The following is a 119,072-nucleotide window of genomic DNA, read 5'->3' on the forward strand; positions in this document are numbered from 1 at the left end:
TATTCATCAAAGAATCCTGAAAAGAATTTCAACAAAAATATTCCAAATTGATTACAAGAAGAAATGTTTCTTGAGCAGACAACCAACATATTAGAATGATTTATAAAGGAAGGATCATGTGAGAAATTATGCTGAAGATTCAGCTTTACATCACAGAAATAAATTACATTTTAACAGATTCAAATAGTTATTTTAGATTGTAATAATTTTTCACAATATTACTGTTCTTACTGCATTTTTGATCAAATAAATGCAACCTTGGTGAGCACATGGAGACTTTTTACAAACAGTGTTAATCATAATGAGCCCAAATTTTGTAATTGCAAACAGAAATGTATAAAGTTACATCCTGCATAATGATGAATCTATTAATAATCACTGGACTAAAATTCCTAAAATCACCACAGGGGGTGCCATGACCAAACTAACTTTTGCTTGCAGCTATATTTCTCTGTTTATTTTGGGAACTGCTAGCGGATCTGATTTGGGTCAGTGTTTGAGGAACGGCTCAGTGTGACATGTCAGGCTCAGAGCGGAATGGCTTTGTTTCTGGTATTAGTGCTGGGAAATCTCCATCACTGCTGATTGCTCTTCCAGAAGACCCTGACAAAGCAAACTGTTGTGACTGAACTGGCTGCCAAGGGCAGGAATGTCTGGATATGTGTGTGTGTGAGAGAGAGAGAGAGCATGTGTCAAGCATAAAAACAGTCGAGTGTTAAGGCCTCTGTTTATTCATGCTTTAATGTGGGCTGTGGTAGTCTTGTCAGCAGACATCCGAATGGTGCCACACTGCAGCCCAGATACTGATTAAAAACACAAAGAACTCTTCATGGTTTACTTCTGTCTATGTGTGCTCAAAACAGCAGTGTTGAGTCATATAGTGTTGTAAATGTTTTGCAGGACGTGGATAATGCTGCTCTTGCTCGAGTGGAACTGGAAAGGAAAGTGGAGTCTCTTCAGGATGAACTTGACTTCCTTAAAAAGCTCCATGATGAGGTAAAATAGTTAGATACAGAGCTACAGCTTCAATTTCCTTTAACAAAACTCTAATTTAAAAGGCATTTAACTGACAGATAAATGCATCTGATTACCAATACCACATTCTGAACTAGTTTGATTGACTAGTACTGATTAATCCACCAATATTTGACCATTTCAAGGCCATAAACTAAATCTCCAGAGCATCAGACTGATTACTGGCATTAAACATAAGACATTTACATGACATTATTTGCACAGTAAAAAAATAAAAAATAAATAAAAAAGAATTAGCTATTGAATTAAATCAAATTTGTATGATTTCAAAAATATTTAGTAAATATTGGGTAAAGTTTTTACAAGTGTCTTTCTATAATTTGCAATCATAAAATTTTATCATGTAAATTAAGAAAAAATATAATAATAAAAGTTATAATTATTATTAATTTAATTTATTATTATAAAAGTGTAAAATTGTGTAAATTGTTCACAATAATCTCTGTTTAAATTAATATAACAATAATATATATGAATTAATTATGTTAAATAATTATGATAATTAGAATTTACGTATATTAAAAAATATATTTTATTAGGATTATTATAAAAAGATGATTAATTTTATCAATATAAGTGTAAGTATGAAATTGTGTGAAATTTTAACTTTTTAATGTCTAATTCACAATTATAGCACTGTATTATGTATATATTAAATAAAATAAAATAATAATAATTAATTTATAATTTAGCATAATTTATGTTCCTAATAAATCGTCCAAGGATCTTTTCCCCGGGTGTTGAGGTGGGTTCAGAAAGTCAGAATAGAGAATGTTTTCATGGAGATCTAAAAACTGTTTTAACTGTTTACATAGATTAATAACATATATTAAAATGACGATATTTAGCTCTATTTGTATGATCACATCACAAGAAAAGGAGGATGACAGATGCTGATCTGTGTCTGGGTCTGTCTGCAGGAGCTGGCGGAGCTGCAGGCACAGATCCAGGACCAGCAGGTGCAGGTGGATATGGACATGGCCAAACCTGATCTGACAGCTGCTCTGAGAGACGTGCGACTGCAGTACGAGAACCTGGCCACCAAAAACATCCAGGAGTCAGAGGACTGGTACAAATCCAAGGTATTTAACATCAGCCTTTTCATCAGGGCTTTCCTCTGTTTATCAGCATTTATTCTCCTCTTCGGGTTCTCTGTTAGCTCTGTCTTGCTTCTAAATTTTTCAGATGAGCAAGTTCTGCTTTTAACATTAATGTAAGGGATGAAATAATAGGCCATTGTTCATTAATCACTTTTATGTTTAGTCACTTTGAATTTAGTTCTTCTTTCTTGTTTACAACCTCTGCCTAGCTTTGTTAACTTGTGTCTTCCTTCACTGTCAGTTTGCTGACATGACAGAAGCGGCTAACAAGAGTAATGAAGCTCTGCGATTGGCCAAGCAGGAGGCCAATGAGTACCGGCGTCAGGTGCAGGCGCTCACCTGCGAGGTGGACGCGCTCAAGGGAACCGTAAGCATTTACATTTACCTGTTAGACTTATTCTCCGGCCAGGACTGTGATGACTGGGACTGTAACAACAAACCTCTTAAGGGGGCCATAGAGTTTTCCTAAAATGCCTGTGACATTCATTAAATGGGTAATTATTCAGGCAGATCGCTATAAACATGATAAACTGACAATTTAACTAACAGTCCTTTTCAAACAGATGCTGAATTCATGATAGTACTTAACTTGAAACTTGATATTTTAGATTTATTTTATTGGTCTACTGTATCTGCATATATATATATATATATATATATATATATATATATATATATATATATATATATATATATATATATATACACGTTGTGACCCAGGCATGTTTGTAGACTTCTTAAAAATGTATTTACATTTTTTTTTTTTTACTTTTTGCATGCATCTAATATTTACTATTTGTAGGAAATGATCGGTAACAAGTTGGACAAAGTGTTTATTGTAATTCAATCTTAGATAAATTGTTAATACTGAATCTGAGACATTTTATCTGTAGATGTAGAAGAGCCTAATATTCCATGACTACCATAACATTACATCTGCGTGTCCCTAAATCATTTTCTTTATCTAAATAATGCAGAATGAGTCTCTGGAGCGTCAGATGAGAGAGATAGAGGAGAACTTTGCAATAGAGTCGTCGAGTTCCCAGGACAATATCGCTCGGCTGGAGGAGGACATACGGAACATGAAGGACGAGATGGCAAAACATCTGCGTGAGTATCAGGATCTTCTCAACGTCAAGATGGCTCTGGACATCGAGATCGCCACCTACAGGAAACTTCTGGAGGGCGAGGAGAGCAGGTGAACACTTTTAGTACATTAGTGCTCAATTTATTTAATTGTGATGCTGCCGTTTTATGGACACGGTTTATTTTTGGCTTTAATAAAATAATTTTACACTTTATTCTCTTGGATGTAGAATTACCACCCCTCTTCCAAACTTATCTTCCTTCAATCTGAGAGGTAAGACATCAAGTCACCAATACATATCATGATGAAACTTAAAAATATGATTCATTAATATTTTAATAATCTTGCATTTTGACAGACGCAATTCTTGAGACCAAACCTATTCTTGAAAACACATTTTCTAAGAAGGTTCTTATTAAGACCATTGAGACCAGAGATGGAGAGGTATGTGTTTGACTAACCAGTTACCACACAGTCTTATAATTATTAAGATGTTCAAAGTGTTGAAACGTACTGGGTGTAGTTTACAAAAACATGTCCAGGTCACAACATACATATACATACATATGCACATACTGAAATATGTGAATGAATGAATAAATGCTTTTCTATTTTTATTTTTATCGTTCAGAAAATTTGGCATGTGATAGGATCAAGTTTTTGCAGTGTGACATAATTTTTTTGACAATTAAGCACATTTTCTCCAATATCGAATTATGTTATGCTTTTTAAGAAATAAAACATCAAATAAACAAAATACTTACCAGGTCACAACTCTAAAACTAAACTAAGCTAAAAAATAAAATAAAACATTTTACTTAGAAAATGAAGCATGCTATTAATTTGAATTGTGCAAACTGTGAATTTAGCAAATTTGCACTACAATTATGCACTTTCCCCCAAATATTATTGTTCTATTTATATTTTGATAATTGACATCTCTATGATCTCTATGAATCCCTACAGTTTACAATATTTTGTAAGTTTCTACAGTGAACCTGAAATAAATCTGATCTAATTTTAAGTCTGTGTTTTCATTTGGGTCTCTCATGAACACTTCTACTCTTCTCTTCCATTAAGGTGATCAATGAGTCCACTCAGAACCACGATGACCTGGAGTGATGACTGAAATCTACTGTTATCATCCATGCAAGCAACAAACTGCAGCACCTTTCTGTGTCCCAGCTATCAACTAAATCTAATGTGAACTACCCACAATAACCTGCTTCAAAGTGCCTTTACATCTGCCAGAAGATACAAGCATTTGAGCCTTAGAGGAAATGTATTGATAACACACAAGCACAGAAACAGCATGACCTTTAGCGTACTATGAACCATTTTTACTGTCCAAACATGCATTTATCTTCTAAACAGCATTTCTGAGCCATGATTTTGTTTAAGCAAAATGCTTCAATAAAAGCAATCAAATAAGGATTTATACCTCATTATTTTTCTGAATGTACTTCCATGGGCTATTAATATTATTGTGGTAAATTTGCAAAACACTATTTTTTTTATTATTTCAGTATCAAAAATCCTACATCCAAAAAGAATATTTAAATGATTCCATTTTACACAAAGGTCTCTCATGACTCTGTTCCTGGTCTTGGGTTTGAAGCCCATCACTGCCATCTTGTGGTCCAGAAAATAGGTCCACCCTCAAGTTTAAGTCCGTTTTAATGGAACTTTTCTAAACAGGGCGCTTCTCTTAGGAACATACATGTCCTCTATTAGTGGTTCATGTGGGACAGGATGTATGTTCCTGTCTGTTTGTTCCAGTGATGGAGATTTGTACTCCCTGGACACGAGTGTTCAAGTTCCTGTTAGCTCCCAGGGAAGCACACGGAGTGCTCATGTCATAACCCAATGACATTTTTAAAGGAATAGCTCACCTAAAAATAATTTACCCTATGTCATTACAATATCTTTCTTCTGTGTAAAACAAAAGGATAATTTTTTTTAAAGAATGTCCATGTTACTTATTAACTCAGAGAGGGAAGATAGTGATTAAAGGGCTTTCAAGCTACAAAAAAAGTATCATTACAGTAGTCCATAAAACTCATCCACTACATTTTGAGTCGTCCAAAGTCATACAATTGCTTTATGCCAGTCATTTGTCAGGTACTCATGCATCCTTTGGCCAATTGAAGCAAACTTGAATTGTTTTACTTTAAAAAATAAATAAAAAATGTTAGTGAAACTTGGGCCACAGCTATCAGCTGATCAAACCAGTTTAAGTTGGTCAGCTTGGTTAGTAACATATTGATCAACTAGCTTCACATTCACATTTACATCGCTTATGACCAGTAATAGCTAGAAAGCAGCTGTCAAACTGGATATTGCATCTATTTTATGTGAAATAAAATAGAGAAACATTGCTGCTACCAGTGTTGGGGAAAGTTACTTTTAAAGATAATGCATTACAGTATTGCTCTGCTCGCTAAAAAGTAACTGTGTTAGTAAAATTTTCCAGGTAAACTAAAAAGTAATTCGTTACTTGACTAGTTATTTGAAAAAGTAATCTGAGCGTTAATTGCGTTACCCCAACACTGGTTGCTACGTCATGAATGAAAACAAAATTTTATTTAGCCTAATATCTGATATTGTTTTTACTTTTGTTGTTGTTTTTGTTGTAAAAGCAAAACTGCAAACAAACATGGCATAGGCTGTAACCGTGCATAGGCTTCTGAACTAACGGATAATGTTGATTTCCAATGTTAAACCACTTTATAAATAGGCTATTATTTATTTTTGATTGTGAAAATAATTGTATATTCGCAGCTTGCCCGTGTCGGATTTCATTAATGTCATACACTTGACAGACTAATTACAGATGCTTGTTTTCAACGCTCTCGACCCCAGAGACTCGTGTTTGCCAAACTATCTTTATCCACGAGACGACGGCTTCTCTCGGGAAAGCGCACAGGAGATTTCCGCTGGTTTTCATCGTTTCCATCTGACAAAATGACTTGCAGACAGACCGCACCGAGTGCGAGGAAAGTGGATCAGCACATGTTTACCGCTCAGAGGACACGGTTTGCCGATCACATCTTTTAATGAGGACACCGGAGCAATGACAGAGTCTGAATCCGAGTCATGGAGTGTGTAACCGTGTTTCCAGAGCTCAGTCAGCCGAGGGCTGTTTGGCAGAGATGGGCTCAGTGACCTCAGCTTTCACAAGGTCTCGCAACACGTTGGTCAAAGTGGGTTTGGAGCCGCAGAAAGACCCGGACGGAAAAACGCGGAGGGGGTCCGGTGTGATCGTAAAGCAAACTAGCAAACAACCGCTGGAGCGGAAAACTACCGGAGCCTCCAGAGCAAACACGCCACAAGCTCCTGCTACTGCTACAGGTGAGTTTCTGTAAGCTTCTGCCATCATTCATATCCGTATGAAGGTAGATTAGAGCATACACAGTGGAAATTGTTTATGCTTTGTTATAATTGTTTTGTTTAGACTGACTAATTACAGTAGCCCCAAGCCAGAACTAGCCTACCTGGTTCAAAAAAAAGTTTTAGGAAAAATGTATTTCCCCCCATGTCTTTACATGGTTGAGAGCAAAAAAATAAATAAATAAAAAACTAATGTATATATATATATATATATATATATATATATATATATATATATATATATATAATATGTGTGTGTTTTTTTTCAAAGACATTTCATTCATAAGTTATGCTACTGTATGTCCTCGGTAGAGCACATAGGGACTCAATTTCTTACATTTTTTTTTTTTAATAAAAAGACGAATGAACATGCATAGGCAAAAACAATAAAATTTTTAGTTCTCTCTCTCTCTCTCTCTCTCTCTCTCTCTCTCTCTATATATATATATACACTCACCTAAAGGATTATTAGGAACACCTGTTCAAATTACGAGGTTCAAAAAAAACCGAGGTATGCAGCAAAGCATTTGTGAAGCCACAACACGCACAACCTTGAGGCAGATGGGCTACAACAGCAGAAGACCCCACCGGGTACCACTCATCTCCACTACAAATAGGAAAAAGAGGCTACAATTTGCAAGAGCTCACCAAAATTGGACAGTTGAAGACTGGAAAAATGTTGCCTGGTCTGATGAGTCTGGATTTCTGTTGAGACATTCAGATGGTAGAGTCAGAATTTGGCGTAAACAGAATGAGAACATGTCTCCATCATGCCTTGTTACCACTGTGCAGGCTGGTGGTGATGGTGGTGTAATGGTGTGGGGGATGTTTTCTTGGCACACTTTAGACCCCTTAGTGCCAATTGGGCATCGTTTAAATGCCACGGCCTACCTGAGCATTGTTTCCGACCATGTCCATCCCTTAATGACCACCATGTACCCATCCTCTGATGGCTACTTCCAGCAGAATAATGCACCATGTCACAAAACTTGAATCATTTCAAATTGGTTTCTTGAACATGACAATGAGTTCACTGTACTAAAATGGCCCCCACAGTCACCAGATCTCAACCCAAAAGAGCATCTTTGGGATGTGGTGGAATGGGAGCTTCGTGCCCTGGATATGCATTCCACAAATCTCCATCAACTGCAAGATGCTATCCTATCAATATGGGCCAACATTTCTAAAGAATGCTTTCAGAACCTTGTTGAATCAATGCCACATAGAATTAAGGTAGTTCTGAAGGCGAAAGATGGTCAAACACAGTATTAGTATGGTGTTCCTAATAATCCTTTAGGTGAGTGTATATACACAGACTTAAAACTGTGGCATACATAGTCTCAGAGAAATTCATAAAAAAATATAATGTCCTCATATGCCGCAGGGTCTAAAGAGGTTAAGACGTTTCTAAAGGTCATTGCATTGCATATCAAAATATCAAACCAAAGCAAAGGGGATCCTTCCAGAAAAGTTTTTCACCTAGGTTTTGCAGTTACTTTTATGGTCACGTGAAAGTCAGGCTTATTGTTTTGTCATTGACTTTGACTTGACATAGACTTAAAATATATGCTTTTTGGATAATTTTGTATGACTAAAAGTGTATGTGTACTTTAATAAAGGCTTTTGAAGTCTTAAAGTTGTTTATATATATATATATATATATATGTATGTATATAAGCAGTGAATTTTTACAAATATTATCAATGATACTTTCAAAAAGTATTTTATTAATGGTCAAGAAGTGAGTTCTTCATCAGCTGTCTTACATTCTCTGACACAATTTTAGACACCTGTGTGACAATGTCAATAAGTTATTGACCTCTGACCTTTTCTGAAAAAGCATGTTGAAAATGTGTGGATAATTCCTGATTAATATTTGTAATAAAAAAAAAAAAATATATATATATATATATATATATATATATTATATATATATATATATATATAATATTCATTTATTTATTTTGTGAAAATAAGATTGTTATATAAGTTATGATCTTAATTATTCTTTATCAACATTAATATATTTTTACGTGAGCTGAAGTGTCCAGATTCTCTTTTGGTATTCACTGTATTCATCTGCCTTTAAAATGTAATTGTGGAATTTAAGCACATACCTTCATGAGACGGGTAGGAAACAGGTGTCTGCTCATTTTGGGTCAAAAACGGGGGTTGATAGCAGCCATTTATCTGCACATTAGAGAGTTCAAGCACTTCTGTGGAACAGATGAGAAAAATGGCTCATAATGGGATGATCAATGATGCGCCGCTGCGATTCTTTTGAAGGGTCCAGATCCGTGTTTTTTATGTTTGAACTCTTTGATGTTCGAATAACAGCCCTCGTGATGCTTTATATAACACAAGTGTTTTTCAGAGATGGGTTTTTACACAAATCAATAATAAAATGAACATAATAATGCAAGTTTATTTTTATAATTTCATTCTGCAATTGAAAATGTATATCTAAACATTTATTTAGTACATTTAGTACATAAGATACACTACCTTACGAAAACTAGGAGTCTGTAAGATTTCTGCATTTATTAAAAAAAATACAGTAGATACAGAAATCTTGTAAAATTAATTTCAATTTAATATAACTGTTTTCATTTTAAAATATAATTATTCCTGTGATCAAAGCTGAATTTTCAGTATCATTACTCCAGTCTTCAGTGTCAATAGGATCCTTCAGAAACCAATCTTATATGCTTAAGAAACCCTTATTATTATTATTATTATTATTATTTTATTTATTTATTTTTTAAATTGGTTGTGTTGCTTAATATTTTTGTGGATTTTTTTTTCATGAATCTTCAGCTAATAGAAAGTTCAAAAGAGCAACATTTATTTGATATCTTTTTCAACATTATAAATGTCATTACTGACATTTTAATCATTTTAGTCTGTCTTGCTGAATTAAAGTAATTTCTTTCAAAAATAAACAATTTTTTTCTTCCCCAAAATTTTGAATGGTAGTGTAAATGCAAAGGTGAAGACATCGTCTTAACAAAATATGAGAATGGATATTATACACACACAAAATAATATATTTTTAAGTGACTTTTCAGGCCTGTTCCTTTTTTGATATACATCTTCTCTGTCCCCTTTTCACCTGACTGCTATAGGAAGAGGTGACCCTTGAGGGTGACTAAAATATCACCTGTAGCTCTATGTTTCATGGTTACCATGAAGCGACAGTAAAGTCTCCCGCTGAAGTCCCTGAGGCCCTTCGGCTGTTCAGGTTTTCTCCATCTACAGCATCACATCTCTAGAGAGTCTCAGGTTGGGAGACACCAACTAGCACAGTGACTGAATGTTATTTTTCGATCAAAACAAAACACCAGTAGCTCTGTGCTATATGTTGTAAGAGTTTGAAGTGTGTCCCGAGTTCCAAATTTTACAGTATACCCTTAAACATTAAGGTTTTTCATTGTCAACTTTGGTTCCATGAAGAACCTTAAACATCCATGGAAACTTTATTGTATTTTTTTTTACTTTATAGTGTAAAAAAAAAAAAAACACACACCAAAACTCTTTATATTATAAAAATATTCTTTACACTAAGAAAAAAGTGGTTCTTTTAAGAACTGTTTTTGGGAAACCAAAAATGGTTCTTCTAAGACATTGTTGCAAAAAAATTTTTTTAGTTTTTTTTTTCTCATGAACTGAGAAATCTAAATTCTTTTGACATGTTGTTATTGTACTATTAAAACATCTTGTAAGTTTCAGAACTCGAAACTTTCTCTTGGAATGTTCTACTCTATGATGTAATGGTGTGAATAAACACCGCCTCCATAGAAGATGATCAGCACCTGTTTCTACTTCCCTGTCTGTTTAGCCCTGCCCACCAATTCTACATCATTGCCTGTTTAGCCCCACCCACCAATTCTATATCGCTGCCTGTTTAGCCCCACCCACGATTCTATATTGCTGCCTGTTTTCTCCCCACCTGATTCTACATCACTGCCTGTTTAGCCCCACCAACTGATTCTCTACCACTTCCTGTTTAGACCCGCCCACCGATTCTACATCGTGGCCTTTTTAGCCCCGCCCACCGATTCTACATCGCTACCTTTTTAGACCTGCCCACCAATTCTACTTCGCTACCTTTTTAGACCTGCCCACCGATTCTACATCGATGCCTGTTTAGCCCCACCCACCTATTCTACATCACTGCCTTTTTAGGCCTGCCCACCGATTCAACATCGCTACCTGTTTAGCCCCGCCCACCGATTCTACATCGTGGCCTTTTTAGCCCCGGCCACCGATTCTACATCGCTACCTTTTTAGCCCCGCCCACCGATTCTACATCGCTACCTTTTTAGACCTGCCCACCGATTCTACATCGATGCCTGTTTAGCCCCACCCACCTATTCTACATCACTGCCTTTTTTAGGCCTGCCCACCGATTCAACATCGCTACCTGTTTAGCCCCGCCCACCGTTTCTACATCATGGCCTTTTTAGCCCCGCCCACCGATTCTACATCGCTGCCTTTTTAGACCTGCCCACCGATTCTACATCGATGCCTGTTTAGCCCCACCCACCTATTCTACATCACTGCCTTTTTAGGCCTGCCCACCGATTCTACATCACTGGCTGTTTAGCCCCGCCCACCGATTCTACATCACTGGCTGTTTAGCCCCGCCCACCGATTCTACATCACTGCCTGTTTAGCCCCGCCTGCTGATTCTACATCACTGCCTGTTTAGCCCCACCCACCTATTCTACATCACTGCCTGTTTAGCCCCGCCCACTGATTCTACATAACTGCCTTTTTAGACCCGCCCACTGATTCTACATGGCTACCTTTTTAGCCCCGACCACCGATTCTACATCGCTACCTTTTTAGACCTGCCCATCGATTCTACATCGATGCCTGTTTAGCCCCACCCACCTATTCTACATCACTGCCTTTTTAGGCCTGCCCACCGATTCTACATCGATACCTGTTTAGCCCCGCCCACCGATTCTACATCGTGGCCTTTTTAGCCCCGCCCACCGATTCTACATCGCTGCCTTTTTAGACCTGCCCACCGATTCTACATCGATGCCTGTTTAGCCCCACCCACCTATTCTACATCACTGCCTTTTTAGGCCTGCCCACCGATTCTACATCACTGGCTGTTTAGCCCCGCCCACCGATTCTACATCACTGGCTGTTTAGCCCCGCCCACCGATTCTACATCACTGCCTGTTTAGCCCCGCCTGCTGATTCTACATCACTGCCTGTTTAGCCCCACCCACCTATTCTACATCACTGCCTGTTTAGCCCCGCCCACTGATTCTACATAACTGCCTTTTTAGACCCGCCCACTGATTCTACATGGCTACCTTTTTAGCCCCGACCACCGATTCTACATCGCTACCTTTTTAGACCTGCCCATCGATTCTACATCGATGCCTGTTTAGCCCCACCCACCTATTCTACATCACTGCCTTTTTAGGCCTGCCCACCGATTCTACATCGATACCTGTTTAGCCCCGCCCACCGATTCTACATCGTGGCCTTTTTAGCCCCGCCCACCGATTCTACATCGCTGCCTTTTTAGACCTGCCCACCGATTCTACATCGATGCCTGTTTAGCCCCACCCACCTATTCTACATCACTGCCTTTTTATGCCTGCCCACCGATTCTACATCACTGCCTGTTTAGCCCCGCCCACCGATTCTACATCACTGCCTGTTTAGCCCCGCCTGCTGATTCTACATCACTGCCTGTTACCCCCACCCACTGATTCTACATAACTGCCTTTTTAGCCCCACCCACTGATTCTACATAACTGCCATTTTAGACCTGCCCACCGATTCTACATCACTGCCTGATTAGCACCACCCATCGATTCGCACGTGTTTATGAGAGAGGCAAACGCGCAGGTCTACGCAGAAACAAAATGATAAAGATGGCTCTGAAGACAACAAGATGCTGTGCAGTGCCAAACTGTGGGAAAACTCTTTGCCTTGCCTACCTTTTGATCTCTGTGTTGGGAAAGAGTGGATGAACTTTATTTTTCATGAAGATCCAGACCGAGTCAGTAAGAACTTGGTCCTTTGTTCACTTAATTTTACTGTGCATTTGTTTACAAGCATGGCAATTCGACACTGGATTTTCAAAAAGATTGAAACTAAAAGATGATACTTTGCTGAATATATTGGATCAAGGTCATGTGGCACCACACAAGTGTGAGTAACTGTTTTTATTACGTTACATGGACACTATTGCTTTGTCTCTTATTACTGTTAATCTGAAATGTATTTATGCATTTTTAAACTAAAGGGACGTCCATCTATTAAGGATATTAAAAATTCATATCAGTGGGCATTACTTCCGAGTCTACAATCGGTCACATATTTGAACAGAGCGTTCTGATGAGAGGGGATCAAAACAGGACAGAAAATAGCATATTCTAAATTATGATGTTTTTTTTTTTTTTTTAAGTAAAAATCTTGATAACATATGTGGATCTTAGAGAACAATAAAAAAAATAAAAATAATAATAATAATTAAATAATTAAATGTTCAGTAGGGTTTACTTTTTTGTTGTTGTTGTTGCCAAAGAATCTACGTCTTTCTTTGATAGTTGTTCACAGATGCGTCGCAGTGGTTTCCGGGCCCCTTTAAGCATCTTATCGACTCGATCGCATTTAAACTCAACATTAGATTTATTGTGAAGTGTGTCTTTTTGAAGCCCATTTGTCCTCAGTTCAGGGGTTACATTTCCTCTGATTAAACTGTCAGTAGGAGTTTTTATAAATTCATAATGCAAAACCATAATATTCATAATAAAAGTTCAAATGGGATGTTTCAAAAAAGTTATATCATTTGCACTCTTTGTATGACGGAACTGAAATAGAATCCAAATAATAAATAATATAAAAATTCAGTAAATAATATAAAAATTCAGTATATAATGAAATATGGGTGAGAAATAATGGTGAGTAGATCTGATGGTGAGATGGTGAGTAGCTACATATCAGTATATTTTAGCATATGTACATTGTTTTTTTACAAAATTGCATATGAAACATGTCTTATTCAGTTCCCTAGATAATGTGGTGCCAAGTTGGTAGTTTCTGGGTTTTTCCCACATTAAAATCATGATGTTTGATCATGAATAGAAAATAAAGTGTACAAAAAATTTAACTTTTTATCAACTATATTGTAAAAAATATTCTAGTCCAGTTGCTGCCATCCCATTAATCAAATTGGTTCAACAAAACATTTCAACTTAAATAATATTAAACTGACCTTATTCAGATGAACCTTGTGTAGTTAAAATTGGTTAAATTATTTAGATTTATTTTGAAAATACTTTTAGTTAAAGTAATGAAAAACATGTTACTATGGCATATTGTACTATATTTTACTATGTAGCCTATAGCATTTCTCATTTTAAATGAGTTTAACTTTATGTAGCAAAATAACTGAAATGAAATGTATAGGCCTAATATATATAGACACATTTTGGGGGGAAAAATGCTTCAAATAAAATAACCCAAAAGCAAAATGAGACGATAAACTATGGGTTAGACAGTAATTTTGTGTTAATGACAGTCCGTTTAGTCATAAACTAATGCGAAAAATAGCAAATAACCCTTATTCATCTTAATAGGCTGCTATAGGCTTATTTTCTCTCTCTCTCTTCTGAATCACAACCGAATCCCGTTAGCGATTTCATGTTATTATCCATCACTAAAAGATCATTTAGTTTTTTTTACTCTGTCGGTGACATCACCTGCCTCAGCACCACTGTGCGTTGCCATGGTAACAGGCGCGGGAACAGCGCGCGTGGTCTCTGATGGTGATCGCTCTGTTCAAACTGATGTTCTCACCAATTAGCTAATTTACGCTTTAATGTACATATGCAGATTATGAATCATAAGCAGAGAAGCGCTGGTGTGTCAATATAATGCTGACGAGTCTCGATTATCTGTAATTAATAGCGTTGTTGCCCTCTTGTGATTAGAAATAGGAAATGCACAAGAAACGCGATTTTATTAGAATAAAATAGAATAGAATGAGCGTCTATTTGCCAAGTGTGCGCAAACACATTAGGCGTTTGTTGTGCTTTTTCAGGAGCTCTTGGCACACACACACACACACACACACACACACACACACACACACACACACACATATATATGTATATATATATATATATATATATATATATATATATATATATATATATATATATATATATATATATATATATATATATATATATGGAACAGAAAGAACATTTAAGTAAAACTAATAAAATAATAATGTATTATATATTTATTAGTATTTTTGTATATTATTATACTATCTATATTTATTTATTTTATATATTAGTTATTATTAGCCTATTATTAGCTATTGTTTATTATTAATTAATTATTAACGTAATGATGGCTCTTTAGAATATTTCTTCCAGAACCCAAAATATACACTTATTAACACTTCTTTTTCTAATTTTAACCGTTTCCATTTTCTATAGCAGATTTCAGAAATAAATATTTCCACCAATACATTTGTATTCACTAAGAAATTGATAGAAACAATTTCAACTCAACTTATAGTAAATTGCCTGATTAATTACAAAGAAATGGCAAGTAACATACTGAACATGATATTTTTGACAACATGATAACATTGAAAAAGCACAGTATTTATTTATTTATTTTTACAGTGCATCCTTTATTGCACATCATACAGACACACACAACACACACTATAAACACTAGAAATAACAGTGTGGATTGTTTATGTTCACAGTGAACATGAGCTCAGCTTTTGTCCAGTACACTGCATTACATTAACCTCAGGATCTCTTCAATGCTGTGGGTAAAAGCCTTGGCTGGTTGCTTAGTGACCAGCATTCACAGTCGAGACATCATATACATGAGCTGACCTCATGCACGAACACAAACAAGCTCACAACTTCAGCGATGACTGGAAGCTCATTAAAGCTCTTTCAGGAAAGTCCTGATGAGATTTGCTTGCCACTATAAGAATCTCATCTACTAAACAGCACACACAATCAACAGATATCTTCATATGCATTCATTAAAGCTATGAATTACACCTTATTTTATCTAGAGAAGAAGAACTGTTTCCCATATGTGTGACTCTTTGATGCAAGCAATGGTAGACTACAGTGGGACCTGAATTCACTCTCTGCTGTTTTTTTTTAAAATGGATGGTAAAGTGGTTAATGCTTATAGCGTTTAATGCTAATCACAAATTCTATTCTATATTCATTGTTAACATATTAATTGTATGTTAATCTTACAGACTTTGCTTCTGTTTTTTAATAGGAATGAATTTTAATGCTAAAATATATTAAAATAGAATAATAATATTTCCAAATATTGCAGTTGTTACTGTATTCTTTAATCGAATAAGTGCAGCCCTGAAGATTTAAATAATATTTTTGGAATTAAATTAAAAGAAATTTAATGTATATTTGAATAAAAAATCCTAAATAAATGCATTAATTAGTTAATTTATAATATTAAATATGTGTTTTATGATACACTCTATAATATGCACTGCTCCAAAAAATTAAAGGAACACTTTGAAAACACAGATCTCAATGGAGAAAAATAATGTGCTGGATATCTAGACTGATATGGACTGTGTAATGTGTTTGGAATGAATGGAGGCTAAATTGTTTGAAAATGAAAATGATCAACCTACAGAGGGCTGAATTCAAAAGACACCCCGAAAATCTAAGTTAAACAATGATGAAGCAGGCTAGTCCATTTTGATGAAGTTTAATTGCAGTAACTCAAAATGTTACTCAGTAGTTTGACCCCACATCTTTGTGTGCCTGAGGTATTCCCTCTCAGATCTGGACCAGGACATCACTGAGCTCCTGGACTGTCTGAGGTGCAGCATAATGTCCAAGAGGTGTTCTACTGGATTTAGGTCAGGCGAGCATGGGGGCCATTCAATGATATCAATTCCTTCATGCTGCATACTCTAGCCACCTGAGGCCATGCATTGTCAGGAACCACTGACCCGCTGCACCACTGTAGGGTCTGACAATGGGTCCAATGATTTCATCCCGATATCAAATGGCACTCAGGGTCAGTCCAGCTCCAGAGTGCCGGGCAGTGAGAACATGGGCCCACTAGAGGAAGCTAGGGCTCAGGCCACCTCATGAAGTCTGTTTCTGAGACATTTACACCACTGGCCTGCTGGGGATCATTTTGTGGCTCTTCCAACCCACTGTATTATAGACACAGACAAAAAGATCAAAGCTTCAAAGCACAACAGTCGAATAACATCTCGGCCTCCACCTGACTGTTTGTCTCAATCGTTTTCTATCTTTTATTAAAAAACATTTTTATCTTTGTCTTTAAAAATGTTTGAATAGAAATGAACGATACACACTTCACTAAAATACACTTAAGCCTGACGGTCTTGGCCCAGCTAGATGCATTTCTGGGAATGTGTTCAACAAATCCGCAGCGATTCAAAATAGGTTTGATTGCATTTCGATGATAAAATCACACGATCACATCCTCACATGCTGCGGGGACAAAGCTGCCTTTTTTTTCTTTTCAAATGTGCTTCGCAGAACATTAGAGGAGCAGAGTGTGTTATGTTATGCATTGCTACACTAAGTGCTCTGTTGAGAGGGGAGAAAATAATGAGACCGTGAGAGCGAAAGAGGACGAGAATGATAGAAAAAGAGAAATCGTGTCTCTGAGAGTAGAGCGGGAGAGCAGGTCAGAACAAGAGACAAAAGACTCGTGCACAACTTTGGGATTTACTCGGGAAATACAACACAAGAGAAAGAAAACATGTCAGAAACGGACTCTAGAAAAAAGGGCTTCACCAAAGGCAGAAGTGCCACTTTCAGCATCGACGGCTTCAGCTTCACCATTGGTAAGAAACAAACCGATGACAGAATCAGGGTTTGATGGGGATGCATCACAGCTTCAGATGCACAGGAGAGTCATCTGTGTTTATACATACAGATGTGTTGATTTCAGGATGTGATGTGTGAGTGTTTGATTTCTGAGGAGAACACAACTCTACGGTGCCATAGCAACCGGAGTAAAATGCACCTGACCACACACACACACAATACACAATCAAACACAAACCTACTCAGAGCAAACTATTGTTTTTGCATGGTGTATAAGATATAATGAATTCTCATTTAACTATCAGCTTCGTTTCTGATGTTTCTGTTGCGGTTCTTCTACAGTAAGACAACCGTACATACAGAAGTCTAAAATAAATGTGAATTGCAGCTTGTAAATCTAATTAGAATAGGGGATCATTTGAAGAGAGATGTTTGAGTTCATATCGAGATTTCAGAGCACAGTTTGAGAGGGTACAAATGTGAAAACACAGAAGTGTGCATTATCTTCTTGTTGTTAAAATGCATGCATTACTGTTACTATTGCTTATACTTAGACTTTTATTCCAAGTCGGTGTTATTATGGCATTGATTATATATCATTAGTATTTACTCTCATTTTAAATTACCTTTTTATATTTTCAGTTTTATTTTATTTTTTCACATTTTTGCAATCTCATATGCATTTTTATTACCTTTTGTTTCCATTGATTTTATTATTTTTATTTTAGGTTATTTAATTTTTTCAGTAATTGTGGTGCTACGACTTATTTCATTTAGTAGCCAAGGCAAGTTTTTGTTGTAATTTTTAGTTATTATTTCTATTTTGTTTAATGTCTGATGTCTGAGCACAGTTTGAGACATCGCTGAGATAGCTTTAAGAGGAGGTGTGAGTGTTTTTCTCAACATTGAAAGTCAGAAAAGCAGGAAGCTTGAACATAAGTCTCAGTTTGTTCTCCATTTCATTTCATTGCTGTCTATGAGAAACGACTGAGATATTTAAGAATAATCTAAAAGTGATTATTGCAAGGATATAGGGATCTGTCATCTATTTATACAGCTTATTAGAATACTCATACTAATTACAAAACCACACACACACACACACACACATATATATATATATATATATATTTGTTATAAATATTTAAATGTTTTAATGTAATATTTGTGTTTAATATAATGTCTTTTTAGCTTCAATTTGTGTCTTTCAATTTTTTTAATACATTTTAGAGCTTTAACTTAAACATATTTCTGTTCGTTTTTAAATAAAATTATTAGTCTATTGTTTATTTTATTTTAAATGATTTGTAATAGTTTTACTTAATGAAAACAACACAAGTATTAAACTTCACCACACAGTTTGACCCATAAAAAAATGTAATAATAAAATATTTTTTTACAGCTCACCACAATACTTGACAGATATTTTTGTGTAATAACCATTTAACCATATAATTTAATATATATATATATATATATATATATATATATATATATATATATATATATATATATATATATATATTTAAATATTTATTTTAACAAATATGTCTGTTTAGCATTAATTTGTTTAATAATATTTAGATTTAGTTTTATTTCAACTTTCAGTTACAGAAAATGATTTCTACTTAATGATAACAACAAGTATTTAACTTTGCCTCTCAACTCATCTTTCAAAATCTAAATTTCCAATTAATCTGTCAAATTTGACTGGCTTTCTAAAACCAGATTTTACAGTTTATTAGAATAGAATAGAGTTCTGATTGGTCACTTGTGGTTATATATTGCTGTTTAGCTAATAATAACATAAATTAATCTCAAATCAATATGTCATGTCCATAATCTGCTCATTATCTTATCTCAAAATAAACGCTTCATGGCTGGATCCTGATCATCTTGTCGGTTTATTTTGAGATAATGAACATCTGACTGTACGTTTTTCCATACTTAGACACACCGTCCTGTTGATCAGATGTATTTTCTGAGAAACACACACCCACGTGGGAGGACAGCGGTCAGGAAAGGTGTTATGATGGAAACATCAGAGGTGTGAGATGCTGATTTTTTACTGTCTGTCTTGATGTATTTATAGAAGGAAGTTCCTTACGTGCAAAACTCTAACTAATGCACTTTTAACACTGTAGATAAACTAGATGATCTTTATACAAGATCACAGCAGGGAATCTCGAATCATAATGCTTTATGGCTTTTTCAAACATCTGCCTGTCGTCATGGTTAAGCAGCAGCCCAGCATTCAATTGCTCAGTGTGCTTTGAGCTCATTACGTGTGACGTGTTGTCAATCAGGTCCAGTGGAGCGTGACCACGAGCTGCTGTTGACATAATGATTATTGGCTAAGACAGCGTGACCACTTCCTTTCCGCCCTCGGTGTCACTCTGGGGGCTTTTAATGGGTTGCGTGCTAGAGAAACATACAGTAGTGTGTGTGTGTGTGTTTTGGTCTCTATACGGAATATCATTACTCTTAATGGGGGTTGTGTGGTGTTTTACTTCACTAATGCATCTTATGATTTTTCTCAGCTCAAACAACTTATGCATTGCCTGCTAATGCGATTTACATTTAATGCACTGAAGCAGCTCTCACAAACCAGCTAAAGAATCTCTTCAACTTTGAACCAGCCTGTGCACTGACTAGATTTAGACACACATAGTAATGCACCGACTGAACTCTTGTTGGTGTAATAAGATGCAAATGCATGCATTGTTGATACTATTGCATATACTTGGAGTTAGATGTTTATTCAAATCACTAACCCAGAGTAAGTGTTATCATTTATATAGTTTTTCATTATAGTATTTATTTATATAATATTTTGAACAAGTTTTTGTGTTTTACGTTTTAAGTTTTCATTTAAATTTTCTATTTTTTTTCTATTTTAATATATATAAAATGTTGACAATTAATATATAAATATTAGATGTATAACTTGGAAAAAGCAATTAACTCAAACTAAAACCATAAAAATGTCATTATTTTAAATAAACATAAAAAAATAAAACATTTTATTAATACTAAAATAAGTAAAACTTAAAAATTACAAAAAAACAAAACAAAAGTACTAAAGCTTAAAAATAAATAAATAAATATATATATATATATATAAAAAATATTAAAATATATACATTAGGTGAATAACTTAAAAAAACAACAGCAACTAAAAACTAACAAAAAGGTGCTTTGGAAACTAGTTTATTTCAGTTATTAGACAAATCAAAGTTTTGTAGACAGATTTTCTTTTTTTATATATATTCATCTAATATTTTATACATATATTTTTGAATTACAGAACAGTTTTAGTTTTATGTAATGATAACAACACCTCAAGTATTACACTTTGCTTTGCAGCTCATCCCACACAGTTTGGCTAATGAATGATAAAAATCTATCTGCACAGCATGTTTGAGTTGATGATTTCTGTGAATAATCAAATAACAAAAAAAAAAACAAAAAAACACTTAGACTTTCATAGAGGCTTTTTTTTTCTAGAACACCCTATAGCAACCTGTATAACAATATGCAAAAAACAGCTCTATCTGAAAAAGCAGTTTGTTATTATAAATTAAAACTAAGTACTGTAAATAGACATGTTTGCCCTTCTCAGTATAGCATCTCTGAAGACTTTTTTGTGGATTATGCTGATTTTCTTTGTTCTTGTGTTATTTTTTACTAGAAGTGACACACAGTACACTAACAACACCCTTCCAGTCCCCTACTGACCAAGACCCATTTCAGATCCTAATGAAAGGCTCATATAACGGCGGCTGAAGTCGTTTTAAAGCGGCCTTCCACGCTTTTCCAGCAGCTCGCTTCATTATATTCACATTATGCAAAAAGACACATTAAGAAAGGGGACAAAAAAAGATTTTTAATGATGTATTTTACTAAGCCACTGAAAAAAGCTTTAGAAAAAGGTATTTTATGTGTTTTTTTTACAGACACACACACACACAGAGAAATGCCAGCATATAACTCTGTTTTTCTCTGTAGTGGCTAATGAGGATGTGGAGACAAACAGCAGGCCGCTGGCAAGGTTTGCACGTAAGTATGTGTTTATTTTATTTTTTTAGAAAGCAACAAATTCACACTGCCCTACCTACATTTAGTTTTTGTATAAATCTACATCTGGTTTCATATTCAAAAGGGAAAGGCTGAAATGAAGTAGAAAGAGCACATTTGCATTTACATTTATTCATAAAACAGATGCTTTTATTCTGTAAAGTGCTGCAGAAACACTTACAGTATGTCTTTACCACAGGATTTGTGCGGACATGAAAAACGAAAACTTCTAAAAAAAAAACATTGTCCAGTAATCACAAATGACTACAGTCATGGTAAACTCATGGAGGTTCATTAGTTAGAAAGCATGGAAACATCATTAGAGAGCTGGAGTCTTCCTCTTGTGCTTTTAAGATCTCTCTAGACCACAGAAACATGGGCTAGTCTGGATCTCAGTGTAGAGATCCATGAAGAGTCAATTAAAAAACTTTAGACCTCACAGATTCTCTGAAACTTTTATGTGACTTTCGTAATCTTAGTTTCTGTTCATTAAATCATTAACTTCTAATATTAATGCTTTTTTGGAAAACTTAAAGCTTAAATCTTAATAAAGACATAAAGCAAAAACTTATAAAAATGAAAACACACAACAAAATACTAAACCTTTAAAACTGAAATGGAAAGAGAACAAAAAAATATTAAGAAAAACGTTAATGGTATATTGATACTAAAATAACACTAGTGAAAACTTTAATACAATGTCCTTCCGCAAGACGCAAGCAGTTCTGTTTATTAACCGCTAGAGCGTCAAAAGTTACCGACTGCAGCTTTAACAGGCCTTACAGTTTACATGGGCATGCCACGAGATGGCAGCATCTATCAAGAAATTCAAGAGTTCATTTTTCTGCATGATACTGCATCCAAAGTAACTGTATAACATCTGTATAACAACATTATGAGTGCATGAGCTTGTGATGATAATGATATGCGCAGGCTTGGTGGGAGCAAATCAATATAATTTACTATGAATCAACAACTGAGCCATTAGGCTCTCAAGAGGAGGCTTTAAGTACATTTTTAGTCTTAGAATGTTGGTCTGCTGATGCCATTACTGTTAGTTTGAATCAGAACACTTTAATAATAATGATAACAATAAAGGAATGGGAATGGCTTAACATGCAATAATTCTATTATGAATTGATAAAAAAAAAAAAAAAAAATGCAAAATTTGCATATCTGAAAAAAAAGTGTGCACACAGTGGGTGCTTAAAATGTTATAGTGTAAAAAAAAAAAAAGGTAATGGATTGAACAAATCCCATTTGTAATTGTTAATACACATTGTTAATATACATAATATGTGCATAATGAGTGCAAAAATAAGTTGTTTAACTTTATTGCAAAATTATTGCAGCATATCTGTGTGTGCATATTAAGTGAGTACAAATAAAGCAAATAATAATAAATAAAATGCTGTAGTGCAATAAAATATTAAAGAAAATAAATCAATTTCAATTTGAGATGAAATGTACTAATAGTAATATTTGCCATGTTATTGAAGGAGGGCAAGGGGGATCATAGATTGTCATATTGTGGCAGACAAGACATAATGTGTTGTTTTTTAGATAGTAGTATAATGAAAAAATAGCATGACAGCATGTCACTGGTACTATTATGAACTGAACACTGTCGGTGTCCCTTTGAGGGTTCTGCCCCAGTGACAAGCTGTTGTACCCCTAAAGTTTCTGAGAGAGAATGTGCTTAAGTCTTTCTTTGACTCTCATTCATCTTGTTTCCAGGCTCAAAGTCTCAGAGTGCACTATGGAACACACTCACTGCTGGGACGTGCAAGAAGGACAAGGTCAAAGTTCAGAGGGACGTTCCAGACGATCCACGCAGAATAGAAGAGATCCTGGCGGATGAGCTTCCCTCTACAGACGTCCCAGAAGCAACAGAGAAAACTGCTGTCAGGTTCATCTCTCTCTCTCTTTTTTTTGATGGTCAATGTTGGTTTACAAGTCACGTGATCACTGACAGGATGGACTGATCTGGGAACAGCATCCTGAGGAATGCCTTCCCAGTTATATTTCAAAGATCAACTTAGTTTCAAACGTTTCTCCCATAGTGAAATCACATACTTTGGTTGTGAGATCTCTTCTCAAGTTATAACCTCCTGTTCAAAAAATAGTACCCGGTTTAATTCTCTAGGTGGATCTTATTAGTCATTTTTCTTCTTACGTCAGGCACCAGGTTATGGGATTTGACTACAGGGCAGATCGGTCTAATTATTGATAATGGAAGTCTGATTTGTTAACCTGCTCTATAAAACGTGTGCTTTCTGGGAAGTATAGTTTGTCATTCATGTTTTTTAAGATCTAAAAAGAATTATGTTATTTATGTATTGTTTTTTTTGATGGTATAGACAATTGGGGTTCGAACAGGGTCACTAGATAAGCACTATTACAATTGTAAATCAAGTATTAACAACATCCAGCACATTGTTGAAAAGTTTTTTAGTAATGTTCATTCATCCCTTTTGCTTTGGTTAGTTTGACACGTGAACCACAACCTGAAGGTGGATGTTTTTACAATTACAAGTCATTTTACTTGCTTAATAAAAGTATAAACTGAAGACATGTGTACATGAGTAAAGCTTTGACCATGTTAATAATTTAGAGGCCTTAGAAATTTGTGTATATTATCAAATATGATACAGTAGGCTTTACATTAATTTCTGCAAAATCAGTATGTTATATATATATATATGCTTTTTAGTCCTTTTGCTGTCTTGCTACTAACATGAACAGAATGCATTTTAGTTTTTAGTTGTAGTAGTAAACCTAAAGGCCAAAAACAGGAATGAAAAGTGAAGAAAACATGTCTTCATTTGGAGTTTTCTCGCAAGGCGTCTCTTAGCTACAGTGGAAAACAGCTGCCACTAATACTCAAGGTGCTTGCATTGATACACAAATGCACTTCAGAAGGGAAGAGAAGAAGATAGATCCAGACTCTTAGCACTTCAGTCTGTTTACACAGTGTCCATCGAATGTGCATTCAACTGTTTTATAGTCGAATTACTTTGAAATACTTTTTTCTAATTTTTGCAGCAGTTAGAGACAGATCATTGAAAATCTTTTGCAGTTGATGGATCACTAAAGAGTTTACGCATCGACTCTTGCAGTCTGAGTCGGCTGAGACAAAGAAAAAAGCTGTATTTTGGGGATTTAAGATGAGTTAGTTGAAATACAGTAGGTTGGACTAATCAGTGGAGGAAGGTGTTGCACCCTTGAACGTTTTTAAGACTTTAGTTTGTAGCACACCATTAGAGGAGAAAGTTTTATCTACTTGATAGAGTGAGTGGTATTTGTTGCTGTGACAGAGTTGCCACCCTTAAAATGATTGTTATTGATGGCGTGTTTGTTCCTAAGCCTGTGGTCATAATGCAGTCATGCTCATAGCAGCATTGTTAGAATGAAATGTTGGGTGGTATCGTAGGGTTAATTAATAAGAGGAATATTGCTCAGACTCATTAGCAGACACCTGTCCATATTACAACGCCCTGGAAAAGCAGACACTGAAAGAACAGACCGGGTGTGATATAAATGTGATTTATTGTATAATTAGTAGGGCTGTCAATTTAACGTGCTTGATTTGGAAGTATTTAATCATGACGTTCATACTTGTGGTTGAGCAATACTGTTGCAGATGTTTCAAGAGTTCCTCAACTTTAGAAAAGCAAAGTTTTGTAGTCTGTTGTTTTTTTTTCCCATTGATTTAGTTTAGCCTCATTCTGATGAGGTCTTATTGGGTTCAGAGCATTTTGTCATACTCTAATAAGATGCCATTGTTTGACAGTGGCATAAGAAAAAAGTCATTTGTTCAGAGAACGGTCATTTGACATGCAGTAGACTGTATTGTAAAGTAAAGCCTATTGTCAATAATAGCAATAATAATAATGAGAATAATGATGATGGATAATAATAATTAGTTTGTTTGATGAATGAAACTAGGTAAGAGTAATACACAGCTGGTGGTCTGATGGGGCTGCTGACCTGGTCACTTCATCACAGCTCTACTGTCCCAGTGTATCGATTCAGCAAACCATAGATGGATGAAGTTTGCCATTTTATGCCGAAGGTCATCAAGAGGTCAAGAGGAAAGACCTCATTATCATTTACCATTATCTTTGATCACTGACGTCTCGAATCAGGGAACCTGACTGTATGTGATATTCTGAGATTGTTGCATTGAGTATCTTAAAGATAGAATTCTAATATTCAAAGTAATAATTGAGCTTCAGTCATTTTTTTCTCAAATTATAATTTAGTCTATTTAAAAGTGAGTGTGTCAGGAGATAATAGTTCAACTACAGTAGATGTGAAAATGTCATTGATCAATCAACACCACACAAACAAGCTTTTCAATCATTTATTGTCATTTATTTAGCCATTCAGACTTTTTTAATTTTCATTTATTATAGCTATTTAGACATTTTTATTACCATTTATTGATCTATTCATTTATTAAGCCATTTAGCGTTTATATATATCACAATTTTTTTGCCATTCATTTATTTCCATTCATTTCTGTTTATTAAGCCATTAAATTTTTTTTTATCCCAATTTATTTATCCATTTAGATATTTATTTATTGACATTTATTTAGCCATTTATTTGTTGCCATATATTATTCTTTTTTTTATTACCAGTCATGTATTGCCATTTATTTCTATTTATTTAGCCATTTTTAGTGTCATTTATTTATTTATTTATTTTCAGTCGGTCTGGTTAGAGCTGGTAAGCTATTTGGAGCAAGTGAAAATCCAGCTACTGGGTTGGAGAAACCAACTTTATAAACTGACCACCGAGTATGACATTTTTCCCCAGGAAGAGGTCCATCTTTTCAGCAGGGCCTACTGTTGTTAAATTTTTAATTTGATTTTGGTCATTAAATGGGCAAATCAAATTTGAATCTTTTAGCACTTCAGAATGACTTTTTCATAGCCGCTTGCAGGAGTACGCTAAAATCCCTCCTTCAGACGGCACTCATTAGCAAGTGCACTCTTAATGGCGATCTGCTGACAGCGTGCCTTTACAGACACATTTACTGTGACACAAGCGATTTGTAACATTCACAGACGACATGTCTCAATTTGTTCAACATGTTCTTAATATTGCTTAGCAAAGATGTGCAGCGCTATTATATTCTCATTAACGCATCTGGATCAGATGAGTATAAGAATAATAGTGCCATTCTTCAGTAGGACAGAAAAACACCTTAAATCAAAACCCAAATACAGCTATTCATCTGCAAGCAAGCTCCCTGAAGAAATAAATGCAGGAAACTATTGGAAAAATGTCCAAATTTAAATCATTGACTGGAACTAAATGAGACTTTTTAGGTCTCTGACTCATCCTAAACTCATCTGGGACTCGTTTGGTATCTCAGACCTTCATGTTATGCTCTGTTTTCGCTGAATCTTAATATATTTTTGGAGAAAGTTCTTGTAATTTTTGTGTGCACTATGCATTAGATAAATGGTTTGTACTTTCTCTTTTGCTTCAGTGTTTTCACATTCATTAGAGAGAGACCTTCTAACGTCCTACTGTGAGACCTTTCCTCTGTCAACACTGCCACTGGGATTGACCTGTGACATTTGAGAGACTTTCACCTTTGTAGGCTAGATTTGGTTTAACTAAAGCTGTTTAAAGAACCATTTGTTGTTGGTGAGGACCAAAGTGTAACAGAACTTGTCTAGTGTCGCTCATTAGCAGGGGCGGATCTACCGGGGTGGCATGGGATGGCAAATGCCACCCTAAAAGAAAGCCTTGCCACCCCAGCTGCCACCCCAGTTTGCAGCAACGAATTAAAAGTTATGGCCTATTTGAAAATTTACGAGCGCGAATCTCCGATGTCCGACTGCAGCACGAGAGGACGCAGAGCAGCAAGAGACTATATTTTACATTTGTTTGGAAAACTTTGAGTGCGTGCGAAGCGAGGGATCCAGGAGTTGCAAGGAGACACAGGAGGAAAGAGGTAAAAAATGTATTATCTGTCTATCAAGAAATGAAGCTATAATGAAATCACAGTGCTAGCATAGTTGTAATGTTGAATTAGAGATGATAAATATCAGGTTGAAGAACTTTATTTCGCTAACTAATGTTGGTGTAGCTACTACGTGATAGTACGTTGCCCACTTCGTTTTGTATCAGAACTTTCACACTTTCATTCATAAATTCACCGTCTGTGTTTGCGACAGGGTTTGAATCGCGGAATTCAGTCACAAATGGAACTTGCTTTGTAAAGCAGAACGTCATGGAATTTGGCCATTTTTTAATTAATAAATCAAAGTAGGACTGCATGTTTAATCAAATCTCTATATGGACTAGGACTTGTTTTTGTGAAAAGTGTGTTCATCCCATTGGTGAAATGGTTTTTATACTGTACAAACTGTATATTCTATGGCCCTACACCAACCCTACACCTAACCCTAACCCTAACCGGAAACTTTTACTTTCTCAAAAAAACTCATTCTGTATGATTTATAAGCGTTTTGAAAAATGGGGACATGGGTTACACACACACACACACACACACACTCACTGAAGCACACGTGGTGTTTTCAGCTCTTCAATATATTGACACATGATGTAGGCTACACATGTGCAGGCCAACACGCTATGAGAGGATTTCACCATTTCATTTAATAAAACTATTGTCATTCATTCGTATCGTATACACAGACAGAAACTGTCTATATGACAACCTGTCAAAATAAAATTTAGGTATAACTTAAAGAAAAAAACAAGCTCCTCTGGCTCCTCCCAGTGGTCCTATTGCCATTTGCAGAAATTCGCAGCTTCCGGTAAGAAATAACCAATCAGAGCTGCGGTTAGTAACTTTTTTTGTGTTCAAAATTTACAAAATGTATATAATAAGCGAGTACACCATGAATCCATTTTCCAAACTGTGTTTTTAGCCGTCATGAATCACTATGGTACACCCATAATAAGTGTTTATATCCGGACTATTTTCGATTGCTGTCTTTAGAAAAGTTTAGATGGTATTGTTTTCAACTTGCCTCTGTATAATGCATATTAAAGTTCATAAGTGCAGCGCTGCTTTTTTTACACCGGAAACCAAGGAAATGCTTAAAGCGCCACCTGCTGGCAGAGAGTGAATCTGCATCTCGTTCAGCTCGTCTAATGTTTTGGTTTCATTCAGATATTTTTATGTACAGTTTCACAAAACTGAAGTCATTCTGATTTTGATTTCAAGAAACATTCTGATTTTGCTTCAAATTTCTAAATTATACTTTTTGTTGCATGCATGCAGCATCTTTGTTTGGATAATTTTTAAAATGCAGTGGTTGCCTCTAATTTTAAATGGAAAGATCACAGACAAAGCCTTATTTTGTTCATATGAAGATATTTATTTTATTTGTGTTACTTATTAAGTTGATTTACTCATTAACATTTTTAAATCGTGAAATTAAATCCATGAATCAGTGTTGAGTACTCGAGACTCGGACTCGGTCTTGGACTCGGTCTCGAGACCGTATTTTAATGGTCTCGGTCTTGTCATGGACTCGTGTGCATTTTGACTCGGTATTGACTCGGACTCGAACATATTAGGAATCGGACTTATGCCCGAGTCCACTCGAGTCCCAATCCAAATATTTCATGATTATTACTGTATGTTAATGTTTATTTAAATTGATGTATGATTGACACATCCAATGACTGGTGATTTTCTTTTGACGTGAGACGTTAGGCCAGCAACACACTGGATGCGTGGCGCAAGCGCCTCAGCTGCGTGGCGTGTCTGTTTTTAATTCGGCTCCCCTGTTAACAGGTTAGATCTTGCAGACTGCCTGCGTGAGACGCGCGTCCCAGGCGCGGCTCGAGCCGCGCGGAAAACGCGCGCATGCTAGAAATAGAACCGACGCCTATTTTTCACGCGACACGCGTGCATGTTGGAAGTGTTTCCAGGCAAAATATACTAGGAAAATATGTTTATATGTCATTTTGTACACAAATACATATTAATTCATGACATTTTGATATTTGAAAGTCTATAGGTTGACATAAATTCAGATATAAATGTAATTTTAAAAATAAATTAATAATGATCGATTTTCAAATATTGCACCTGTCAAACATACTCTATTTTGCCGTCAATACTGTTGACGGTGTCTTATCAGTAGGTGTGTAAAAAAATAAAAAAATAAATTTGATATTGTAATAAAAAAAATAAAGAGCCTGGTTTTTTGGCGGCCTCCCTCTATGTCACCTACAGCCGCAGCAGCGCGCCAAGCGCCGCGTGCAGGCACGCTTCTGGTGTGTAAAGACACAGAAAACGCGAAGCAGCCACCACGTTTCTGGCACGCAGTAGAGACGCCACGCAGCCAGTGTGTCACCCTAAGTTACCCTCCTGCCTCCATAACTAAAAAAACTTCGACTAGTGTGTATTTTACCCTGCATTAAAACGCACCATCCAGGGAAATTAGCATTAGATTATCCGTTGCTGTTACAGAAAGGGATGAAATGGTAACTTTTGTCAGTCCCCGCTTCCTCTGTACCAATAGAGAGAGTTTTTAGTCGGGGTGGATTGATCATGAGACCACATCGTGCTTGGTTGGGTAGCAGGATGGTCTCCTCACTTATTTTTTTGAAAAGTAATTATGCCCATCTGCAATCTTCACAACATCTAAAGTGCACATAATCCAAGACATTGTAAGGATATTAGCAGTCATTAGTTAAGCTTCAAGGTTAAAAGTTATGTAAAAGCTGTTACAGTTGAACATTTACAGGTATAGTGGTACAGTAATGTTACTTGTACTAGAAGTGTTATGTAGAATTACAATATAGAGTCGTACAGTAATATTATGTGTACTAGAAAGGTTATATGGATGTGTATAGTGGTACAACGATGTTATGTGAAAATGAGCACTTAATATTGACAAGTAACACTTCATAATACTAATAAAATTACCTTTACACCACATACATGTGGCCCTTTTAACCTTTATTGTTTCCACCAAACATTTGACATACTCTTGAAGATTTCTTTAGGTCTTGTCTCAGACCCAATCTCTCTGGTCTCGGTCTTGACTCGGACTCGACCCTTTCTGGACTCGGTCTTGACTCGGACTCGACCCTTTCTGAACTCGGTCTTGACTCGGACTCGACCCTCTCTGGACTCGATCTGGACTCGGACTCGAATGAGCTGGTCTCGACTACAACACTGCCATGAATCGAACCGTTACAGCCCTCATTTTTAATATCTGGGTTGACAGTCTGGTCCAAATGTATAATTTAAATGGAAGCTTCTGTTCCAAAACTTATAGAGAGCTGCAAACCTAGATGGCATTGGTGGTACTGCAATAAATAATGCATTTTTAGTGTCCTAGTGAATTGTAGTATAATACCCAATAAAATGAATGTCTGATTGATTGTGGTGTATTTTAAGGCTTAAGTAGTTGCCTTAAAGTATAATTATGTCTTTTATCTCATCCCATCTTATTTTGGCCAAATTGTAAGCAGCGCAAGCACCTTTAAAGAGGCTGCATTTGTTGAAAGTAATCCAAGATGGTAGAATTTATTTTACCGGTATTGTTTAATTCACTGAAAAATATTGATTGAAAGGATTTCGCCCAGTATTTTATAGCAATAGTTTTTAATGCATATTAGGGTCCCACTGGAGTGTTTGACACCCTCTCATGTAATATTATAGAGAAACAATGAGATCAGAAATAAATAGGAGCACTATAAATGCTTATTTAAGCTTTGTCAGGCAAAGGGACAATGTTTGGAAATTCATCTCATTTGAGGTTAATTTGCCAAAAAATTGTGTTGTTGTCTGTAAGCTCAGCTTTCATCAGGGGAGATATTACTTGGATATAAATAACGTGTTAAAAAATGTTATAGTTAGACTCCCATTAAAAAGTCTGAGGTTGGTAAAATTGTGTAATGTTTTTGAAAGTACTCTCTTATGCTCACCAAAGGTTGCATTTATAAAAAAAAAAAAAAATGCAATAAAAACAGTCATATTATCATGAAATATTATTACAATTGAAAATAACAGTTTTCCGTTTTAGTATATTTTAAAACATAATTTATTCCTGAATATTCAGCATCATTCCTCCAATCTTCAGTATCACATGATCCTTCAGAAATCATTCTAATATTTTCCGATTTGCTGCTCAGGAAACATTTCTGATTATTATCAGTGCTGAAAACAGTTGTGCTGCTTAATATTTAAGAAAGATAATCAATTTTTTTTGTATTAATTGATGAATAAAATGTTCAAAAGAACAGCATTGATATGAAATAAACATTTTTTTGTAGCATTATAAATGTATTTACCTTTAATCAGTCTAATTCATTCATACTGAGTAAAAGTGTTAATAAAAAACAAAAACTAAAAATTACAAACCCCAGGAATGAATCTTTATAATCAATGATTTCGGCAACTGCACAAGGACAAAATAAAAGTTTTCAGCCACGAAACAATGCTGACTGAAAATAGTCTGAACAAACCTTCACACTTTAAGCAAGGACCACTGAGTGAGCATCAGCTAATTAATATTCATGAGCCAAGCTGGTCAGATTGACAGTGTTTGGAGATGTCGCTGGTCAAGTTTGATGTGTTTAGTGATGATGTGATGGCTCACAGGAGGTGACGTCAATCTCGTTTAGAAGCTCACAGTCTCCTGACACACTCTCGATATAAACCTCACTTAAAAGAAAAGAAGAGTAGAGTACAGCCAGCAGAAAGAGCACCTTCAAACAAGACCTTTGAAGAGCTCAGAGTAGATGGAGGGAAGCGCTTGCGAGAGCATCTCTGTAGATGAAAGCGGCCCGCTGCTGATGTGTCTTTGAGACTTTGGCCTGGCATTATCTCCTGCCTCCTGCATCAGGTGATTGAAAGGCCTGTGAAAGAGTCATCATCATCATCCTCATCATCATAAACAGACAAGACTATTTGAATGATAATTGTTTTTAGTAAGGGATGAGAGTTCTTTATATAAAGGTGGTGGATGGTGATTTTTACAATGACTACTTTTAATAAACTGATACACTTTTGGTATTGAGATTTAGGCCTATATCTTGGATATTTCAATTAAATTTAATGTACACTTCTTCAATATTGCATGGCTGATTTAGCTGAATTTGACCTATGAACACCAGCATGTTTAGCGAAATCTGCTGTGTCTCGGCTTTCAATAACAGCTGTCCCTGAATGTCTCCCTGGAGAAAAAACATTTCCAGCATGAGGAATTAGATCTATGCATCAGTCTCAGGCCGGTCAGCCCAGCTTTCTGCCTTATTGGATTTTCGGGGGGTCCAGGAAACTCCATTATATAATGGCCCCATTGTGTGAAGCAGATGGAAAAATACAAAAGCACAAGAAACAAAAGGAGGTAGAAACTTAATCAATTGATTTTCGACAAGAGCAGTGTAAGGTAACATAAGCAAACCACAGCGTGGCATCAGTGTTTTTATTCAGATGAAAATGCTAATAAAAAGCATTTACAGTGCATTGTATGCTTTTGAAATAAACATCGAGCTAAACTGTTGGGAAGCAATGAACTCCATGTATATTCTTATCATTTTTCATGTTCATAGCAGGTAACATAATTGACAATTTTGACATTTTGAATCATAATTATAATGGCAGGCCTTGTAGCCAACCAAATGTTATCTTCTTGATCAGATTAACATGAAATGTTAATATTTATTTGAATTAAACTCATTAAAATAATGAAAACCATAAAAATACCCAGCATAGCTGACAGGAAACTATTTTTTTTAAAGAGATGTTTGTTTGTTTGTTTGTAAGTAGTTGACAGTTTGTGTGGAGATAAGAAAAATATAAAAGAAAATTACATTTAAACTAAGCATTTATATTGAAGATAAAATTATATATATAATGTTGGCTTCAGCATTTTTTATTCAATATTTTGAATTCAATTAAAAAACAGACACTGCAATTTAAGGGTAACTGACAATGTCAAGCAAACTGAAAAAGATGCACAGAAAATATGTGTGAGATTATGTATTCTCTCAATAGATAAAATTATATTTCTTTACAAAATTGTTTCAAAAATTATCATCATTGGACATAAAATTTATACTAAATTACAGAATGACCCTATATATATTATATCCAGTCTTCAGTGTCACATGATCCTTCAGAAAATTTCTTTAAATGTTGTTCTTTTGAACTTTTCAAAGATAAACAAATCTTTTATAGCATTACACATTTCATTACTGCCATTTTTATCAATTTAATGCATCATCATTGATTAAAAATATTCATTTCTTTTCAAAAATACAAACATTTTGAACAGTGAGCTCAATTTGAGATGTTGAGATCTCTTCTGAAACTCTAGAAGAAAACATGAACAGTTTGTTCTCTAAGACGTCTCCTGATCTTCCAGATAAATCTGTTTATCATTTGTGAGTCCTGAAAGAAAGCGTTAGCAATGGCTGGCTGATTTAGTAAGTGGAAGCAGAGAACAGAGCAGTGCGTTCAGATTGTTAATATGGATCTGACATTCATCCACAGGTGTAGAATCTCACTCCGCTCTTCAGCTGCACACTGATTGGCCTCTTCATTTCTCTAGTCACAGTTTGTGCGTTTAACTCTAAACTCAGGGCTGCAGAAAGGAAATGGCAGAAATCAAAAAACTCTATGGACCTCAGTGTGTATCAATCTCTCCTCTCTTCCTTCTCTGCAAATGTCTTCACAGCTAAAACATCCTACTACCACAACAAAATTAACAGCTGCTGTGATGCTCGGACACTCTTCAAGACTTTCTCTTCTCTTCTTAATCCGCCGCCTCCACCTCCTCCATCGACTCTTACAGCGGACGACTTTGCAGCTTTCTTCACAAATAAGACAAGATCCATCAGTGACCAATTCTCCACACCGCAGACTGAGGAAAACTTCACAATGACCGATGCACACTCTTTATCCTCCTTCTCCCCACTCTCAGAGATGGACGTCTCCAAAATTCTCATATCCAATCATCCTACTACTTGTCCACTTGATCCTATCCCCACTCACCTCCTTCAAGCGATCTCTTCTTCAGTCATACCTTCACTTACTCACATTATCAACTCTTCTCTTCAATCTGGAACATTTCCCTTAGCATTCAAGCAGGCTCGGGTAAGCCCACTGCTCAAGAAACCATCTCTAAATCCAGCGCTTCTTGAAAACTACAGACCGGTATCCCTGCTTCCATTCATTGCAAAGACACTTGAGCGGGCTGTGTTCAACCAGCTTTCTATGTTCCTTGGACAGAACAACCTCCTGGACAGCAACCAATCTGGCTTCAAAAGTGGCCACTCAACTGAGACTGCTCTGCTCTCGGTTACTGAAGCCCTGCGACTGGCAAGAGCAGCTTCAAAATCCTCGGTACTCATCTTACTGGACCTGTCTGCTGCTTTTGACACTGTTAATCACAAGATTCTCCTGTCCACCCTCAGAAAGATGGGAATCTCTGGAACTGCTCTCCTGTGGGTTAAGTCCTACCTCTCTGACAGATCCTTCAGCGTGTCTTGGAGGGGTGATGTTTCAAAGTCACACCACCTTGCTACTGGGGTTCCTCAAGGCTCAGTACTTGGACCACTTCTCTTCTCCATCTACATGACATCTTTAGGATCTGTCATTCAGAAGCATGGCTTTTCTTATCACTGCTATGCTGATGACACCCAACTCTACTTCTCATTCCAGCCTGATGACCCGACGGTAGCTGCTCGCATTTCAGCCTGTCTGAGTGACATTTCTAGCTGGATGAATGACCATCACCTTCAGCTTAACCTTACAAAGACTGAACTACTGGTGATTCCAGCTAACCAATTGATTCATCACAACTTCTCTATACAGCTAGGCTCGTCAACCATAACTCCTTCGAGGACAGCCAGAAACCTAGGAGTTGTGATGGATCATCAATTAAGCTTCACTGACCACATTGCTACAACGACCCGGTCCTGCAGGTTTGCCTTATACAACATTAGGAAGATTAGACCCTTCCTGTCAGAGCAAGCAACCCAACTTCTTGTCCAAGCTCTTGTTCTCTCCAGACTGGACTATTGTAATGCTCTCTTGGCGGGCCTTCCTGCATGTACTGTCAAGCCCCTGCAAATGATCCAGAATGCAGCAGCGAGGGTTGTCTTCAATGAGCCAAAAAAAGCTCATGTTACTCCTCTCCTCATCAGGTTACACTGGCTACCAGTAGCTGCTCGCATCAAATTCAAGGTACTGATGCTTGCCTACAAGATGACCACTGGCACGGCACCAACTTACCTAAACTCACTGGTTAAATCCTATGTGCCCTCAAGAAGTTTGCGTTCTGCAAGTGAACAACGCCTTGTGGTGCCATCCCAAAGAAATTCAAAATCACTCTCACGGACCTTTTCCTGGACTGTGCCCAGCTGGTGGAATGACCTCCCAATCCCAATTCGTACAGCTGAGTCTTTACTCATTTTCAAGAAACATATAAAAACTCATCTTTTTCGCCTGCACCTAACCTACTAACACCAGTACTTTTCCTTTTCTTGTCTCTTTTTTCATTTAATAAAAAAAAAAAAAAAAAAAAAAAAATTATATATACCTGGCTATGCGTTCTATACTAGACTAACTGAGACTTGTCATGGCACTTGTATTCTGTTGTTGTTCTCTTGTTGACCTGACTGCTTCTATTGTTCTCATTTGTAAGTCCTTTTGGATAAATGCGTCTGCTAAATGATAAATGTAAATGTAAATGTAAACTCCTTTTCATTTCTCCTTTTCCTCATGACCTCCTTTGTCATCTCATCTCGTCCCTTAAGACAACAACATTTTATTGCATAGCAATTATTTCATATCCTAGGGATGTTTTCACATAAGTTTGCATGGTTGTTAATTGTTTACTAATTATTATTTTTTAATCATTTTCAAGTCAACAAGCTAAATGAACGTATTTGACCATTGCAGCTTCTTGTATAGTGTGAGTTGTACAGCTATTGTTGCTTTTGTTAAAACAATCAAAAGATGGTCACAAGATACAGTTTCAGATTTTTTCCATCAGTAGTCTGTTTTATTCAAACAATTATGAACATTTTTGCATTTAGATAGAGAAGAACTTGCTGAATATTAAAAACAAATAAACAAACAAAAAATCTGGATCTCAGTGTTTGCCTGCTCATCTCAGGACTGGATCTCCTCACTACACTTTCCCTTATCAACTGTTAGATTTGTCAGCAGTCATATTTTTATACTTATGTTTTGGGGGTTGGGGGTTCAGTCTGTAACACCGTGTGTCCCAACCAGATGTGACGATAAAAAGTTTCCATGTACTTTTTGTCTTTACCACCTGCGACACGTGACACTGAATTCTATTTTAGACATGTTTTGGTTGCACTTTATTTTACATTACGTGTACTTACATGTACTTATAGTGTACTTACAGTGTATTTATCTAAGAAAGTTCTGGTAACACAAGGTAACTACATGGAGTAGGGTTAGGTTTAGGGGTAGGTTCAGGGGTAGTACCTAGTTATTACATAGTTATTGTAATTACTATAATATGTACATAGTATGTACACGAGGAACAGGACTGTAAAATAAAGTGCTACCCATGTTTTTTATTTCCTGCAACGTCTCAGCAGGAACAACATAAAAAATATGACAGTGATCATCTCATGTAATGATTATGTGCTTTATTCAATGTTGAAAGTGTCTAATGTGAGTTTGTAGATTATTTTGCATGATCTTTAAAGCCATAGTGAAAGCAACAATACCTCAGATCTTGAAAATAAATCAGGCTAAAGCAAACTTGCATTAAAACAGTCCGTTCACATCTGAATCATCTATTTTCGGTGTCCCCTTTTCTTTACTTCACACTTGCCTTGTTTTTGCTGTCACATCGTATCTACTCTGGACGAGACAAAGCATTGCAAATCATTTGAACGTTGTGTCAGCACGTCGTAAATAGGAGTCAGCAGTTTTCTGTCTGGGATTTGTCGTGCTGTGCTGCATCCAGTGTAGATTTCCTTACTTATTAAGTTCTATTGTATTTTGTTTGCGATGCACCACGCCGCTTGCGTCCAGTCACGGTGTGTAGACACAATGTAAGCTGATGTTGCTTTCTGATGCTTGGTTTGACTTTTCATGCCACATTATTTGAAATTAGCCCAGGCCAAACATTGAGGAACCCTGCTTGCTTTTATCTGAAGGTACCTGAAGCTTTTGTCCTCATTTATGCCCCGTGAGTTAACTTCAGGAATCAGTGATCAACAGCCAGGTAATCAATAAAGGACTTCCAAATCTTTACAAATGTCTTTGGTTTACCTGCTTATTCGTATCTTATCTTTTCCGTATATAACACAACTCTGTAAGCCACATTACAAATATAGGCACATTTTTTGTTCCACAGCAGCAGAATTGTCTACTGTTATACCATATTGAACTCTCTGAACTTGGTTACAACTGTAAGGCACCAGAGAAGGGAAGATCAGTCTTAAGTACCTCAGAGTAAAAGACCAAAATGTCTGTATTTTAGGGCAAAACTAGAATAAATGAACTAAGGTACCTTCATTGGGCTTACATTTGCTACACAAAGGAGACACAGAGGGATAGAATGCAACTTAGTGCGAGAATAGTGTAATTAGTTCACATCTTTGTACTGAATGAAATGAAAATGAGAGCTAATGGAGCAAGAGCCTAATGTCTAGGAGAGCCTCGGTCCAGGCGTCCTCTGAGATATCTATGTCTAGATTCTTTTCCCAGGACATCTTCAAATATTGTGTAGCAGAGCCATTCAAATATTCAACAATATTCAAGAAACGATGCCCTTCATGTTGAGGTCAGAGGTCATGCATAAATAAAGATGTTCAGGGGACTGGTAAGATTCAAAATTAGGAATATTACTTTTAACATAATTCCAGAAATGAGAAACTTCTTCTAATGAAATGTAAATGAAAGAATTTAAGCTCTCTCCTACATCAAAGTTGGCGAGCTAATAAGTGATTAGGTTTGGCCCCTAATTCAGATGGCTTCGGTTTAATCTTTAACTAAAGGCAGCTAATTTAATGAATATTTTATTTCAGGTAATGTTTATTTAATTTCAAATAACAAACATGCATTTTTATGGTTTTAGTTTTAGTTAATTATAATAAAACTGGTTTTATTTTATTTTATTTCTTTTTCTTGTGGGACTCAAACAAAAGCCTCCGTTTAATCCCATTGCTGTCTAGGAGAAACCATTGAGATATTAAAGAGATGTAATTTGTGATTTGTCCTATGGGAAGAGACCCAGTTTGTCATTATTGATCATAGCATTACCGATGGAGGATTTAGTCACGCTGAAGCCCTCCCACCAACACTCATGAAATCAGGAGTCTGCCTTAATCTGAGCCGCGCTGTGTTTCTGATCGAGAGAGAGAGAGAGAGATCGTACCGCAGTACTGTCACACGCTCCTGTGCTCAGACCGGAGTGGAGCACGAGGGACTGGAGGAGAGAACAGGGCTATGACGACTGAAGCGTCCCGACTGCAGCTCAACTGAAGAGGGGAATCTGTCACTCCTCTGCTCCGTCTCTGGGATTACGTTTTTGTTCCCGTCTTGGCATCATGGAGTCCCCCACAAGAGAGATCGAGGAGTTTGAAAGCACCTCGCTCAAGTACTTACAACCCGACCAGATCGAGAAAATCTGGCTCCGACTGCGGGGACTGTGAGTATGAGCTTTTCAACAGGTCTTCTTGTGTTTTCTCTCTCTCTGTGTGTGTGTGTGTGTCCATTTAAGAGGTTGACAAACATCCTGAATGTCACTTTTCACCCTAAAAGAAATATGGAACCAGAATAAAGCCTAAAGCCTATTTTAGGACCATTTTTAATGACGATTAAGCTTTTAGTTGTTGATTCTCGTTAATGAAAGTCACTTGCAATAATTTTTTTTCTTTAATTAACATAAATTAGAGGCAGTACAACAATATCATGATGGAAAAAAAATATATTTATGATATTCATTTTATACCATATTAAATATTGTTATATTATTATATATCTATTATTATATATATTATTAATATATTATATATTTTTTATTATTACAGTATATGGATACCTTCTGGATTTGCATTAACAAACAGAGAAATAACCAAAAAGTAAATAAAAAAATAAGAAGAAAATAAGAAAAGAATATTACAATGTATTACTTTTTGGATTTTCTCAATCATCATGAATTGTCATGGTCCCAATGCAAAAAGTCTTTATACTTAAATATTGTTTTCTTTTTCTGTTTTTTCTTTTCCTAATATTTATTTTTTTTTTTCTATTTTTTTTTTGTGTGTGTGAAATATGACTTAACTGTTCTGGATGGATGCACCTAAGAATGCAATTGCAAATGCAAAATATTTGCCGAAAACAATTATTCACAAATATTCTTCTTTAAATTGCAGTAATTGATCCAAAGAAAGGGTTTTTATAGTGATTATATTCACGCTACAGTGAGGTCATTTCGCTGAGAGCTGGCAACTTTTCATTAATATGTTTCAAATGCTTCTCAAATCTATATTAAACAGCTCCATCATCTGCAGACAAACTCATTTCTTCGATGTCAATCAGTTTTTCTCTCTGGCTGGAGAGAAAGTCTCTATATTGTTCCAGAACTCAGTGAATGAAATGCAATTTCCTCACTATGGGTAAAGAAGAAAAGACGATTGAGAGAAGGAGAAAGAAAAAGCGAATGAAAGCAGGAAAGAGATGAATGAGGGGCGGGCTGTTTGTCTTCTCTCATATTTTCTCTCTTCGGGCAGTAGAATAGTAAAGTTGCTCTGTTAATGCTGCTTTTGAAGTGCTTTTGTGTAGACATTTGTGTCTGTTAGAGTTAACATCAGAGTAAACTGACCTTTAGTTTATAGTTATATTTGTTTATATTGGTCTAATTGTAAATTATTCATTGGTGCATGTTATTCTAAAGAAGAGATTGTCTGTCTTTATAATCTTTCATCCAAATATAATAACTTGCTCCACCTCTGAAATGACTTTCTTTTTCTGTTGACATCAACAATAACCCTTCATTTTCAACTCCTCCCCTCAGACTTTTCATAATCCAATCAGTTCTCAATGGATAAAATCAAGTCCCTCCTATCTTATTTACTTCGTTAAATATCATATTTCACTTAAACACTCATATTACAGAAGTAAAATTGGATTTATGTTGACTTTAAATTTATCTAAGTATTTCGATTTCCTAATTTGAGCATTACCTCCAGTAATTTAGTAAGGTGAAAATATTTTTTTATGTATTCTATTTACTATCGTGGATATTATTATTTATTATTTACTATTATGATGGATAGTATGAAAAAAAATTCTTTACATAAACAATAAATTAATTAAAATAATTTTTTTTTGAGAGGTAATGGATTTGAATGAGCAAATACTATAAAAATATAATAAATAATTACAAAAATGATGAATGAATTAATAAAAAAAATATATAATTATATATTTTTCACATTGAGGATTTGTTTATTTTAAATTTCTTAATTGTCATGAAAATCTGTCTTAATTCTAACATGTCTTATATATTTCAATCAGTTTCTTATGAATAAAATTAAGTCTCTCTCCCTTATGTTTATTGTTAATTGTCATATTTCACTTTAATGTACAGCAGAAGTCAGAGTCATAGTTAGTCAGAGAATAGTTCACTAAAAATGAAAAGATATATACACTCACTTTAAAATACATGTAGTTTAATGTCTTCTGTGGCGTATAAAAGGAGAATATGGAGAATTTGACAGAACATCTCAGTTGTTTGTGTCTTTATAAAGATAGTAGAAGGTAATCAGTGGCTGTCAAGCTCCAAAAAGCACCATAAAAGCAGTGCCTTTGATGTCACTGCCATCACAAAATGAGGTTTGAATATGCACATTCACACATTTGATGTGTTCAACGTAATTACACATCTTAATATTTGTGGGTGAACTATTCCTTTAAGAACTTTGTTGTTCTCTCTTAGAGAGAGCCAAAAACAAGGGCTCTTTTTGCCAAAATTGTGTTAGTCCCTTCACTGGGTTTGGATTATTGCCCGTCACAGGACGTCAGGCTGTTTTGCTGGGTTTGGGCATGTTGAAGCAGCTGTATATGTGGATGCTAAAGGTTACCGCAGTGGGTAAATCTGACCGCATCAGCATTTAATCTCACAGAAAGCCTTCGCATTCGTGGACATTTTTCTGCATGGGAGGTTGTGCGCAATCAACACTTCAGTGGGGTGAAGCCGCACTCGTAATTGTGTTTGGGGACTTTAGAAAGAAAAAGGGGACAGTGAGGAGTTTCCTTTTCTAAGGAGTAATTTCAGGCACCAGTGATGATGGCTCATGGCAGGAATGAGTAATGATTGGGCAACTCTGAGTTTTCCTGTGCGTTGACTAATTGCTTCATCGTCCTTGTGTTGTTAATGTGCCTTATGGAGAGACATATATCTGTAGCTGTCAGCTACACACCATAAAAAGCAGGGCTTTAAACAGCCTGTATGAAAAGTTGACTTATGTTGACTTAATGCCTTTAAAAAAAAATAATAATAAAAATAAATACAAAATAAATAATATTTTGATTAGATATCAATCAGATATACAATAAGAATTTTATTTTATTTTATTTTCAGAGAGGGCATGTTTTTGTGTGTGTTATATGTAAATAACTTTTAACTAAATTTATATTTTATTTTATTTAAGTTATTGTATTTAAATTATTTTATTTAGAAAGGGCATGAGTTTGCATGTGTTGTATGTGGAGAACTTTAGGTAATTTTTCCAAAGTGGATGTAAAAATGTTTTGCAACTTGCAGGGCCATAAAAAACAACCTGGAAAATTTTGTGACAAAATAATATAACTTATAAAATGCATAATAATAATAATTATTAATATTCATCTTTATGCTACAATTAAAATAAATACATGACACCTCTGATAAAGATTTGATCTGAAACAGGATGAAACTACACTGTGTGTGTGTGTGTGTGTTTCGTATTATTTATGAAATGAATGAACCCAATATTGTGCACAATAGCTGAATGCAGGTTTAATTAATATGATGTTTGTTTTGTTACAGGAGGAAGTACAAGAAAACATCTCAGAGGTAAGGCAGTAAAGATCTGAGGAGTGCTGAACTCATCACCATCCATGTGAAAACCTCTTTCAGTAATAAATGTGATTCTCGAAGACTTGTATTTCTTGTATGTGTTAGCCAAAATCAGTAACACTCACCCAAGCATGGAAAAATCTAGCTGAAACCACCTGAAGGTACAGTAGCTGGACCAAGCTGGTGTAGGTGGACGACCTCCCTTCTAATGGTCAGGCTGGTGCTGTTGTTTTTTTGGAATGGCTCCATTAAGAGCTATTAGCATGCATGGAACATTTCCATTCCACAAAATGTTCCAGAAACATGCATTAAGAAAATAAATGGGGTCTGTTATGACTTCCTGTTGACTTAAAGTTGGTTTAAACTGGATTTTCCAGCAGAGGCTGGTATAAAAATTATGTAGCGTGACCAGAAACATATAGTAAATGGACTCGATTTTGACCTCCTGTTGAGTTTTTGTTGAGCTGGGGTTTTGCAGGAGTAACTAATATCAGAAATGAGTTATAGTTTCTGATAAATTTCCATAAGAAGTGATGTCACATGATTCTAGTAGGCTTATGATGGAGTAGAGTTACTTATTGTTTTTGTTTTTTAGATCAAGGAAACAGGGTCAGTTTTGACTTCCTGTTTTTTATTTATAATTTTTTTTATATATTTCTTATATATAATATAAGATATTATATTATATATTTCTTCAGATTTCTGGCAAATTCCCATATATAGAAGCTTGTTTCCACCTTGGGATAAAACATCTCACAATTCAGACTTTTTTTTTTCATGAAACATAACTCTGAAAAGCAAGATATATTCTGTAAGTGCACAATTAAGTGAAAAGTCAGAATTTTTAGTTTCTGTCTCACAATTCGGACTTTTTCCGTGAATATTCTGAGATATAAATGCGGAATTGTTAGGTATGAATTCAAATTTGTGATATAAATGCAGACTTGTGGGATATAAACAGAATTGCAAGATGGAATTATGATATAAACTCAAATTTGTGATTTAAATGCAGCATTTTGAAATATAAACTCAGATTTGAAATATATAAATTCAGAATTGTGAAAATAAACATAACAGGATATAATTGCGAGATATAAACTCAGAAAAAGGCAGAACTTTGAAGTAAAAACTCACAATCAGAATTGCGAGACATATAGACTTGGGATTGTGAGAAAGTAAATCGGAATTCTGAGTTTATCTCTCACTATTCTGATTTTTTTTGCAATTTTTTGTGCAATATAAACACAGAATTGTGAGATAAACAATTCCATCATAAGATCTGGCTGGACGTGATTTATAGAGTAATCGTATGATTGAACAGAGTAACCTTGTGCAAGAATCAAAATTACATTGCAACACAAACCACAGTGCAGTATGTGGCTCTCTGAAAACATCTGTGGAAACAAATGCACTCCGGCCTGCGCTGAGCACTCTGCAATTATGAGTGAGAAGAGGTGGAGAGACAATAAGAGAGAAAGAGAGATGTCAGGAGAGCCGATGCTGAAACCTAGCGTAAGAGAGCGTGAATGAGAGAGAGGAGAGAGAGATGGTGAAGCGGGGTCTAATATTAGAGCGAGAGGGGGTTTAATTGGGGACGGCTCAGCGGAGACTTTCCTCCGCTAACAGAGGGAGGGATGACTTCCTGTGCAGCTCCTCTCTGATTGACAGCTCAATGGGAGTCTTCTGGGTAATTATGGCAAACTCTGTCATTACAGACACAACAGGACAGTTACAAACACGGGTTTGAGAGCATTCACACGGACACACAGGAGGAAGACTCGAGGGTCTTTCACTCATTTTATACTACATGAATTGAGCAGTTATTATCAGTGTTGTGGGTAACGCGTTACAAAGTAACGCGTTAGAGTACTCTAATTACTTTTTTCCTGAAATTTGTAACTTAACGCGTTAGTTTCGTGCGTAAGTAATCAGTAACTTCGTTATTTTTTTAAAAAAAGTAATCCGTTATTTTAAGGAAAGGAAAATCCCGACTGCAGCCTGCTTTTTTTCAGACAGTAGGCCTAGGTCTATTGTGCCACCTGCGGATGTATCAGCGGAGGCGAAGCTCTGTGATCGTAAAGTCAATGGCTGTGATGCGTCTGTGCCCTGCGCCTGACCCTGTGTGTGTGGGTTTTTTTTTTTTTTTTTCGAACTCCCGGCAAGATAGCAGAGAGGACAGCGTTTGGTTTATGGAAGTACGCACATTATTTTCAATTTGTCAACGAAAAAGAAAAGAACATAACGGTAAAATGCACACTCTGCTTTGGTGAAAAGCTTCTGTCGACCGCCAAAAATTCTACCTCAAATTTAACGCTACGTTTTAATCACTACTTTGAAGAGTAAATGTAAGAGGACTGTGTTAAAGCAAATGTAGGCTTGTGACTGTGAGTGACACTTTAATAATAATTAGTTCGGCTATTAAGCGATTTGTCATTTGCCTGTGTGGCAGTGAAGGATTTAATTCGGTTTGTTATCATTTTTGTTTGACAGGCAGCTGTTAATTTCTGTTAGATCATTGGCTGGCTGGTTGTTCATAATTTCTAAATGGATTTAAATCTGCAAGCATGTTTAAGGTTGTGTTTACAAGTAAGCATACTTGTACTTTGATAACTGCATTATTTAAAGTTAAAGAAAAATCAGGAGTTATCTTGTGGTGCTCATAATATACAGTAGCCTAGGCTACCCGGGCTGGGTAACGTTAGGTGCGAATTTTGATTAATAATATGTTCTGTGATAATAAATAAATAAAACGCCATGTGGAATAGCCGATTGCTGACTGTCTTTCCTGTTATTGTTATCCTGCAGTGTTAATTTAGTCGGATGACTGACGTTATTCATTGTCGGGAGTCACGACTTCTAGGTGCATTTAAAGGGGCCGGGGGCTGTGTCTGTCGTGTGTGAGCCGCTGCAAACGGCTTTTAATTTTTGGTAACGCATGAGTACTCTAACGCGTTACTTTTATGAATAGGTAACGCTGTATCATAACTGATTACTTTTAACTGATGGTAACGTTGTAACCTAACTAACTACTTTCCAAAGTAACTATACCCAACACTGGTTATTATCAATGTAACTTACACTTAAAAATTTGTGCGATAGAACTGCAGAATCGCAGAATACAGAATTGAAAAATATAAGTGCAGAATTGTGATATAAACTCAAATTTGTGATTTAAATGCAGCATTGCTACTTAGATATAAATGTATTTGCTAAATTCTGCATTGCGAGATATAAATGTAAAATTGCAGGAAATAAATGCAGAGTTGTGTAAATAAATTATATTTTAAAAGTCATTATAAATTGTTATATTTAACAATATTACAAATTGGACTGCATTTTTGAACACATAAATGGAGCTTTGGTAAGCATAAGTCACTTCTTTCAAATACGTTAAATTATAATTATTGTTCAGAGTACAATAAAGTATATAATATTTAAATTATATTAAGTAAAAACATTTAAATATAAATAGGCATTTAATATGTACAGTTAATTGGTGCATGAGAATATTAAGGTAAAGATAATTAAATCAATAAAATCAAATACAATATTTATGTTAATGTTATGTTATGTTAATTATAAAAATAATTTTTTGTCCTTTTTCCAGAAAGATAAATATTGAAATATTGTCAGAATCAAGTAATTGTTACAGCTACAAACTCTACTTTAGATTTTTTTGGTGTCTTTAAAAATTGTGATTTATATTGCTTTTGTGTAATTTCATTTTGAGTGTAACGCATTGTGGGACACACTGTTCTTTGATGAGGGATTTGTTTAATATACATCATTTTTTGTTCAACAAACATTCAACATTTGCATGCAGGAAAACAGTAGTAGTGTGCTTGTGTCCACTGACAGTCAAACGTCCCTGTTTGATGATTCATGATGCCTTTCCACAGCTACCCAATCTTGATAATGATAAGGCTGATTTTTTTTCAGATTCATGCTAATTACATTCCTCTGATGCTCCTCCCACTCCTTTCACTTTCTCCGCCCCTTTCATCTTTTCTCATGTCTCTCTCCTCCACCCTTCTTTTCCTGTCGGGTGCTGTTTTGAGCTGATCTGCATGTGTGCGCGGAGCTCTGTGAGATGGTAGTGAGTTGCTTTATGGGAGCAAAGAACTTTTTTGAAATTTCAAATGAAATCTGATCATTTCAAAAGAGCAAAAACGTTCTTTCTTCCATAAAAAGGCTGGTCCCTTTAAAGTATTGACTTTCATGTTGGTTTGTTTTGGCAGTTGTAAATGGATTTTTCCTCTCTGTGAACCAAATAAACAGCAGTCCAGGCAGTTCCTTGCACTAGTAATTTCAGGCCTCCGTATCGTCTGCAGTGGCACCATAGATCAAACGCCTGCGCAGTCCTAAACTCTCACTCACATCAACTTTGCAGCAGACTTCATATCCTGTCAACACTCAGATGAACACAGATGATTGCTTTATTCACTGCTGAGTATCTCTCCTGAGGTTAATGAACCTTTCATGCCACTTTATTACCTCTGCCCTCCTGCGCAGTGGTGCCAGGCATCACCAGTCCATCAGCGGCTCGGGCTCGGCCGGCCCGGTCTGACAGAGCCTACTAACAGGATGGATATTGAGCCAGCTCCCGACCAACTATTAATTATTTACTCTGGCTGATGTTTGTCTTCAAATGAGTGTGTGTGAGTATCAGTGGCTAATGGTGGAACGTTTTTAAAGAAATGATTCCACAAAAAATGCAACATTCATTCGTCATCTTTCACTAACCCTCATGTCATTTGAAACCAGTATGACTTGATTCTGAACACAGTCTTCTTGCTGTTCTTTTCCATGATGTTATAGGGCTGCAACTAACAATTATTTTGATTGTCAGTTAACCTGTTGATTATTTGTTTGATTCATTTTATAGAAATGAATGAATAAACATGTTCTTCCATGTCTTCACCGCCACACATTTTGTATAGTGAACAAATACCCTATAAATGTATTAATGTCAGCTATTTAATAAATGAAATAAATAAATAAAAAAGTTTCAAATTGGGATTTTAGATCATCAAAATCAAAAAGTTTGTGTTTACAACTTTGCATAATATGTGTGTTTACTAGGTATATTTATTATAAATACATGCACATATAAATTGAAAAAAATATTAATTGTCTAAGAATTTAAATTGCATATAAATATAAATATTTTATAAATATAACATATTTTTCTTAAATGTATGCATGCATGTGTGTGTGTATTTAAATATACGTAATAAATTTACACAATTGTAAACACATAGTTTTATTTTGTATGCATTTAATCATGATTCATCAGTTGACAGCCAAGGAATTTAAATATATATAAAAAATAACACTTTTTGTTTGGAATGTCACAATTAGGCATGTAAATGAGAAGTAAAAAACAAAACTGTTCTGATCATATTAAACATTCATTTATTTTTCTTTTATTTTAGATATTAATTGGGCCTACTCACATGTTACATATATAGGATTTCAATCAACTATGGTAACTTTTAAAGCTAAATTTAGTGCAAAACAACAAATAGTAAATCAAAAAAATTAAAAAAATATTTTGGGTAACTTCTATTGTACTGATTTCTTGTGTGTGCTTCCTTTGGGAAGTTTGAGGTTCACAAATCTGTTTTGCTTGTCACGATAAGCCTTTGAGAAAAATGGAAATATTCTGGTAGATTTGTAACTTTTACAGAAAATATACATCGAATGTAAGTTAACGCGACGCTCACACACCTGAATAACCAGAGCTGATTCATTTGATAAATGTAAATGCTATGTAAGCAGTCCATACAGCATGATGTGCTATATTTCTAAGTAATATAGTAACTTTGTTGGAAGAACAAACAGGTTAATCAAGTCTTTATTAATTAAAATGATTAATTTTATTTTATTGAAAAAAGCAGTAAGGGCATTTTTCAGAAGAAAAAGGTCAGTGACAACACTGACAAGTGAAAATATGATTCTTTAGCTGGGTTTGTGACCCTTGTATGATATATTAAAGCCCCCCTCACTCACTGCTGGACTTCTGCATTAGTGCTGCTCTGTTATTCTTCTCCTAATGAATCAGGATTAATTGTGCTGTTAATGGAATATTAATCAGTGCTGGACAGCCTGTGTTTCACAGAGAAACCGATCTCTGAAATGCTCAGAACAGACCTCATGCAATTAGCCACGGTTTGAAGTATTATATTGAAAGGGAACGTTAAAGCAGTAAATCTAGTCTGTGTTTAAAACATTAGTATGCATATTAGTGTCTGGTCAAGAATGGCTTTGTATGGTTAATAAATACAACTGAATTAAGGACACAACTTAGTATTTATTTGTATGCAGGAGACTTTAATCTGAACGAAGAACACAAGGAATATTATTTTTATCCATTGTCTTCTCATGCAGTGTTTCAACAGTGTTCTTGCTTATTAACTTTGGCTTGTTGACTTATGAATATTTTATACTCCAATACAGAGGATATGACCAAGCTAATTTACTCTGACATCATTTGCTATTTATCTTGCATGCTAAGGGAGTTACTGTCACTATTTGAATTGCTCGTGCTTGCTAAACTATAAGCCGTGTAATTAGTCCCCCAAATTTCTTTTACAGATCATGATTTATTACTCATACGATATGTTGAAGAGAGGTGAGCTGCTACTTTTCTACTTGGACGTGCATTGAGTAGACCAGAATAGAGATTTGGGGGCGGGCTTTTTGACTCGGGCAAGTAAACAACCACCTTAACAACCGCAGCAAAACCTTGGCAACCACCTACATCATCCTCACACTGTGGTGGCGTGTTTGGCACAGACGAGCACCTCTCACATTTGATGGAGATGAATAGCAACTAGAAGGTAAAATGTGAGGAGGACACAGGCAAAGGAACTTGTCATTTTGTGTGAAGTGGACTGCGGGAATCAGAAACTCCTCCAGAAACCTGGATCTTGAAGTATAAGTTAAATGAGCAACACAGTATATTCTGCATATAAACATACATGAACTATTACATAAAGATATTTAAGTCTCATATGATCATCAAGGTTGCATTTGTTTGATCTAAAATATGGTCAAAACTGTAAAAAAGTGAAATATTATTTCAATTTAAAATGTGACATTTATTTCTGTGATGCACAGCTGGATTTTCAGGATCATTGCTCCAGTCTTTAGTGTCACATGATGCTTCAGAAATCATTTTTATACGCTGATTTGTTGCTCAGTCGTGTGGTTCTTATTATTATCAATGTTAATACTACTGTTTTTCCTGCTTAAAATTTTTGTAGAAACCATGAACCATGAATCAGGATTTTCTTTGAGGAATAGAAAGTTTAAAAGAGCAGTGTTTATTGGAAATATAAATCTTTTGTGATGTGAAACTGAATGTGTCCTTGCTGAATCAAGGTATCCATTTATTTTTCTTTTGCCAAACTTGAATGGTATCGCATTACAAAATTTCCACAAAAAAAGTAAGCAGCAAAAATCAACATCAGTTTTCAACATCAGTAATAATAAGAAGGAATAAATCACATAGTGAAGTATATTATATTATATACCTATAAATTATATATGTATATTTTTATTGTTTGTGTATTATATTCAACTGTAATGAATGCATGTCTTTTAATTCAACATGCACCCTTAAAATACTGCTCAATAGAGAACCATTGTGTCCATAAACACTAGCTGATGATTGTGCATTGTGTGTGTGTGTGTGTGCGTGTGCGTGCGCCAGGGCAGTCTGCCAAAGAAACCCATGATGTTTTCATCTGATGGAGTAATATGTAGATTTAGTGGCCTTTCAGAAATCGGATTGCTTTTATTGGATTACATCGGGCAACAGTGTGACTAACTGACCTTTTTTCTCTGAAAATAAGGACAGAAATCTTTATTTCCCCCGAGTGCCGGTCCTCATCTATCCCTGGAAATGTATTTAGTCTCAGTGCAGTTTAATTATTATGGATTTGCAAAAATCCAAGCAAGTTTGGTAACCTCAAATTACACGTGCTAAATCTGTTGATCTGTCCCAAAATGCACTGCGTTCAAAATCAATTCATACTTAACAATCCAACTCTAAACCTCTACAAAATAAGCTCCACAAGATTGAAAACGGTCTTTATTCCTCTTTTTCTGATTTTCAGTTAATTTCACCCATGCATTTAATAATTCATTTGCATGTTCATGGTTCTCTAAATGCTGGTTAATGGTCACATGCATGGCACGTGGTTACACAAAATACATAGATACAGATACTCAAGAGTCTCCTGCGATCTTTTTTTCCTATAGTGTCTCCAGCATGCCATCTGCATCCCTCAGTAACTGTGCTCGTCTATTTAATCCAGATTACTCCTCTGTTTTTCTTTTAACCGACACATGTCATCACAACCCAGCAGCGGCTGCTGATTTCCTCCAGTGTTTGTTTATGGGATGTGCTTGTGTCATTTACTTCCGATTTGTGTGGATACACAAGAGAGCAATACTGGATATAGATTTTGTACAAAAGCTCTTACAACTTCATTTCCTCTTCATTTTGTGCCTGTGTGTTTGAGAATAAGTTACTGTGTTTTTGTAGGGAGACTATACGTCCTCTTTTTCTCTGGCCAGGATTTATAAATTGCCTAAAATGTCTGGTATTTGGCTTTGTTTTTTTACTCATTTACTCATGTGTTCCTATAGTTTCAAACTTGCTGATGGTGAAAACTGGAAAGTGGTTTGACCAATAGCGTGCAGGCTTTATACATTATCGACCAACCATAAAACACAAGAAGGTGAGATCAACAAGCAGTGCAAAATATATATACAAATCATGCATGAGGGGTGTAGAGAGACCGAAAATAGCAAAACAAAGACATTTTAGGTCATATTTTTACTCATGTTCGGGGGAAAAAGAGGGAAAGGGGACGTATGGTCGTCTTATTTTATTCACTGGAGGCATATCAGAGACTGTCTGCCTCAATGGTTGTGTGCTTTAGCAAGTGAATTGATCTATACATGATCTAATTGAGACAAATGTTGACTATAAATATATTAAATTCATTTCTTGTATTTTCTACTATGCATTTTGCTGATCTCATAAAGAGTGCTTAAAATCAATGTGTTTGATTTGAGTTAGTATGCTGTATAGGTGGCAGACTATTTAGCTCACTATGGATTGGAATAGTGCACCAGTCACCCATTAGGATCCTCATTTATCACTTTAAATGCTTTGGTTAGAGCACAGGAGTACTTAACTCTCCGTTCCTGTTCATTTAAAAGCAGCTTCTACATCACAGCTCTCTTCTTCTAACAGCAGCGTGTTTGATCACAGCCGTTTAGAACTCGGTCGCTTGTTCTGTAGCTACATTTTTCTGTGATTATGAAACACATATTTCCTCTATTTACTCCCTGAGTCTTTCTGTCCATCCTTGTTCTTCAGGCCTTTTACCCATGGAGACGGAGAGCATGCTGTTCATTAAGGCTCTCATTAACCGTCTAATTACAGAGTAAAACAATGCGCTGACATTTCTCCAGACCCCGGCAACACAGTGTTCCATCATTATTTCAGATCGTTCCTCATTAATTGATTCCCTGCCCAGTCTGACCCTTAACCCACTGATTGGCTGCCGCTGAGAGAGAGACTGAGTGAATTAGTGTGGTGTTGTTTCAAAGTTGTGTTTTTAGGATATCTCATGAACCTTTGAATGGTAAAAGGAAAAAATGGTTGCAAGGGTTTGAAATTTGATAATAGCCAATGAATGGTAGCTTGAAGCAGACATTTAGGTTTTTTAACCCCAAGACACACTGTATGATTTTCGGCTGTCCCAGGTGAAAGATTGGCGTCATGAAACAATGCACATTTAACTTTCTATCTCAAAAATGTCATGTTTAATTCAATGTTACTTGCCTTTTCTCTCTAATTACTTGTGAAAATGGTTTCAAAGCAAATCCTATACCAACGTTTCTTTTTCAGTGCATGTGATTTCCACACTGTGCACACATCTGCATCGAAATGAGCATTAGTGTGTGTGTGTGTGTGTGTGTGCGTCTGTGTGTTTTTAATCTCGGTGTGGTGGCTGTGGCTCTGCCCTCCGTTGCCCCGCTCAGAGATCAGCGCTCTAATAAGCTGTTGGATTGTTTGGCCATCACATCTTCTTTGGATTTCAAACTGTTTCCTGGAAGAAAAATAACAGACCAGGGATTAAACGAAGCTTGAAGCGGGTCTCATAATGCATGCGGTTTGAGTTTAGCTGTCCCCTTTGTTCTAGCTAGTGCTGCTTGCTGTTAGTATTATTGCTTGTATAGGCCTAGCACCTAGGGCTGAGGATTTGAACCAACCAATTGCATTGGCATTTAGGCATACTCGGCTCTGTGTGCACATGCAATATCTTACAGATGAACTCTTTTCACATGAACAAATAGTTGTCAATATCTTTTGAAATTTCTTCAAAACTCTCATTGTTCACCAGAGCCCAAACCTGCAGCATCTGTGAATTTCTCACATTGATGCAAATTCAATCGGAGATTCATTAGCCACGAAAACATGGCCTCGAAGCGGTTGAGCAGTTCTGCATGAATATCTCATGAGCAGTCAGTGTGAATGGTGGCTTTGCTTGGGGGAGTGAATTTATAGCCCGTTGGATCAATAAACGTTCAAAATGGAAGCCACACTATGGGCTCTAACCGCTCTCCTCTCTCTGGCAGAAATCACTTTTCCACAGCTATAAAGGCTCATATGATGGATGAATAGGGTTGATGTTTAATATAATAACTCTCATGCTCATAAATGCTCAAGGATGTTAGCTCTTGGCAGCCAACTTGAGGCGTGTTGAGCATCCCAATAGACGTTAGCATGCAAACATCCATGGTTTCCACAACACAATCTCATGGCAAGTTGAGAGTATTTTGCTATCTGGCGAATTGGTACTGTTGCTTATTCGCACAATCCCCAGTGACAGTTTGGGCTGAACTTTTTATGCTTTTTTTTAATAAAAAAAATGTAATGTTTTTGTATGATCCACATTGCATGAATTCATATGAGATTGCCTTCTCATAAAATAGTTACATTTTCCAGTAAGATCAGGTTGTTTTGTTTCATTACCGCTACAACAAACTCTTAAAAATCAAGGTTTTTTTAATATATGCTTCTATGGTTGCATAAAGAACTTTTAACATTCATGGAATCTTTCTATTCCACAAATGGTTCTTCATAGTAGAAAAAAGGTTCTTTAGATTATTAAAATGTTCTCAACCAATGCTTATTTTTAAGTTGTGATAGCTAATTGCGACAATGTTTTTTTTTATAGTGTCCAAGAGCCAACAGTAGTTGAGTAGTACAGAAGCTAGAGCAAAAAGGTAGCATTGTGTTTGTTTTCAGCTGTTTCTTACAGTTTGTAGAAGTGTAATCTGATGTGTTTAACCTGATTTAAATATATAAGATAATAATGATTGGAATATTATCTGTTTGTTTAGATGTTACCACATTAATCATATTTTAGGTTACCTGGCAAAGCATTTTTGTGTAAGAGAAGCTTGAAGAAAGCAGACTTTGTAATAAAGGTGAAGGATTTTCTCCGTACAGTATTTGAAGCATGCATCTGAGGTGAGGCTGCAGATATTCTCCTGTGGCAAAAAATAATCGGCTGAAATTTCTCATGAAATGATTTTGCTTTGCTGAACTTGATTGGCAGCTGCTGACATGGGCGGCTGTGCTCATCCAATCAAACGTCATGTTCCACCCGCATGTCTTGAGACATCTGTCAATCCCGGCTGAAACCAGCTTTGTGTGCAGAGCGTTAAGAATGGCTATTGTTGCCATGCATCTGATGGATCTCAAACACAAGCCTTTTATAGTTACTTTCTAGAACAGTTTGCATGCAGAAAATAACTGACTGTGTGGAATAAACTCCCTAGACACATAGAGTAAAATCTCTTATAGGGTTATTATTGTTAACTAAGACTTAACCATAAAACATTTTTATTACTCAAAATAAAAATAAACATTACTGAAATAAAATAAAACCTTAAACTTACTTTACTTGGCTAGTTGCCAAAATAGTCAAGGTAGTTTATGTAGTTTAACTTAATGTATGAAAATTTAAAAAATATTTTTAATCAAACTAATAAACAAAATTAGTAAATGCTATATAGAAATATTTAAATAAATAAATAAAAAATGTTTAAATAATTACTTCACTAAAATTTAAGTGAAAACTATATATTGAAAAAACTTATTTGCCTGACCAACAATTCTGATTTTTATTTAGTTACTAAAATAATTAAAGCTAATTAAACTAATGCTGTTAAAAAATATATTCTGTGGACATTTCTTAAGTAATAAAATTTATAAATAAATTAAAATAATCTAATAAATTAAAAATAATAAAAATTACAAAAACAATGACATTTCTACAACTTTTACATTAAGTAAAAACAAAATATGTATAGACATTTTAAAATGATATTTAAAGTACAAATAAATTAAAACTACTTAAAAACAACAAAATTACTAAATTTCTAACTCATATTAAAGTGAAAACTAAATATAAAAAAAATATTAAACAAAACAATATTACCAAGTACTGCAATACTAAATCAATGATACTAAAATAACATTTTAGTTATTTTTACATATTTTCAACTCTTTTCCTAGATTGCAATGAGGTTAAATTAAGAGCAAATAGAGGCTTGGGAAAAAAAGAGCCAAGAAAGATGTCAGGTCTCAAACTAATTGAGGAACCTTTGAAAAATATCACTACAAAAAAGTAGTCTTCTGATCTGACACAACTGAAATGTTAGTGTTTTATCTCGCATTACTAGTCATGTTGGGTTTGACTGAGGTTTAAGAGTGTGATTTGAGATCAGGTGTCGGGATGAACAGGGCCGCTGGGGTTTGGGTTTTCTTTTCTTGTCTTCAGGCAGCTGTCAAAATGTTGAGTGCAAATGTTAATCTTCCTGTTTGACTGCATCGATGGCACGCCGTCACTGTGTGATTATCATGGTGACAGCCGTCCAGCCGCTTCACTGGTGTCAAATCACTTTTACGGTGGAAAACACTACCTGTGCTGGAGGACGCAGGTGGGACACAGCTGCAGTTTGTGCTTCCTGAATGCCCACATTTGAATGTCAGATAAATATTTTCTGACCCTTTTGCTGATGCATTCATTTTTTATGTATATGCTATAGAAGTAGTTTCTTGTTTCTGCATCTCAGGATTTAGTTGTTATGTTTTCAGGGAGGGAGATGTAATATTGATCTTTGTTTTGCAGAATCGAGAGCTGAATTTGTCACGCTGATGCTGGCTTGTGCTCTCAGATAATTGCTCTGTAAAATGAGCAGCCATTCAGTTGTGTTTTAGAATGAATGTATGTGCATGTGCTTGTTTTGCAGATTACGATGCTTGGTGAAACAGTTGGAGAGAGGAGAGGCGTCTCTCGTGGACCTGAAGAAAAACCTGGAATATGCTGCCACTGTTTTGGAATCGGTCTATATCGAGGAAACAAGGTAAACTGTGTGGGTTTTACACTGTTATTTTACTTTCCCACTCCCTGTTGCCAAAGTATAAAAAATACTGAAATTATAAATGGGAAACAACAAAAAAAATTGTAACAGCTATGTCATTCCAAATTGATTGGTTTTCTCTTGCTGTTTCATGACTCCACTGCATTGCTCACGAAACTGTAACAAAGCATTATTCAGTCTTTTCGTGTCAGATGCTGATCCTGCTTTTTTCACACAATCCCTAAATGGAGTTGTTGTAAAGGGAAAAGTGTAAAATTGGTCCAGGATCAGTCTAATGGAGCCTTAAGCCCTTTACTCAGATAGAGGTTGATTCAGTTAGCAGTTAAAGATCTGTGTGCTTCAATCCCAAGATTGTTAGACTGAGTGAGTGGTCACAGGGGTCTATGCTACTGCTGCTGTGTCCTTGAGCAAGACCTTAAAACAAATGATTCTCTGTTAAGGATGTAAATATTTTGAACACTACCAAAATGGAAATATCGTGTTCTATTTTTTTTTTTTTTTTACAGCACCTTTGAAGTGCCATGCCAGTGCAATGGTATATGAATATGATAGTCTGTGATATTAACTGTTATATTATACCATAGTTTTTTACCATTGTGAGGATTTTCAGGCAGTAATCTGGTTTAATGTGACGTAAAAAAAAAAAAAAAAAAAAAAAAAAAAATATATATATATATATAATTAAATTGAAGCCTATTAAGGAATATTAAGATTTATTTTGCATTGGGGCATTATTTTCTTGAGAGCATATTTGTTTCTTATTTAAATGCAATTAAAAAAAATATATATATATATATATATATATATATATATATATATATATATATATATTTTTTTTTTTTTTTTTTTTTTTTTTTTTTTTTTTGCTTAACTGCTGATTTATGTTGGTTTTAATTAAAGCTTTATTTTATGTACATCTATATTTATTGAAGCCATTTTAAGTGCAGTGTAGTGAAACATTTTCCAGTCATAAGAATCACTATTTGGAGTAATGGGAATTATATATAAAAAAATAAGAAAAAAACAGTTTTGGCTAGTATTGCTTAGTATTGGCATATAAATGAACACCTGCGGTATGAAACGAACCAAAAAACTCCATCCTTATCAGTGCTGTTTCATTCCCTCTCAAAGACAGTGTTTAATATCCCTGCAGGACGATGCAGTCTCCATCACAGCGCTCCAGTGCCTCTAATATCTTTTTATTTTGACGAGCAGAGTGAAGAATAACAGCTGCGAACATCTAGATGGCAGAAATGATAAAAGCTTATGGAATTATGTAACTTGAACGTCATTGCGGCGCGGGATTACAACAAACCGGCTCACATGCCAAACCACAGAGACCACCGGTCCGGTCTGATCAGATTCATGTTCGCTGTGTGATGTTGTGGACTTAAATCCGTTATAACAGCTAATGCCTGGATACACAGATGTTTATGGCACAGTTTCTGCGAAGATGGTTTTAGTGGTGTGAAATCCTTAAATGTGAATCCAGTGCCATTTCAAAGCAAATATTTTCTTTTCCTTATTTACAAGTTAAAACACACTTGGAATTATCATAATTATGCGGATGAGGGATGAATTAGTCCTAAACCAGTTAGTCTTGGCTTGAGCATCAATCACAGTTTAGAATAAGTAAAAATAGTCAGTTATCCACCTTATATGCACGGCAATTACCTGTCACAGCTGATATTTTAAGTGTAGGTGGAGATGACATGCATAACGTGTCTTTCCCTCCCTCCCTCCCTCTCTTTCTTTCTCTAAGGCGATTGGTGGATACCGAGGATGAGCTCAGTGATATCCAATCAGATTCTGTGCCGTCAGAGGTCCGTGATTGGCTGGCCTCCACCTTCACGCGGCAGATGGGCCTGATGCTTCGACGGACCGAAGAGAAGCCACGATTTCGCAGCATCGTACACGCAGTGCAGGCTGGGATATTCGTGGAGAGGTGGGGTTAAAGCAAAGCAGTTTGCTAAAAACTCTTTCATGTTTTCCTTTTCTTTTACCCTTACAATTTAAACAGGCCAATAAACCTTAAAAATTTCTATGCTTTTTTCATGTGATGTCTTAATGTCAAACCCATTCATTTCAAACGATCAAAGAACATAGTGTTATATTAATGTTGTTTATATTGTATTACAGTGTTGAGTACTCGAGACTCGGACTCGGTCTTGGACTCGGTCTCGAGACCGTATTTTAATGGTCTCGGTCTTGTCATGGACTCGTGTGCATTTTGACTCGGTATTGACTCGGACTCGAACATATTAGGAATCGGACTTATGCCCGAGTCCACTCGAGTCCCAATCAAAATATTTCATGATTATTACTGTATGTTAATGTTTATTTAAATTGATGTATGATTGACACATCTAATGACTGGTGATTTTCTTTTGACGTGAGATGTTAGCCCAGCAACACACTGGATGCATGGCGCAAGCGTCTCAGCTGCGTGGCGTGTCTGTTTTTAATTCGGCTCCCATGTTAACAGGTTAGATCAGGTGTGCTCAACCCTGCTCCTGGCGATCGGCTGTCCTGCATAGTTTAGCTCCAATCCTAATCAAACACACCTGAAGCAACTAATCAAGGTCTTCAGGCTCACTTAAAAATTAAAGGCAGGTGTGTTTGATTAGGGTTGGAGCCAAACTTTGCAGGTTAGTCGATCGCCAGGAACAGGCAGACTGTCTGCGTGAGACGCGCGGAAAACCCGTGCATGCTAGAAATAGAACCGACGCCTATTTTTCACGCGACACGCGTGCATGTTGGAAGCGTTTCCAGGCAAAATATACTAGGAAAATATGTTTATATGTCATTTTGTACACAAATACATATTAATTCATGACATTTGGATATTTGAAAGTCTATAGGTTGACATAAATTCAGATATAAATGTAATTTAAAAAATAAATTAATAATGATCTATTGTCAAATATTGCACCTGTCAAACATACTCTATTTTGCCGTCAATACTGTTGACAGTGTCCTATCAGTAGGTGTGTAAAAAAAATAAATAAATAAATAAAATAAAAAAAGTTGATATTGTTGTCATGAAGACAAGAGCCTGGTTTTTGGCGGCCTCCCTCTGTCACCTACAGCCGCAGCAGCGCGCCAAGCGCCGCGTCAGGCACGCTTCTGGTGTGTAAAGACACAGAAAACGCGAAGCAGCCACCACGTTTCTGGCACGCAGCAGAGATGCCACGCAGCCAGTGTGTCACCGGCCTTAAGTTACCCTCCTGCCATCCGCCTGTAGTGATCCCGCTTTCCAGAAAGCCACATTGCTACATTATTTCTCTCAACTGTGTTATTTTTACAAAGTAGGACAAAATGGTCACAGAAAAAAAACAAATATTGTTTAATTAAATTATATAATGAATACAGACACAGACTGACTGTCTCAACACTAAACATCTCCCCCCAAAAAATTTCTGACAGAAGGCATTGAACTTATATGGCATTTGATCCAGCTTTCTTCCCCTGGCACATATACACACTTTTGGATGAAATTTTCCTGGACAGTCAGTCGGCTCTTGTGTGTATGCCCTCCGTAACTAAAAAAAACTTCGACTAGTGTGTATTTTACCCAGCATTAAAACGCACCATCCAGGGAAATTAGCATTAGATTATCCATTGCTGTTACAGAAACTGATAAAATGGTGACTGTTGTCATTCCCCGCTTCCTCTGCACCAGTAGAGAGAGTTTTTAGTCGGGGTGGATTGATCATGAGACCACATCGTGCTTGGTTGGGTAGCTGGATGGTCACTTCACTTATTTTTTTGAAAAGTAATTATGCCCATCTGTAATCTTCACAACATCTAAAGTGCACATAATCCAAGACATTGTAAGGATATTAGCAGTCATTAGTTAAGCTTCAAGGTTAAAAGTTATGTAAAAGCTGTTACAGTTGAACATTTACAGGTATAGTGGTACAGTAATGTTACTTGTACTAGAAGTGTTATGTGACAAGTAACACTTCATAATACTAATAAAATTACCTTTACACCACATACTATGTGGCCCTTTTAACCTTTATTGTTTCCACCAAACATTTGACATACTCTTGAAGATTTCTTTAGGTCTTGTCTCAGACCCAATCTCTCTGGTCTCGGTCTTGACTCGGACTCGACCCTCTCTGGACTCGATCTGGACTCTGACTCGAATGAGCTGGTCTCGACTACAACACTGTTGTATTATAAAATGTACAATTTATTTATTAAAATATTATTATGATAGATTTTGAATTTATAATTAGCTTTTTATTTTTATATTTTTATTGTAGTAATTTTTTGATTTGTGCTTCTGTTTTGATTTTGATTCTGAGTTTGCTTTTGCTTTAAAGTTTTAGTTATATATATATATATATATATATATATATATATATATATATATATATATATATAATTTGTTTATCTATAAAATTAAATATTTCTAATTTCTCAATTATATAAATATATAAATAATTAATATATTTATAATGAAATATATATTATCTATATACTACCCTATGTGCAACCTTAATTTTTAATTTCCATATAGCTATAATTAGTTTATTCTGGCTTCAGTTTTGTTGGTTTTAGTACTTCATCCTAGTACTTCAACTTTTTATTTATTTCAGTTAGGCAGCATCTAAATTTTGTTTTATTAATCTATTATTTATTATATTTCAACTTTTTTTATAGTTATATAGAATAGTAAAATATTCATAATTTTGTTTTTAGTTAATTTAATCAACACTGGAATATATATATATTTTATACCTAAGAACACAAGCCAAATTCTTCCAGTGCTCATGAATTGATCTGCTTCCTCTTCAGTTTTTCCTCTTGCCAGGCAGCATTAAAGTCTTCAGTGAAACGATTATAAATCTTTGTGTTGAGCTCAGAGTGAGTCAGCGTATGCATATACATCATCCTCCTGACAAGTCTGAATAACTACAATCACTTTGCCACAGTTCTCTCGCTCACCCGTTAGCATCATTTCATTAAATTCTAATGCATTTCAAGCAACACTGCACAAACAAATTGCTTTGACAAAGCATTTCCTTAAAGAAAGTGCAGGTTGTCTTCTATGTTTGATGTGTTGGGGTTTTGTAGGTGAAGATGAGGGCATTGTGTGTGAAGAGCCTGTGGTCTGTGCTGCTGCTTTCACCTGATGTTTTCATCTCGTTCTAACAGAATGTACCGGAGAACCTCTAACATGATGGGACTGAGTTACCCTCCATCTGTCATAGCTGTGCTTAAGGTAAAACACACGCACGCACGCACGCACGCACGCACGCACACACACACACACACACACACACACACACCTGCATTCTTAGAAACAGGCAGTGTTTTATCTTTCAGCTTCTTTCTCGTGGTTTTGCTCTAAAAGTTTCACACACAAAAAAAAAAAAAATCAAAAACCAAAACAAATGTTTCTTCAACTCTGGCTATTTTTGGCCATTTGAACTTTAGAAAATAAACTTTCAAAACATACTTTTTCTCTTTGAGTTTTTCATGTACTTTGTATTTGTTCACTAACAAGAGACAGAAGATTTTCATTTTTGTCATTTTCCCCTGAAAGTCCAGAACATTTCCACCATATCTCAGATGATGTAGTGTGTATTAATAGCTTTCTGTGGTGGAATTAAATCAAAAATGAAAAATGGTTGACTCCTTTCTTTTGCTAAGGGTAATTTCATAGCAAGCTACATATATATCCTAAATACACACAATCAAATAATGTTTTCACACTTCTTTTATTTAATTTGACAACATTACAGCTGAAATGCAAATTATATACAAAAATCCATTCATTGATTCATTCTTTGTTCAAATTTTGTCATAATAATTGTAGTAACTATTTTAAAATTGTATATTTTTGTAATATAATACATAATTATTATTTATATTACAATATTTTTATTTATTAATCCATTATTATTACAATGTAATCAAATGACTAATTATTGATTATTTTAATAGTGATTAAATTATAAAAATTAATAGAAAATATTGCTAGAAATATTAATACAATTATTTAATTGTATTCATTTTATATTTATTTATTTTGTAATTATTGTATATTATGTATTTGATTTATTTTTGTTATGTATATACATTTATATTCATTTTATATTCATTTCACAAACATAAAAGGCACTTTAAAATATAAATGAAGTCATAATACGGTGCTTCCTATAGGCAGTTTTAATATAACAACAAAGAAAAGTTATAGGGACATAAAAGTGTCCAAAATATGATTTACTCTTAAAGGAATAGTTCACTCCACATCTGTGTGCTTGTTTCTGGGTTTTTCTTCTTCTCAGAATGTGGATAAGTGGTCTTTTGATGTATTTGCTCTGAACGAGTCGAGCGGTGACCACGCTCTCAAATTCATCTTTTATGAGCTCCTCACCCGATACGACCTCATCAGCCGCTTCAAGGTGAGACAGCTCTGGTGGAAGTGGGAGTTGAGGGCCGTGATGCTCTTTTTTTAGAGTTGTTAACTCTGTCTTTCTGAAAGATCCCCGTCTCAGCGCTGGTCTCATTTGTGGAGGCTCTGGAGGTGGGATACAACAAACATAAAAACCCCTACCACAACCTGATCCACGCAGCCGACGTCACTCAGACCGTGCACTACCTGCTCCTCAAGACGGGGATGGTGGTAAGATGAAACACAGACACAGAGAGATCACATCAGAGGCCCACGGCTGCAGGGAAATAGGTCAAGAGGTCTAATATCATAATAATTATACTCCCTTCTAAGATCTTTTGTGCACATTACAATTGTTTCTTAATGAGGAAGACATTCCCACTATGCACTGCACATACACACACACACACACATACATTAATACATAAAATAAGGCAGTTAAATATGTAAAATACAATAATACAATTTAAGAAAGGGTAATTTCCTAAAGACCAAATAATGTAAATGAAAAAAAAGAAGAAAAAAAAATAATATTTTTTTTTACATTTATTTAATTTTTGTATGTTCAGTCTTTTATTATTAGGGAGTAATGAGATTAATTTAGCAATATTTGTATTAGATGTTAGCATGTTGCTAAAATCTAAAGAAATTTATTTTTAAAATATGTAAATGTATTCATGCTACACATTTGCCAAAAATACTTTGTACATATTATCATATTATAATATTTTAATATTTATATATCAAATGAATAATATATGCATTCATTTATTATAGTAATAGTAATAAATTCAAAATATACTTATTATTTATAATATATGTGTTCTTTTTTCTTTTTTTTTTACAGTTTTCTTGTTTTAATATTATTTATATGCTGTCTTTTTATTATTTTCAATTAGTTCTTATTCATACAGTTTTCATTTTAATTTTAGTTTAAGTTGTAATAAATTTTTGCACTTTTGTTATTTTTGTTGGTTTGTTTTTGTGCATTTCTGTAGAGTTTACAGTATCATTAATTTCAGCTGTTATACTATTTAGTTTTTACTTCAACCTATTATTTAAGTAATTTTAGAACTTATTTCAGTTAGTTTCTAAAGCAACATTAAAATTTGTATCATTTTAAAATAATTCTAATATTTTTTTTCATTGCCAAAACTGTTTTAATATTTCTAGTTTAACTTCACAATGGAAGAATTGTGTTATAACAGGAAATATAAAATATAACAACACTCAGTCACTATCTTTCATTATCGACGCTTCACACCGAGCTCATGCTGCATAGACTGGCTGGTTGATTATAATGATCTAATGTTACGTTGTTCCATGCAGATACGGTGTTAATCATCTTGATAATGTTACTGTGACAATATGTCGATGCCTGTGGGCTCCAACTCAAGAGTAACTGCACAGAAACCCAGCGGCGTAATCATTCATTCTGCTGACAAACACACACACACACACACACACCTTAAGCTTTTTAATGAACAATCATCAGGACAGTCATAAAGCAGCAGTTTCTTTAAGAGAAACTTTCACTCTTTACTCATGTAAGGGTCTTAACATGGCATTGACCCAAATCGCTTTATCTTCCGTCTGACCAGCCATCACACAATTAATGTTTTCTCAGAGAGCCACTTCTTTCATCACAATGCACTTCACTGTTTGTTCTGCACACTAGACTCAAGACAGATGAGGTGAGACGGTGTCTAATTTCTGATAGGTGATTAAATATTCAGATGCAGTCCTGCGGGAATGCAGCAAGCGTCCTTCAGTGCACGTCTGTCAACATTTGTTCATTATTTCACTGCTACTGCTTTTATTGCTCTCAAATAAAGATTTCATTGAGTTCTCACTCATGTTTAATTTAAAAATCAACTTTGTCTCAGGCTTTTCCTCTAAAAAGCCTTTCTTTTTTTCTTTTTTCTTCTTTTATTTGTTCTGAGATACAAATATACAAAGACAAAGTAAGGGTATAGAGATGCATTTTAATTTGTAACCACATAATATTTTTATTTATTTGATTAATTCGTTCATGTTATTGATCCAAAATAAATACATAATATACTTCTCATTCATGTTTAAATTGAATTCGACATGAGTCAATAGTTGTCCTAAAGTAAGAGTTTAGAGCTGAATGTGGTAGAAATGTTCTTATTGTTAACTTTGGTGTCTTGGCGAATCTGAACACATTTTGAGATATTTTTGATATCTTTTCCTTTTTCATGAAGAATGTGGTGATATAAAAATTTGGTTTTATATTGAAATATTTGAGTTCATAGTGAGATCTACCCTGTATCTTGTATCTATTCTATTTATATCTAGTCTATATTTATTCTAGTATCTTGGCAAATCTGAGCACAAACATTATTGAGATATTTTTGGAAACTTTGGAAGAAATACACATGGGATTAACAGTTTAGAAATTGAAGATTTCATCAAGGCTTCAACTGATCTCGATTTAACTTCATTCAGATGTTAAGGGTTTCTCACGGGACATTGTTTTCCCTCTCCAGCACTGGCTGACAGAGTTGGAGATTTTTGCAATGCTTTTTGCTGCTGCCATCCATGACTACGAACACACCGGGACCACAAACAACTTCCACATCCAGACCAGGTAACAGTCCTGCACTGACAAACACACAACACCTCAACCGGCTGAAGCCAATGACTATCAGACATGACCTGGGACAAATGAGAAGAATGGGAATAAAACATTGGTCTGTGGGTCAGTTTGTCTACACTACTATTCAGTTTAGACTCAGTAAGGATTTTTTAAGGAAGTCTCTTATACAGTACAGTACTTCCCAAGGCTGCATTTATTTGTTCAAACGTGCAGTAAAAAAACTGGAATACCGTGAAATATTATTACAATTTACAACTGCTTGAATATGATTTAAACTGTATTTTATTCCTGTGGTCAAAACTGAATTTTCAGCTTCATTTCTCCAGTCTTCAGTGTCACATGATTCTTCAGAAATCATTCTAATATGCTGATTTGCTGCCAAGAAACATTTTTGATTATTATCAGTGTATGCTTTGTCAATATTTTTGGGGAAAGCATGATACATATTTCTAATTATTTGATAAACAGAAAGTACAAAAGCAGCATTTGAAGCTGAAATCATATAAATGTCGTTTTTGCAGTTTTTTTTAATTTTATATATTTTTTGCTAAATTTTATATGTCCTTGGTGCATATATTTTTTATTTCTTTAGAAATGAGCAAATCAATATATATATATATATATATATATATATATATATATATATATATATATATATATATATATATATATATATATATATATATATATATTTCTGACCCCAAACTTTTGATTAATTGTACTGTATATTCAGACATAAAAACAATCTAATTAGCATTTTGCTTCTTCACCTTTGTAATCAACAGTATTTGATTACACAGTATAAGAGAAACTAAATAATATCATAGACTTACACTCCTTTTGTCCAGTAAGCAAACACCTAGCAACACACTTACAAAGCCCTTTGCAATTCACGTGTTCTCCAGGTTAATATGAGTTTAAAACAGCACAATGCATTAATATACAATAATCTGAATCAAGCTAAAAGAGTCACACTGCAGGAAACTGTATGTGATCTCAACTGTTAGACCAGTTTGTGTGAGTTTACACTGATTCCTGCAGGTCGGACACAGCTATTCTATACAACGACCGCTCTGTGCTGGAGAGCCATCACGTCAGCGCGGCGTACCGACTGCTGCAGGACGACGACGAGATGAACATCCTGTACAACCTCTCCAAAGATGACTGGAGGTACAGCAGGACTTCATTTCCAGCACCTGATCATTTCCAGCATGGTCTCACTTCTTTTGTTTCCAGAGAACAGAAATAAATGCCAACTGACAATACATGTTCTCCAATTACAATACTGTGAATTGTAGTAACTGGGTACTTTTATATAGATAGATAGATAGATTCAAAAAGTTTGAAAAACTTTATTTGGATGTTTAATTTAGTGTATAATATGTAAACGATAAGTTCTCAGAGTTGAAGAAACACCCTGCAGAAAATAATGAAAGAAGTGTTTTACCGTTCTATCTGCTATTCTCAACTAAACACTATAGAGAAAGAAAATCTGATAAAGTTTTACAGCAATACAGACTGAAACGATTCGTTTCTCATTCAGAAAGAATACTATTATCCTCACACTTGAAGTGAAAGACGGTTATTTTCTGCTTGTGTTTTTAGAGAGCTGAGGGCGCTCGTGGTGGAGATGGTTTTGGCCACTGACATGTCCTGCCACTTCCAGCAGGTCAAAGCCATGAAGAATTTCCTCCAGCTGCCCGAGGGGTGAGAAACATCAGACATGCTTGACTGTTGTCTGCTGCTCCTGCCTCATCTGTGTCTCCCCAGAGCAAGAGTTTGCTCTTTCATAGCTGGAGAGAGATGTTTCTCAAGATGTTTCTTTTACTGTTCCTGTGGAGAAATAAAAATAGACAAATGATACATACAATGAAATAAAATGAACCCAGCTTAGAAATTATTTTATTGAAGAGTTCATATTGAGATCTTGTCTTTTGATTGCAGACTTCATTGCAAAATCTGGGCACAATTATCTCATGAAAAGATTACTGTGGTTTTTAATGCAGAGAAATGACACAAAAGCTAATTTTATTGTCATGTGTCAGAAAAACATATTTATCACCTATATTGGTCTTAATTTTTTTTTATATATATATATATATAAATGTCTTGAAGCTTCAAATTTAATTTCCTCTTAATCATCATTTTCTACAGAGATTTGCTTCTAAATGGTTTATTGATTTTTATTTTATTTTATTTTATTTATTTTTTTTGCTTGAAATCTAGAAACAAATACTGAAGGAAACAAAATATAATGTCCCAATTAAAATATAATTATATTTCCAATAAATCAAAGAACATATTTGTTCGAATTTATGTATATATATATTTCTTTGGTTCATTGGAAATGTTTATCCTTATCTACTAATAAACTGCATTTTATTTTGTTTATTTTATACATTTGTCTGTTTAATTTGAATCTCTATTGTGAGATAAATCTTATTCAAATAAATGATGCTGGTTTTTGAGCTGTCTTAAATTGTAGTAATAAACACTGCTATCCCCATAAATAAATAACTTAAGTAAATAAAATCAGATTATATAATGCTATATTATATTAAATTATATTATATTAGCAAACAGGTATTTATCAGTAAGACTGGTGTGTGTTTTCCTCAGAATTGACAAACCCAAGGCTCTGTCTCTGCTGTTACACACGGCTGACATCAGTCATCCAGCCAAGAACTGGGATCTCCACCATCGCTGGACTACGTCACTACTGGAGGAGTTTTTCCGACAGGTTCGAAGCATTTTTGTTCCTTAGATGCGTTCGACGAGTGTTTTACCGGTTGTATGCATGTGTGAGAAGAGCAAGGCACAATAAGATAAATCTAATCTCCTCCTATGTATTTTAATCCTCTCTCTTCCTGTTCTCTTCTGATTGCCCTTTTATCCAATCACACGTAAGCCTGCGCCAGGATTATCACAGGCTGCAGAAACGAGAGCATGTGAAGAAGCGTGTCATTCAAGCTTGTTTACACCTGATCATAAACCTCTGAAAATAACTGGCTTTCACAGCCCTGTCGAATGCAGGTCCCAGAATTACGCTTTGGCACGATTATGTGACTTATCAGTGTGAATAGCACTTTGCTCTACTTTTAAATATCACTGCAATGTCACATATGCATGTATTCTGTATTATTACTCATTTCGCATATCTTGATTGTTCACATTTTGTTGTGTATTTGTATGAAACCTCACCAAATTATGTACGATTTATGCTTATAACTAGAAAAAACTATTTCCCAAAGGAGTAAGCAAAATATACTTAATTAGGGCTTCAAGAGTGTGGCATTGTTAGAATGGTCACGGATGAGCGATTTCCACGTAAAACTGATCGTGCAGTTAGCAGTATAAATAGTATAAACTGATCGTGCATACTATTATATATATATAGTAACACGCCATAAGTCGTAGAGACTTGAAACATGGAGGAATGGTAATACACACACCATTCCCACACATACTCAAGCGTTCGTCATCACAGTTGTAAATACGACGGCTTCCTTCTTTCATGAGAGGGTTTGCCGTGATGACATCTTTGTTTTCTGGCAGAACGTTATAGAACGTGACACACGTCTCCTTGGGAATCCTGTATAATTCACAATCCTCAAGTGTCTTATGTCTTTGGAATGCTTGGCCCCTGTTGGATAGTTGCAAAATTTTCGGGTATTTTGCATTTTTTGCTAAACCTACTTTTGCAAACTAGTCCTAGATTTTACACCCGATCGGAACCTAACCATTTCAGAAAGATTCTCTGGAGAAAGATTCTCTCATTGTCACAAAGGGATGCCAAAACGTTCGTAGGGGACAGGGCCACTTTCAGTAAAATGCCTGTAACTCCTGAACGGAATGAGATATCTTCGCCAAACTTAGAACACTTATTTAAGAGCTCAAGCTGAGGTCGCAGGAAGAAGTTGTGGAGATTGGCCACTTGATGGCACTAAGAGAGGGAAGAAACATAAAAATGGCTAAAAACTAGGAAACCATGTCCTATCAACATGAAAATCACTGCGCAAGGTCTTGGTCCAAAGTGCCACAAGTGTCTATGTGGACATTTGCATATCTAAAAAATAACATGGCCACCATTGGCTGATGAAGTTTAAGCACCTATTAGACAAGGTTAACAGAGGTCGATCGGAACGAAACTTTGTGGGCCTGTTCAACTCACGGCCCCAAAGGTCTGTGAGGAATTTGAAAGAAATCGGCCGCTGGGGGGGTGGTATCACATTTTTTGAGTTCGTAAATGATTGTACATTGCGGGTTTTTTTGCACATACACGCGATATTTGAAAAACTTTGAAAATTGGAAAAACTACCACAGTGCAATTCTCTGGACTCTCTACGTTAATAATTAAAATTAACCCTTTGGGAAGCTATAATGGGGTCCTTTAGGAAAGGGTCCTATCCAAATATACCCTAAAACCTACAAAGGCTCAACAAAGACTCAAAACTGCACAAAACAAGCAGGTGATTCTAAACAAGCATGCACAGTTTCAGGGAGATTGGACCACTGCTGGTGCTATAACAATCATAAACAATATAAAAACATCATATTTCTGTGATAAATCATCTGGATTTGACTAAAATGCATTTTTAAAAATTGATTTAGGAGGTTACAGGCTTGCTAAATAATATATAATTTTCCTTATGTGCTTAAAATACCTTAAGTGCTTGAATCCTGGTAATCGCTGCTTGCAGCTATATCTTAAAATGTATTTTCAGAAAAGATGTAGGTACGTTTTTTTATTTTTTTATGGGAACAGATTTGAATAAATGTAGCTTTCCATAACTTGTTCACCAATGGATCCTCTGCAGTGAATGGGTGCCGTCAGAATGAGAATCCAAACAGCTGATAAAAAAATCTAAATAATCCACAATTAATCCACACCACTCCAGTCCATCAATAAATGTCTTGTGAAGTGAAAAGCTGCATGTTTGTAAGAAACAAATTCATCCATCATTAAGGGGTTTTTAACTTCAAACTGTTGCTTCCAGCTGAAATATGAGCCCTCTATCCATAATATTGCTTCCTCCTGTGAAAAAAGTAATCTTGTCTGATTAGGAAAGAAATGTGTACATACAGATCAAGTACCATTTACAAGCAAAAAACAGTTCTAAATAAAATATGATGTTTTGACATGATGATGAACTTTTTACTGGAGGAAGTATTATTTTGGATTATGAACTGAAACAAAAAGTGATCGTTTAAAGTAGAAAGTGCCTTAATAATGGATTAGTGTATTACAAACAGGCAGCTTACTTGTGGATAACTGTGATGTTTTTAATCAGCGGTTTGAACTCTCATTCACTCAAGAGAATCCGTGTATATAAATATATAAAATGTAGGTATGTATGTATCGATATTTTTTTTTGGTTGAATGTTATCGATTGTCAACACAGGCCCAATGCACTAATGGGCTCCTCCTGTTTCTGTAGCTTTGTTTAGTGAACAAAGGAAGGGAATTGCTTTCTCTGTATTACCTCCTGTTCTTACAGTACCCGTCATGTGTCTGTTTATCTGTTACTAAAGTGACTGTTATAAAGCACATTCATAGCTCTATTCTCCATAGAGTGGGCTACAGAAATATGCTTTGATTGATTGATTGATTAGAGGACTGGAGCTATTCCTATGTGTGTCTAGTATTGTTTCAGCAGCTGAACACTCCAGGAGGCAGATCAATCATGACAGGCCCAACATAAAAGCATGACGGTTTATTTTAGTCTGCCTTCAAGAAATGTTTGTGAATATTTAATGTGCGAAACAAATCTTTTTAAACCAGATCCAGTGCAGCAACTGTCCATTAGTTATGTCATTTCATAAACATTTAGCTGTGGCAGTAAACCTATATTAATAAATGTGCAATATATTTAAAATATTGTCTGCTGATGATTCGGTGTAATGTATTGTTATAACAATGCAGCTGCATGATGTGTTTGTGTTTGCAGGGCGATAAGGAGGCAGAGCTTGGTCTACCTTTCTCACCTTTGTGCGACCGTAAATCCACTATGGTGGCTCAGTCTCAGATCGGTGCGTGACACAAACACAGTAGTTGTGAATTTCTGCTAAATATTAAAACTCATATTAAAGGAATAGGTCACCTCAAAATTAAATTTTGCTGAAAGTTAAGGTCATCCAAGATGTAGATGAGTTTGTTTCTTCATGGGAACAGATTAGGAGGAATTTAGCATTACAGAATATCACTTGTTCAACAATGGATCCTCTGCAGTGAATGGGTGCCGTCAGGATGAGAGTCCAAACAGCTGATAAAAACATCACAGTAATCCACACCACTCCAGTCAAGTCCAACAATTAACATCTTTTGAAATGAAAAGCTGTAGGTTAAGGGTTATGTGTGTTAATTAGTGAACTGGAGTGGAGTGGATTACTGTGATCCATTCACCCATTCACTGCAGAGGATCCATTGGTAAACAAAGCAAATTTTCTCCAAATATGGTTCCGTAAAGAAACATGGCTGAATTAATCCTCAGTTAATTTTTGGATAAACTATTTGAAACAGAATAAAAGAGAGATTTCAGCTTTAAGCTTGCAATAGTTGAAACACATAGCTTTCTTGAATATCATACATTTGGGGATAATTTATTCAAATAGCTTCAAATCAAGCTCAGTGCAGAAAATAAGTCTTTTTTTCATTATTTCCCTCAGGTTTCATTGACTTCATCGTTGTTCCTACGTTTACGGTTCTGACGGACATGACCGAGAAGATCGTCACACCGCTCATCGAAGAGGCCACAAGTTCAGGCCTGGCTGGTTTGCGCAGGTCTGGAAGTCCGTCTTATGTTGTTTGCTTCTCCGGTACAGGAATAGAGATAATGAATGGACATTAAGACAGACAAATTAGAGCTCAGGCCACTCTAATAATGCCTCGTGGCAAAGCTTGTCTTTGTATGGAATCTCAATTCAATAATGCTAATGCGGTCATGACTGCAAATCCAAGCTCAGATACCTCATTTCCATCGTTTAGAGACAAAGAGTGAATGTGAATCAATGCACTGCTGTTTCTTAGCCTTGTAATTCGGTAAAAAGTGATCCATCAGTTCGGAGAGAATTCAGAGTAACACTCCTTTAGCTCGCAAGTTTCTTTGGATTTTCTAAATAGGAGTTTAATTGCTGCTGCTGACTGAGCATTAGAGCACCTTCTCTCTTTTCGTAGCAAATAACATCTTCTGCATACAAAGTGCTGAATTATATCCCTTCCATTTAGAATATGAAGTCAACTAAAACAGATCAAAGGTTCATAGAAAGGACAAAGCAGCAGCATATTGATAATCAACAGAGCAGGAAAACAACAGAACCGTATGGATAGTATTAAATGAAATGTATGTAGATGTGAAGATGTTACAGAAGCCTAGTGGATGTGATGTGATTGTTGCCGATGCATTTGTAATGCGATTTGTGTCCCCATCATCTCAAACAGTATTATTGCGGGAGATGCGAAGCGGAGCAGTGTGAACAGCTCTGGTTCTGATGGCAGTGGATCTCATAGCTGCTCGCTGCTCGCTGTGGACCTGAAGAACTTCAAGAGCATCTGGAACGAGGAGGTTTCTCTGAACAGAGACCGATGGAAGACACAGGCAGCTAAAGGTGTGAACAGAATGATCATTGAGCTGCAAATCAGAATGATTTCTGAAGGATCACGTGACACCAAAGACTGGATTAATGATGCTGAAAATGTGTAAATATATTTGAAGTTGAAAATAGTTATTTTAAATTTTAATACAATCTTACTTATATATATAAAAATCATTTTTGATTAAATAAATGCAGCCTTGGTGAGCAGAAGAGGCTTACAAAAAATCTTACTGAAACAAACTTTTCAATAGTAGTGTAATAAATTAGTATAAATTAAAACTGTAAATGTGAATTTGTTTCTTATTGATCTGAAAAATCTTTTAGTGTAAAAGCTTCTGCTTGAGATTGACAAATATATTAATTTTGCCTATGCATGCATTTCTATACATGACTAACATTTTAATAAATTAAAAAAATAAAATGTTTGAATGGATGGAGTTGGATTGTCCATGATGCATGTAAACTCCTTGAATAATGTTTAAAAATCCTAGGATGCACCTTGTGAATCGGGGAGTGAAAGTGGTGAGATGAGAAGCACAAATTGAAGTATGGGAATTATTTCGTAGTTTGATGACTTAAACTGCTAAAATAGCACTGTACAGGACATCAGTACATCCAAAGTACATCCAAAACAGTACATCTAAAGTTTTGTACATTTGATGCATTCTGAGTAAGCAAATAATGAATAATGCACTTCCTGCTGTGTCTGCTATCAGAGACGGAGGAGAAGGCCAAACGAGAGCAGGAGGAACAGCAGGAGGCAGCAGCAGAAAACCAGGAGTGCAAAAAAGACCCAGAGATGTCGGGACCAAAGAAAGACAAGGGGGGAGAGGACGACCCGGAGCCAGGGGGGGTAAATGGACCCCCAGAAGAAAGTCCCAATGATGAATCAAATAACGAAGAGGCACATCAGAAATTACAGAATGGTATTGTGTTCAATGGTATAACTCAGGTGTTACTTTTAGTATTGACTGCCCTCTGGTGGATAATTAGAGTAAAAAGATATATTTGTTTAAAAAAAAGTCACTTTAGAAATAGAAGGTCAATTAGTCCATTGTTTTAATTTGGTATGCATATTGTTACTCAGTGTACCCTGAGAATATGCATACTTGTGCACAGTACTTGTCAATATATATAGGGGAAGGGGAAGAGAGAGGGGGGCGGGATCAGGAAAGGTCAGCAAGCTGGGACTCAAACTCGGGAAGCTGTTTTTTTTTTTAAGTAGTCAAAGTAGTATTGTATTATGCCATTTTGAAAATGTTTTACTGTAGTGCTACAGTGTGTGTGGTGATGTCTGTTCATCTCTAATAATCTGATGTCTGTAAACAGGAGAAGTGTCTGAAGAGGCAGAATCACCAGCAGATGAAGACAAGAGAAGACTCGATGGTAAACACACACCTTTATTCTGTAAGAGAGACTTCTGTTGCTTTATTACATGCTGTAGCTACTTGCAGTGACACTAACAACATACTGTATTAGACAATTCATGTCTGAATGTTAATGCATCAAATAAAAAAATATATATATAAAAACAAGTGGAATTTTTAAAGAAAGATAGACAAACATTTTACAAAAATAAGTTTGGGGTCAGCAAAAAAAAAAAAAAAAAAAAAAAAGCAAAAATGCATTAAAGTGACAGTAAAGATTTATATTTCAAGTAAATGCTGTTTTTTTTTTTTTTTATATTAAACATATATATATAAAACAGTTCTTTTAAATTGTAATAATATTGCACAATAATGACTATTTTTATAGTATTTTTCATCAAATAAATGCAGCGCTGGTGAGCATAAGAGTCTTCTATTATATTTATAAAACTGTACCGACCCCAAATTTGTGAATGTTTAGGTCATATAGGACTGTTTGGACACTTGTGTGAATTTGTGGGGAACAAGATGTTTACATCCACTAAAAATCACCAAAACACCAATTTTGACAACTGACGTTTAACAAAAGACATTGAGATTTAAAAAATGTTTGTGCAGGAGCATCCAAGACATGCAGTTACTTGATAATGCAGTGACATTCAGGGATTTTTCAGTATAACTTTTTTGCTTTTTCCCCATGTCTGATGCGTTCTTCTGCTGATCTAAATGTCTTCAATCTGCTTTTAACAGAAAGTGCAAATGCCTAGAGTGACTTCCAGTGGTGTCTGGAGACACAGAGCGGTGAACTTGCCATCAGGACAGAGTTCAGTTCTGAAGGTCCATGGCGCCCTCTATAGGACACGGTTAATGCTTACATCACTTTTTGTTCAGCCTCTATCCCTTCCAAATCTCCAGACTTTCTTAAGATTGATCTATCTGAATGAGGAAGGACAAAACAGACGACAGACACCAGCTGCTTTTGTCTGGTCTGTTTTATTTACAGAACCAGATTTCCTTCCCAAAGCTTTAAAGTCCAATGGTTGCATCCACTTAGAAAAGCATGCAGCAGCTTAACGCAAGGATTCTTATTAAAACCTCCATTTCAAATACTTTCTAGTTTCTCCGCATTTGAGCAGCCTTGCAGACGGACTGCTTGATGTGTGTGTGTGTAAATCTGAAACTGTGATTTATATCTAAATGTACATGCACATATAAACTGTAAATAACTAATCTTAGCAGCAGTTGCACCTGTGAACAATATTCGGCTTTTGACAACAGCGATGTTGTGTTCAGCTGTTTTAAATGCGCTCTTCCTGACATTGACTGATGCATTTCAGCAAACATGCTCTGATGTAATATCTGCCTCCGACACACGTTTGTTCACCTCATCTGCTAATAGAGGTTACGTATATCAAACCTTGAATATGTATATGTATTACTATTGTAAATTACTGTCTGCATTTAGCTCAGAGCTTTTATAACTTATGAAGCCGTACAAAGTTGGCAGTATTTCCTTTTTCTTGTGTGCGGCTGTGGAGTAGAAAATGCCTGATTCAACCTAAGATTTTTTCTTCTCTCGCTTACCTTCGGATGCCTTTCTTCATGTAGTCTTTCTGAAAAAGGAATGTCTTCTACAGAAACACACAAACTAGCAGTCACCGTAGAAGATGTAAGTCTTATAACTGCCCATATAGTAGTGTGTAAGTCATAGCCATATCACTGTGCTCGCTCCGCAATACCTGGATATTACGCCGTATGTCATTTGTACTGGTTTCCTGGAGGTTTGTGACAAGCTTTTCTCTGTCCTTTGAGCAGGTCATCTCAAGAAACCTGAAGAGAACATGTCCAGGTCATGTATCACCCTGAAATCAAACATAATCAGATAGGAAATGACATTTTTGCATGACGAAAGGAACCCAGTTTTTAGGACTATAAAGAATGTGGAATACAATGATTGCATTAGATAAATGAGCATAAATTGAAGGCCATAAAAAAACACACACACTGTTCAAAGGTTCTGGGTCAGTACATTTTTTTTATATATAATATAAGTTTCTTGCTGCATTTGTGTGATGAACAATGCAGTAAAAACAGTAATATTGTGAATTTTTTTAGTTTTCTATTTTAGTGTTTTTTTTTTTTTATTATTAATTTATTCCTGTGATGTGCAGCTGAATTTTCAGCATAATTACTTCAGTCTGCAGTGTCACATGATCCCTCAGAAATCAGTCTAAAATCATATTTAATTGAAATCACAATCTTTGTAAACAGCTGATTATATATATATATATATATATATATATATATATATATATATATATATATATATATATATATATATATATATATATATATATATATATATATATATATATAATATATATATTTTTTTTTATTAATTGGAAAATGTGGTTTATTGTCATAAAATATGCTTCATAACCCAAAATATAGCTTCTGATTTATTTTGATTTCAGGGTTAAATGTGACCTGTATATATGTTCTTGACAGCTTTCCCGAGGTTCAATCAATTTTATATTCAGCATTCAGGAACTAGTCTGTTAACTGAAACATTTAACTCGGTTCTTTTTGTTTCTTCTGTGGTTTCTCTGAATGAGTGAGTCTGAGATGGGATGTGTGACTGGATAAACGTATGCATTCACAGCGATGATGTGTTTTGTTTTCTGAGTCAAGTTGAGCTTCTGCATTGTATTTTATTTGTACAAAATCTGTAAAATTCTGTGTTGCATTTATACATATTATTTACCAGAGTTATTAATGTATAAAAAATATTTATTCCCCCTTTCAAAATTAATAGCATTGTTTACCCTGACAAAATGCGAGTAAGTAATAGATATGCATATCTTCTGAAATGAAGCAAACTGTAATTTGATTATATGGGTCACATGATTTAGTTTGCCTTCTCGTGGTTTACAGTAAAGCTGAGATGATGCTACAGCATGTGTGTGTGTGTGTGAGTGTGTGTGTGTGTGTGAGCTGATCATGTTCAGTTTGTTAAAGTTGACACTGTGATCTTTAGTGTCTAGCCGTCCCCATGATGTCTGTTTTTGTGCAGGACGCAGAGAAAGAGAAAATGCTCTGTGTCTGTTCACGCATGATTCACAATAAACATCAACTTAAAGGGCTCAGAACAAACGTGCTGCTGTTTTTGTGTCTAAAGTGTGTGTATAATTTGAGAAGAAACAGGAATAGCTCTTCCATAAATCCTATTCAGTTACCATTTACTCTTCCTCTTTTAATTTACAAACCCATATGACTTTCTTTTGCGCAACACACCTAAATTTGAGGTTTATATATTTGAATTATGTATTAAATTTCCATCCATTTGGATCACACAGTTAATGTGATGCATATTTGTCAGTCATACATAAATGAAATGCGATAAGAAACAGGTTAGATTTCTGGCATTGTTTATTATTAACTAGTTGCATCTATTTTAATATAATTAATCATATTTAGAATAGAATCTGCATAAATCTATTCGCTGTGTAAAGTTAAAATTGGATTTAGTGATGATAACTAAATAAATCTTTAAAACACATTCAATTTATTAGTACCATAACAGTAATCTCAACTGTTTGATTTATGCGAAACTCACAATTATGCATCACATTTAATTTATTAGTTCATGGATATTGTATATGCAATTCAAAATCACGTCTTGAATTTAGACCTAATATTTTTGAATGCAAAAAGCAAGATTGCGTGTGCATATGTACCTATTGCAACTATATTGTATCGATTCAGAAGACTAAATGTAGTGCATATAGACTACATTATGATGATTTTATAGTGTGTTTAGGTCCTTGTTGGCTCTAACTGTTTTTATGGACAAGAGCAGCATGCACTTTCTACTAAACTTCTCATTTTGCGTTCAACAGAATAAACATATGAGTGTCATAAGTCATATGAGGAGGCTCGAGGTTGAGCAAATGATGAGGAATCTTAATTTTGAGATAAATTCTTCCTATTAAAAGTGCTATAACTTGCGGAAAGTTCTGCCACTAGGTGTCACTGTTATTATGAGAGAACCATAGACTGGATGGAGATTTTCTCTAATAAGGAAGGGAACGCTTATACGCGCGCAGTATACACTGATAGATTATACTCTCAATTTATGAAAAAGATCAGCGTCAACCTCTAGTTTTGTATTCCTCAAAAGAAATAAACCTACACAGGTTCGGGACAATTTGGTGAGTAAATGATAATGGGAATAGGGATCCTTTTAACTAGTATTATTATTATTAACAGTACTGAAAGAAAATCTGCCACTAGGTGGCCCTGTTAAATGAAGGAAAGTAGCATGAAGACCACACATGTATAGATCGAGGCCGCCGACAGATCAGGCTCTTGTCTTCACGACAACAATATCTATACTTCATGTTGAGCATAAATATAAAGCCTACTGATAAAGGACACCGTCAACAGTATTGACGGCAAAATAGACTATAGCACTAATCGGACGGGACTAGTTTTCTAAACTACGTTTGAGTTTCGATTCTTATCACCTGACGTCTGTATTTTCATGTACCAATTCGGACGGGACTAACATCTCCATGTTTATTACAGAGATGGGAGGGTCTGATTTGTGCATCTGGGCGTCACAGAGATCACGCGCTCCCTATGCGTGCATTGCATTCATTCAGAATGATTGCCTAAGTATTATTACACAATAAATACTAAATGGCTAGTATAACAAAACCATGTTAATGTGTGGTTCCTTTAGTTTAACTTGTTTTCCTTTTTTTTAATTAAATGTAATTAAAACATTATGTAACTGAGTATATAAATGAACGTGAGTAATCTTATCTGATGCTGATATTACAATAGCCGGTATTAACAGTTTACGTGATCTTGCTCTTGATTTTATTATTATTATTTTATTATTTATTTGCTATACAAACATCCGCGCGGAAAGAGCATATGGTAAAAAAAAAAAAAAAAAAAAAAAAGAGCATCTATGGTAATTCACGTTGGCCAAAACACACAAGGAAACGCGTTGTGAAATAAAATATCACCGGTGTTCTGTCGATTTGTCCTACGCTGTCAGATTTTCCTACCTCCCACCAAAACAGTGGGTAGTACAATTCCACAACGAAAATTCTACTGTAAAGTTATGGTTTATTAATGTCTACACCTATCACAACCCTAATCATACCCTTACAGTACTGCAAATACAGTAATTATGTGTTATATTCGCGGTTGTAGCTAAAATGGATACAGTTACAGGAAACCAACAATAAATATTATTTTCTACCAATTAGATTGCGTTTTTATTAAAGTCTACAACTACCCCAGCCCTAAACCTACCCTTACAGTCATGCAGATACATTAAATATCGTTGTTTAGCATGAGACAAAGGACGCGATATTGATGTGCGCGTGCGCAGTAAACCCGCGTAGGAAAATCTGACAGGGTAGGATAAAATGTCAGGACACCTGTTATCACAGACATTCGCATTCGGATGGGATTAGTTTTCTCAGAGGATCACTGAGTTTGCTGAAAAACAGTGGGTAATTTGCTCTGGAATTATCACGAGGTTGTGTGAGAAAAACACAGACGTGGCAGATTCGGACGGGATTAAAATCACCAAGTAGTACACCTGTGAAACGCAGATTTCTCTAACGACCCCCTGTAAAACTAGTCCCGTCCGAATAGGGCTTAAGTTTGACAGGTGCAATATTTGAAAATCGAAAATTATTAATTTATTTTTTTAAATTACATTTATATCTGAATATATGTCAGAGTTCGGAGAAGGTTCGCGAATCATTTAGTTCGGGAGTTCGGAGCTGGATCGCGAATCATTTGAGTCAGTTCGTGAGTTCGGAGTGGGATCGCGAATCAATTGAGTCAGTTTGGGGATCGCGAATCATTTGAATCAGTTCGGGAGTTCGTAGCGGGATCGCGAATCATTTGAGTCAGTTATGGGGATCGCGAATCATTTGAGTCAGTTTGGGAGTTCGGAGCGGAATCGCGAATCATTTGAGTCAGATCGGGAGTTCGGAGCGGGTTCGCGAATTATTTGAATCAGTTTGGGGATCGCAAATAATTTGAATCAGTTCGGGAGTTCGGAGCGGATTCGCGGATCATTTGAATCAATTCGAGATTTCGTAGCGGGTTCGCGAATCATTTGAGTCAGTTCGGGAGTTCAAAGCGGGTTCGCGAATCATTTGAGTCAGTTCGGGAGTTCAAAGCTGGTTCGCGAATCATTTGAGTCAGTTTGGGGATCGCAAATCATTTGAATCAGTTCGGGAGTTCGGAGCGGATTCGCGGATCATTTGAATCAATTCGTGAGTTCGGAGCGGGATCACGAATCACGAAAGATTCGTGCTCATAAATTTTCAAATTGGCCATAACCTTTCATTTGTTGTGGCTAACTGGGGTGGCAAGGCTTTCTTTAATGCCACCCTATGCCACCCCGGTAGATCCGCCCCTGTTTACCTGGTTCCTTTGCTCATTGTACAGTATCAATCAAGAGAAATGTGAGACAAAATTGTCTAATATAAGTGTACGGTTGCTTCTTAGGAAGTTATTGTGTTTGTTAGTTTTAGTTTAAGACTAGTCCATCATATATATGTGGAGTTGTAGCATTTTGGGGCCTGGCAGAACAAAACTTTAACAGATTAAAAACAGCACTAACAAAACCCGACATAGCAGCATAACACCTCCCTTACACCATATTCAATTTTCACACAGCAAACATGTTGAAGTGAAAATGATCATCAGCACATCAAAGCAGATGATTGAATGTTGCGTGTTTAAGAGTCCCCATCTACCTCTATATTATGAATATTTTGGATAGTAAATAATGTATGTGACACTCATACATAATATAGTCATGTACAGTAAGTCTTATGTTTATCATTTTAAATTCATAGCTGTTACAGTGATACATATATGAATCACATTCATCCTGGTGGTCAGCACATTGAAAGTGGCTTTTGAAGAGGAATATTGTAATTAAGGGGGAGTCATCATAGCAACAGGATATATGGAAGGTTTGAGTGATTTGTGGTATTTTTTTTTCTTGCATTAAATCACATTTATCAGTGAAATTAATAATGAATGCAAATATTTGTTGTGAAACTGGAAAGATTTTATTTGGTAACTTACTTCAAAACAAGAGCAAGTGCATCTGCAGCCTACTCTCAATTACCACAGACAACAACTTTGTTTTACTTTGTCTTTTTTTACTTTATTTTACTTTAGTATTTAAGCATTTAGCAGATGCTTTTATCCAAAATCACTAATAATAAAGGAACATAAGCAAATTCTCACGTAGTCAGTATTATTCATAATATACAATGTTGTATTATAAAGACTAGGTAAATTAAAAAATAAATACAATTTTCATTACTTAAATTGAATAAAATGGAATATAAATTCTTAAAAACTATACACATTAAAAAACTACATTTAATGTAAAAAAAATCATAAAACCTATGAACTATAAAAATATAATAAACAATGCAGCACAATTGTTAGTTTATCTAAAGTCATTTTTGCTTTTTAATATGGTTGAACCGGATCATCGAAGGTCAGCAGCAAAGACATTAGTTAATGAAATGGAATTAGATACATTCGTGTTATTTAACATTTTTAATTATTACAGGTTTGCCTCATATTCTTAGTTTGCATTTCACGGTTTTAATTCATTTTGATGAAAACTAAATCAGTTTTCACTTTCGATTTCTCCTAATATGGGGACAGGAGACTCAATAAATAGGAAAACAAAGTAACTGTCCTTAACTTGAAAAAGTAACACTGAATATAAGCGATTTCATCAGAGCCTAATTTTAATGTGTAAATATTGCATCCAGACTTCTGAAACAGTAAGTATTTTTATGTATTCTAGTGCAATGTCTAGCCCCACAGACTTATGTTGTATTTGAAAAGAACCCACAGCATTCCCTTAAATGTGTCTTGAACATTTGACAATTGCTTAAATAATAAATAGAACTAGTACACATACAGAGATGAGTATGCAAACACAAAGAGTCCAAATGAATGAGTCCCTGTCAAATGAAGCATAGCCTCAAGAGATTTGTTCTCATCGTGAGTATATTCAGCAAACTAAAGTGCAGATGCTGTGGTATGATTGACAGCTGATGTCAGCCAGCCACTGATGAACCAGCATTTCCTGTTCCAAAGCAGCTCTGGTGCCATCATTTGCTGGCAGTGAGTCAGAGAGAGAAGCTAAGGCTGCCAGTACACACGACCTGATAAGAAGGGTCTGATTATTGAGCTGCTGAGAGCAGGGAGAGCAGCCCAGAGATCTCAGCAGGCAGAGAGCAGAACAGTTAACCCAACCAAATGTTATACACTCATCACTGGCACACTATACTGAGAGCACAATGCTTGTGTGCTAGGAAGATAAAAATACTTTGCTAATAAAAAAAAAAGATTAATTGTAAAATTCAATAATACTTATTACATATATTTAATATTTAATGATTGGTGATGTTTTAAAAACTAGAATAAATTATAAATATTACACAATAATATAGAAAATAACATCTTAAATATCTAAATAATAATGAGCAGTTTTATTATTGTTAATAATATTTTTTTATCATATTGCATATTAAAAACTACATATTTTCATTCTGTAATTAAAATAATAATAAAAATTATTTAATAAGTTAATAACAGTTTTACACTAACAGTTTTTTATTTTTAAAATACTTTTAATAATCATAGTAGTTTAATAATATTGTTGTTATTATTATTATTTTATAATGTATAAAACTGTTATAAAATATAAAACTAATATTTTCATTTAGTTTTTTTCTTAGTTTTTTTTCTTCTTAATAAACATATTGAGAAGATTGTATTGTATTTTTCATTTATATAAAAAAATAGAAGAAGTGTAACAAAGAATTAATTAATAAATAAAATTCAGGAAATTCAAACCACGTCAAATATTAAGTATTTTAAATAAAAATTAAAATACATTATTCTATAAATCTATTTTCTTCTAGTTAAAATAATAATGCATTGTACTATTGTATTGTATTCTATTCTAAATGAATAAATATAAATAACATTAACAATTAATGAATTAAAACCACATGTCAAATACTTAATATATACCCTTATTTTTATTTGAAATCAAATTAATAAAATAAATGGACTCCGGAGGATTATTTTGAGATTCGATTTGATGAATTTGTGTTGAGAGGTCAGAAAATGGACATAATAAGGGATTCATGATATGATATCACAGAACCATATTTCTAAACAAATGAAAATGAAAATCTGCAGGTAATATATATATAGGTGTAGTGATATATCTGTCATGTCAAAAACATCTTTCATGTTAATAAAAGATAGATGTTATGTACTGTAGATATATTTGAATTCAAAAAATGTAAGAAGCAGGTGTTTCTCCTTTATCTCAAACACCGATGCCATATTTCTCCTGTTTTTCTGATTCTTTAGCTCTTGTTAACATGCGATATTCACCCTACGGCAGAACATATGAATCCCTTTCACCTCTCCGATATATTTACATTGTACATTTTAATAACAAATAAATAATTCATGATTTCTGATTTCATGTTAATTAGTGCTGGTCTTCTCCATCTGTGTTTTCATGTTCTTAAGCCCCACTGAATATTTTATATATTTAATTTCTCATAGCAACGCTTGTTTAAAGCAGAATCACAAACTTCTCACTAGGAGAAACTTTTGCTTAATTGAATGACACACATAAAAGATCAACCTTTCCATATTTAACACCCTAAGCGTGTCTGCGTGTCTATCAGGAAATAAGACACCTCCAATGTGTGTGTGTGTTTGTTTGTGTGTGACCATCGCTATGTTCGGCTCACACCTTTCTCTCCATCTGAGGCTCCACCTGGGCAGAGTGGGCTGCTGGCATATGGGCCATGTAATTGGTAGAAACAGCACAGCTGTAGATGATGGTTCTGAGACCCAAAGTCCTCTAATCACGGCAGAATAACAGTGGCCAGCCAACCCGCTCGTCACTGTGTGTGTGTGTGTGTGTGTCAATCTGATTCTATCACCACTTCACCTACACTTAAAAACTGTAAGATTATTCTACATAAAAAACAATGTTCCAAGGTCAACCGGGAACTAAAGAACTTATAAACCATAAAAGTGAATCATGGGAATCTGGGATACCTGTTTGAAAACGGTCATGATTTATGCAATACCATTTTCCAATGTTATAGTTAGCTGAAACTAAAACAAATTTTAACTTTTTGTTTTGTTAATTGAAAAAAAAAATCTGATATATGAATGAAAATAGTGAATGTGTGTCATGGGAATCTTGGAAACTTGTTTGAAACATTCATCATTTTTTCTATTCTGTTTTTCAACCAGCGTTTATTATTGTTAATTAAAACTAAAACTATTAAAAAAGTTGATTAAAATACATTGTAAATAAAATATAAATATGAGGTGAAAAACTTAAAATTAAAAAGCTTAAAAATTGTAAATGTTGCTTTGGCAAGTAATTGAAGTGAAATATTTTTATCTGAAATATATAAAAAAAAAAAAAATTCATTAAAGCGAAGTAGAAATCTAAATAATAATAATACTCATAATAAATAGCAAAATCACATAAAAAAATACTTTAACATTAAAAAAAAATGCTAATTTAAAATATGCATAAATACTATAACAGCATAAAATAACACTTTTCCCAAAACTCTTGAAAAACTTACATTTAAAAAGTGTAAAGATTGTAAATGTTGCCTTGCAAATAACTTTAATATGTTTAGTAGAATTGAAAATGCTAAAATTAATAAAACACAAAAATGTGTTAAACATATGAAATATATGAAAAAACTATTTCTTTGCACTCTCAGATTGCAGATTTTCAAATACTGTATTTGTATCTCGGCCAAATATTGTCCGATACTAATAAAGCATACATCAATGGAAAACTTATTTATTCATTTTCATGATGTATAAATCAAGAAATGGACCCTTATGACTGGTTTTGTGGCCCAGGGGTCACATATTAGTTTTGGAACAACAACATTGGGAATAAATAACACAAGTGTGAAATATTACACCTTAATAGAAAAAGTACACCTTAAAGTACACCTGGAGTGGCTCAGAGGAATTCCAAAGAAAACAAACACAGCGTGAGGATGTGAATTAAATAAGATTTCAAAATCCCATAAATGTTCTTTCTTAGTGATGTCTCTTGATAAGTAGATGAAGGAAAGATCACAGGAAGATCTTAAAACACCTTGAACAAGGAGACTGAAATCCAGCAGATGCACCTGTTATGATGTGAATCTCTGTTAAACGTCATTCTGATTGATCGTGTGTGTGTGTGCTGGAAATCAGGGTGCTTTTGGCATTTTGCAACACGGTAAAGGTGTTATTATGAGAAGTGAGGCGAGGGTGCGCCTGTCAGTAGTGTAGGTGTTAGTTAATGCCACTGCTAGAAACATCTGCAGGGAGAAAAGTGTCTATTTTTAAGAGGTTTACTCATGGAAAGGTACGGCACGCGCGTCTTTCTCTGACACATTCTCCTTTTTCCGCCTGCATAGATTGTCTGTGGCGGTGGCAGCTTCGGATCGGACCAGCAGTCGGAGTGTCACCTGTGATTCTGGCAGGCGCTTTGTCTCATCTCCATCTCGTTGTGAGAGTTCCAGCGCCTTCATTAGCAACTCGGCTCATCACACTGCCTTTAAACGCTGATAATGTGATAATTAAAACAGCTGACGAGCACGAGCTGTCATCGCTGTGGCAACAAAAAGCCTCATTTACAGGTGGAAGAATAGCAAAGCATCATCCTGGTTTGCCATCCGCCTCACGACACATATGATATAGCTGCTAAAAACCTGAGGAAAAATACTGGGTGGTACTGTGATTGAATCGGATGGAATGCCATTGTACTCTGATACATTTAAAAGTTTGGGGGGTTAATGTTTAAAAGAAGTCTCTTCTTCTCACCAAATCTGCATTTATTTGATCAAAAATACAGTAAAAACTTTAATATTGTGAAATATTATTACAATTCAAGATATACTGTTTTCTATTAGAACATTTATTCCTGTGATGCAAAGCTGAATTTTCAGCATCATTACTCCAGTCTTCAGCGTCACATGATCCAGAAATCAGTCTGACTTGCTGCTCATGAAACATTTCTAATCGTTATCAGTGTTGGGAACAGTTGTGTCTTTGCATTATTTCTTTATAAAAAAGGCTTACTGACCCCATACCTTTGAACAGTAGTGTACCGTGGTATGTCCATGGTGTCATCCAAAAATCATGGCACTATCATATTTTACCAGCTAACAGGGAATGTTCTCAGAACGTTTTGGTAAGTTTCTTTGAAGGTTATGAACAAACATTCTTCCATAAACGTTAATAGAACATTTATTCAAAGTTAAAAGATTTATTTATTTATCTATTTATTTGATGTTTTAGTTGGATGTTCATCTACTTTTTTAAATGTCACTTGTTCCAGAATCTTTAGAGAACATTCAAAAGTAACATTGCCATAGTACAAAAAAGAAAAAAAAAAAAAAAAATCTTATGTTTCCTCACCTTCCACATGACCAAGAAAAATTTAAATGTACAAAATACGGGGCATTTTGAACATTTAGAGAACATGTAGAAGTAATATTTTCATGACATAATGAGAATGTTAGCAAAATATTCTAAGAACATATTTTTGTTAGCTGGGTTTTTGTTATTAAATTAGTTTTATCGGATTCAAATTGTCAGAAGACATATCTGAAAGTTATTCCCGTTGGGATACTTCCCTACTTTCACCACGGTGTGTAACTGGACTCATGTTGAGCGTGTGTGAATCACTATAAGAGTATTAGGTGGCAGATAAATGCATTTCATCTTCCTCTCTCCATCTCTTTCTTTCAACTACACAATGATTTATTACCTGAAAAGACCAGAGAACTAATTAGTGGAGTAATTAATTAATTTAAATTTGCTTATTTGCATTTGCAATTAGTGCAGTCAAGTGATTAGTCTGAAATGAGGAGTTTGACTCATCAGATGCTGGTGTGAACTGGACCAGAACGTGCAGAATGCCAGCTGAGGCGTTTTGGGGGCAGAGTGTGAATGAACGTGTGTGTGTGTGTGTATGCGTGTGTGTGTGTGTGTGTGTGCGCGTGTGTCCAACTGTTTGCATTTTGGGGACTGCCCTCTGCTGAACAGAGAAATACTTACTGGAAAAGTAGTAGTTGGTCTGCAATATGATTTAGGGACGATGAAGCGTAAACTAAACACAGCTGCACTTCTAACAGTCTTCTCGCAAGACTGCACTACAGAGATTCATAGTTGTCATACACTGTGGGCCTAAACTACAGTAGCACTTAACATTACAGTATCTAACACCAGCATAACCATGGTTCTACCATGTTGGGGAAGTTCATCTTTTTCTTTAAAAAAAAAAAAAATGTGATATGTGATATAGTGGAGACCAGGGCGCATATATATATATATATATATATATATATATATATATATATATATTTGCATAAATCATAATAGACAAATCAATACATTAAAAAAGCCACAGGTAATATGGGTAAAACATATACTGAGAACATAATTGATCATTTCATTTAAACCTGTCTTCATCATATGTTCTTGTCTCTCAGTGTATTGATTGTGTTTATTTGTTCACTCAATAAATAGGGCAAAAAAAAATGTATTCACATAAATGAACCTGACTGAAATTTAAACTCAAAACGTTCCTGGAGTGCCAGTGTATCCACTAGCCCCGTTCTCCTTGAAATATCTAAATATCATAATTACCTTCACTGTTAAGTGAGAGTTTGACTGAATACATGCGAGACAGTGCATCATGACAGAATTCATTCTTTGCTCTGTTTACCGACTGAATGCTCCTCGACACGTATATGCATGCAGGCTGTTATTCATATGTAGGAGTGCAGAGATTTTAGGTAATATCTGAGCATTTATTATCCATCAGACGACTCTATAACACGCATTGGTGAACTGATTTGTTCTTGCCTGCAGCACCCGTCGCCCTATAATCAAATAGCTTTAAAGTCTAAATCATTTAGTCGTCTCTACACTGCTATTGCCGCAGCAGAACTGGCATTAATCTCTCTCTCTTTCCTTCTTAACTCGGAGTTTTTTGACGGTAAATGAGAGCCTCCCGGTGCCCATTACCGCGCGCACCAGATGATGAGAGCCGAATGAAGGTCCCCAGAGAGCGCGTCACGTGACCAACAAAACGTCAGTGGCAGATGGCATGGGTACCAGCGCTGGTGCCTGGCATGGGTGTCATTTCTCTGTGAAAGAGGGAGAGGGAGAGGGAGATTAAAGGAATTCTTACAGCTTCACATCAAGCACATGGGAGGTAGCTCTGCGCGTCGCGAGGAGTCCGAACATGCGAGCTGAACACTGACAGAAACAGGTGAGCCATGGAAAGCCAGTCTGCTTAAAAGAATCAATTTGGGCATGCATGTGTTGTTGTTGTGTTTATTGTTACAAACAGTCACGCGCATGGCTCCAGTCTTTTCTGCCGTGCAAACAATGTACTATGGCATGGTCTTGAGTTCGTCGTTGCTATTTTGTAATTTCTATTTTGTAATTGTGGTTAGTCTGTGTAAGGAGCAGCATCGGCCAGTTTAACCAATTAGAAATAAGCTACATGAAATCAATATAGCTACATGACCGCCACCCTACTGAGATGACAACAGAAAATGTAATGCGTTGAGTATAATGAAATTTAACTAATTTTGAGTTTGATTCTGATACAGTTTCACGTATTTGATATGTGATCATGTTAATAGATGTTCAAACCACAATATGTGTCATCTGAATCAGCAGGTTATCGTTTGATTTGATGTGTAACATCCACATAAGATTTATATATAAAAATAAAAACTAGAAACATCATATAAGTCCAGAAGGGGTATATTGTAACATTTTTCAATGTATGTGTATTAGAAGCCATCAACGAATAACATAAACAGCCTGTAGGCCTAGATTTCAAAGACAAACACGTTCTGATGTGTTTTTACAGTTTTTCTGCACGTGATATCTTTATTTTATCGGTTTTGAACGAAAATGTCTACATGCTAAGTTACAGTGTTTGTTTAAATGCATATTTTTTGTGATGATCCTTTAGTTTGATTACCCCAATAATGCACAAAATACAGTGTATTTACATATTACAAATTGTTTAAAAATGGCACTCTTTTTATTTGCAACTTATAGGCTACATTTTAGGAATAAATCTGTAATAGATAAATATAAATAATAAAGTCTGAAACTTATTTTGAAACATTTGTACATACTAACATAGTCTCGTTTTGGTTTTATGAATTTCTTAAGATAAAAAACAGCAGCTTAAAATGTCACATTAGTTAATACTGTAGAGCAAAACGTTCAAGTGTCTTCAAGTAATGCTAATCACAGACTGGCTTTAGTCATAAATCCAAAACCACTATTTTTTTTTTTTTTTTTATGTTTCGATTTTTTTTTTGAGTAACCCATGGCAATTGACGTCTTGTCTGCTTTATTTCGTTGTTAATTTTGTCCTCAAGCAGGGACGATGCTAACCGTGCCATTTGAAGACCCAGACATGATGCGCGATTCTCAGTTTGGTGCCACCTTCACCCGTCAGGAGACACTCAACAGCGCCGAGTTCAAGGAGACAGAGGACGACAACACGGACAGAGAAGAGGAGGAGAGAGAGGAGGACGAGAACGGTGTCCCGAAGAAGAAAGGTCCGCGTAAAAAGAAATTCTCCGACGGTCACAACGACCGCGTCAAACTGCGCCGGCAGGAAGCGAACGCGCGCGAGCGCAGCCGCATGCACGGACTCAACGACGCGCTCGAGAGCCTGCGTAAAGTCGTGCCGTGCTACTCCAAGACGCAAAAACTCTCCAAGATCGAGACGCTGAGGCTGGCCAAGAATTACATATGGGCTCTGTCTGAGACTCTGAACGCGGGAAAGAGACCCGACCTGCTGGCGTTCGTGCAGACCCTGTGTAAGGGCTTGTCACAGCCGACTACTAACTTGGTTGCTGGTTGCCTGCAGCTGAACGCCAGAAATTTCCTCACGGATCACAACGGGGACGTGTCGTTCTCTGGCAGGCCTCAGTACGATTCTATGTACGCTTATCCTAACGCAGAGATGGCCACGCCCCCTGGCCTCAGCTCCGGGCCCCGCGACGGCGTCAAGCCGTTCCGACCGTACAACTATTATGCGTCCTATGAGTCCTACTACGACAGCGCCTCTCCAGAGAGCAGCAGCCCTCATTTCGACGGCCAAATGAGTCCCCCGATTAATTACAATGGGATTTTCTCTCTTAAAAAGCACGAGGACCAGGTCGAGTACAGTAAGAACTGCCACTACGGGATGAGATACTGTAACGTTCCCGGTCGGGGCTCCATGTACCGCGTTTCCCCAGACAGCCATTTTCCTTACGACTTACATCCCCACAGCCAATCATTCCAGAGCCAGGACGAATTAAACACGGGTTTCCATAATTAAAAGCGATGCCAGTTACACGAATCTGTTAATTAATTAGTGCTTGTTGCTGATGGTTTTCGTTTGCTTTGGATACAAGATATTAAAAAAAACTAAAAAACAAAAACAGTTATACCTATTTATTTCAGACATCATAGACTCTTAATAATAAAGGTAGGCTACATGGTTCTTCACAGCGATGTAATAGAAGAACCATTTTTATTTCCACAAAAAACATTAAGTCAAAGGTTATTTCAAAGACCATATCTTTTTTACCTGTTATAATCTGAAGAACCTTATTTCGTCATTTTATTTTCGTCAACATTTTGTGAAACAGAAAGGCTCTTCAGAGGTTCCTTATGGAATCATTTAGACAAAAAAAGAAAAAAAGGTTGTGGCATCGTGAAGCACCTTAATTTTTAATTGTATGATGCTCTTGCATTGAGGCGGGCTCTGGTTGCTCTGTTACAATCAATTAATAAAAAGAAGATGGATATTAAATTCTAAGGCTTTTCAAACAACAATACTTGTCTCATATTCTGTGCAAATGGATTTATTGGTGTGTTACAAGAAACACAAAATCAAAATAGCAATAATGGAACTATGCAACGCAGTTGAATATATATTACCTTGTAAATAACTTTACTGTGTGATTTTTCCTATTCGTTAGACTTCTGTGTCTGTCAACTCTATACTCAACTTTCAGACTGGTTCCGCTATTGTGATTTTGCTATGTAAAATGTTTTTCCCGCTGTTTATTTACTTTATTCTCTGAGGAGCGTCGGTCTTGTGAAAGATGTGAACTTGAGGAGCTCACTTCGATCAACTTGTCGAAATAAATCTTGAATGTGATCAGCTGTGTTCATGCTCTTTCTTGAGGAAGTGAGATGAAATATGAAAATTAATATGATTAATATTTGAAAATACTAGACAAAATCAACAGTTCAGTGGAAAAAAAATGCTACGATTTCAATCTCGACATGTATGTCTTGAAATATGAAATGTATTATTAAGTTGTCAGTTTCGAATCTGATGACAGAGGTAATAAAAAAATAAATAAATTAAAAAAAAACCCTCTGTCTTTATGGCTTATTCTAAATATTCCGTGACCGCACACTTTTTGTAAATCATGAACTTTATGCAATAAAAACGTACTTAAAATTCTCCAAGAACTGATACAAAAGAGTCTGACAGTCTGATACACTTAATATTGTTCGACATGATTTTGTGAGAGTTAAGGAAAAAGCAAAAAAACTTGAAATAATAAATATTCAAATTGCAATAGTTTGGATTTGACTTTATTTATATTTGGATATTAGTGCTCCATTGGGGTTTCAGCCTAAGCATGTTGAATTCATTATGATCACTTACGAGATTATTATTAATGTATGTTATCTAAATAACGGACTGTAGTTTTTTTTTTACAATTATTACTATTATTATTTAATAAAAATGTAACGAATTTATAGCTGCAGTTTATAGTTGTTGATTTCTTCAGATCAACAAGACAGGCTACATTCTGATGCCTGATAACACGTCTCGGAGAAGACAGTTGGGATGCATTGATTTATAATTAATATAACATTTTTTTGGAGTATTAATTTATCACTTATTGCATGTTTTATTATTATTATTATTATTATTATTATTATTATTATTATTATTATTATTATATATAGCCTGTTCCAAGTTTGTGTATCTTTGTAAAATGAAAAGACGAAATTCGATCAAGGTACAAGACTTCTGTTTTCTTCTTCGCATTATTTTTCTTCCTCATAGTATTTTTCTTCTCCCTCTTTTTTCTTATCCTTAATAATAATAATAATAATAATAATAATAACAACAGCGATAAACAAATAAAGTGATTTTTAAAGAGTCAAATGAATAGTTGAGGTCAGACAGAACTGACTTCAGAGTTTGACCTGCTGTCAGTAAACGCCACACACATCGGTACTTAAACTTGTCAGAGGATTTAAAATATTTAATAGATAATATAGAATTTGCATATATTTTTTTATTTTTTTAACATAAACAAAGAAATAACTAAATAGAAACACCATTCATTCCTCTGAATCTGAGCCGCTGAAAGCAGATACATGTCTGTCTAGATCTGTCCGCTGTATTTGTCACTGAGATTTAGTCTTCAAAAGATTCTTTATAGCCTACAGGTTGAAATTGACATACATTAAAATTATTGTAGGCAAGAATTATATTTGGAAAGTAAAAATACTTGTATTCAACCAGGTAACAATATATATATATATATATAGGCGGAACTAGCGCAGATCATAGTAACTGTATAGCTAATTTAAACATTGTTTGTTCATTTGGATGTAAAATGAAATTCATAAATAAAGCAAATAAATGCATAAATAAATTAGCAGTGGCGGTAAATGAAATCCATGCAGGTTTTTGCTCCTCTATGACATCATCTTGTCCTGCTCTGTTGCTGTGAGTGTGAAAATGTGTCTCTGTGTTTGACATGTGAATCTCTGGAGCTGGAAACCTCCAGGCCAAAAACACCATGCTTCCTCTCACACTCATCCTCTCCTTCAGTCAGCCTCTGACAGCTGCTCCCTGACAGGAGGTGTGTGTGTGTGTGTGTGTGTGTGTGTGTGAGGTCTGCAGGCAAACAGTCTCGGGGGTGAAGGTCTGAATGGTTGGCATGCATTTGCTCTCCTTAGACTGAGAGGTTAACCACGATTGTGCCCTCTTTCTCTCTCTTTCTCTAGTGGAGTCTATAGAGGTAAAGTATAGAGCAGCATATGGCAGATTCTGTGTGGGTGGCAGAGCCTGGAGCCTCAGTCTGGCTTTTATATGGCCAACGTTTTCACATTCATATCTGTTCTCCTTTATGAGTCCAAGCACCCATATTAAAATGCTATTCATAATGCATGCATATATGCATTTACATAAACACAGACAATCAACTTACTCTAAGTGAATCAATTAAGGAGTGGCTCATAATTGCACCCCATGGCTTAACTGTCAATATGTCACAAGTAAGTTTGTATTGCATTTAAAATACATTACAATGTACAGTATATGCCTCAAATCATGAGGTGCAATGTAAGCTAAGATTAATTGGCATATGTTTTACATGAAAATTATATTTAAGTTTTTATGCTTACACAATTTCATGTTTAATTCAATGCATTATTTGCCATTTCTTTGTAATTGTTTGTGAAATTTACTGGAAATTTCTGAGTCAAAATTGTTTAGATAGATAGAGATAGATATTATATTAACTAAATATTAAAGATAGACTAAATATACATATATTTTTTGCATAAAATGTGTTTTATTATTAATATTATTATTATTAATTAAAAGTAACTAATTAATGAATGTGTTTATTTTTATCATTCCATGGCAATTACAGAATTCATCTCTTCCGAATTCACTACATAAGTCTTGGAAAATTTTATCAGTGAGGATGAAAACACTTGTGAGTTTGAGAAATGAATTTAAATGGTTTATTTGCTTCATTAATTTATTGAATACAATGAAATGAAGAGTTACAGAATTCCAGTCCTGATAAATAGCAATTATTTAAATGGACAAACAGTGTCTTGAATGGTTAAAGGGCACAATCCCTCTGAGTCTGGCATTGCCTAAAATAAATAGCCTGTTAGAAATAATCTGGGTGATTAAAAGTGAAAAATGCTCTGCCCCCACAATGGTGATTTACCACCTTAAACTTTGGCTGCAGAAGTGAATAATAATTTCTAAAGAGAGAGAGGAAGAGAGAGAGGGGGAAAAGGACAGCTCTAGTCACATCGTCAACCCTCCCTAAATTTCCAGCCTTCTCCGGGACACAGATGGCCTGGGACACAAAACTCATCCTATTAAATTCCTAATAATCATTTCTCTTGTGGAATGGTGTGAGAGACTGTGGAGGGGAGGGGTGAGACCGAGGGATCTGCTGTTTTAATTAGATACTTTAAGGAGCAGAGGCGGTGTGGGAAGCAGTGCATTCTGGGAGTGATGGGTGCAGGGCTGCCATAAAATGACACCACAGCAGAAGCCAGGAGCTCATTTGCATGTCAGATTGGCATCGGATTGGCACGAGGCCTGGGCACGGGGAAACACTCATGAACTCAGCAGTCAGAGGTCTGAGGAGGAGAGAAAGACAGCAATTATGTTCTGGGTGTGAGTAAGAACAACTAAAATTACATAACAGAAATCCGGGATAGTAATGTTTTAAATGGCATGTGCATTGAGGGTAAACAGTCATTCCAAAACAAATGCTGTAATTACTGTACTATCTGTCGTCTCAACATACAGTGCCTACACAGATTTCCTGCTGTGGGTTTTCAAAGGACCATTCAGGTGCCGTATATGCTGTTGCCAGAATGTTTTATTTCTTTATTTTTTATTAATATTTAACAATAAGATTTACATTTTATATTTATATATTATTTATATAAATATAATATTACAAAATATATGTATATTTATATAATATCTTAAATGATATTATATATTTTTGCTTGTATCTAATAGATAAAACCTCACAATACATCATTTTATTTTCAGTATTTTATTAAAATTATACACACACATACACACACACATATATATATATGACATATAGACATAACAAATACACATTTTATTACACAAATAGACATTATACAATATTATATATTTTATTATATTTTTAAATAGATAAAATAACACTGGCATACATTCTGACATGATTGTATATAATAATTTTATTTTCTGTATGTTTAATTAAAATTGTATGTACTGTATGCACACAAACACACACATGAAATACATAAATATAAAGTATCTATTAATAGTATATTAATATTTCACACTTTTATGTTTTAAATTTGTAGGATCATGTATATAGTGAGATTTTTTTTTAATTCAATGTTTGAATAAAATAAACTTTCATATTTATAATAGCCCTGCTTCATAGTAAACTACCTGTTTGTATTTCAGTAAAAAGTGTGATAGCATTTTTCTACAACTTTGAACTTTTCAGATATCCAGATATTGTATGAAGTTTCAGTTTCATGGGAATGAACATGATACAGTCATTGATTAAACATGTATGAGTTCCCGTCATTTATATAAATCATAAGTTTATTGGCACCCCAGAAAGACTAATAAGAGACATATTTAACTTCCATTAGTAAAAAGTGATGACAGATCATTTATAATAGCGTGGATCTTGCTGAAGGGCTCAAAGCTATTAAAGAGTTCATCTTAAAGAACTTCATATTCTGCTGACATTTTCTCCAAAGTCACACTCCACTGCATATAAGAATTCAGAACAAAAAGTGACTGTGTGAAAGGCTTTACACAGACCTGGAAGTCTGAGAGGGACAATGCAGCAGATCATAATGTGTTTTCCTCCTCCTGCCGTCAGCTGTTTGAAATAAAAGTGATTTTGAAGTCCAATCACAGGAAATAAGCCTACATTAAATCAACATTAAACTGAGCGGCTTTCTGTGTGTCCATGTCTGTCTGTGCTGTTTGTCTGTGAGCAAATGGGACACGATCCAACTGCCATTACCCAGAAACACACCTGCTGTTCACGACTAATACCAAAATCTAAAATAAATCAGTTTTATTGGAAAATAAAATCTGAACTGCTAGCTTTCTGCTAGCATCGCAATCGTTTTTGTTCATTAACTGTTCAGATTAAACCCAAATGGCATGAGTTTTGCATGACCAGGACCACTTAGGCTACAATAAAATTATATAGCCTATTTTAAGGAAAAAAATATATTTTGCTTAAGGAAATAATGTATAGTTCTGGTTCTGAATTAATCACTCCTCGACACGACTCGTTCTTCCGGAGTCACATTAAAGATTCGTTCAGAATAAACAAATCATTCTAGATCGACCCATCACTACTTCCTAATTTTAAACTTTCAAGTCACACGTCGCTACCTGAACCATTTTTCCCTTGATATTTGTATGAAGTTAAGCATTCCCCAACATTTTGATGTTTTGGACTTCTCTCAACAAGGTCCAATGTCAAATTAACCATGTGAGCATGAAGCTCAACTCTGATAGGAATGAATAGAATTGCTCGATCCACGACAGTGGACACACGTGCAGTTACTATATTCACAACAAACTTTAGTCAGGTTAGCAGTGTTGGGGCTAGTTACTCAAAAAAGTAATATATTACATATTACATATTACTCTCAAAAATAGTAATGCCTTACTTTACTTTATTACTCCCTGGAGAAAGTAACTAGTTATATTACTAGTTATATTACTAGTTACATCTTTTTTTCTTAATTACTCTATGATTGCCTGAGATGCATCAGATGGAGGGAGAACATACAAAGGAGGAGTGTTCTTTAGGGTCTTTATCAGTGGCGGCTCCTGCCAATTCTCTCGGGGGGGGGGGCAAATGTTTGCTCTATTAATGAGGATAGGTCACCCATTCAATTGATAAATTAACGGGTAGTTAAAGATGTAAAGGGAACCGAACTACTGTAGTATTAATTAAAAATAAACTGACATTAGGAATCAATCTCTTGCACTCCTTATTTTTCTATATCCGTGTTAACACTATTCAGCAGCATATGAAGACTAACACCAGGATGTGGTTTTTCCAAAAAATAGTTTTTACTTTTCGATTTCAGTTTAATAAGAAATAATTGAAGTCACATAAATCACTGTTACACAACTCACTTATATTACTGCTCGTCAGTACACCTGTTCTCTAATCAGCGGTTAATTCCATCAGGTGCGTGATTTCACATAGAGCAGCTGTTACTACACAGAGCCGTTATTAACTGAGAAGATGCGCAAATCCAGTTCATTTTCAGCGTTTATTGGCACGGTTGTATGAACATATGGTTCACGCACCTGATGGAATAAACCGCTTTAGAGAACCGGCTTTACTGAGATGCGCATTAACGAGCGGCCGATCGTGATCGGAGCACTCCTACAAAATAATTACTGAATCTCCACCCGTCGAAACTAGCTTTCTGTTGCTGGGAACCTTCCTCTGAAAAAGAGCTTGCCGTTGTTGACGCTTCCATTTTTCCCCATCTGTCTGAGCGTGCCGCTCTGCTGCCGGCTGTCGACCAATCAGTGATGGTAAATGATACCTCGTGCCAAACCCAGACCAATCACTGTTCCATTCACGCCCTCCTTCCCTTCCCTTCTGTTCTCTGTGTTGTGTGCCTTGTGTGTGATGAAGGTGCTACTGGCAAATGTAACGCAAGTAACTAGCTTGGGAAAACTGTAATAATATTACCATTTTCAGACGAGTAATGCCTTACACTACTAGTTACTGAAAAAAGTAATATTATTACAGTAACGCGTTACTTTGTAACGCGTTACACCCAACACTGCAGGTTAGACACCATACTGAATTGAACACAGATGAAAACGAGGCTGTGAGGGATAGACTTAGTCTTTACAATGGCATGCAATGCATAAAGGTCATAGGTCATGTCATTTTCACCAGTTCACATATTTCAAAACTGTTTTATGGAGTTTTTGTTTACTGAATGTTTTTTGAAAGTCAGCCGAACAATGAGTTTGTTTTTAAACATAGAATCCATTGAATGCACTGTATTTCTATTTTTCACATCATCATTTTTGTCAAAAGTTTATTGTGACACTACCATAAAGCGGTAAAAATCCTAATGTGCCAGTTACATAAGGCAGTCAAAAACCTTGAAAACAATCCATGCATTAATTTCATGGGCTCAGAGTAAACAACACAACGGCAGGGCAAATTAATGAAGTCTGGGGCATTTCCCCCGAAGGCTGCGAGTAATTTTTCAAGGTGGAGGTGTTCTTGACCCAGAGCTCCCGTAGCTTCAACAGCAGATGTATGATGGTGTGTTTACACTGCTGATCACTGAACTATGAACTGTTGAAACGACTCATTCAAAGACATTTTCTATTTTGTATCGCATGATACTTACACAAATCATCATACCAGTCTTGCATTACATGTTATTTCTACAAATAATATTGCAAGATGCAGAGTGGCATGGCTTCACAACAACATTGACACATTTTATATGAAACCAACCAGGTAATTAGAATGAAGGCGGAGCTTTGTGACATGCTTCATACTGGGCATCTTTTGATGCTCATCTAGTATGCAAATTTATTCTGCACTATTGGGTCTTTACAAGCAAATGTGATGTTTACATTTCTAACACATTCAACAATAATGCATTGTTGGGCTGTTATACACCAGTCACATTTATTCAGTGCATTACATTCAAAAAGACTCACAAATGAGGAATGCGAATCACTGTAAGGAGAAATACTGAAAAGCAAATTACAAAACTAGAAATGTATGCATTAGTACATAAATGTAAGTGAATAAATATCAGTAGAAAGCAGTAATATTTTAGTAGCATTGATTTAGTGTTATAGTTTATGTAAATTTTTTCTATTTAATGTTACATTTTCAGTCAGTTTATCATGTGTTTTTGTCATTTCAATGTTTGTTTTAAATATGTGTATGTAGTTTGTAATACATTTTAGTTTTTAGTTTATTAAGTTACTTCAACTTTAAACGAAAATTAGAAATCTTGCCAAGGCAAATAGCAGAAAGATTGTTGTTGTTGTTTTCATTAATTTCAATTAATGTTTACTTTGTTTTACTAATCAAAATGTTTTTTATGGGTTGTTTAGTTAATAAATAAAATAAATAAATTTGGGTACAAAGTGCATTTATGATTAAGTTCATTTTAGTTCTCAACTTTCTAAAGGAAAAGTTTATCATCATTTATAAGACCAACTGATGTGGAAAGAAAATCATTTGGGTTTGAAATGACATGAGGGTGAGTAAATGACAGAATTGTTCTTTTTGCATGCACTGTTGCTTTAAGCACACATGTGGCCTAATAAACAGTACACTGATTTTTTGACAGTCATGTTTCACCCTCTGTCCTCCTGTCCTAGTGTTGTTCAGCTCATGATGTTCCTCTGTTCCACCTGTCCACCGGGACGGCCCTGTTCTCCAGGACTCCACCCCCGTCAATCCCTGTCCTGCAATTGGACAGAAGTGAGCTATCTGACTGTAGAGGGGGAAAACCTTGGTTTCCATCCAACAAAGTGTCATCGGGGACACGCATGGCGTGCTGGAGGCAGGGACTCGGGCGCTAATGGGGCCCGCAGCAGCACCTGGGGATTTTGGAGAGAAGGCTGGAGGAGGAATTCAGAATGCCTCGGTAACCAGAAGGACTGTTTCCTCCTTCCACTTTTTTGTTACCTTACTTTTGAAACGCCAAGGTGTGGTAGTCTGCAATCTGTCATGTTTGTTTGTCATTAGCTGCTGGTTGACAGCTTGGTTTTGGATAGATTAACAGAACAATAGATGGATAGATTTACCAGCAATTTCTGAGTCAAAATTGTTTCTACAACTGATTTGTTTTTCAGGATAGATAGATAGATAGATAGATAGATAGATAGATAGATAGATAGATAGATGGATCGATGATAGATAGATAGATAGATAGATAGATAGATAGATAGATAGATAGATAGATAGATAGATAGATAGATAGATAGATAGATGGATCGATGATAGATAGATAGATAGATAGATAGATAGATAGATAGATAGATAGATAGATAGATAGATAGATAGATAGATAGATAGATAGATAGATAGATAGTTGGAAAGATAGATAACAGAACAAAAGAATGATAGATAGATAGATAGATAGATAGATAGATAGATAGATAGATAGATAGATAGATAGATAGATAGATAGATAGATAGATAGATAGATAGATAGATAGATAGATAGATGGATCGATGATAGATAGATAGATAGATAGATAGATAGATAGATAGATAGATAGATAGATAGATAGATAGATAGATAGATAGATAGATAGATAGATGGATCGATGATAGATAGATAGATAGATAGATAGATAGATAGATAGATAGATAGATAGATAGATAGATAGATAGATAGATAACAGAACAAAAGAATGATAGATAGATAGATAGATAGATAGATAGATAGATAGATAGATAGATAGATAGATAGATAGATAGATAGATAGATAGATAGATAGATAACAGAACAAAAGAATGATAGACAGACGGACAGACAGACAGACAGATAGACAGATAGACAGATAGATAGATAGATAGATAGATAGATAGATAACAGAACAAAAGAATGATAGACAGACAGACAGACAGACAGACAGACAGACAGACAGACAGACAGATAGATAGATAGATAGATAGTAGGGATGCACGATATTGGATTTTGGCCGATATTCGATATGCCGATATTTTCTAAATAATTTTGGCCGATGCCGATACCGATATCGATATATATACAAATATATACTGATATATTTACAAATATATACTGATATATTTAAACTTTAATTTTACTGAAGAGAAATCCATGTATCTCTTCTGTACTGATTCTACCATAAATTTATTATTTTACAAATGTAGACAGACATTCACATCTGAAAAACAGGTCAATTATTTCACTTGGAGAATATCGGTTTGGCTCATCGGCAGAAATATTCATATCGGCCGATACAGATAATGGTCATTTTAAGCTTTTATCGGCCGATACCGATGTTGTGCCGATATTATCGCGCATCCCTAATAGATAGATAGATAGATAGATAGATAGATAGATAGATAGATAGATAGATAGATAGATAGATAGATAGATAGATAGATAGATAGATAGATAAAAAAGTTAACATAAACTCTGATCATATCATCTTGGTTTTGATTTATTTTATGCAGATGGCGTAATGAACCTGAACTCAATAAATCACTGCACTTTATGTATTTAAATCTTCCTTCTCTCTGTAAACTTCTCTGGACAAACTTGTGAAGCGGATCTCATATATGAAGCAAGCACATATGTTCACCTAAACAGGATAAGATTATATTTACAAGAGCAAAGAAAAACATTTATTATTTCATTAAAAGCTTGTTTGAAAAAAATCTGCATGAGAGAGAGAGAGAGAGATAGAGAGAGAGAGAGAGGGAAGTGGTAAACAGGCAGGGCAGGTGTTGACGATGCTAATGAAACGGATGACAGATGGCGAGTTTCTCCGTCGCTCACTGTGCGGATAATGGATGAAGGTAATCAAATTCCTCTGTGGCTCTGTGACTTTCCTCACAACTTTCCCATCAATAGGGCCATCAAACGCCAGCGCCGCACATCCCGGCTGTCACACACTCTCTGGAGCCGTGAGAGCCCGGTGAAACTCAGCCTTTAACACAAAGATCTTTCAGAAAGTAAGGGTCCGTTCAAACGGGACCTATTTTTGCATCCGTTTTTCCATGTAAACACGTGCTAGTCAGATATTTATGATCGTTTGCAACACATCTCGCGTTTTTTTCAGCATCTCACATCATGAGCATTGTTTTTAAGATGATGTGACAAGTTAAAACAGTCCAACTTCCAGAATCTGTTGATTTTTTTTTTTTTTTAACAAGAAGCTGCACCTAGAATATTTGTTATTTTATTTTTTTTATTTTTTATAATCAATGTGCAAAAACACAGAAATGCTTTTGGTAGCATATTAAGAAAAGATAAAGCCTCTCACAACTTATTGCTTAATTATACTATTTCTAATTAGATTACAGGTTTCAAGATTTGCTGACATGTAATTTGTGTGTTAGAGAAAAAAACACACCAAAAGCACCAAAAGCACCAATACATGAAAACAATTTGGTCTGCATACTCACTATACTGGCATAAAATACATGAATACATTTTATTCTTCAGCAAGAAAAAACACAACAGCAACATATGAACACATTTTCACAGTTCTGTTTTATGAAACAGATTTTCTCTTGTCAATCTTGCTTAGAGTAACAAGGTGCTAATTACGCCAGATACATTTCCAGGGCGCCAAAACATATTGGATCTAAGTGTAATTCCTTGTGTGGGAGGGGATGGTGTGAAATTGTGCATTTGTTTCATTTTTTTTTTCTATTTATTTATTCATTAATTTCTTTGTTTTCTAATCCTGATTTCATGGTGAGATAAACCTATTCTTTTGTGCTGGAATTAATTAAATCTTTACTTTCTCAGAAAAACTTTCTCTAGTCCCCCAGAGAAAAAAACATAAACATGCAATTATTAGCATTAATCACTTAGTTCACATTACTTGGAGAACAAAACCCTACTGTAATTCAAAAAATAACGTTTTCTCGAACAATTTGTGCTCTGGACATATGATGTCTCAAACTTTGGAGAAGGCCTGGGTACAACTCTGATCAAGCTCAAAATCTAAAAAAACACATGATCAAACCACGTTTTATAAATTAATATACACCCTGTTCACACAGAACTAATTTTTGCATACATTTCAATTGACCCTTTGCAGGGTGTTTGATTGATGTTGACCAATCAAAACACAGAATCCACTATTTTGTCTGACAAATAAATCAGACATGAGAGTAGATTAACATCGGTGGACACAAACTTGAAAAATGGTGTTTATTAATGTCTTGAAATATACATAATACACCCTGATGTTATATCATGCTGTAAGTAAATATGAAAAGATAATCAATTCACATGCCGCTTGAACTGAGGCACTACAGTAATCTGGGTCAGTTGATTATTATTATTTTTTATGTAAATGCATTTTTTGTATAATGCATTTTTATAATGTAAACTTGCTCTAGATGGACACGTTTGACTGTTGTGCTTCTGTTTGTTTGTTTTGTAGCATTTTGCGTCTGATAACCATTTTTCATATGCTAAACCTCGAAACAAAAAAAGCATCTTTACAACTTGTGTTTCATAGATATAAGGTAATTTTCTCAAAATGTTTTTTTTTTCTCATGCACTGAGCCAGAAATCTCCTCTACAGTAAATTTTACATACACTAAACTTCCAGTTTATCCACCTCACTTATATATAATTTTATTCCTAAATCCCAATAAATTTACAGTATACTGTCTAGTATACTATTTCTGATTTACTGTATATAATATAGAGAAATTCCTTCTATACAAAATTTGTCAACATGTAAATACTGGCATGTCAAGAATATTGAACCTTGCTTCACATTTCTGTTTTGGAAATGTATGCAAATTTGTGCATATTTAATTAGAAGATGACTGATCTGCATATTTAAGCATAACATTTCAGAAAACTTGGAATACAAAACAACTATCTTAATGCCCTGTGATTAGTCACCCGGAAAAGTATGGTGATATCTATTAGTCTTATTCACCTGATGCCTTGCTTATTGCTGTCCAGGGTTATTGTCAGAGTAATGTGAACCTGGCTTCATTATTTATGTATTTTAATGGCCTCTTTGTGCATTGCAAACTAACTTATAGGCTAATGGAAGCAATGAGATATGGTTTTACATGCATAAAACACCAATCACATTTGCACAAAAGAGTGTCCCTCCACACTCGCACCCTCCAATGTTAATGTATAGGTAGTTTGATGATTGCAATGGCGGCAGTCGATCCATGCACGGCTCAGAGAGCTTCGATATCCTCGGGCACCGCTGCCAAGCTGCCATTCGGTATCGTCACACCTTACTGCCTTTAAAGATTGCCCTGCAGAGACAGCAGGGAACGCTGAACAGCCGGGCAACCCTGGAGAGTTACGAGGTGGGAGCCATGCCAAGACATGCCCACCAGAGAGACAGAGAGAGAGAGAGAAAGAGGGGGTGAGGGAGGTACCCATCCACAGCTATCATGAAGGACAGAGAGGGGGGACTTGAACAGAACCGACACGGATCCTACATGTACCTGCACAGCCAATCAATTCTTGAGTCTTTGTGACAATGCTGTGTGAGATATATGCACAAACATGGAGGCCTGCGCCGCCGTAATCCATAGAAATGGCAATGGAAGACAGAATGTAAATGAGGCTGTTATTGCACAGTCGCGTTCATCAAACTGAACTGGAGAGACTTCAATGGCCCTGATGAATATGCATGCAAATTTGTTAATTAAGTTAATTATTCTGCTGAAAATTCATTTGTCTTCCCAAGGACATTTCTGCAATGATTTTAACATGTTTCTACCATTAGTCATGCTCAGTGCAGTTTAAAATCACTTTGTCCACTCTATTTATTTATTTATTTCTCCAAAAGTTTGGCTCCCAGTGGGAGAATGGTGTGCGAAACCGTCGAGGTCAGCAGAGGTTACACATATGTGTGTGCATGTTTAAGTAAAAGTCACTGGTAGCTTATGTCTGTGAGGTCACTGGATGGCTAGTGTTATTTTAAAACATGTGCTAGAACAGAAAGCTTAGGTTTGGTAACTAGTAGACAAGAGCATCAAATACTTGCTTTATCTTAAAGGAATAGTTCACTCAAAAATGAAAATTTGCTGAAAACTTACTCACCTCAGGCACTTCCAGATATACATTAGTCTGTTTCTTTATCTGAACAGATTTGGAGAAATTCACCTGCTCACCAATAGATCCTCTGCAGTGAATGGGTGCCGACAGAATGAGAGTCCAGATACCAATGAATATGGTATAACATTTAGGTTTTATGGATTTAACTTAAATTTACATTCAAATACTGTTATTTCAGTAACTGATATAATATAAAAATGTCAACCTATTGGAGTACATACATCTGTTTTGTACATTTGTAATATACTGATAACCACCAAAAGCAGGTGGTGATGAGAAAGTCACATGATTAACCAAAAACCATCACAAGCTATTTTGAAATTCATTTATGTATGCGAATACATGATAAATACATATAGAACATACAAAGGTGCACAGTGTCATTCACACAAACACTAAACACCATCATGGCAATGAAACTGAAATAATGCAATAAAAATTAATTTAACAAGATTAGATGTACAACCCTAACTGAAAAAAAAACACGAAGATTCCGTTATAACAAAAAAGTATTCAGTATAAAATGTAAGGCAGGGAACTCTAGAAATGTCAATTTACGTTTATTCATTGTAATTTATACATTCTTTTCCACTTCCAAAAACGGTATACTACTGTAAAATTACATGTAATGTCCAATGCAGTTTTTCACCGTGTGAAAAAAATTAATAGGTTTTTACAGTAGCATTTTACAGTCTTTAACCATTAAAATCACAGCCATTTTTAATAAGAATAATAATTCACAAATATATAATAAAATATAATAAAAAACGGGTACTCTATGTTTACAGTGTACCCTTAATATTGCTTCCTCACATGAAAATATCATCTAATCTGAATCAGGAGCGAAATGTGCGCAGATCAAGCAATGTTTAAAAGCAACAAAATTATTCTAAACAAAAATGTGGGTTTATTTTTATGTTGCTTGGCTTCTTCACTGGAGGAAGCGTTATTATGGATTATAGAATTCTGACCTGAAGAGACAGTTTGAAGTTAGAAGTCCTTAATAATGGATTTGTTTCTCACCAAAACACAGTTATTCACTTCACACTGGGTGTGGATTACTTGTGAATTATTGTGATGTTTTTATCAGCTGTTTGGACTTTCATTCTGACGGCACCCATTTACTGCAGAGGATCCATTTGTGAGCAAATTATGTTATACGTCTGCTACTCAAAAATCTAAAGTCTGGATATTTAGAAAACTAAAAGCATTTGAGTTTTTTTTTTGTGTGTGTGTGTGTTTGTCTGCAGCACAAATGGTGCTAGGGGTTTGTTCAAATCCATAACTCTAAGTACGTCTTAGCAAGCACTAATTGATATTTAGAAGAGAAGAGTTGTGTTTTAGTAAGATGAGCCTCTAATTCTTTGTTCCAGGAGTTAAATTAGTATAATGTCAACAAAGAGATGCTGCTGTTGTGCAGAACAGCACAGGTGTGCAAAACTCAGCAGGACGGGAGCCTCAGAACGAATGGACTGCTTTAAGAACACATGAATGTACAGTAGTTTGAGATTGTATTATAATTGTCATCTCTGACCCTGTAGAGGAGCTGTGCAGTGTGACTCATGTTTTTGGGTTGATCAAGGATGAACTGAACACTGGGTTTCACTCCAGTTTGCTCTCAATTAACTCAGTTAACCTCCGAAGTTTGCATGCTCATATGCACCTCATAGAGTATATAATAAGCACTCTGTATCTGCAAATACAGTTTAAAATATATAAAAATAAATATTTATTAAGTTTAGCAAATATAAATAAAATAGTATTTATCTATCTATCCTATCTCTAAATACGTTATAATTATGCATATTATCAGACTAAGAATTTTTAAAACTGAAATAAGAAAGCTAATCACTCTTTTTACTTCAATGAACATCTCATCAAATCTAATAATGTAACATCTTGTCGCACTATATGGGGTAAGTTGTCACACTGGGACAATGCCATTAAACTGCATGCAGTGGTATGGTATTAGATCATAAAACAACAAAAATGGGAACAATAACATCACAACCAAACCTTAATATTACAAATTTAATGTGACATGTTTTTTTTCCCCTACCTGGAATTTGTTACAGACTTTCAGAAAACAAGGAAATTAAAAGGCAGCAAAATAAAAAGAAAAAAAATCACAGTTAAATAAAGAAAGCAGGTAAGAACAGGAAGGACTAATGAGACTCTATTGAGCAGAAAACAACATCTGTTTGGCTCCTGGCTATAATCTGAGCACACATTTGCCAGAGAGGTACAGTATGGTAAAAGACCACGTCTTTCAAGAAACTTGTAAACAGATGCAGTGAACAGGTTTGTCTGTTCTCAACTTTTCCAACGATGGACTGTTTCTGTTCAAAGCTGAGCAGATTTCAAAGGTCTTTGAAGGAAATAATGTTATTTTTCTTATCTCTGCTACGTGGCGCTCTGAGGAAGAAGATAAGATAAAACTCATGTGGTGATTTCTATTATGAGCAAGACTTTAGTCACAATTTCTCTGCTGAAATGCTGTTCATGTTTATGTTTGATGTGGGGGAAACAGCACGATCGAGGACATTTAGCGAGGCATGATAGTGCTATAAACAGACAGTCATTTTAACACTGCTGAAATGTCAAAGCAGACATGTCAGACTATGACAGCATCCACATCTTTTCTTATAGGGACTTCCAGAGGTTTGTGGTCGGTAAGATTTTATAATGTTTTTGAAAGAAGTGTCTTCTGCTCACCAAGGCTGCATTTATTTGATAAAAAATAAAGTAAAAACTGTAAAATGTTTTTTGAATTTAAAATACCTGTTTCCTATTTGCATATATTGTGTAATGTAATTTCTTTCTATGATGCAAAGCTAAATTCTGTAATTTTTTAGTATTTTTTAGTTTTCTAATATACTGATTTGCTGTATAAACAATGCTGAAAACTATTGTGCTGCTTAATATTTTTGTAGGAGCTATATGTCTTTGATTAATAGATAGGCAGATAGTTGAAATAAAAGTATTTTTAACGTTATAAATGTGTCCATACTGAATACAAGTATTAATTCCTTAAAAATAAAACTGTAAAAATAAATAGATACATAAATCTTACTGACCCCAAACATTTGAACAGCATAGTGTACATTATTGTAGATGAACTTTGAAACATGAATCATTATGTTTTTAAAAGTGCAGAATAATTCGTTGTTTTTTGGGTACTTTAATATATTTATTTACGATTATAAACATAATGTTCTGACACAAAATCCTCAAAACACATATTTGGCTTGATTTAAAAGTTCAAGAACTGAGTCAGTGTCTTGTCTAGAAGAGAGCAATTGACTGGCATCTGTCAGGGGTTTTTGTTTTAAGAGTTGTTTTAATACTGAGATCAGGATAGAGACAGTGTGGGACTCTGAATAAGATAAATCACTTTTTTTCAAGACATATATCATATAGCTACGTTAGGTCAGTGGTTCCCAACCCTGGTCCTTGAGGTAACCCAACACTGCAAATTGTATGTCTGCTTAATCAAACACACCTTATTCAGATCATCAGCTCATTATTAGAGACTGCCAAGACTCCAAGGTATCAGAGAAAGAATACACGGAAGATGTGCCTCAAGGACCAGGGGCCTGTACCATGATGGTAGCTGAACAAATTCAGAGTTACAGGATTAGTTTTGAGTTGACAAAACCAAACCTCTCCAATCCAGCTTTGTTGGTACCATGATGTTGTTCATCAACTTTCTTTGTCAACTCAGGCTTTGATCCTGAGTTTGTGGAGCACGTGCACTTGATTGTGTGACATCACTGGTAAACAGTGTTGGGCAGTAACGCGTTACTGTAACGCAGTTCCATTTGACAGTTACTAATACTGTAATGCATTACCTTTTAAGTAAATGAACTCTGTTACCGTTACCATATGGTGCATTGTCCTTTACTTTTTTTTAAATTAATCAATTTTGACTGAAGTGCAGCCTAACCTGTTTGCAGCAGCGACGCATTGTAGGATTGGTGGATGCCAACCACTGTAAACACGAAGACGCACTGTGGGCGTGTTTCCGTTTATTCAAGTATGTGTGGCAGGCAAGGCAAGAGCAACATGAGTTTCTCAAAGCGGAAATATGCTCATCATTTCACTTTAGTTGAGCATAAAGACAAAAACCCTTTAGTCAAATGTAAACTGTGTCTTTCTGGTTCGAATGTCATATCCTAGCCCACGAATTTCCAATCCGTGCGCTCAGATTTTGTAAACCATACCCTCGGTTTTTGAAACTGTACCCACGAATTCATAATCTGCGTGCACACTTTCGCAATCTGTTCCCATGGATTTGTAAACTGTAGCCTACTCACGGATTCTTGCAGCAAGCTCCCACCTGTTAACATTATTATGTGGAATGGGTCTACAGCAAAGTGTCTTAAGTGATTCTCTGTATGTTTTTCTCATAGAGGTGAAATATTTTTGAAAACATCCAGCCTGTCTCTACTATGGAGTCGCCGGCTTTCAGTCAGCTCCTTAGGGAGTTCGGAGCATTAATCATTTTAATCAGTTCAAGAGCTCGGAGCGTGATCGCGAATCATTTGAGTCAGTTTGGGTATCGCCAATCATTTGAGTCAGTTTGGGAGTTTGGAGCGGGATCGTGAATCATTTGATTCAGTTCGAGAGTTCGGGGCGGGTTCGCGAATCATTTGAGTCGGTTCGGGATTTCGGAGCGGGTTCGCGAATCATTTGAGTCAGTTTGGGGATGGCGAATCATTTGAATCAGTTCGGGAGTTCGGAGCGGGATCGCAAATCATTTGAATCAGTTCGGGAGTTCGTAGCGGGTTCGCGAATCATTCGAGTCAGTTCTGGAGTTTGGAGCGGGATCACGAATCATTTGAGTCAGTTCGAGAGTTCAGAGCGGGATCGCGAATCATTTGAATCAGTTCGGGAGTTCGTAGCGGCATCGCGAATCATTTGAGTCAGTTCGAGAGTTCAGAGCGGGATCGCCAATCATTGGAATCAGTTCGGGCGTTTGTAGTGGGTTGGCGAATCATTTGAGTCAGTTCGGGAGTTCAAAGCGCGTTCGTGAACCATATGGTTCTATATAGAGCCCCAATGAACCCTTTTTTTCTAAGAGTGTTGTCCAGTGTTGGGCAGTAGTTATTGGTATGATTAGTAATAATTAGTAACGCCTTACTGTAATGCAGTTACTTTTGACAGTAACTAATACTGTAACTCATTACTTTTTAAATAAATTAACTCCATTACCATTATGGTGCATTGTCCGTTACTTAAATTCATGCAGCAAGCTTCTACCTGTTAACATACAGTTTTAATGAATATTATTATGTGGAATGGGGCTACACCAAGGGGCTTACGTGATTCTCTGTATGTTTTTCTCATAGAGGGGAAATATTTTTGAAAACATGCAGCCTGTCTCTACTATGGAGTCGCCGGCTTTCAGTCAGCTCCTTAGCATGATAACATAGATTTCATTTTTAAACAGCATATATGTATGTATTTATGTTTTTCGAAATTGATTTTGAATAATTCAGATTTCTTTCATTTATTTATTTCAAAATGTTTTATGTTATGTTGTCCATTGTTGATAGTTTTCATACTTAAGCTGTGAAAGGAACATTTTTAAGGGCTCAGCAGAACAGCTTTTATGATGCAGAAGCCACTTTAGTTTTTGATTCTGAATATATTATTCAGGTGTTTTTTTATTTATTTCAGAAATCCTTGTGATATACAATATTCAGTTTGTGCTGGTCTGACTTAATCAAAATAGTGTTTTGAAATTACTTTCTGTTTTACTTTGTGTTTGTATAAACCATAACGCATGAAAGCACATTAATGGGAACCTTAAAGAAAGTTCTTTAAAAAAGTAACAAAAAAGTTACTTTTAACAGTAATGCAATACATTTTGGTGTAAGTAATCAACAAAGTAATTGAGTTACTTTTCGAATTAAGCAACTAGTAACTGTAACTAGTTAATTTTTTTTAGTAACTAGCACAACACTGCTGGTGAACACCCAATCATGAGCCTTGCAACACAAAGCAAGTTTATTTTACTTATCGCGAGAAAGTTTAAGAGATTGAAGAATATGACAAATTTAAACGTCATATGAAAAATTCAAATAAAATAATTAATCTTATTCTATCAGTGCAGTCACAAGGGAAACTTGTTAACTTAGTTTATAAATTTGAAAATATGTAGTGATAGAGACTTGAATATTTTGATAATACAGCTTATTTACATGATCTGTATAAATTAATAATTATTTAAAATAAACAATTTATAATAACTGTTAAACTAAAATTGCATGTGTGTAAAAGATAAATAATAATAATATGAATCACAATAATTATATAAATCATAAAACGACTCAGTAATTATCATTAAAGCCTGACTTCTTCTATTTTGATTTATTTATTTATTTATTGCATTAGTGACCTTTAATTTGGAGCAAGATAAACTGGGGGAGTGACTTTGTGTCAGACATGTCACTTTTCTCACATCCGGTTGGTCCAACTTCAGTTTGAGCTCTCTAACCCAGAACAGGTTAGCCATGGAGTGTAAGTTACAGTATTTTTGCAATAAATGCTGCTAAAAGCCAAGCCACTTACATGGTAGCTACCTAAAACCCAGGATGCAAACTAACCTGAGACTTACCTGGCTAGCCAGCTAATCTAGCTTCATGGTACAGGCCCCAGGGTTGGAAACCACTGCATTAGGTGATATATTAAAGATTCCTCAGAGTATAATACAAAAAAAAAAAAAAAAAAAAAAAAAACATTAACTTCTACCGATTTTAACTAAAATTAAGCTAACGTCCTGCCAAATGTTTTATGGTTTCTTGCACAATGTAAAACATGTAAAACTGCTCTATGACTTCCTTTATTTTGTGGTGCACAAACAGCTCTGATTTTATACAATTATAGTAGCTAGATGATGACTACGCAGGATTTTTAAGGCAATATTTTTATTGTATAACTTTGAATCTATCATATGACATCCAAATATTTTAACTTCTAATATATTTGGCTAAATTAAATATCAGGGAAAAAAATAACACACACAAAAAATAATGTCTTATGAGTCCAAACGGTCTTAAATAAAAATGACATTTGAAGAGTGCAATTCGAAGCGCTATGCTGACAGATGTGTCACTTGTTGACTACGGTTGCCACCTACTGGACACTGACGGAATTACCACCCAAGACTGAGGCGTACTGACATTTCCTCTTTTTATTTCTTAGTTATTTTACTGCACAGTAGAAAATCACTTCTCAGCATTTTTTGCTATCACATTTGGTTTTTCATCTGCTTTTTTGGTCTCTGTTCCTCTTTCAGAATTTTCATCAAACATAAGCCTACATTACAGCTCTAACTAGTCCACACTTCTCCGAAGACAGCAACCTCAAAGACACAAATATTACAATACAAAACTATAATGCATGCCATTCAGTGTTCATTCATGTACAGCTGAATCCTGGAGTCGCTGGGATCCACTTGGTCCTCTGAGTTCAGGCGAGCAGAACAATAAACTTGACAAGAGATTTCTGTACTTCCCAAAGACAATATACAGCGCCGGGTTTATGCAGCAGTGGGAAAACGCCAGAATCCTGCAGACGATAAATGCAATATGCAGCTGATAATGTTCACAGGGATCAAAGGTATAGATGGACATCAACACAATGATGATATGATACGGCCCCCAGCATATGAAGAAAGCGATAACAATGCACAGCACCAGAATCACAGTTTTGTATTTCTGCCTGGTCGATATTGACATGAGGGTCAAAATTATTTTGGTGTAACAGCAAACAATGATGGCAAACGGTACAAGAAACAGCAGAATGAGCTGAGCGTAATATCCGACTTTGTCATTAACTGTATTGGGACTTTGACATGAGTATATGTTGATATGTACATCTTCTGCCTTTGTGGCTATTGAATCTCTCAGACAAGCAATCAAACTTATGATCCATGCACCAATGCAGGCGGCCTTTGAACATTTGAGCCTTCGACTCCGTGTTAACCATTGACTTCTGACCACTACCACAACAAAACGGTCGAGGGTCATCGCGGTGAGAAGGATGAGGCTTCCATAGATGCCTACGAAATAGGCCCCGGTCATGATCTTACAGGCAACATCTCCAAAGACCCAGTGATGAAGAAGCTCCACGCACCAGAAAGGCAATGTGAGTGTGAACAGAAGGTCGAAAAGAGCCAAACAGAACATGAAAAGGTTGGTGGCCCTGTTCAGGTCTTCGTAGCAGGTGAGAGCAAACACGAGGAGGCCATTTCCCAGCATGCTGAGGCAGAAGATTGTGGCGTAGCACACGCCGGTCGTTTTTCTGTAGTCATCGACCTCACACATTGGGATTAACTCTTCTCCATATTCATACACATATGAGTAATAATCATAGGTGCTGTTTGAGTTTAACTCCATCTAGCATAAAAAAATAGCATTTTAAAGTACTTTCTAATATTTGCATGATGCAGAAACTTTCTAAGCAAACTAACCGGTCATAAAGCCATGCAACTATTGCATTTTGCATCATGTTGCAGTATACAGCATAGTATACAGAATAGAATACAGCATATAGCAAGAATGAAATAACATGGATTGCTTACCTTAAGGTCACGGTTGACCGTGTTGTAGAACTGCTTAAGGAAAATAGTCTAAGTGACAAAAGAAATCAGACTTCTGTTAGTGTAGTCATTTCCTTTTGCTAATGCTTGCAGTTTCACAATGAATAAACTTAATGTGGCTGGGCATTGCAGCATGTGGTTTCTGAGAAGTTAAAAAAGTTGCCTTTATGTGTTTATATTTATTCTCAATTAATTTCACCGGGGAAAATGCAATTGCATTGCTTCTTTTTCCATTTCAGTCAAATCTGAATTTTAAACAGACTTTAAACAAGTACAGACTTTTAATGACTCTTCACAGGCTTCTTAGAGGCAAGATAGAGTTAATGCCATTTTATATACATATATATATATATATATATATATATATATATATATATATATATATATATATATAATGTATTTTAAGTAATTTTAAAGGCTATTGATGGCTTACGTCTGTTTTTATAACAAATATATATACCCCAATTTTACAGTCTCTGCACTGGCTACATGTTAAGTTTGTATCAGTTACAAATTATTATTATTTACCTATACGGCCCTAAATGGTTTATAGAGAATTATGACGCTGTGAGCAGGATAGGAAAGCCGAAGTAGATGAATAAACTTTTAATATAAATAAAAAAATTACATTATAAGGATTCTTCTAAGCCTTTTTCAGTTTTATTGAAAATAAACGCAATAAATGTGTATAACCGTAGTGGAGCGTCAGTAGTTTAATATTATTAGTGTGCATAGAAATATGTGAAATGCTTGTAGATCATTTACCCCTATAAAACAAACTTGATTCAATATACAGTATCTCACAGAAGTGAGTACACCTCTCACATTTTTGTAAATATTTTATTATATCTTTTCACGTCACAACACTGAAGAAATGACACTATGCAACAATGTAAAGATGTGAGTGTACAGCTTGTATAACAGTGTAATTTTAATGTCCCCTCAAAATATCGCAACCCATTAATGAATATGACGCTGAGCATGTGCATTCAGCTTGTTTGGTCGACCATGGCGAGGCCTGTTCTGAGTGAAACCTGTCCTGTTAAACCACTGTATGGTCTTGACCACCGTGCTGCAGCTCAGTTTCAGGGTCTTGGCGATGTTCTTATAGCCTAAGCCATCTTTATGTAGAGCAACAATTATTTTATTCAGATCCTCAGAGAGTTCATTGCCATGAGGTGCTGTGTTGAACTTCCAGTGTCCAGTATGAGAGAGTGAGAGCGATTTAACACATCTGCTCCCCATTCACATCTGAGACCTTGTAACACTAAAGAGTCAGATCACCGTTTTGGTGATTTCATGACTTAGCTGACGACAGATCGAGGCATGTAGCCTATGCTTAAAGTTTCTTGTGTGGGATATTTATGATGAAGTGATGTAGAGCGTGCGCCACATGTCTGCGTACTGTTGAAGAGTGACAGTAAAATGGCTGATGGGACAGGACAGTGAGTTTTACTGACAAATAGTCTACCGATATCTCATCAAACCGCAGTTCACAGTAGTTCTACTGAAGCTCATTTGACTGCTGTAGCTGTAGCTGAATATTGTCCTGTTTGCTGTGGTCATAGCCTAACGAGATACGGTGGTTCTGCGTCTAAATGTTGTAGTCGAGACCAGCTCATTCGAGTCCGAGTCCAGATCGAGTCCAGAAAGGGTCGAGTCCGAGTCAAGACCGAGTTCAGAAAGGGTCGAGTCCGAGTCAAGACCGAGTTCAGAAAGGGTCGAGTCCGAGTCAAGACCGAGACCAGAGAGATTGGGTCTGAGACAAGACCTAAAGAAATCTTCAAGAGTATGTCAAATGTTTGGTGGAAACAATAAAGGTTAAAAGGGCCACATAGTATGTGGTGTAAAGGTAATTTTATTAGTATTATGAAGTGTTACTTGTCAATATTAAGTGCTTATTTTCACACAACACCGTTGTACCACTATACACATCCATATAACCTTTCTAGTACACATAATATTACTGTACGACTCTATATTGTAATTCTACATAACACTTCTAGTACAAGTAACATTACTGTACCACTATACCTGTAAATAATTCAACTGTAACAGCTTTTACATAACTTTTAACCTTGAAGCTTAACTAATGACTGCTAATATCCTTACAATGTATTGGATTATGTGCACTTTAGATGTTGTGAAGATTACAGATGGGCATAATTACTTTTCAAAAAAATAAGTGAGGAGACCATCCTGCTACCCAACCGAGCACGATGTGGTCTCATGATCAATCCACCCAGACTTAAAACTCTCTCTATTGGTGCAGAGGAAGCGGGGACTGACAAAAGTTACCATTTCATCACTTTCTGTAACAGCAACGGATAATCTAATGCTAATTTCCCTGGATGGTGCGTTTTAATGCAGGGTAAAATACACACTAGTCGAAGTTTTTTTTAGTTACGGAGGGCATACACACAAGAGCCGACTGACTGTCCAGGAAAATTTCATCCAAAAGTGTGTATGTGCCAGGGGAAGAAAGCTGGATGAAATGCCATATAAGTTCAATGCATTCTGTCAGACATGTTTTTGGGGGGAGATGTTTAGTTTTGAGACAGTCAGTCTATATAATTTAATTAAACAATATTTGTTTTTTTTCTGTGACCATTTTGTCCTACTTTGTAAAAATAACACAGTTGAGAGAAATAATGTAGCAATGTGGCTTTCTAGAAAGCGGGATCACTACAGGCGGATGGCAGGAGGGTAATTTAAGGCCGGTGACACACTGGCTGCGTGGCGTCTCTACTGCGTGCCAGAAGCGTGGTGGCTGCTTCGCGTTTTCTGTGTCTTTACACACCAGAAGCGTGCCTGCACGCGGCGCTTGGCGCGCTGCTGCGGCTGTAGGTGACATAGAGAGAGGCCGCCAAAAAACCAGGCTCTTGTCTTCTATCAACTTTTTTTTTTTTTTTTAACACACCTACTGATAGGACACCGTCAACAGTATTGACGGCAAAATAGAGTAGGCTATGTTTGACAGGTGCAATATTTGACAATCGATCATTATTAATTTATTTTTTAAATTACATTTATATTAGTGCTGTCAATCGATTAAAAAAAATTAACTAATTAATCGCACAATTTTTTAAAATTAATCGCGATTAATCGCGATTAATCGCAATTAAAAGACTGAAACTTTTTGGATATGTAAATGTAAAATGTAAATAATTAATGTAAACTCAAGACAAAGAAACTATTTAAATTCAAAATATGATTGTTTATTGGAATTTTTGTTTAACTTGTAACACAGATTTCCTCATGTAAACAACATACCTGCAATAAACCATCAATATCCTCCAAATTAACTGTTGGCTTGAAAGCCATATTTATTACAGAAATAAAAACACAGGCATGTAAGTACCATTTGAATTTCAAAACAATCAATGCCAATAAAAAACAAAAATGATTTCCATGTTGAATTCTAAGTGGACTGCAAAAAAATTCCAAAGTATAGTCATTGCCAGTGCTTTAAGTGGGCCGGTACGCACCGGTACCGCCACTTCCAAATATAGCTCTTGAGCGTACCGCCACCTCTCCGTGCGCCCAGAACGTGCTTGTAGCGTACCGGTACGCTCATTTGGACATCTGTTTTAATAGAGGTTTTAATGTTTTACCTGCACTGCCGATTTTCAGAGCGCCCTTCACAATGCAAGCTTCCTAATTCATCCCACCCAGAGCAGAAACTACATTACTCATTCACCCTTAAGTTATACAAGTGAATAGCGCATGTGTCGCTTTTCCCACTGTTAAGTGTCAACAACTCAACGTGGCCGGAGAAGGTGTGTGAAACTCGTTGTGAGTTATACTAAAGCAAAATCTTGAGTATTTATTGTCTGATAAACATTAAAAACTGTCTGCGGAGGTTGAGTCGTCCTGCAGCCCCCGCTGGCTGTTCATTGGCTGCAGCATCTTTTTTCTAAGTTCTAAAAAAATACCGTAGACGGCAAGGCACAAATTTAGATATTCATTTATCTAATTAATCTATAGCCTATGCACAAAGATAATATGATCTTTTTGTCCCCTTTTTGTTTTAAAGCTTGATGAAGAGAGAGAGCGCAAGTTGCTGCAGCTGAGGAGGACAGTGATGCACGCGCACAGGAGTGATTGACAGTTCGCGGCACTGTGCACAAAAAATACTCCGCTACACAATTATTTCTTTATTTTCGTTTAAGCTTATTAACGTTAGCGTTACAGAAAGGTCTGATTTACGCACTGTTACAGTCATACAGTCATAATGTTTCTTGTGGCAGACTGAAGAGTAATCCGGCAGAGTTTTATACTGAAACTTTCCGTCTAAAAGTCCTTCCTTGGTCTTATCCATATTTCTTTGCACGTTGAACATACATAGGCCACAACTGGAAATAAAAAAAACTGCAACCGCGTTAATTGCGTTATTTTATTTTAACGCGTTAAATATTTCAAATTAATCGAATGCGTTAACGCGCTAATTTTGACAGCACTAATTTATATCTGAATTTATGTCAACCTATAGACTTTCAAATATCCAAATGTCATGAATTAATATGTATTTGTGTACAAAATAACATATAAACATATTTTCCTAGTATATTTTGCCTGGAAACGCTTCCAACATGCACGTGTGTCGCGTGAAAAATAGGCGTCGGTTCTATTTCTAGCATGCACGGGTTTTCCGCGCGTCTCACGCAGGCAGTCTGCAAGATCTAACCTGTTAACATGGGAGCCGAATTAAAAACAGACACGCCACGCATTGTGTTGCTTGCCTAACGTCTCACGTCAAAAGAAAATCACCAGTCATTGGATGTGTCAATCATACATCAATTTAAATAAACATTAACATACAGTAATAATCATGAAATATTTTGATTGGGACTCGAGTGGACTCGGGCATAAGTCCGATTCCTAATATGTTCGAGTCCGAGTCAATACCGAGTCAAAATGCACACGAGTCCATGACAAGACCGAGACCATTAAAATACGGTCTCGAGACCGAGTCCAAGACCGAGTCCGAGTCTCGAGTACTCAACACTGTGTCTTGTCAAGAAAAACATTGACAAAAACTGCAGTTTTGAGTGGGGTAGCCAAAGGAGCGGCCACGCTTTCGTTAGTTGTTGCCACCCTGTTAATACATTTGGCTGCTTTTAGCCTTACCCTGGAGTTGGTTCACCCTCTGCCTATGATCTCAGTTCATGCAATCTCACAAATCTCTGTTATGACACAACAAATATATGCATAATTAATATTTCATAATGTCTACAATTTGTGTGTTATAATGAGAGAAAACGTGAGCATGCAAATGTCAGCACTGCATCGCTCAGTGCTGCAAACACGTGTTATAGCCTAAATAGAAACAGATGTTTCTTACCTGATACATCTTTAGTTTTCACCATGTTCACTATGGTGGTTGTACATACCCTTTCAAAAGATACTGATATGAACAACTCGGGTAATAATATATGTATGCCTACTTTAAAAGGTGACATAGTTTACATATTTTTTTTTCAATGACTGAACAAAGTTGGAGAAAAAGGCTTAGAAAGGAGAAGCTGAGACGTCAGACGTAG

The 119,072-nt window shown here is 35.5% G+C and overlaps 3 protein-coding genes and 1 pseudogene across 6 annotated transcripts in view; 3 read left to right on the top strand and 1 right to left on the bottom strand.

Moving 5' to 3' along the window:
• The window catches only part of LOC113079941 (vimentin A2-like), an 8,377-nt gene extending 3,721 nt beyond the window's left edge, over positions 1-4,656 (top strand). The window contains exons 3-9 of the mRNA XM_026252181.1: positions 901-996; positions 1,956-2,117; positions 2,377-2,502; positions 3,113-3,333; positions 3,452-3,495; positions 3,581-3,666; positions 4,303-4,656. Of these exons, the coding sequence (XP_026107966.1) occupies positions 901-996; positions 1,956-2,117; positions 2,377-2,502; positions 3,113-3,333; positions 3,452-3,495; positions 3,581-3,666; positions 4,303-4,344 (777 nt within the window). The 3' untranslated portion in view covers positions 4,345-4,656. The remainder of the gene's footprint in view (positions 1-900; positions 997-1,955; positions 2,118-2,376; positions 2,503-3,112; positions 3,334-3,451; positions 3,496-3,580; positions 3,667-4,302) is intronic.
• Positions 4,657-6,112: 1,456 nt separating this feature from the next.
• Positions 6,113-76,126, top strand: LOC113079951 (calcium/calmodulin-dependent 3',5'-cyclic nucleotide phosphodiesterase 1C-like). 3 transcript variants are annotated; one of them, XM_026252193.1, is made up of 18 exons: positions 6,113-6,573; positions 21,486-21,536; positions 23,292-23,463; positions 55,976-56,089; positions 57,870-58,052; positions 61,274-61,340; positions 62,410-62,526; positions 62,607-62,747; positions 65,030-65,130; positions 66,181-66,309; positions 66,745-66,846; positions 67,759-67,879; positions 71,088-71,169; positions 71,806-71,920; positions 72,578-72,744; positions 73,449-73,658; positions 74,062-74,118; positions 74,850-76,126. In XM_026252193.1, exons 1-18 carry the CDS (start codon positions 6,375-6,377, stop codon positions 74,864-74,866), a joined length of 2,145 nt encoding a protein of 714 aa, XP_026107978.1. In that variant the 5' UTR covers positions 6,113-6,374; the 3' UTR covers positions 74,867-76,126. The 3 variants fall into 3 exon arrangements, with proteins under 3 accessions (XP_026107978.1, XP_026107979.1, XP_026107980.1); XM_026252194.1 differs by lacking the exon at positions 6,113-6,573 and adding an exon at positions 17,198-17,494; XM_026252195.1 differs by lacking the exons at positions 6,113-6,573; positions 21,486-21,536; positions 23,292-23,463 and adding exons at positions 38,812-39,214; positions 42,599-42,625.
• A 12,071-nt stretch (positions 76,127-88,197) lies between these two features.
• Positions 88,198-91,428, top strand: LOC113079952 (neurogenic differentiation factor 6-B-like). Of its 2 annotated transcripts, none has more exons than XM_026252197.1 (2): positions 88,198-88,512; positions 89,651-91,428. In XM_026252197.1, exon 2 carries the CDS (start codon positions 89,656-89,658, stop codon positions 90,598-90,600), a length of 945 nt encoding a protein of 314 aa, XP_026107982.1. In that variant the 5' UTR covers positions 88,198-88,512; positions 89,651-89,655; the 3' UTR covers positions 90,601-91,428. The 2 variants fall into 2 exon arrangements, with proteins under 2 accessions (XP_026107982.1, XP_026107981.1); XM_026252196.1 differs by having other exon boundaries at positions 88,200-88,512; positions 89,648-91,428.
• A 20,677-nt stretch (positions 91,429-112,105) lies between these two features.
• On the bottom strand, positions 112,106-113,579 carry LOC113079949 (chemokine XC receptor 1-like; annotated as a pseudogene).
• Between the last annotated feature and the right edge of the window lie 5,493 nt (positions 113,580-119,072).

This window comes from Carassius auratus, unplaced genomic scaffold (assembly GCF_003368295.1).
Source record: "Carassius auratus strain Wakin unplaced genomic scaffold, ASM336829v1 scaf_tig00029891, whole genome shotgun sequence".
Lineage (NCBI taxonomy): Eukaryota > Metazoa > Chordata > Actinopteri > Cypriniformes > Cyprinidae > Carassius > Carassius auratus.

Bases quoted from the DNA above. Each gene is read 5' to 3' on its own strand.
- LOC113079951 (XM_026252193.1), top strand. From the start codon at position 6,375: ATGGGCTCAGTGACCTCAGCTTTCACAAGGTCTCGCAACACGTTGGTC. The intron at 61,341-62,409 runs GTAAAACACACG...TCTTCTTCTCAG, and splicing joins CTGTCATAGCTGTGCTTAAG to AATGTGGATAAGTGGTCTTT. The intron at 66,310-66,744 runs GTACAGCAGGAC...TTGTGTTTTTAG, and splicing joins CTCTCCAAAGATGACTGGAG to AGAGCTGAGGGCGCTCGTGG.
- LOC113079952 (XM_026252197.1), top strand. From the start codon at position 89,656: ATGCTAACCGTGCCATTTGAAGACCCAGACATGATGCGCGATTCTCAG.